The sequence below is a fragment of the Ruditapes philippinarum genome, unplaced genomic scaffold (genome assembly GCF_026571515.1).
Source record: "Ruditapes philippinarum isolate M1 unplaced genomic scaffold, ASM2657151v2 ctg179_1_1_1_1, whole genome shotgun sequence".
Taxonomy (NCBI): Eukaryota; Metazoa; Mollusca; class Bivalvia; order Venerida; family Veneridae; genus Ruditapes; species Ruditapes philippinarum.
In genome coordinates, this window is record NW_026851835.1 from 1 (window position 1) to 121021 (window position 121021).

General features: G+C 32.3%; 3 protein-coding genes, 1 long non-coding RNA gene and 8 other non-coding genes across 17 annotated transcripts; 3 read left to right on the plus strand and 9 right to left on the minus strand.

The window, feature by feature from the left end:
* Positions 1–2800: 2800 nt before the first annotated feature.
* On the minus strand, positions 2801–2873 carry Trnar-acg (transfer RNA arginine (anticodon ACG)). Its single transcript has one exon. It is a non-coding gene; the product is annotated as a tRNA-Arg (tRNA).
* A 772-nt stretch (positions 2874–3645) lies between these two features.
* On the minus strand, positions 3646–3718 carry Trnar-acg (transfer RNA arginine (anticodon ACG)). The gene has a single exon. It is a non-coding gene; the product is annotated as a tRNA-Arg (tRNA).
* A 329-nt stretch (positions 3719–4047) lies between these two features.
* On the minus strand, positions 4048–4119 carry Trnar-acg (transfer RNA arginine (anticodon ACG)). The gene has a single exon. It is a non-coding gene; the product is annotated as a tRNA-Arg (tRNA).
* A 1885-nt stretch (positions 4120–6004) lies between these two features.
* On the minus strand, positions 6005–6077 carry Trnar-acg (transfer RNA arginine (anticodon ACG)). The gene has a single exon. It is a non-coding gene; the product is annotated as a tRNA-Arg (tRNA).
* Positions 6078–7235: 1158 nt separating this feature from the next.
* Positions 7236–7308, minus strand: Trnar-acg (transfer RNA arginine (anticodon ACG)). The gene has a single exon. It is a non-coding gene; the product is annotated as a tRNA-Arg (tRNA).
* A 962-nt stretch (positions 7309–8270) lies between these two features.
* Positions 8271–8343, minus strand: Trnar-acg (transfer RNA arginine (anticodon ACG)). Its single transcript has one exon. It is a non-coding gene; the product is annotated as a tRNA-Arg (tRNA).
* Positions 8344–9224: 881 nt separating this feature from the next.
* Positions 9225–9297, minus strand: Trnah-aug (transfer RNA histidin (anticodon AUG)). The gene has a single exon. It is a non-coding gene; the product is annotated as a tRNA-His (tRNA).
* A 4134-nt stretch (positions 9298–13431) lies between these two features.
* On the minus strand, positions 13432–14858 carry LOC132740761 (uncharacterized). Its single transcript, XR_009627206.1, has 2 exons — positions 14514–14858; positions 13432–13655 (listed from the first exon to the last, which is right to left on the minus strand). It is a non-coding gene; the product is annotated as an uncharacterized LOC132740761 (long non-coding RNA).
* Positions 14859–15244: 386 nt separating this feature from the next.
* On the plus strand, positions 15245–15317 carry Trnar-acg (transfer RNA arginine (anticodon ACG)). The gene has a single exon. It is a non-coding gene; the product is annotated as a tRNA-Arg (tRNA).
* Positions 15318–20330: 5013 nt separating this feature from the next.
* Positions 20331–34704, plus strand: LOC132740794 (myosin heavy chain, striated muscle-like). The gene is made up of 29 exons (XM_060728787.1): positions 20331–20588; positions 20766–20909; positions 21221–21377; positions 22340–22367; positions 22653–22776; positions 22931–23023; positions 23434–23497; positions 23645–23743; positions 23959–24062; positions 24301–24439; positions 24697–24965; positions 25163–25333; positions 25710–25889; positions 26436–26556; positions 26803–26876; positions 27013–27218; positions 27476–27733; positions 27922–28597; positions 28782–28927; positions 29061–29208; positions 29441–29694; positions 29912–29990; positions 30223–30468; positions 30679–31225; positions 31502–31742; positions 31965–32658; positions 33045–33245; positions 33678–33894; positions 34172–34704. Exons 1-28 carry the CDS (start codon positions 20400–20402, stop codon positions 33870–33872), a joined length of 5847 nt encoding a protein of 1948 aa, XP_060584770.1. The 5' UTR covers positions 20331–20399; the 3' UTR covers positions 33873–33894; positions 34172–34704.
* A 12337-nt stretch (positions 34705–47041) lies between these two features.
* Positions 47042–91254, minus strand: LOC132740800 (myosin heavy chain, striated muscle-like). Of its 3 annotated transcripts, none has more exons than XM_060728809.1 (30): positions 91120–91254; positions 89528–89785; positions 89176–89319; positions 88718–88874; positions 87762–87789; positions 87429–87552; positions 87187–87279; positions 85876–85939; positions 85133–85231; positions 84646–84749; positions 57257–57395; positions 56742–57010; positions 56429–56599; positions 55761–55940; positions 55439–55559; positions 55151–55224; positions 54761–54966; positions 54302–54559; positions 53463–54138; positions 53160–53305; positions 52493–52640; positions 52068–52321; positions 51809–51887; positions 51081–51326; positions 50341–50887; positions 49710–49950; positions 48834–49527; positions 48475–48675; positions 48019–48235; positions 47042–47627 (listed from the first exon to the last, which is right to left on the minus strand). In XM_060728809.1, the coding sequence occupies exons 2-29, from the start codon at positions 89720–89722 to the stop codon at positions 48041–48043; spliced, it is 5853 nt and encodes a 1950-aa protein (XP_060584792.1). In that variant the 5' UTR covers positions 89723–89785; positions 91120–91254; the 3' UTR covers positions 47042–47627; positions 48019–48040. The 3 variants fall into 3 exon arrangements, with proteins under 3 accessions (XP_060584792.1, XP_060584784.1, XP_060584799.1); XM_060728801.1 differs by lacking the exons at positions 48475–48675; positions 48834–49527; positions 49710–49950; ... (13 more) ...; positions 56742–57010; positions 57257–57395 and adding exons at positions 76259–76459; positions 76703–77396; positions 77615–77855; ... (13 more) ...; positions 83753–84021; positions 84218–84356 and having other exon boundaries at positions 91120–91245; XM_060728816.1 differs by lacking the exons at positions 47042–47627; positions 48019–48235; positions 48475–48675; ... (15 more) ...; positions 56742–57010; positions 57257–57395 and adding exons at positions 74243–74831; positions 75087–75292; positions 76259–76459; ... (15 more) ...; positions 83753–84021; positions 84218–84356 and having other exon boundaries at positions 91120–91244.
* Positions 91255–103735: 12481 nt separating this feature from the next.
* Positions 103736–116687, plus strand: LOC132740820 (AP-3 complex subunit sigma-1-like). Of its 4 annotated transcripts, none has more exons than XM_060728853.1 (7): positions 103736–103921; positions 105033–105124; positions 105992–106103; positions 106751–106822; positions 107943–108050; positions 108695–108741; positions 116264–116687. In XM_060728853.1, the coding sequence occupies exons 1-7, from the start codon at positions 103853–103855 to the stop codon at positions 116271–116273; spliced, it is 510 nt and encodes a 169-aa protein (XP_060584836.1). In that variant the 5' UTR covers positions 103736–103852; the 3' UTR covers positions 116274–116687. The 4 variants fall into 4 exon arrangements, with proteins under 4 accessions (XP_060584836.1, XP_060584810.1, XP_060584828.1 ...); XM_060728827.1 differs by having other exon boundaries at positions 108712–108741; XM_060728845.1 differs by lacking the exon at positions 108695–108741 and adding an exon at positions 109959–110014 and having other exon boundaries at positions 116264–116403.
* Positions 116688–121021: the final 4334 nt, after the last annotated feature.

Sequence of the window (121021 nt, forward strand, 5' to 3'; positions counted from 1 at the left end):
CCGTGCATTTCATACTATGTTTTTCACGTATTTGCCGTTTCTGATAAAATAAGAAATTTTGCCTTCACGTTTGAAGTGAATATTTAATATGTAATTTGGGGGGAAAATATAAAAAGGGAGATAATTTAGCAAAAATACCTGTCAGGATCATCTGTCCTTTAGAAATGCATTAGTACTTTTATATGAAATAAGTATTTAAGTTTAACGTGAATATGTTTGAAATTAGCCGTAACCAAAAGGTTAATCAGAGCGAAAGCATCTAAGAGAAATAAGGGGAATAAATTTGCAAACTATATCTAGAATTATCTGCCCTTTGATATTGCATCATATGATCATAGTTAACAAATAAACCACATTTAAAGAAAATTCGGTAGTGTCTGAGAAAATAAATGAAATTACTTAAACCAAATTCTGAGAGCGACAATAACATAATACCTTTAATCTGTTGTCAATCAGGGTTACAAATGAAAATGGGAAACAAAAGAAAAATACTTATCTATTGAGAATTTAGTATCAATTATCCTTTCTATCCTAAAGAATACATTATATAGCTGTTCAAAACCTCGATATTTAGGTTCATAAAAGAAAACAAGTAAAACAAAGATGGTAATTACAATAAAATAACTATGAGAATGTTAAAAGGTAATATAATACTACTTTAAATGAATTTACATCTTGCGACATTTAACGGTAGTGTTGCGACATTTAACTGTAAGGGAAATTCGTGCGACATTTAACGTTAACATTGCGACATTTAACGGCAAATGATTTTGCGACATTTAGCGGCGGTTGCGACATTTAGCGGCAATGGTGCGACATTTAGCAGCAAGTGCGACATTTAGCGGCGTTGCGACATTTAACGGCGCCACATTTGTGACCGCTTAAATACACTGTGTAAGATACAATATTCTTAATGAGTATCACTGTTAGACGAAATGCGTTTTTTCTCGTTGTTGTTTTTTCTTTCTTTTTCTTTTTTTATGTGCATAGATATCACGAGTTTAGATGTATGAAAACAAAAAGGATACACATTGTTCCTCAGGAAAAACTCTCTTGAGGCGTTAAATCTTCACATAAAGAAGTATAATAAAACATTCTGAATATACAAGTACAATTTAACATTTATGAAAATGTTGTTATTGTTATTTACGTTAATTATCATCTAAATAGCTTGTAAAAAAATCGTATTCGGGGGACATAATGGGCCTTTAACTATTATCTTAACAGCTTGTTAATCAATTCATAGACAAATTATGAATGATTTATCAAACAAACTAATGTTATTTTTCTTATTTTCTCGGTATCTTTCTCAGAAATATCATTCCTATGGACCATTCATGTTCTGTGTATATTTTGATTCTATTGTTTATGTGAAAATAAGGACGTTTAATGAATTATTGTTTCCTAAATAAAGAAACATATTATATAACAATATATTTTAATATCTAAATAGTTGAAGATGATTGTTGTCAGAATATAAATGTCTTACAATTCTGAAATCGTTCGTCATGGTGAAAATGATATAAAACATTTACTGACAATAGTTTTGTTGATGATATGAGCTTATAACTGTTAACCACAGCTGTGTGTTACCGTTTATATGCACATTGTTACCATGACGTTGTAAAGAAAGTCTACAAAAACAACATTATTGTCGTGTCTTCCAATAAAAATAATATCTTATAATCGTAGAAAAATACTTGAATATCAATCAAAATATATTTTCATTAAAAAGTGATTGCATTATTTATCGACCGTGGCGGAAAAATATGTTAAATTTTTTTTTAAAGATATTACAGTTTATTACCGTCTCGGAGAATTCGAACCTGCAATATCCTGATCCGTAGTCGGGCGCCTTATCCATTGGGCCACGGGACCACTTTCATGCTATGTGTAGCAATACAATATTTATAATGTTAACCTTGTTCCAATTTGGTATGATATACCACGCACGTTTCCACTTAGCAAAGTTAAAGGATTTCATAAAGTGAGATAAGAGATAAGTTCAAAGCACAGAAAGGTGGTATAAAAAATCGTAGTAACACAGTCTACAAAAACACGTCATTTTCGTGTCTGTATATACAATCTCAACATATTTTACGTGAAAAAAATGAGTATTAAAATGTACGTTAATTATAACCTAAAATAGTTTAACAATAGCTCGTTCATTTGTAATTTATTAATAATTGTTTAGGAGACAAAATGAATAAACAAGTAAATATTCTTTTAGGGTTAAACGTGTTTGAATATTTTAAGGCCACTTGAATAGTCATAATTAATATATTTTCATAATCAGAGTTAACCGGAATATTAATAAATGCAAAATATTTGATCACAACACAGAACTCGAACAGGCAGTGTCCTGATCTCTGGTCAGACTCTTTATCCATTCAGCTGAAATTATCTGAAAAAATTCTGAAACAATTACTGACAATATCTGTATTGATAATAAGAGATGATAACAGATAAGCACAGCTGTGTATTGTTGTTTATTCACACATTGTTGCATAATGTGGTGTTGTAAGTCATGCTCCTTAAACAACATTATTGACGAGTCTTTCTATACAGATATATGCTTGAATAATTTAAGAATGTATTTACATATTTCCCTGATAAAATTCATAAATGCATTCTTCATCGTTCAAAGGGAAATTATCACTTATAATTAACAGGGATTAAGAAATTTCAAAACGTGTTGGTGAAATATCTATTAACAGAATAAACAGATAAAAGCAACCCGAATGAAATCAGATATATTTTCATTTAAATATATCCGCAAAGCAGTGAAGATAAAAATATTCGATCTCGGCAGGATTCGAACCTGCAATCTCCTGATCCGTAGTCAGGCGCCTTATCCATTGGGCCACGAGACCGCATAAAATGTTGAAAATACTAATATTAGACGAAATGCGTATTTTTGTACATAGATTGTATGAAAATATATAGGATATAACAGTGTTCTTCAAGAAAAACTTTCTAGAGGCGTTTAAACGGATTTTATTACTTCACATTGAGAGGTTGTAACACAGTCTTTTAAAACAGCTTCATTTTCTTGTCTGAATATACAAGTACAATATTCTAACATTTATGAAAATGTTCCGTATTGAAATTTACTTTTATTATAACCTAAAATAGCTTTAAAAATTTTTTCTTCATCATTAATTAGCAAATTATTAATGCTTGTTCCGAAACAAAATGAAGAATCAAGTTACTATTCTTTTATGGTTAAACGTTATTAGATATTTTAAGACCATCTGAATTTAAGATTATAATTGATATATTTTCATAATCTTAGATAACCGGATTTTTTTTAATGCAAAACATTCTATATCAATGCAGTCTCCTGATCGGTGGTTAGAACCTTTATTTATTGAGATAGACATTATCTGAAAATATTCTGAGACATTTACTGTTAACTGTAAAAACATTCATAGTCAAAATATTACTGATCGTATGAAAACAAGATAAACAAGAATCAAGAAACTTCTAAAGTTAACGTGTTAAGCTATAATTGTATAAACGCTATTTCAATGTCAATTCAGACACATAAAAAATTGTTTTAAGATATAAAAGTATAATCATAATTCGAAGGTAATTTCAGATAAACTTTCACTGAAACATATTCGCCGTAAATATAAAAATATTCGATCTCGGCAGGATTCGAACCTGCAATCTCCTGATCCGTAGTCAGGCGCCTTATCCATTGGGCCACGAGACCGCTTCGATACACAGTGTCAAATTATCTGAAATACATGTACAATGTTTGTATATATCTATTATTGTAAGACGAATACGTAGATATCACCAGTTTAGATATATGAAAACATATAGGATATAACAAATTGTTCTTGTCATTTAAAATATTGAGAAAAAAAACAGTTTCTTGATAACATTTATAAATGCATTCTTCATCGTTGTTAGCGAAGTTATCACTGACTGTATAAAACCAAGAGATATCAAGAAAATTCCAAAACGTGTCATTAAAATATAATACGCAATCTGAGTGAAATCAAACTATATCAGCAACGCAGTGTCGACAAAAATATTCGATCTCGGCAGGATTCGAACCTGCAATCTTCTGATCCGTAGTCAGGCGCCTTATCATTGGGCCACGAGACCGCCTTGATACACTGAGTTCGATACAATATTCTTAATGAGTATCACTGTTAGACGAAATGCGTTTTTTTTGTTGTTTTTTTTACTTTCTTTCTTTTTTTCTTATTTTTATGTGCATAGATATCACGAGGTTAGATGTATGAAAACATAAAGGATATAACAAATTGTTCTTTCTTGAGGCGTAACATCGGACTTTGTTACTTCACATGGAGAGGTGGTAAAAGAAGTGTAATAAAACAGCTTCATTTTCGTGTCTGAATATACAAGTACAATATAACATTGAGGAAAATGTTCCTTATTGAAATTTACGTTAATTATAAACTTAATAGCCCGTAATAAAATTTGTATTTTAGGGTATAATTGGCCTTTAACCATTACTTAAATAACTGGTTATAAAATTTGTTATTGTATTGTTCACCAGTTAATAGACAAATTGAATTATTGTATCAAACCAAATACATGTAATATTATTTTTCTTATTTTTCCGACATCATTCTCAGAAATATAATCCCTATGGACCATTCACCTTCTGGGTATATTGTGATTCCATTCTATATGTGAAAATAAGGTTAATTATCAATAAGCATTGTTGTTTCTTGACTAATAGAAACATATGACAAAATAATATATTTCAATATTTCAAAAGTTTAAGATTATTGTTGTCAGAATAAAAAATGTTTTATAATATCAAAATCTCCATAAAGGTCTGCAAATGATCTAAGAGATGAATATCATAATTATGAAACATTTACTGACAAATGTTTTGTTGGTGATTATGAATTATAACTGATAAGCACAGCTGCGTTTATATGCACATTGTTATGTAATATGAGGTGGTAAACAAATCCTATTAAGAAAGACTACATAAACAACACTAGAAGCATGTCTTTCTGTTCATCAAATAATATTTCATAACATAGATAATGCTCAAATAATTATATAATGCTTTTCCATTATAACTTAAGAGTTTTTATGTGAATGCATAAAATTGTTTTAAAGTCTTAATGTAAATTCAGATAAATTGTTACTTAAATACATTCGTACTGAATATTTAAAAAAAATCCGATCTGGGCAGGATTCGAACCTGCAATCTCCTGATCCGTAGTCAAGCGCCTTATATATTGGGCCACGAGACCGCTTCCATAAACTGTGGTAGGTACAATGTTATAAATGTTTATTAATGTTAGACAAAATTTGTTTTTTAAATTAAAACATACAGATTGTTTTTTAGGAAAAGCTGTCTCGGACTGTGCTAACAAACAAGTGTTCTTTTTCTTATTTTCTCGGTAGCTTTCTCAGATATATCATTTCAATGGACCATTAAAGTTCTGTGTATATTTTGATTCTATTTTGTATCTGAAAATTAGGACAACCATAAGCATTGTTGTTTCCTGACTTATAGAAACGTATGATATAACATATATTTCAAAATCTTAATAGTTTTAAGATGATTGTTCTATGAATATAAATGACTTAAATACTGAAATCGCTATAAATACTCTGAAAATGCCCGCCGAAGTGAATATAATTTGTAACATTTACTAACAATAGTTTTGCTGTTGATAAGGAATTATAACTGATAAGTACAGCTGTGTGTTGGCGTGTATGTGTACATTGTTATGTAATATGAGGTAGAAAAGAAATTATATTAAGAAAGGCTTCTAAAGCAACAGTATTGTCATGTCTTTCTATACAAATCGTAAAGATGCTTGAATAAGTTAAAAATGTAATTTCATTATTACTTAGGAATTTTCGTGAACAAAATTAATGTGAATGTATTCTTTAACGATCGCAGGGAGGGAAAGTATGCCAAAATTGTTTTAAAGATATAACTCGAATGTAAAATCATATATATTTCTACTGAAAAGTTGAAAAACATAAAAATATTCGATCTCGGCAGGATTCGAACCTGCAATCTCCTGATCCGTAGTCAGGCGCCTTATCCATTGGGCCACGAGACCGTTATGACACGTATAACCGCAACACTGTAAAAATGTTCTATGTCATTTTAAGCCTTACATTTCAACAAGGTGTGATACACCATTTTAGAATGTATCATACTTATATGTACATGCCAGATATAACCGATTACACAAAAACCGATAACAAACAGGAGAAAACTGATCATACTGAAATGATTTCAGTTAAATATAGCTTTAAACGGAAATTAGGTTGATTTTTTATTTTAGATGCAAAATTTCTATCAAAATAGGTTTCCAACTTTAAATTTTCCTTCTTAGAATAAAATAAAACCGATTCTTTATCTAAAAGTTGCACTGGAAAAAAATCCATATGCGACACCGTCACTTGTCGCTGCAACATGTTTGAAATGGTTATAATATATTGATATACATCACAATTAAATGGTTTAAAGGGGGCTGATAAATATAAAATTGGGAGTGTGAATTGAAGATAATACAGAGAAACAAAGAGCATTAAAAATGTTCATGATAATAAACAAAAAATAAAATAGGTCCAAGTACGACTCGAACCGAAACTAAGCGAAAAAAGGTATTGCCGCTTGGCTAAATTCGACAGAATATACACTTAGCAGCAAACATACAGTGTCGTTTGGCTACATTCGATACCCATAGAATACACATTTAACAGCACAAAAATGTCGCTTGGCTACAATTGATACAACCAACACAGATCTGGGGAATATACTGCTGCTTGGTTATATTCAACTTTCAAACCAGCTGAAAGAAATATTTATATACATTGAACACTTACAGCGCAAGGATATCACAGTCTTGAAAAATTACGTTCAATCACCGGAATGGACAGATTAATATTTGTGTTTATTTAACGGTTATGCATATCATTCTTTAAGTAAATTAAAATAATTTTATTTCTTCGATTCTTTATTATAAAGATATGTCCATTATTAAGCATACATATACGGGGAAAATCGATCTCGACAGGATTCGAACCTGTAACCTCCTGATCCTTAGAGATCAATATCACATGCAACATTTACTGACATGTTTATGTTGGTGATTAGGAATTATAACTGATAAGCACAGCTGTGTGTTGGCGTTTATATGCACATTGTTATGTACTATGAGGTACAGATAAATTTTCACTTAAACACATTCGCACTGAATATAAAAAACATTCGATCTCGGCAGGATTCGAACCTGCAATCTCCTGATCCGTAGTCAGGCGCCTTATCCATTGGGCCACGAGACCACTTACATGCTGAATACAATGTTGTAAATGTTTATATATGTTAGACGAAATTTGTTTTTATATGAAAACATACAGGATATAACAAATTGTTCTGTAGGAAAAGATGTCTTATGGCGTTTAATCGGACTGTGCTATTTCACATTGAGAGGTGGTAAAAATGCCAGTAATACATTCTATTAAAACAGCTACATTTTTGTGCTTAATATAAAGGTACATTATAACATTCATGAAAGTGCTCCCTATTGAAATTTATGTAAATTATTAATTAAAAAGCATGTAAATAAAATTTGAATTCCGGGTCATAATTGACCATTACCTCAATAGCTTGTGATAAAATTGCATTCTTATATATTATTTCTATGGACCATTCAAGTTCTGTGTATATTGTGATTCCATTCTAAATGTGAAAAAAATAGGACAATCATAAGCATTGTTGTTTCCTGACTTATAGAAACGTATGATATAACATATATTTCAAAATCTTAATTGTTTTAAGATGATTGTTCTAAGAATATAAATGACTTACATTACTGAAATCGCTATAAATACAAATGTACTCAGAAAATGCCCGCCGAAGTGAATATAATTTGTAGCATTAACTAAAAACAGTTTTGATGTAAGTTGATAAGGAATTATAACTGATAAGTACAGCTACGTGTTGGCGTGTATATGCACATTGTTTTGTAACATAAGATGATGAAGCAATCCTATTAAGAAAGACTTCTTAACCAATGTCTTCTGATACAAATGATATCTTATAATCGTAAAGATGCTTGGATTAGTTAAACATGTAATTTCATTATTACTTACCAATTTTCGTGAACTAACGTGAATGTATTCCTTAACGATCGCAGGGGGAAAGTATGCCAAAAAAAATTTAAATATGTAAAAGTATAAACGTGATTCGAATGTAAAATCAAATATTTTTTTACTGAAAAGTTGGAAAAAAACATAAAACTATTCGATCTCGGCAGGATTCGAACCTGCAATCTCCTGATCCGTAGTCAGGCGCCTTATCCATTGGGCCACGAGACCGTTACGGCATGTATGACCGCAACACTGTTAAATGTTCAATGTCATTTTGACCCTTACATTTCAACAAAGTGTGATACACCAATTTGAAATATATACATTGTATGTACTTGCCAGATATAACCGATTACACAAAACCGATAACAAACAGGAAAAAACTGATCATACTGAAATGATTTCAGTTTAATATAGCTTTAAACGGAAATTATGTTGATTTTTTATTGTAGATGCAAAATTTCTATCAAAATAGGTTTCCAACTTTAAATTTCCTTCATAAGAATGCTGATGTCAAATTAGAATAAAATAAAACTTATTCTTTATCTAAAAGTTGCACTGGAAAAATTCCATATACGACACCGTCACAGGTCGCTGCAACATGTTTGCAATGGTTATATATTGATATACATCACAATAAAATGGTTAAAAGGGGGCTGATAAATATAAAATTGGTAGTGTGAATTAAAAATAATACAGAGAAACAAAGAGCATTAAAAATGTTTATGATAATAAACAAAACAAATGAAATAGGTCCAAGAACGACTCGAACCGACATTAAGCGGCAAAAGTATTGTCGCTTGGCTAAATTCGACAGGATATACAATTAGCAGCAAACCGACACAGATCTGCTGCTTGGCTATATTCAACTTTCAAACCAGCTGAAAGAAATATTTATATACATTGTTCACTTACATGTATAGTCAAAATCGCAAGGATATCCCAGTCTTGAAAATTACGTTCAATCACCGGAATGGACAGATTAATATTTGTGTTTATTTAATGATTATGCATATCATTCTTTAAGTAAATTAAAATAATTTAATTTCTTCGATTCTTTATTTTAAAGAAATGTCCATTATTAAGCATAAATATACGGGGAAAAAAATCGATCTCGGCAGGATTCGAACCTGCAATCTCATGATCCATAGTCAGGCGCCTTATCCATTGGGACACGAGACCGCGTGTCTCCACTTATTTTGTATCAAGAAATTTTAATTTGTTTCTGTTCGAAATGGATGTTTATTTATTTAATCATATCCAAATTGATGAAAAATTGTCTAAATACATATGTATATCAGAGGGGTATGTTATCATCAAGATAAAAAATAAGTTTGAGCTTATATATAATTAAAGTATTCTTTATATGGAAATGTTGTAATAAATAATACATGTATTTTATTTTCATTTTATATCAAACGCGGTATTTAACAATAGCTATGCATGCCTCTTTTAATGTTAATGCGATAAATATACCAGTATTGAATAATTAATTGTATTTTTTTAAAAAGTGTGCTCTTGTATAAGGCTATTTTATAAATATATTTTTGTTATTTTATGTAACCTATGATTAGTCTTTTACATGTTTAAATCGTGTTTCTCTGTTTTTAATTTCTAAAATATATGTGTGCAACTGTGAAACAAAATTCTATCCGCTAATGCAAAAAATGATAGTTCAAAAATTTCTCTGCAGAATAATGCCATATGTTTAGCTTACTCGATTTTGAGTTATTTGCTCAACGACTTACTGTTTCAGAAATTTCAACACTTTTGATTTATTCCTGATGAAAAATGAAAATTTAATTATAAAGATATTTTAATACCAATATTCGATCTCGAACCTGCAATCTCCTGACCTTTAGTGAAGGGCCTTATCCATTGGGCCACCAGGCCTTAGTTCACCTAAAGTTAACCATATATCTTTTACTTTAAAGGGGCTACACTGAGGTCTGACGGGTAATTTGGTGTCCAAAAAAAATGTATACAAATTTCCCCACAAATCACAATATTATGACTAAAATAACAATAACTTACACTTTAACCAACCCTCTAACAACAATTATGCTAGAAAATGCATATTCACATTAGCTTTTGATGCAAAAATGAAAGTTGGTTTTCCCAGACATGTACAGAAGTTACCCACAATTCATCGGGTATAACTAAAATACGCAACGGACATTTTTGGAACAACAGAGTAAACGGGGGTAAAAAAGTCTATTGATTTTTTCTCAACTCTCTAACCTATCATGTTTATATAACTTGAGTATAACGAAGAAAAACTGTATAAAAGATAATCAAGGTAGCAATTTCGTAGTCTTGAAAAATCAAACGCCAGCGAAGCGGTCATTTTCTAGACAAAACGGAAAGATATTATATACATGTACAATTATTTTCATTGACATTTCAGTTTCAATTTCAATATTCTAAGGCAAACATAATGCATCGGTGATATTTATACTAAAACGAGCACAGTGTAATCACACTAATAAAAGTATTTAACGCTATCTATAACGTATTTAAATCAAATACAGTTAATGACATGTCTCATTTGATTTGATTGTTTGTATTTGGGATGGAGTGGGGGTTACGTCACACAAAACTGTGTAGGTCATTTTTGCGAATCTTCAGTTTTACTGGTGGAGAAAGAACTCAGGTGCCCCCTTTGCAAAATTGTTTCTGGCACAAACGGGCATCTGTGTATGTAATGAGTGACGTTTCGTAGGCTATCTTGATAGGATCGTACATACACGTTCCACACACAATTACATCATATTCATACCATAGGCAAAATTAAATGCACGTTTCCTATTGTAACAATATGAAACCCCAGAAAAAAACCTATGAACTAGCTTCTGAATGTGGCATTTCTATCGTTATTCCATAAAAGCACACCCCCCCCCCCCAAAAAAAAAAGAATGAATACATCAATGGGCATGCTCTGGAGTGTTGGTATTTATTACCTGCACTCCAGTTACGCACTGTGCATGTATATGAATTCGATTTAACTCTGACACGTTTTCACACAAAAAGTCTTCAAACTATGATACAATAAATGTTTATGATTCTATTAGAAACTTGTTTAGAATTTAATGATTTTTTGGTGAAAACGATATAGTTTACTTGTACTACAGATAAGATCAAAGTGCTGAAGGCACTGAAGAAAAAACGGATAAACTATCACATTTTCACTCCAGTTTCACAGGTAAATTAATTTTATATGTCGCGGTTTACATCTAAATATCAGCTAACCTTTGCTTTTTGAGACTTTTGTTTTTGAAAATAATCTAAACGAGTAAAATAAATCCTCTTTTATAGGCAAATAATTTAATAAGTAGCATCCCCGATTTCTCTTTCATAAATTGGCTTTAGCAAATTCTTTTCTATTCAAATATTAAGAACATTCTGTCAGTGACGTGTCCTCTACTTGAAATCTTCCTGGTGTGTTTTTTTCGGTAACAGGAAGAAAATGACAGTCTGTTCGTATCATTCGGTAACAGGAAGAAAATGACAGTCTGTTCATTTGATCTTGACTGTGAAAAATCATGTTTTGTGAACCAATTTATCCTGCCGATAAAGATTTTGCAAGCAATCTGGTGGTTTATGTTCTAGTGCTTACACTTAATTTTTAATTCCAAAGAACATTTCTTAGGAGACCTTTAACGTTTGATTACGGTATAATCACTATAATCGAAATACTTAGGAATTAATTTTAATTCCTGTTACTGTGAAATTTTTCGTTCACGTGTTTAAAATACTTAAGTAGCTCTAAAATTTTCAAAACGATATCCAGTATTTCCGAAACAATTTACAAAGGCTTTTAATACACAATCTTATGAATCTTAAAGTATTACGAGAACCACCCATTTAATCTCCAGAAATACATACGAAAAACAAGATAAATCAAAAGGCTGCAAGCTCTGTGGTATTTTCTGATCTTTGCAATATAAATCGCACTGTACAACTGTATTATTTTCCTGTATAAGTTTATTTTTATGTACTATAATTCTTCTTGCTTGGTACCAGAGTTTGAAACATTTTGCATGACTAGAGTTGCATCAAAAATCATTTATGTTCATTTTTATGACAGCCACACTTTATCCTTGCATATCGTGGCTATTTCCTTAACAAAGAAACTTTATAAAAATAATTGCCTTGAATTGGATTTGAACCCCAGACACACTAAACGAGCGCGTTACCCTTGCACCACGGAGAAGATATACGAACAATGCCTGAATAAAATCAAGTAATACTAAATTTAGATTTTTCACTGCATTTCGGGTTAATTTCGAGGTTTTTTGTTCAAGATAAACCTGTTCTTTAACATTGATGTAAATAATTTAACAAAAATATTCTCGCCAAAACAGTCCGACATGTATATATTCCACTACTCGACAGTCAGATTTATTTGTGAAATAAGCTCTCGACATCGCTTAAAATAGCATTTTCATTGATTAAAATGATATTCATCCGCGTAATTTGTGAATGAGCATTCATTGACAATTCTATAAGCCAAAGCTACTTTTTAACTTTGAATGCGTTGTAATTTGTTGGATACTTATAACAAAATGAAAATATTTCTTTCTTTTAAATCGGTAGTTTTCAGGTGTTTTAAGAACTGTTTGTTGTTAGATTTGTCGTGAAACCGCTGTGTCAGAGATTGAATGTTAGCTTTGTATTTCCTAATCTTCGATCAGAAATACAAAAAAGAATGGTAACATTCAATGAATACAACACCCACACGACCAAGCAAAACAGGACCACAGCTAAATTATCAATGAAAACATTAATTTCAGGCTTTCAAGTGGTAAATAAAAAGAATAAACAACAAAAATGAAAAACAGGAAGAAAGAAGCGACAAAAGTAGAGAAAAGTAAAGGTTTTCGTGCTATAAAGAAAGAAAAGCAGCGTTCTCTCCCTAACTTATTTATGCAATGAAATGCATCCGATCAATATTTAGCCATTGTAGTTTTTGAAACCAGTCACTCGTGTTTTCAAAATAGTCGGGAAATGAACCCGACTTTTTTTATCAAAACATTTACAAAACTATTAACAATGAGTATGCCATGATAAACAGGGCTATAAGGAGTAAAAACAATGGTTTATATATGCATTGCCCTTTACCGTCTAGGAGTTGGAAGTATTATAAAACATAGTTTAAGCAATGGTTGTTGATGAGGTGAGGTTAATAATATCTTACTGAATTCTTAAAGTTACTTTTACTTACCTGCCCTTCACATGTGTCTTGCTGTATCATGATTTTTTTTTGTTTCGTTTAATTTGAAAGAAAGTTAGGGTTTAAAAAACAACAACTATATAATCAGTTTTAAGTTTATTTCACTAGTCACGGCAATAACCCTGCTGTGGAAGCTTGACTATGTCGGGGGCTGCGTCATGTGAACGTTGCCGTCGCCTTGATTGTCTTTATTCCAGTTTTCCTTTTTTACTCTTATAACGCTCTCAATTTCTTTTCCACCGGGAAGCTTTCAATATATTGGTAACATTAAAGCACAGCTCAATTGACCCATCACTAGTACGGAGGCCTTCCAATAAGAAAAAATTTATCAGGATATCTGCTAAATCAATAATGATAATAATAATATTAATAGAGCCAGATTGTAACTCTTTTCCGACCTTCTTGATAATGTTTACCATGTGCATGAAACAGGTATCAATTACCTATAGTTTTGAATGTCTAGATCAAAACATAGTAATCTTTTCATCAACAAAGTTTACATCCAATGCGGATAAATATGCAAGTATGTATGTAAAATGATAAATATAAAATTTCAGATCTATCTAGCAAAGGAGATCGATTTTTTCTTAAAGAATTTTAATTATGTGCACTAGACATACATTAGAAATATTATCTAATAAAGTTGAAGCCTAAATGTCCTATAATGAGGCCGGATTCATTCTCTATTTAGCCAGTGCTTTCAGTGCTTTGATCAGAGTTAAAGAGAAAATTCTGGAATAACATTCTGTGTGTGCATGTGATTTTTTATGCTTACAATACTCAAATTCATGTTCGTTGTATAAAAGGTATTACGAAGTTTTTTTTCCTGAACGGGTGTCAGATAAACCAAAGTGACCTTTGAAATAGGACCCATTACACTGATTGACAAAGTAAATTTTCTTAGCCTAGATATCATGATATTTTAACCATTACAAAGTTAATACATAATATTTAATATTTACACGAAAGCTCTCAAATTAACATAGAATATTTGTAAAATTTGTGTATGTCAGTTTCGAACTCCGTACGTTTAGCTAAATTCATCATTGTAATGGAGAAAAAAACATGATTACAACAATGTAATGCTTTAAATATATTGAAATTGCTTTTGAAAGATTTTTCTCACAAGAACATATGTGAACAACAAGAAATTTAACAAACAAACCCATTATTTGCTTTTAAATTTATGGATTGTTGGTATATTCCGGTTTCGCACTTTCGTTGCTGCCGATACACAAAAAATTCTCCGTTTCGCTTTTTAGTCATCCCGAGAATCATCACGTGACCGTTGTTTTTATTCAGATTTGCAAACTGAAAGGTGTTTAAACGCTTTTCCCACAAAATTGGAGAAAATATGTATTTCAAACGACTTGCCAATCCAAAGAACACATATCAATGTATCACTGATTCTGTTTGAATGTCCCTAACTCGCAGGTAACAAAAAAATATCGGTTCGTGAAATTTTACTTTTTTTGTGACATTCGGCCGTACCTCAGTGGAGTACCTTTAAAAATTAATTGTGTAACATATCTTTAAATAGAAAATCATTTTGTTTGTAAGTTGACAAGTCCGTATGACTTTACATCATGAAAGTTGTAAGCAATCGAAAATCTAATAAATTATGATAATATTAACCGGCTTTTAGTTAAATACTTGTTTGATACTTGAATATTCAGGAGGAGAATGGAAAAGATAAATTTACTTCGTCTATTGTTATACTTAGGTTAATAACTAGATATATAATATTTTTACCTTTGTCTAAACTGCTGAAATGAACCAGAGATGTTGATGTGGGTTATGTCTCTGAATCTATATGCACAAACTACAGCTCCATCTAATTATTTTGAATCTAATACAAACGATATGAGTATATTATTTGACTAGGTGTAACGAATTGGTCTCGTGGCCCAATGGATAAGGCGCCTGACTACGGATCAGGAGATTGCAGGTTCGAGTCCTGCCGAGATCAAATATTTTATATTCTGACAGTTCGAATGGAAGTATCCTATTTATTTAATTTACCTGCTATATCAGTCATATCAATGTACTGTATATACTATTTGTATGCGAATTAAATATGAAAGTGGGTAGAGTGAAAAATCATAAATATATTTTGGGACTACATGTACTTTCTCTGATGTTTCCTTCAGCTAGTCATTTTATTATCAGAATTTATCTGGTTATATGTTATTGGTTTTTTTTTTGGTTGTTTTTTTTTAATTCTTAAATGTAATATTAAATAAAAATTTAAATTTATTTTTTCGTGGAATATGGAATGTACTTTCAGGAAACATGATACAATTTCGTATATTTTCACGGGTCGGACCGGCTCAAACGAAAAATGTCAACTTAAATTTTTTAGCATTTATTTTATTTGTGCAGTTTTGTTGCACATCAGGATCAAGTATATACGTAAGTATCTATATCCATTGCTAGCCATATACTAATTAGTAAATGTATATATACCTGTGCCTGTGCCAATAGATATAAACAAATGATTGATATTATTTTACATTTATATGATATCACTGAGCATCAGTACCAAGTTCTAGGATAATGAAATAATTAAACAAAACCCCATAAAATTCTTTTTCAGAGCAAAGCAGAAATCTTATTTTAAATTTATTCATTATAGATCGTCATGAAAATAATACACATAGCGTGTCGCATATGTTTGCACCTAACATGTGGCGGGTGGGATTATGTTTCGCAACATGGCTCCAATACACAGTGTCATTTAATAAGTGAAATTTTAACATATCGTGAAATATCTCCTGTAACAGACCGTGGAATGCCTTGCCTAGAACCTTGTGTATTTGACTCCTGTATTGATCTTGATATTTTCAGAAACAGACACTGATTTCTTTTTTATATGTACACATAATTATCCTGATGAAATACGTGAAACGGGAAACGGACAAAAGCCCTTCCGGACAAAAGCCCTCCCGTCCAAAAATGACAAGGCGGACAAAAGCCCTCCCGTGAAAATTACAAGGCGGACAAAAGCGCTCCCGTGAAATTGACAGGGCGGACAAAAGGCCTCCCGTGAAAATGAGAACAGAACAGAACATGTAAATCACAGTGAACACTCGTTCAACATTCCTTCAAAATCATTACCGTATAAAATAAAACTGTGATCATAGCGTCAGGGGAGGTAACTAAAGTCACATTTTGAGACTAAAACCGCTGGCTGTCATTTTTTTTACAATTTATTTACTTTAAATTTGTACATATAATGAAAAAAAAATGTAAGGACTTTGAAATTCATTATTGTATGTCACCGATTCGTTTTTAAACCGTTTTTCGTTGTGTTTATTACATTTTTTTTTCGTTTTTTTTAATGCTACATATACATACAGTTCTCCGCACATCTGTCTTTCACCACATTTGCCCCATCCCAAGAATCACAATCTGTTGATTAATTTGAATATACACGTTGACACCTACAATATGTTTATTTACACGTGTAAGTGACACGAGAGAATTAACGCCACATTGACCACAACACCACAGTAAACTATTTTTCACATCAGGACTCGTGTCTAATAATAATCACCACACATTAAATATATTCATTGGAAATATTCAATCACTGACTTTCAATTTTTTTTCAAATAATTCACGAATGTTTCAATTATTCATCACGGCTTTGTATTTAAAAAGTATTGAGGGTGTTTCCAGTAAACGACGGAAATGCTAAAAATAAATATGTACACAGCAGACTAATTTTCTATTATTAAAATGTCTAATCGTACTTAAAATAAGTGAATACTTCCGTATTTCACTAGGAAAAATAACTTGCAACATTATTTCATGAATGCTTTAGAATAGATCTTAATTTTATAATTTAGAATAAATCGAAATGTCTTTATTGTAGGCTGTAAAACATAACATCAACATCAGAACAAGCAAATATTTCTACACTATGATATGTGCAGTTATTTTTCATATTTAATTCATATGCCTGTCAACGGGATGGATGCCTGTATTCACTTTACGGAAGCAGCATTCCCTATTTACAGCTCAAGTTTATTTGATACATTTTCAAAAAGAAATTAGAAAAATGCCAGTTTTCTTTTAATGACACTATGTATTCAAATGGTTTTACCTTTTAACCGTAACATAGCTTCTCTCTGTGTATTCAAAAAAAAATGTTTATTTTACATTTAAAATGATGGTGTATAACAATTAGTTATACATTCATCGCGTCTTTACCCACATATGTGTATCCGAGTGCGCGTTGTTATATTTTTTTCTGTTATACAATATCATAGAAGAGTGGAATCATTTTTTCCTAGGAACAATGATAACTACGAATTACTCCAATCTATTACGAAATATAATACAAGCATTGACCAGGAAGGCACGTGCTGTTAATTGATGCATATTGGCCGCGCATTCTTACAACATACGAGATCAATTAAACACCCACGGAGATCTAATTGAATAACTTATGGTCCATTTGGTCGAAAAGTCAAGGAAGAAAGAATATATACATATATTATTATCTAACAAGAAACACTTTGTAGACATATACAATGTTTCAGAATTAATTTTTTATGCATTTCTTTTATCATTCAAAAGATTCATGGATTTTTTTTAATCACATTGTATTGTCTCCACAGATTTAGCGCAAAGTATGTTACAACAAAATGGTAACTTATAAACAACCTATGATGAACTTCAACTACATTTAAATCTGTGGCATGAGAACCATACTGTTCCTATTATAATGTTTGCAGACATAACATTCTCTACAAAGCACGCGCGGACGTTTCAAACGGATATTTGAAACAATTAACGACATAGAGAAAATCAGAAATACTACCATTTTATTTGTGACTCTAAGATAATTATGAATTTTATCAGAGACTGTATTTTAATGTCTCCGATTTTCTGAAGAATAAAAAGTATTCCATTAATAGTAACCAAATAGCAATACAATAGGGTGAAATATATAATTCAAAAACTTTTGTAGAATGTTTTTATTAAAGATAAAATGTAAATCGCCATTCTTAAACATAGCATGTTAAAGGGAACAAAATATTACAAAATTTTGACTGTATTCGATGAATCAATTAATTGACATTTGTAATCATGATATTTTGCGGGGAAAAAACAACTTAATCTTCTGATGAAAAATAAGTTCATCTGCATTTCTTAAAAACATCCAATAATAAATCCGAAGACTACCTTTTTTTCATCAACACTTCGGACAACTCAAACAGATGGACAAAAGAAATAATGCGATCTTACCACGATAAAATGTAAATTCAATTATCAGTCACACGATCTGTGATATAACATCTTTCCTACCAGACAATGCTGATAAGCCATCAGTCCTAAAGTGGAAATCCATAAAATCATCTAAGACATGTTCTGATTGGTCCTACAAATCCGATTGTCCAATCAAATAATGCGTAAGAAAATATCATTTGTCTGTAGCCAAGTGTTAGTACAAATAAAAAGGCACTGAAAACCTTGCAAGCATAGGAACTTGCTCTTTCAGAAGGTACGTACTTACTTCTTGGTTTAACCTATTTTTTCCTCATACTTATATCTTATGTATTTTGTATTTTAGCTGATGGTTACTCTTATATATATTAACTGTTAATATTAACTATGAACTCATTTTAAGTTTTTTTTACGTGACGTTCGCTAAGTGCTTTTATAGATAGATACTTAATTTTCCTACTATTTTATACTTCTTCATCGCTTTTAATGTTGGTACCCCTATCGATATATATGAAGAAAAACGTACATTGTTTTATATTTATACTAAGCAACAGGTTTATTTGTTTATATAATTTAACGAATTAATTTGAAGAAGTTAAGGTATATGTATACTTTAATTAATATTAAAGTAAATAAATGATTGTTTACCAAGAATAGTTCCAATTTCGTTAAAGGGTATATAGCTATATCTAACGATATATTTTTTATGTAATTTAAAAATAGTAATATTATGGTGTTTCCATAATCTAATGGTCGATTCTCGAAAGAGTCATGACTTAGAATGGTTCTGTTATTTAATACACATGAACACTCTAACGTAAACACAATAAATGTTCTGGAACAAAATCTTATGCTACTATTTTAGTAGCTTTTTAACATTTTATAGCAATGATTTTGTTATGCACCATTCGCTTATATGGAATTTTACCAACATATATTTTTCATACCGGCATTTATGGAATATATTCTTTTTAAAAATCCAAATAAAAATTATGTAAACTGGGGCAGCAGAAATGAAGCTTTATACAATTTAATCTATATGTAATTGTACACTGATGTAAGAGAAAAAATATATCCGTAAAGTTTTTATTATAATATTGTGAAAAGCACATAGGGAAATAAATTCATGCGCGCTACGTAAAATTTGTATTCGTTTTAACTTTTCTCATATTCTAATCTTCTTTTGTTATTATCGTAAGTGGTATTATCGTCAGTGATAACAAAAAAGTCAGTATTTTTAACTACACACCTGGTAAATGTTTCCTACAATGATATATACATGTACATAGTTTCCATTCATGACTTATATATTTATATTTAGTGTGTCAGATGAGAATCGCTCGTCATGCACATTCACTAAATACTGCAAGTGAATCTAGTCGTAGATTTTAACCTAAAGTAGTATTTCTATATTGAGAAATGAATGAGTGTGAATTCAAGCAAGATTTACAACATAAGCAAAACTATTATTTATCATTTTGTCAAAATGAACAAAAAAAACCATCGTGTATCACTAATTTCTGTTAAAGAATACCGGTACGAATTCTGAAAGAACTAACAAATAATTAGTCCTTTTTTTTAATCATGAAATTTACACATCATTATCTCATATCGTTTAGATAAATACAGTGTTAATAAGTAGATGAGTTTTATGTACCGAAAAGTTTAACAGAACAAATCATATACGTTTATTTAATGACTAGTAAGCAATTTTAAGAGAACAAAATATTATCTGTTTTCCTTTCAGTTGAGAAAAGAGCTTGAGTCTTGGCATTTTTCTTTCGTGTTACCGCTCTTTTTATAACAAGAAACCAGCATGGATTTCACTAAAGATGAGGACTTTAAGTACCTCGCTATTGATCGCAAGGCCCTGCTGAAAGAACAGCTCCCATATGATGGCAAGAAAGCTTGTTGGGTCCCTGACCAGAAGGAAGGCTTCGCCCGCGCAGAAATTGTTTCCTCTAAGGGTGACGAAATCACCGTCAAAGTCTTGAGCAACAATGAGGTATTTTCTTCTTTCTAGTTATCAATATTAATTGTCACTTTTGTCATAATTTTGAACTGTCTTACTGTATCTGTATTAGTGTTATCATGAATATTAAATGCGAGTTCAGCCATTTTCGTTAAATGACAAAATTCATTTAAATTCCTACTATAATGTATGATAAAACATGTTTTACAGACAAGGACCGTTAAGAAGGATGACCTCCAGCAGGTCAACCCACCTAAGTTCGAGTGTTGTGATGACATGGCCAACATGACCTACTTGAACGAAGCCTCTGTGTTGAACAACTTGAGACAGAGATATTTCCACGGATTTATCTATGTAAGTTTTTTGTTTATATGATTACAAAAGGAAACAGGGGCATTTATAACAAATCGTGATCGTGTTATCGTTATTTCATAGAGATGTAAGGTTTAACTATGTGCAAAATCCTGCCACGTGACTTCCAATTTAACATCATATTTTTTTTTCTTGTTTTTCATTTATTTTATGCGTATTTAATTGTGGTCGGGTTGGAATATTAGCCAAGCCTTAAATAAATTTTCCTCGTTGTTTTAGTTAATTCTTTTTTAAAATTCATTGTTTTATCTTTAACGTATGCTAGACAAAACTTTTATCTATTCCCTTTTCAGACTTACTCTGGTCTTTTCTGCGTCGCTGTGAATCCCTACCGCCGTCTGCCAATCTACCTGGACTCCATCATTGCCAAGTACCGTGGCAAGAGGAAGATGGAAATGCCACCCCACTTGTTTGCCGTCGCAGAATCTGCCTTCCAGAACATGTTGCAAGGTATGCATCAGAATAATGTAATTTTGATCAAATTCTGGATAAATCTTTCGTTGAAGAAATATATTGTCTAGTCTATAAGTCTATGTATTTGTGCAGAATAACAGACAGGAAACCTATCAAAGATAAACTGATCGTTACTTACCCGATTATGACCGCATTATTATACATGCGGCATCCATTAATCTGCTATAATAACTTCGTTTGCTCATTATTAATGTTACTGTTCACAGACAATACATGTAACATGCTTATGAGTAATAAATTATATGAACACCAAATTATTACTCTGGACATGTGCTATACATGTGCTACTAGTTATTTCTACTTGGCAAGGACAAATATAGCCGGGACGATCCTCTGTCTTTAATGGCCAATAATTACTTATTAATAATTGAAAGAAGAATGCCATGTGTTACATGGTTACACTCATGCTGTAAGGTCAACAGGAAAATTATCTACACACTTACTAGCTTCTGAACATAAATAAACGTATCAACTTATTACCATTTTTTCATGTCCATCTTTGACCGGTGTTCTTGAAGTAATACCATTCATGTAAATATGTTATATCCGCCACGGTAACTTGGCGATGAACATGTCTTTTTGTTGGCAAATAAAATACTTGACTTTGAAAAAAAATCTATTTCTCACAAAAAGAGATATTATAAACTTATACACGGAAAGATTCTGCTTGAATAATGATCTTATCAAATCGACTATGAAGCAAAACAAGAAGTTAGTCCCATTCATAAAAGTATTATTATTCTCCAAACATTTCAATATAATTATTATATATAAATAAATAAGTTTGTAGATAAAAACAACAATAACAACAAAAAAGGCAGTTAAATATTAGAATCCCGTTATTGTATCATAAATCATGGGTATTTAATTATTTAAAATTGATTAAGAATATTGTCTTTAATTGCCGACAATTCTAGTTTAATTCTTATTATTTTCAGATCGTGAAAACCAGTCCTGTTTGATTACGTAAGTATGGTTTTCTATATAATACATTCTGTTTGACTTAAAATTTGCTTAAGAAGCATTTATATGATGAGTTATAATATTTGTCCTAGAATGTTTGATTATCTGCTATAAAAACAAATGTATTCACTTTAAAAGGGAAATGCTATCTTAATTCTTTATAAATGTTTTTAAAAACAAGTCAACTATGAAACTGTTTTCCTACAAATAATGTCTGTATAACTTAAAATACTTCAAATTTTAATGTATACACATATTCTGAAATATTTTACAATATTATACACACAGTGGTGAGTCTGGTGCCGGTAAGACTGAGAACACAAAGAAAGTAATCATGTACTTCGCCAAGGTCGCCGCTCAACTCCAGAAACAGACAGAGGAAGAGAAGGCAGCCGCCGCGGCCTCCAAGAAGGTAACGTTTTCTAATAACTGATTTCTTGTATTTTGTATTGAATGTCTTGGTATTATAAAGAATAATTATGTTGAGATTGTGCTTTATAATACAACAATACCGCAAGATAATGACAAGTTTACTATATTATATAAACACAAAATATATATTACAGGGTACCCTTGAGGATCAGATTGTGCAGGCTAACCCTGTACTTGAGGCTTACGGTAACGCCAAGACAACCCGTAACAACAACTCCTCTAGATTCGTAAGTAATCTAAAGTAGCAATTTTGACTATCTTGCATTCAAATCTAAAACACATGTATAATAAGTAATAGTTTTACGGTTTGATCTTTTCCCAAATATTATAGATAATCATCACAGGTACATGTATTGAGAATAGGGTTGCATTGATTCTAAGTGAAATTATTATTTAATAATTATATTCAAGTTATTCAAGCATCACAATATAAGTGAATTTCAATTATCTCAGAAGATTTTATGCTTAATCTAAAAAAAATATCATGGTATATAGACAGATATCCATGTTTTTATTTTAACATACAAAAATATTCTAGTAACATATTAAAAACCAAAAATAAGATTTTGAATTTTCTTTTCATTTTTTTTTCATTCGCTTAAAGTAAATAATTAATGCATTAAAATTACATTTACAGGGTAAATTCATCCGTATCCACTTTGGACCTTCTGGAAAGATCGCCGGATGTGACATTGAAACCTGTAAGTATATTTGATCATCTAATATTATCTTCTTCATATGATGCGGATAAAATATTTTTCTGTATATCGACGACTACTTTGATTGTTTAAAAATCGCATAATTCTCTAAATTTCGTTTATCTCTATATGTTGTTTTTATTTCTACAGACCTGTTGGAGAAGTCTCGTGTAACATATCAGCAATCTGCTGAGAGAAACTACCACATCTTCTACCAGATGCTGACATCAGCTTACCCCAAGTATCACGGTATGCTATACATTAATGACCGCCATTAGACTTAAACTTAGTATCTAATCTTACACAAAAATAATGACTAAAAGAAAATGTATTAATTTTTATCTTTTATAAAATAATACTAGTCATAGTACATTGCTTTAATGATACGACGCACTTAATTGACAAAAAGCAAAAATAAAACGCTAAAAATCTCTTAACAATAATTCTTTCCTGTATTTCGATAGAAATGTGTCTGATGAGCCCAGATCCAGGACTTTATTCCTATATCAACCAGGGTGTGCTCACCGTAGATGGTATTGATGACGTCGAGGAAATGAAAGCTACTGATGTAAGTTTATACTTCAAATCTATTTTAAAACGAATTTATTGATTGAACAAAATGAGTTTCAATGAATTGTGGACTGTTTTAAACAAAACACGCTTATCAAAATCAATATATATGTATATAATCAATAGTAAGGCTAGCTAAATACCAAGATTTAATGTTTTAATGTTTTAAGTCAATATAGTGTTTAAGCATTGAAAATAAGGATTGTTATACTATAGTAATTTATTAATAATTACAGGATGCCTACGATGTGTTGGGCTTCACACCCGATGAGAAGAACAGCTTGTACAAGATCACTGCTGCCATTGTCCACTTTGGTGAGATGAAATTCAAGCAAGCTCCAAGAGAAGAGCAGGCCGAGTGTGATGGCACAGCTGGTAAACTATTATATACTTAATAGCAGACATAAATGTGTTATAACACTTTATTCTATTTTCCTACATAAGCGTTTGTTTTTCATATGTTACAATATATGAATGAGATGGTAACACATTATATCTCTTTATTTTTTTAATACAAATCACAAACATAGAAAATTAAATAAATGTTAAATGTGTTATGAATTCAAAATGTGTCTTCAATTGCAAAATAATATTTTTATATGAATTAAATGGTAACCTGATTTTTTTTATAGAGGCCGAAAAAGTTTCTATTCTAATGGGTATGAACTGCGGAGACTTTATCAAGGGTTTGTTGAAGCCAAAGATCAAGGTCGGTACCGAGTTCGTCACCCAGGGACGTAACAAGGAACAAGTCGTCAACTCAGTCGGTGCTATTGCTAAGTCCACCTACGCTCGTATGTTTGACTGGCTGGTCAAGAGAGTTAACCAAACTCTTGATACTAAACAAAAGAGAAATTACTACATTGGTGTATTGGACATTGCTGGTTTCGAAATTTTTGACGTAAGTTAACTTAAAGAGACTTAGATATACATTTTTTAAACGAAAAATATACTAACCTTAAATTTTTGGCGTATGTTAGCTAAGTAAGACTTAGATACAATATTCTGACGAGAAACATGGTCATAAATTGAACATTTTTTTATTTATTTATTTTATATTTTTTTAAAACTATTTTTAATTTACCCTTTTTATTACAGTTCAACAGCTTTGAGCAATTGTGCATCAACTACACCAATGAGAGACTCCAGCAGTTCTTCAACCATCACATGTTCGTACTGGAACAGGAAGAATACAAGAAAGAAGGAATCCAGTGGGAATTCATTGACTTTGGTATGGACTTGCAGGCCTGCATCGAACTGATTGAGAAGGTGAGTTGTCGTTTTCTATCCATAGCTTGTCTTGTTTATTTGCAATGTGCAAATATCCATCTTCTACCAAGTTACAGTTTACAAGTCGGTATTCAAGGAATAATAAATTTTAAGAAATTAGAATAACTGAATACTAAATATGAATTTTATCGTTAGTAAATACTTACTCAATATTTGCACTTTAACTGCTTTCTTCACTTGTATAATGCATCTAATTGATCATGTGTATGTTACGTTTAGACGTCGTCGTGTGACCCTGACATAATTTTCCTGTTTATTGCTTATTATTTAATTATGTAACTTAGTCATTCGTAAATAGTATTATTATTTCTTTCATTAATTACACTATTGATATACTCTTAATCATATTTTTCAGCCTATGGGTATCTTGTCCATTCTTGAAGAAGAATGCATGTTCCCCAAGGCCTCTGACAAGACCTTCGAGGACAAATTAATGACCAACCATCTTGGAAAGTCAAAGGCATTCGGTAAAGTCGTCAAGAGCAGAAAGGGAGGTGGCAATGCTCACTTTGAACTGCACCATTACGCAGGAGCTGTAAGTTATACACTAAGTTTAGATTTTAATACACATTATTTTGTGTTTTCTCATGATCAGCTTTGATAATAAATGTTTAATAGGTTTTTAAACGTGTTCAATCTATATATTTAATATATAGAGGATATTGAATGAGTGTAAGTTCCATACTGAATTTATTGCACGAGTTGAATAAAATTATATTATGCGAGCCTCTGGCGAGCATAATATTATTTTATTCAACGAGTGCGATAAATTCAGTATGGAACTTACATGAATTTAATATTCTATTTATCACATACCCAAAATAAAGACCGTTTAAAGTGAAATAAGAGTCATATTTCATTGACGCGCCTATAGTATAACGCTTACATCTAGCGCTCTTCACACTATGTTTGTATAACGCTAATGACGTCACGTCAAAATATATGCACGGCCATGCAATACCATATTTACGGAGTCGCAAAATCGGCACGGGTGTGTGATAAATACATATATGTACTGATATTTCAGTCAATAAATCATAATTAAAACACATTAATGAACACATAAATATTATCTTTCTAGGTACCTTACAACATTACATCTTGGTTAGACAAGAACAAGGATCCACTGAACGAAACTGTTGTTGGTATCCTCTCACAATCCAAGGAGCCACTTGTAGCTGAATTCTTCAAGCAGCCAGCAGGTAAGACTTTCGGTACTGTAAATATAACGGTTCTGAATATTAAAATGATATATGTATTTTTACTATTCATTTTATCTATACTCTTTATACTTGTATATAATAGACTGCACATCTATACTTTAAATGAGATAAAAAGAGAAATGAATGTATAAGGACAGCAACGGGATTAATGTCATAAATGTTGCGCTTTCTTTATGTACTTCATTAAAAATTTATCAAAATATCATTGCTTTACTGACTTTGCAGCTCCAGAAGGCGGCGGCGGTGGCAAGAAGAAGGGAAAATCATCTGCTTTCCAGACCATCTCTTCTGTGCACAGAGTAAGTATTTCTTTTATACAAAATATGAGAAAAAAATTATTTAGCTTGATTTATTTCGAAAAGTGCTCTTACTATTAAACTGTTACTGTATGTAACTACATGTGCTTTTTCTAATAAATGCGGTATTTACTCACAGGAATCTTTGAACAAGCTGATGAAGAACTTGTACACCACTCACCCTCACTTTGTACGTTGTATCATTCCCAACGAGTTGAAGACACCAGGCATGATTGATGCCGCTCTCGTACTTAACCAGCTTCAGTGTAACGGTGTACTTGAAGGTATCCGTATCTGTAGAAAGGGATTCCCCAGCAGGATTATCTACTCTGAATTCAAACAGAGGTAAAAGTCATAAATCAAATCTAAATATTATTATTATTATTATTATTATTATTATTATTATTATTATTATTATTATTATTAACAAATACTTTTCTAGGTCTCATATCGCAATAAGAATAAGTTATTTTTTAACCGGATTAGTTTGAAAAATAAAATTTCTGATATCAATTTTAGTATAATGTTAGACATATACTTTCAGTTAATGTTTTATTTGTTTACAATTCATACTAAAATAATTTTATTCCATATTTTGATAGATACTCTATCTTGGCTGCTGATGCCGTGCCAGCAGGATTCCACGATGGCAAAGAAGTAACAACCAAAATTCTGTCCGCTCTTCAGATGGATCCTAACGAGTACAAAATCGGAAGCACCAAAGTATTCTTCAAGGCCGGTGTATTGGGTAATCTTGAAGACATGCGCGATGAACGTCTTTCAAAGATTGTTGCCCTGTTCCAAGCACACATCAGAGGATACATCATGCGCAAACAATACAAGAAACTTCATGACCAGAGGTAACTTTACATGTTAAATAAAATTAAGAATTCGATAATTCTTGTACAAGACAATATTGTTTAAATACATTACACTTATAAATAGATAATTTGTTTCAATGCAATTCCATGAGTTATGTTAAACCTTTTTGCACTGTTATTTGTTTGATATTATACATGCATTGAATCTTTCCTAATTTGATTTGCAGAACTGGTTTGTCTGTCATCCAGAGAAACATCAGAAAATACATGATAGTGAAGAACTGGCAATGGTGGAAACTGTACACCAAGGTCAAGCCTCTGCTCAGCGCCGCTGCAGCTGAAGACGAGATCAACCAGATGAAAGAAGAATTTGCTAAGACAAAGGAAGACCTTGCGAAGGTTGAAAAGGTCAAGAAAGAGCTTGAAGAGAGATGTGTTATGCTCCAGAGAGAAAAGGATGATCTTAAATTGGAATGTTCTGCTGAACTCGACACTCTTGCTGACATGGAAGAAAAGGTTGAATGCCTTATTAAACAAAAGGCTGATTATGAAAGCCAAATCAAGGAGCTCGAAGAGAAATGCGCTGATGAGGAAGAAGCAGCAGCTTCTCTTGATGCAGCTAAGGCAGAATTAACAGCACAGGCAGCTAAACTCAGAGAAAACATTGAAGAGCTTGAAGGTTCCTTGAAAAAGGCTGAAACCGAGAGACAAACCAAGGACAACCAAATCAGAACTTTACAGGGTGAAATGTCTCAACAAGACGAACAGATTGGTAAACTTAATAAGGATAAGAAGGGACTTGAAGAAACTGTTAAGAAAACACAAGATGCTCTTGCCGCTGAGGAAGACAAAGTCAACCACCTCAATAAACTCAAGCAAAAGCTTGAATCCACTCTTGACGAAGTAAGACAATTATTCCATGTTATCTTATAAATGTATACACAATATGTTTCTGAAAGTATTTATTTACTAAAACTATCTGTTTGCTTTTATTATCTAATCTTGAAACATTTATGATTCTATAAGAGTTTTTTTTCAATCATTAATCTTATTAAAGTCTCATTAGTCAGTGATCTTAAAATTGTAGCTTGAAGACAATCTTGAGCGTGAAAAGAAGGTTCGCGGTGATGTAGAAAAAGTCAAGAGGAAGGTTGAACAAGATCTTAAGGCAACCCAGGAAATGGTTGAGGAACTTGAACGTGTAAAGGGAGAACTTGAAGGCAATATTAAGAAGTAAGTTTGTTGTATCTTTTTCTTTATTATAACCGTTTTTGCATTAAGATTTCCAATACACGTAAAATAATTTCAGATACACTTTAATATCTTATTTTGGAGCTGTGGAATTGATAATCTGATTTAATTACAGGAAGGAAAATGAAATCAAGAATCTTAACGCAAAACTTGAAGACGAACAAGGGGTAGTTGCTCAACTTCAGAGAAAGATCAAGGAGCTCATGCAGCGCATTGAAGAGCTCGAAGAGGAACTTGAAGCTGAAAGACAAAATAGAGCGAAGGTAATATTTGTAATCTCATATCCAAACACTATCAAGCAGTTTTGTATAACACTTTCGTTACATTCGTTTATGGTAGTTCGTGTGTTCAAACAAAATGCTTCTTATTTTACAATGGTCATGGCGAGTTGATCAGTAATGAATATATGAAACATTTACTTTACGCTTACATACTACATAATATACATTATTTAAGAGTTTATAGTATGAAAATTAGTATAACCAAATATTTTAGGTTGAGAAACAGCGTAATGAACTCAATCGTGAACTCGAAGAGCTTAGTGAACGCCTTGATGAAGCAGGTGGTGCTACTGCTGCTCAAATTGAAGTCAACAAGAAACGTGAGCAGGAACTTCTTAAACTTCGTCGGGAACTTGAAGACTCTGCTCTTGAACACGAATCCACAATGGCGTCACTTCGCAAGAAAGCTCAGGATAGCAGCAACGAAATGGCTGACCAGCTTGATCAACTAACTAAAGTCAAACAGAGGTTAATCATTTGAATCGATTTGTACATTAATTGAGATTATCCTTTAATTTTCATTTTCGATTATAATATTAAAAAGATTATGAATTAAAATCATCATAAATTGCTTTAGCTATCAGTAATTTTAAAAAATGAAAAGTATGTCCATTACCGGTTTTAGATAATGTGGTGTTTTATGTTTTATGCATTATGATACTTATTGAACGTTTTATATCTTAAGGATTGAAAAGGAGAAGTCACAGTTGAAGATCGAAATTGCAGACTTACAAGACCAACTTTCAAATGCCTCAAAGAAAGGAGTAAGTGTTTAAGTGTTTTTTTTCTTTTTTGTTTGTTAATCATAAACATGCTTTCTACGAAAATGACCAGAAAATGCATTAACATTGTCAATGTAACACTCTTAGATATATGAACTGTAACTGGGCTTCTATTTTCATAATTACTTTCGTTTGTAGTTGATCTTTTTTATTCCATTTAACTACCTTACAAGATCTTTGAAGGTTAAAGTAAGGCATATTATTTTCTTTATAGGGTATGTCTGAAAAGATGTCCAAGCAAGTTGAATCTCAGATCTCCGAACTTAACTCACGCCTTGATGAAAGTGCTCGCAGCATTCAAGATCTTCAATCAACTAGGACAAGACTCCAAACAGAAAGCTCAGAACTTAGCCGTCAACTCGAAGAATCCGAGAGCAAAGTCAACCACTTACAAAGAGAGCGCTCAAACCTTGTCACCCTTCTTGAAGATGCTAAGCGATCATTGGATGATGAAACCAGAGTGAGTCTGATAGCACTTGTTTCTAAATTTTCAATTTTATAAACTTTAATGTAAGAAAGGGTTGTTTCAAATGGATATTTATATTTTTAAATTATTTATATTGTTTTCTTCCAGTATACGAAGGTTTAAATAAAAAGATGGTTCTTTGCATAAAGATAGCTTTTGTAAATGAAAGTACAACAGTGGTAACATTTATGGTTTCCTTTACAGGCTAGACAAAAGTTGTCCGCTGATTTGCGCAACGCTCTTGCGGACATGGATGCTCTTCGTGAACAGCTTGAGGAGGAAAGTGAGGCTAAGGCCGACCTTCAGAGACAACTCTCAAGAGCAAACGCAGAAGCTCAACAATGGCGCGTCAAATACGAAACGGAAGGCATGTCACGTGCCGAGGAGCTCGAAGAGATAAGACGCAAACTTACCAGCAAACTCCAAGAAACAGAAGCTTCACTCGAGGCTGCAAGCACAAAAATTAGTGGTCTTGAAAAGGCAAAGTCTAGGCTACAACTTGAACTCGAAGATGCCGTAGTAAATTGTGATAGATCTTCATCTTTGGTTACACAGTTAGAAAAGAAAAATAGATCATTTGACAAGACCATTTCTGATTGGCAAATTAAGGTTCACAATCTTCAATCTGAACTTGAAAATGCCCAGAAAGAATCTAGAAGCTACTCTACTGAGCTTTATCGCACAAAGACACAATATGAAGAGATTGTTTCAACTGTAGATACATTGAGACGTGAAAACAACAACTTGACAGGTAAGATTTCCTTTCTGTATATTATTCATTAAATTTTTACTTCCGGTATTTATCAATACCTGTAATTGAGTCTTTTTGATTGAATATTGAATACTGCTTAAGCCGGCGGTAGGAGCGTGAGAGATATTTGACTTTCCATAATCGCTCATGAGCAATTTTTACGTTTTTTGTGTCCATTGCTCTTAAACGATATCCTTTGTTCCAGATTTAAATTCTACTATATAAATACTGAATAATATTATCATAATGACTAATAACCATATCTTTTTCTCACAGTTGAGATTCATGATATCACTGAACAACTTTCCGAGGGAGGCAGAAGTGTTCATGAGCAAGACAAAACCCGCCGCCGTCTTGAGTTGGAAAAACAAGAACTCCAGGCTGCTCTTGAGGAGGCTGAGGGTGCTCTTGAACAGGAAGAGGCAAAGGTCACACGTGCTCAACTCGAAATTGCAAGTATACGAACTGAGATTGACAGACGTATTGCCGAAAAGGAGGAAGAATTTGAAAATACCAGGTAATTCTGACTTAAGAATAACTTTGCATAATTTATATACATGTACAATAATGAATTTTTGAATAAGAAAATAATTCTACAAGAGAAAACACTAAAGTGTGAGCGAAAGTCTTGGTTTGCTTGAAATATTTAGTAAAGTTTTATATATATAGTCTAAAGAGCAATTGAAATTAGATAAATAATTTTAAACCTTTTTGAACATAATTATATATTTATATCTAGACGTAACCAAGTCCGAGCTGTTGAATCAATGCAAGCAACACTTGAAGCAGAAACAAGAAGCAAAAATGAAGCACTCCGTGTACGCAAGAAGCTTGAGAAGGACATCAATGAGCTTGAAGCTGCAGTTGACACTGCCAACCGAGTAAGGGCTGACATGGAAAAGAATGCCAAGAGATACCAAGAGCAATGCAGAGAATTCCAAGCTGCTCTTGAAGAAGAAAGACGTAAGACCACCGAAGCTATCGAATCAATATCTATTGTTGAGCGTCGTGTTACTTCCGTTCAGATGGAAGCTAATGAAATGCGTTCAGCTGTTGAAGTCGCTGAACGAGCTCGCAAGGCAGCTGAAAACGAACTTGTGGAAACATCTGACCGTGTAAACGAACTTTCCTCACAAGTACAAAGCTTATCAAGCCAGAAGAGAAAATTGGAATCCGATGTCAGTGCAATGAGTGCTGATCTTGAAGAAATGAACGGAGAAATCAGACGTGCTGATGACCAGGCCAAGAAGGCTATGATTGACATGACTCGCATGGCTGATGAACTACGTTCAGAAAAGGAACACTCATCAACTGTTGAGAAGATGCGCCGATCTCTGGAAGTACAGTTAAGAGAAATAACTGTACGTCTTGATGAAGCCGAGTCCAAGGCTCTCAAGGGAGGCAAGGGACATATTGCTAAGCTCGAAATGAGAGTAAGTCGTCCTTATAAATTTATTACACTTTCTTTAACAATATTTAACATTTAAATTATGATAACATATAATACCTGTATAAGAAACCCGAGAACATTAAATAGCCCACGTGCTACCTACACACTATCTAAGCACATTTGTTTAGTAAGCTTTTACCATAATGATTGATTCGAGTAGGCTTCCAGGAACAAGCCAGTACTGATGTCATATGAGGAAATAAATGTGTGACCCTATTAATGCTCGAACCTGCGAATACTGGGTTCAGAGGCAGACACTTAAACCACTTTACCTCTTAAAGCACTAATGAATTGATTTATTGTATTAAGGGAATTATGGTACACAGGTAGGGTCAAATTACGTAAATTATAATCCATTCTTTTATTAAGGTTGTTGAACTCGAATCAGAGCTTGATAATGAACAACGCCGCCATGCTGAAACACAAAAGAACATGCGCAAGGCTGATCGTCGTCTTAAGGAACTCGCCTTCCAGGTAGATGAGGACAGAAAGAACCAAGATCGTCTCCAAGATTTGATTGATAAGCTCCAGAATAAGATCAGAGTATACAAGAGACAGGCTGATGAAGCTGTAAGTATTCCAGTATCTTTATAGTTACAATTTCAATGTGTTGGTGAATTAAATGGTAGCCAGTGTTGTTTTTTGTTGTTTTTTGTTTTTTGTTGTTTTTTTAATTACCGTATTTCATCATTTTCTTCGAGAAACAACTGCATTATTAAATTAAGTCAAATATCAGGCTGATTATGCTATAAGTATTATTTTCTCCAATCTTTCGTACACCAAACAACCGTCAGCAGTAGTTTCTTTGAAATATACCTTAATTCAAATGAGATTCAGATTAACATTGCCAGTGTTTTAAAACTTAGATGCACAAGAAAAACATAAACAAACGCAATGTAGAGCTACGTTAACTATAATATATATGTTACTTGAAACAAATATTGTATAAAATTTGAAATAATTAATTGTGGTTTAATGGTTTACAATTTTGTTGCTTAACAGGAAGAGGTAGCTGCCATTAACTTGGCTAAGTACAGAAAGGTCACCGATGAGCTTGAGAGTGCCGAGGAACGTGCCGACTCTGCCGAGAACTCCCTCCAGAAGGTTCGACTCTCAAACCGCAGTCTCTCTGCTTCCCGAAGCAGCCAAAGCACCGTTGTGAAGAGAACAAAGATCATTACAAGCAACGAAGTTTAAACACATTGACAGATACATACAGGTATGTTTACACTTATCATTGAGGATATTAAAGTACAATTATAACATATATAAAGCAAAAGAAAATACGTTTTTATTTTGGTGCTGAACTTAATTTTATTAACGAATTAGTTTCATTAATGCACATTCATGAGGGTTTGCTTCATTGTCTTTTTCTTTGACTTAAAACCACAATATGTTACTGTCAACATTGTTTAGGATTTACGATCGATGATAGAAATAAACATCGAATGGATGTTCTCAATATTAATTACATGTATTTGTTTTCTTTTTTTCAGACGATTTGGAACGGACAATATGCCTTTTACCCTTAGATTAGAAAACTATCTTCAAAATCAGCGAGAGTGATAAGAAGTAACGTTGTGGAAGGATTCTTAAAGACATTTATAAATATACAGACTTTGTTTGTTCTGTGCGACTTATAATTCTCTTACCTTTAACTACACGAGACACTACATAAAATATAACCGAGTATACCAAGACTCATATTAAAAGAGGTAACGTGAATGCGAGACAATCGGTTCGATCAATTGCCTGTATATTATTAAATGGAAAGACATTACAAACATTTTATTAAACATTTCGATCATAAAACTCTTCCTTCCATGATAAGCTCACTGAAGTTGAGGTATTCAACAGTATGATCTCTCGCATCAACTAAAGTATTAATTAAATTATTGATAACTTATTTATTAACTTTGATAGACCGTATGGCTTTTGTTAATGTTTGTCGTGTGGCTATTGAGTATAAAATTTTGTTGTCTTATTTATTTTCACTTCCCTTGAAGAATAAAGAAAAAAGTAAACCCAAGTTTGTGTTTGTTTTTTAATAAGCTGCTAGGGTAAAGAGCGATTACTCGCAATATTATAATATACTGTACGATGCATTTACTTGAAACATGAAATGTGCTGATTTATTAATTTATTTACCTTTTTAATTTTTAATACATTATGTTATGCATATTTCTCAACATAACTACAGAAACGTTATAGGACCACCAATAAGTGAGATCGTGATGTGTAAGTCGAGTGATTTTAATTTGATTTAAAGGAACTCCACTGAGGTTTATAAGCCTAAAAACATAACATTTTAATTTTTCACATAAATGAACATGAGCACTTTAAACAGAAATACAAATTAAATACAACTAAGAAATATACAAGAAATACATTGAAAACCGTATGTTAATGCTATTCTCAGTCCAATTTGATTGAAAAGCGTTTAAATGCTTTTCAATTTTGGGTCATTTTTCACTATTATAATAATTATTCTGGAAAAACAGAGCAAGCTAATGATCTGAAATTTTGCACATAAGTTGTATGTAAAGATTTACATCAAATGGAGTAATAATCTTAAAAAAAATATTTCCAGTCCCGTCATATCAAAAAACCTCAGTGGAGTCCCTTTAATTAGACGTTTTAACACAAATCAATTTATTTTATTAACAAATATTATAAAAAAAAAAACATTTATTTGGCCGACCATTTTCTTGATTCGAAAAGGTATATTTTCGTCTATTGTAAAACATTTGTCTTTTTGACAGCAATTCGCATTGACAAAAAAAAACTGAAAAAAGCATTCTGCGAAAATGGACTTAGAATGACAAAAAAATGGTCTAGTCTTTGTGTATAAAATGTATTGATTTGTGTTAAAACATCTAATCAAACAGAACAAAAATCACTGGTCATACACCTCATGACGCACTAAACGTCTAACGTTCAACGTTTTCGTACATAACTGGCATTTTCGTCATGTGACAATTACAACTGGCTTCGAGAACCATCCGATTGTTCGGATGCAGTTAAACATGCTATGTACAGCAAAATGATAAGAATATCTTAATAATCATCATTATCATGTCATGTACTATGACGATGTCTATGACACTCGAGTTTTGAATATTATCGCAAGTCTACGTTCAACAAGTAACAGTCAATGTTCACTCTTATAGTCAACTTGTTATATCTGAGGACCTATACTACAAACAGCACTTCAGCCGCGTCACGACAAAAGCAACACAATGAGTTTGCGACCAGCATGGATCCAGACCAGCATGCGCATCCGCGCAGTCTGATCAGGATCCATGCTGTTCGCTTACCAACTCTATTGCAAGTAGGGAAATTGATAGCGAACAGCATGGATCCTGATCAGACTGCGCGGATACGCAGGCTGGTCTGGATCCATGCTGGTCGCAAACCCATTATGTTAGTTTTGTCGTGACGCGGCTCATTTACTGATGACCGGTACCTTAAGGTAAGATACCTGTAATGGGTATATTTAGGAACCTGATCAAGCTTAATATTTTATCAAAGTACTCTATTTAACTTATTCAATTGCAACTTTTCAAAGACATTTACCATCAAGTTTTCAAATTATAAGCATTTTTATGTGAATACCCCCTCCCACTAAATTGCCCCCAAAACAGTGGGGGTAGGGGTAAGGAATATATATGAAAAAAAATAATTGCAGCTTTTACCTACAATGTAAGTGTTTATTATGTTTCAAGACATATATTATGATAACAAAATAACAATAAACTGTTCACAAAATGTATTGATTTCAGCCAATTGACTAAAACCTCATCCAAGATTTCTGAAACTTAAAAAAAACACATAAAAATAGATATAAAATAAGAATTATTATTATTATTTTTTTTTAATATTTGGATTGGGGCAAGCAAATTACTTCATTACATTAATCAAATTTCAACGCTTACCCATGTCCCACGTCTCAAATCTTAAATTTAACATTCAAAATTGAATAGTCTGAGTACATAGACTGAGACAACACATCATATGTAATTGTGAGTTTATGCTCAATTTATCACTGTCAAACTGAAGTACATGTATAATAATGGCATATTTCAAAAGAATGACTATTTCAATGGCAATAATAATTACAAATGTTAAGCATTTAATTAAAAAAATGCCTAAATTTTAAAAGACTGGCCAGCTTTTATTTATAGAATGAACATTACCAATAATTTAATCTCCGAAAGACATTTAAAGATAATGATGTTGTAGGTTACGGGGGCTATTGATTGTCAGGTGAAGTTAGTTATGAAAACTAATATAACAAAAAGTTGTGTGGGTTTTTTTTTTATTCTACCGGAACACTGGATGGACATACTGTCGCTTCAATGTCAACTAAAATCTGAGTGCAATAAAATTAATCGACGCCAAAATTAAAAATTAATGCTGACATTGCTTTCCAATTTTGATAACGTAACATCAAAATGAATTCACAAGTTAAGTACACAATTTCTACGTGAACATCTCATCAACACTTCACTTTTGGTTGGATATAAGAAAAAAGTAAAACTATGCTTATGGATCACTAAACTTGTTTTCAATTCTTAAACGTTGACCTAAAGCATATAATTATGGTCATGATATAAAGAGCTGCACTTTTCATTATTATATCAGTACTTATTTTGAAACGAATGAAAGATTGACAGATTTTAGATTCTTAGCGTAGTAAGGGTTAAATTTTCACCATCAGTGGTTTATATTTCTATATGTTTCTATATTTTGGATATAGAATAATGCTAAACCCCTGTCAGAGCACGAGTAATGTTACACGTGTCAATAATGACTTTGTGAATTACGCAATGGAAGTTCATCTGTTTAGCATGATTTATGTAAAATACATTCAACTAAACGAGTATGGTGTTTCATTACTTAGATCCAGTTTGTTACTTTAGTAGCAGCTTTATAATGATTTACCACTTAAGTTGTGAGGTATTCCAGTATCACAATCAAACAGGGTTGTTTTGTTTGTTTGTTTGTTTGTTTGTTTGTTTGTTTTTATTGGAGGGATTATGTACAAAATCATTGAATTTGATTTAAGATATTTTAACGATTAAGATTCTATATTTGCAAATACCAACGAAAAACAGTCTTGTTAAAGGCACGTAATGCCTCTTTCTATTTTAATTCTTTAGAAAAATAATTAAAAAACATTTTAAAGTTGCACTTAACGTGCAGTAATGTGTTATGATGGTAGAAAAATGTAATCAATGTAGTATTTTGACTTCCATACAAAATGATAATGCAATATGATTATACCCTTTGCAAAAATTGAAATTTTGAGAAATAAAATTGATAGAATTTCTGAGGCATAATGGGCCTTTAAAAATGTCATTAGATGATTAAAAAAAGAAAACATAATTGTGTATTGCAAAAGTTTTCATTGGCAGAAAATATTGGATGCTATTTTCAAAATAAAGTTAACGCTATATTGAAATGTATTTTTTTCAGTTCTAAATGCCTGTTAGAAGCCTTTCACTACATTCTTTGGCTTCCTTTTTTGTCGTCCTGTCTTTCAGGTTTTCCAACATTATTTTGCTGTTTGGAAAACTATCTAATTCTCTTTAATTTTCTTCTCATACTTTTGATTTACCGAACATATATTTAAAATCGTTTTTATTTCTTTTACATTAAGATTTTTAATAATTAATTCTTTAACAAATTTTTTCCTCTTCGGTGAAACACACTCTTTTAAACGACATGGTTACACTTTGCAATATATATTGAGTGAAGTTATGCAATAAACCCGATTGGTCAACTTTTGAAGTCTCCCTCACGAGAGGTTAGGTTGAGTAAACGAAATGAATACCACTTTTCACATTGTGAGTTACTTACCGTAAGTCTACTCCAACGTTACTTGAGGCGACCTTTCGTGAGTTTGAGTCGAGATTGAGATTAAGTATCGTTTCTGAATACGGGCCATAGTTCTGTCAAAATCCGCATTAGAGTTATGAGCCTTGGATAGTGACCTAAACTATCATGCTCTCAAATAAGCGTGTGAATGTTCATACATATTATCTTCAGTAGTTTTGAAGATGCAAATATTTAACAAAAGAGTGACGCCAACACTGACGTCTGGTTGAGCAAAGAAGCTCACGCTATTCTTCAAATAGTCAAATTTAAAAAAGTATTTAGTCCATGTTGCATCTTAACAAGCGACATTTAACTGCTTCAACCAGAACACCATAGAAACGTACGGAAAGTTGTAGCGAACTTGATTGCGCCACTCGAGAGTAAATCCAGTTTATCGAAAAAAAATGAATCTAATATTTTGATCAAAGTCACTGTATGTCTACCAGACAAAGTAAACCATTAAAATGAGATTCACTGACACCCCGCCTCCGCACGCCCCAATCATTCAAACAACATACATTTAAAATAGAATACAAATGATTTGAGAGCTCGAGAAAAAGTTCTTCATCATCTAAATAAAAATTAATTTGATTCGTTGCGCATATGTTATTTTCAAACTGAAAGAAATGGTTTGAGGTATTCTAAATTGCTGGCAGGCAATCATACTGTTCTTATCCGTAGTTTTTACCTGTTAATCTGATATGGCCTTTTACATTACGTTTAGCATGCGAATAAGGAAACTTACCAAATTTAAGGTCCGAAACATTATCCGTAAAACATTCACGCAATACATGTCCAGAGTAATTTATTTATCTGTTCTTTGCACTAAATCGTCGTAACAGTCAGATACAATTACTCTTATTTTCTTCAAAAGTATCTTCTAACAGACTTGTAAAGACAGATTGCTGGGACAAACAACAATTTATCCTCTGCTTTGCCTCGGACAATTTGTTGTTTATCCTATTACACCTGAAAGAAGACATTTTTAAGAAAAACTCGAAATGTATCTATTACATACTGTTAGTTCTTCTGGCTCTTTGGAGATGTTGCGTTGATATCGAAGTGGCCAAAATTCAAAAGCGAACCTGGGACATCGGTTTTAAGGTCTATTAATATTGTTAGTTGTGGTGTGGGGTTAAACCTGGTAAATACCATTGATACTGCAGTTGATATATATGTTATATTTAAAGTTGTTGCTATATATGTTATATTTACAGTTGCCATATATATGTTATATTTACAGTTGCTATATATGTTATATTTACAGTTGCTATATATGTTATATTTACAGTTCCTACATATGTTATATTTACATTTGCTATATATGTTATATCTACTGTTGTTATATATTTGTTATATTTACAGTTGTTACATATATGTTATATTTACAGTTGCTATATATATGTTATATTTACAGTTCCTATATATATGTTATATTTACAGTTCCTACATATGTTATATTTACAGTTGCTATATATGTTATATTTACAGTTGCTATATATGTTATTTTTACAGTTGCTATTTATGTTATATCTTTAGTTGCTATATATGTTATATTTACAGTTGCTATATATATGTTATATTTACAGTTGCTATATATATGTTATATTTACAGTTCCTACATATGTTATATTTACAGTTGCTATATATGTTATATTTACAGTTGCTATATATGTTATATTTACAGTTGCTATATATGTTATATTTACAGTTGCTATATATGTTATTTTTACAGTTGCTATATATGTTATATCTTTAGTTGCTATATATGTTATATTTACAGTTGCTATATATGTTATATCTACAGTTGCTATATATCTGTTATATCTACATTTGCTACATAAGTTATATCTACTGTTGTTATATATATGTTATATTTACAGTTGCTATATATGTTATATTTACATTTGCTATATATGTTATATTTACAGTTGCTATATATGTTATATTTACATTTGCTATATATGTTATATTTACAGTTGCTATATATGTTATATTTACAGTTCCTTCATATGTTATATTTACAGTTGCTATATATGCTATTTTTACAGTTGCTATATATGTTATATGTACAGTTGCTATAAATGTTATATTTACAGTTGCTATATATGTTATATGTACAGTTGCTATATATGTTATATTTACAGTTGCTATATATGTTATATGTTATTTATGATTACGACAAAAACATATGAATAGCGGATAACGCAAATTGCACAACAACAAAAATCATGTCGATTTTCGGCTTAAAGTTCTTTTATTAAATAAATTACATTTAGTATTTTATTCATCATGGCGGCCATCTGTATCTTGACATGTGAATAGAATATGTCCTCTGAATATGGCACCTCCATCTCTCTATATTATGGAAGCTTGAATTGACCCCCTTCAAACACTGATAGTATAAGATATGCCGTCACACGGGTTATATAACGAACATGATATCTGTCGGGCGGTCAATTCAAGCTTCCGTACTATATTTTACATACAAATGAAAACAATAGCTCAATGCAATTTATAATTGGGAATCAAGAACTCTTTTACTTCAAGTCTTGTTTTAAATATATTTTGCATGTTAACAAAAATTGAATAGAAATATAAAATGTTGCAACTAATGCACATAAACTAAGTATACATATATTGTAATAATATTTCTTTGATCTAGAGTTTGCACCATTGTTTGAAAAGTCGAGTAGATGATGTCATTCATAGTTGAAGCGGGTAAAGATTTTTCCGGGGATTTAATTGAATTACAACATTGAAAAGTGTTACTCAAGAAATGTACGGATATTGTATATGTACACGTGACAGGCTTTTTAAAATGTTTAAAGTCGTCCAGTTTGCTCAAAAGGTAGAGCGTTGGACGTGAAATGTACGATCCGGTCGGACAGTGCATGTCACTTTCGTTGTCATTGATCATAAAATCCTTTTAATGGTCATTTGCACTGTACAGAAGTAATAAGTTCCTTGCTAACGTGAAGACAAATGGTACTGGTAAACTGATTGAAAGCCTGCCCTGGAACGATGTGGCGGCTGAACCGAGCTTTCGTGAATTCAATGATTTAATTACTGCAGTGATCCGGACTGAAAACTACCAACATTACCACCAAATTAAAATATTTCCCTGAATGTAATAGATTACATACAGCATACATGTTTCCTTTATTTAATATATATTTACTACTTGTAAGCTGCAAAACGTTTAGCAGAATATATTTTTAAAAGTACACATTTCTTTGACTCATTCAATACACATTTTTTATATATATTACATCAATCTATCGCTTACAGATATTTGGTTTTTTTAACATTCTTTTAATGGTTTACCAATTGTGAATAAGAAATCGTATATATATGTCGTTCCATTTTACATACTTCACTTCAGCGAGTGTTTGTACATACTAATGCACAAAAAAGCAGTGGTTCATCATATTTTATTGTTTATCTTTTCTGAAAAGATAAAAACATAAATGATTATGTCACGGTTCAGAACTGTTCACTATTTAGGGGAGATAATGTGTAAGCGGCCGGATAGCTCAGTCGGTAGAGCCGCGGTACGGTATTCCGAGGGTCCCGGGTTCGAGTCCCGGTCAGGCTGCACATTTTTCTCACCCTGTGACATTTGGCGCCCAACGTGGGGCCGTGACTGATATAGCTCAGAGTTTAATTTACATTGCTCTGTAACTCTGTGAAATTCGAGGACGAATTTCAATATAGCAGGGAGTATGTCACGGTTCAGAACTTTTCACTGTTTAGGGGACAAAATGTGTCGGATAGTTCAGTCTGTAGAGCCGCTGTACGGTAAATCAAGGGTCCACGGTCCGAGTCACGGTCAGGCTGCACATTTTTCTCACCCTGTGACATAGGCATGTACCCCACACTGGCCACCAATGTCGTATGGTCCTTTTTCAAGATGTATGAATAGTCTGTTTATGCCTGTAAGGACATAAACATACGCCTTGATAAATAAATAAATAAATAAATAAGATGACAATTTCTGGCGCAAACCAATAGAAATGTTTATATCAAAGTGCGCATGCGTGAGATGGATTTTCCGGGAAGTTTGTAAAAACTGAGGCCCGGCATGCAAATTATGTCAAATGAAATATGAGAGATTAGTTGTTATATTGAGATGATGAAATGGAATGATATGGGATAATGGATTGTATATCGAACTGTAAACAGACAAATACAAGAGATATATATACAACTTCAACTTCAACTTCAACGGGTTTTCTCGACAAAATCCACGAAGTAGACATCGACGTCGAGGAGGTGAAGACTGTACATCGGTGTAGAGTGGCGTGTTCCGACATAAATTTTTAAAACTATTTTACACAATTGTATCACAACTGTCCCATTGACAAACTGATGTTCCACACTACACCCTTAAAAAGTCATTTGACCAACATGTATTTACACTTTACAAGATGTTGACCATTTAAACATATGATGGTACGACTGGAACGAGCTGGATGGAAGATTTAAACGCCTCCAGGCTCTCAGAAGTAACACAAGAATCCGGTATAATATTCCAGGTATTAACAGTTCTTGGGAAAAATGAGTGTTGATAAACGTTGATTCTAGATTGGATTGGGATGAATTTCATACTATGACTTCTTCGGGTTGAACGAACTGTGGCAATAGTGGGGTGGTACGATACTGGTACAGCTATTTAGTAGTTAACTACTTTATACATGAGAGTCACATCTGCCCAAACTCTACGTTGTTGAAGACTGGGCCATTGTAATTTATTTATTAGTTCAGTTACACTAGAAGGATTGTGTGGGTTATACGGTCTATTCAATACCCATCTTGCTGCGTTTCTTTGTATCTGTTCTATCTGCTTAACTTGAGTCTTTTGTAAAGGATTCCATATTGGAGAAGCGTATTCCAGTTTAGGTCTGACCAAGCTAATGTAAGCCTTTTCTTTTTACTTTGGGAGGACAGTATCTTAAGTTCCTCTTTAGAAAACCAAGTGTACTTGCTGCCTTTTTTGTGATGTTGTTAATATGGTCGTTGAATTTCAAATTATCACTGAATTCAACCCCTAAATATGGATGCCGGTTGACTATTTCCAAGCTTTCGCCTTTCATTTTGTAGTCATATTTCTTTCTGTGTGGAGAAGATGAAAATTGCATAATGGCGCATTTTTTAACATTAAATTCCATTTGCCAAATGTCCGACCAATTTTCAAGTTTACTAAGGTCTTCCTGGAGAGCTAAGTTGTCACTTTGGTTACTTATCGGCCGATATAACACACAATCGTCAGCGAATAGACGTATACCTGATGTAATATTATCTGCGATGTCATTTATGTAGATTAAAAAGAGTGTTGGTCCGAGGACTGTTCCTTGCGGTACACCAGATGTTACTGAGGCTATATCAGATGATGCGTTGTCCACTACTACTTGTTGTGTTCTATTAGATAAAAAGGAATCAATCCAACGCCTAGTATTACCGGAAATACCGTAATACTCTAGTTTGTGTGATAAACATCTATGAGAAACTTTATCAAATGCTTTAGAAAAGTCTAAAATTGCCATGTCTACTTGTGTACCGGAATTATTTGATTTTGCAATGTCATCATTTGTCATTAATAGTTGAGATTCACAAGATCTTTTCGAGCGGAATCCGTGCTGATTTTCATGTAGAATACTTTGAGAATCAAGATGATTCATAATTTGTGACACAACTATATGTTCAAGAATTTTTGATACAACGACTGTCAAAGAGACTGGGCGGTAGTTTTCAGGTTTTGATCTATCACCTTTCTTGAAGATAGGAACTACATTTGCTTGTTTCCAGTCCAGAGGAATTTCACCAGTTAACAATGATTGCTGAAAAATACTAGTCATGATGGGCGCCAGTTCAGATGCTAATGTTTTTAACACTTTAATGGGAATTTTGTCCGGACCACTAGCTTTTTGCTCATTTAGCCGTTCAATACATTTCTTTACTCCATTTTCGCTGATGATAATATCATTCAAAGGTATGTATGGGGACTGTCCCTTATCTGGAATGTTTTTTAAGTTTTCATTTGTGAATACCGAACTAAATTGACTGTTTAAAAGGTTGGCTTTCGATTCTGCACTATCTGCTATAACACCCTGGGATTTCAATGTACCTATACTGACTGAATCTTGTTTCCGGGCTTTTATATATTTCCAAAATTTCTTTGATGTTGAATCTTGTTCCGGGTCTAATAGGTTGTTCAAATATTTATGATAGTCACTATGTAGTTTATTCCTTGCTTTCACTCGGAAAAGTTTGTACAAATACAAGGACAAAATGATACATAAAAACGATATTCAAAAACACGAATATCGACCACATGACATAGATCATAAATTATAATGATGATGGTGGTATAGGTGGTGGTGTTTGTATTGGTGTTGGTGGTTGTGGTGGTGCTGCTGCTGCTGCGGCTGCTGATGATTGAGGTGGTGGTGATTGTGGTTGTGCTGGTGGTGGTGATTGTTGTGGTACTGGTGGTGGTGATTGTGGTGTGATTCTAGTGATTGTGGTGGTGGTGGTGATTGTGGTGCTGCTGGTGTTTGTGGTTGTGCTAATTATTGTGGTGGTGATTGTGGTGGTGCTTGTGTTTGTGCTGGTGCTGGTGATTTTGCTGGTGGTAATTGTTGTGTGATTGTGGTGGTGCATGTGCTGCTGCTTATGCTGCTGCTGCAGCTGATGATGATGATGATTATGATGATGATGATGATGGTAATGCTGCTGCTGCTGATGATGATGATGATGATGATGATGACGATGATGATGATTAGAAATCATAGTAATAAAAATGATGATGATCATCATGATAATTTGATGGACAAACCATAGTTTATTTTATTTGTATTCCTAGAATTCTATAAATTTGAAACACATTTTTCACCGATGATAGTGTGTAAGTGATCTCTTCTGATTCTATATACAAACTGCGATTACTTCCCTTCCATTATAGTTAATAATTTTACACTTGCCAAACTATGAAAGGGAGATAACTTCTATGACATTGTACGAAGGACGATACTTCAACAATAAAAAATATTAGGAAAGTGATACTACGCATTATTGATCATTATGTGTGTGTTTTTTGTGTCTTTTTTTTTAAGAAATAAGATATGAATCTGGATGTAGATTTTACAGGTAAGGCAACACCTTGTTTATAATACTACATTCTAACCAAAACGAAAATAATACCATTTGAATGGTGTAATATATTTTCTATTCACATTCCATTTTCTATTTGGTTGTTGTTGTTTGTAATGTTGTTGTTGTTTTTCAAGTTTGTACATTGACTTATATAAAAAAAATCACTCACTTTTGATATGGACAAGGTGTTATTTAGTTGCATTGTATTTTACCAGATAGATATCACCATGTAGACACTTTGTTTAGAAAGTTAAACGTTAGCACCTCTCAATACTATTTTGCTATATTGTTATACAATATCTTATTGAAGATCATTGCGTACTAGGATGTAAAACGACTCAATAATTCAAAAATTAACACCTGGTGACTGATTTATGTTTTAAAAAAGATTACAAAATTTATTACAAAATTGACATTATCAGAATATGAAAAAGTTAATGCAACCATAAATTACTTGTTTACTGTTTATTATATTGAAGATCGAACACTACGATTATAACTTATAGTGATATTGTGTTCGTTTGTTTGTTGTCAAGTTATGCTAAATTGATGATATATTTCATAACATTGACGGTTATAATGGTGACTGACCAACAACTGATATTGGAAACTATTGAATATGAAAAAAAATCTGCCTAAAATATTAAAAAACTGGCCCACTCTTTTTTATGAATTGAAAGCTACACGAAAAGTCCGATGAATATTTACAGAAATTTCCTTAGACCACTTGACTTTTTATCGTTCATGCGAATAAATTATAAAATTGAAAGGAATTACGGCAAAATGTAATCTTATTTTGATTTCACCTGTTCATTCACTTTTGGATGAGAATAATGTCAATTCAAAGTGTATAAAGATATATCTTATGGAATATTTAAATGAAATTTTATTTACAGTAGACTTATATCGGCTCCATAATTTTATGGTTGATTCTCGGAGGAGTTGTAACATAGAATGTCTCTGTTATCGAACGTGCATAAATAGAATAAAATGTTCCGGGAAAATATTATTTTCATATTTTAGGGTGAAGCAAGTGCACAATTTACAACCATATTTATTTCATACAAGTAATTTGTAAAAATTCTCTTTTACAATTCAAACATTATTTTTGCAGCACACACATATATATATATATATATCATATTATAATTAACTAGTCCACAAAGATTTCAACCTCCAACATTTCGAGGGGTTAGACCCCTCTTTATCAAAGAGTTGAAAACTTTGTGTACCAGATAATTATACATTGTTTACAGAATGATTTTAGAAATAACATTGCATCACAGAGAAGGTACATTTGCCTTCGTACTAAAATAAAACAAAACAAATAATGGGTTTTATTGTTTTCTTTATTATTTAAGTTAAATGCATATAAAAAGACTTAAATAATCTGATATAGCAAAACGACTAACATTAAAGAAGCCGTATGCTTTACACAGATATATTAACAAGCCATAAAATAAATAAAATAAATAATTACCATACGAGAGATCATACTGTTGACATTAGAAACATAACTGATGTCAAAATGGAGAGTATACAAAGTCAACTTGGTTCTGCTAACAAAAGTTCATAGACTAAAACACACGATTATTTAGTGATTGTCTATTCTGATACACTATTTGGTGCAATTTCTTTTATAAATTAATGAGTCTTGGCATTTAAATTTTATGTAGTGTCTCGATTGATCAAAGATTATTGAACCATAAGGTACACTGAACAAACAACATCACTGTAAAACTGTGGTACAGTCTTTAGTTTTAAAAGGTGTTTCAATTATTGTACAATTGATGATAACAAAATCCTTTTTCCTCCATGTGTCCGATTTTATCACTCTCGATGGCAGGAAAGAAATCAAAGTAACATAGTTTCTTTAGGTTGGTATGTAGGAATGGTAAATGCGGAATTTCAAATCGTCTGAAAATAAAACAGATTACACATAACAATGAGGTTATATTAATGGAGAAATTTGTATCGTAAATAATATACATAACATTAACAATATAAATAAACAAATCTTTTAAATATGGAATGATTATTCATATATAGCATTCATATATAGCACTTAATACAACTATTTTATACCATCTTTGACATACAATAGAAAAACAAAGACGTGCTCACCATGCAGAAAAAATGACACATTTGGTACACATTAGATTCTATAAAAACCGATACATGTATTTATATATTTTACAAAACAATAAATTCATATAAAAGAAAGCTTTCTTAACATTTGATACATTGAAACTACTATGTATGTCGTTGTTTAAATATATGATTACTAAAGACGCTACATTAGATATACCTTTTCATTGAGCCATTTGTGTTTAGATTTCATTGCTTGTTATGATCTTTGTTCGCTTAACAACTGTGCTGTTAGTGCTACGTGAAGCAGAAAGACTGCGGTTTGTAAGACGAACTTTCTGGAGGGAGTTCTCGGCGGAGTCAGCACGTTCCTCGGCACTCTCAAGCTCATCTGTGACCTTTCTGTACTTAGCCAAGTTAATGGCAGCTACCTCTTCCTGTTAAAGATATAACATGACAATAATAGAAATGTCGGCAAATTTAAAATTTATATCTTGATTATTTTTTTAAAGTAAGATTTTGATAATCTGCATTTATATTTTACTTAATTTAAAAAAGGTAATGTTTCTCGGAGAAAACACCGGAACTCTAATGATGAAATATGTAATATACACTGGCTACCATTTAATTCAGCCGCAGATTAAAACAGTAACTATAAAGATACTGAAATACTTACAGCTTCATCAGCCTGTCTCTTGTATACTCTGATCTTATTCTGGAGCTTATCAATCAAATCTTGGAGACGATCTTGGTTCTTCCTGTCTTCATCTACCTGGAAGGCGAGTTCCTTAAGACGACGGTCAGCCTTGCGCATGTTCTTTTGTGTTTCAGCATGGCGGCGCTGTTCACTGTCAAGTTCTGTTTCGAGCTCAACGACCTAAATGAATAAGAAGCTACATTAGAATATTTGTATATTAAGTATTGTCGCTGTAAATTTGACAAAACTAGGCAAATGTATATTTATTTTTGGCTGCACTGCTAAATAGTACAATGCATGTAAATATCAAATTATAAATATGTATAACATGTACTTACTCTCATTTCGAGCTTGGCAATATGTCCCTTGCCTCCCTTGAGAGCCTTGGATTCAGATTCACTGAGACGAGTAGTTACTTCTCTAAATTGTACTTCAAGAGTCCTGCGCATCTTTTCAATCATTGAGCTGTGTTCTTTTTCTGAACGAAGTTCATCAGCCATGCGAGTCATGTCAATCATAGCCTTCTTGGCCTGTTCATCAGCACGTCTGATTTCTCCGCTCATTTCCTCAAGATCACTACTCATTGAACTGACATCGGTTTCCAATTTCCTCTTCTGGCTTGACAAGCTTTGAATTTGAGATGAGAGCTCGTTTACACGGTCAGATGTTTCAACAAGCTCATTTTCAGCTGCCTTGCGAGCTCGTTCAGCGACCTCAACAGCTGCACGCAATTCATTAGCTTCCATCTGAATGGAAGTAACACGACGCTCAACAATTGAAACAGACTCGATAGACTCACTTGTCTTGCGCCTCTCGTCATCAAGAGCAGACTGGAATTCTCTGCATTGTTCTTGGTACCTCTTTGCATTCTTTTCCATATCAGCTCTTACGCGATTAGCGGTATCAACTGCAGCCTCAAGCTCGTTGATGTCCTTCTCAAGCTTCTTGCGGGTGCGGAGAGCTTCGTTTTTGCTTCTTGTTTCAGCCTCAAGTGTTGCTTGCATTGATTCAAGAGCACGGACCTGGTTGCGTCTGAAAGTGAATCATAGTATATAAGACTAAGAAATATTCCTGATATGACACTTTATATAATATTTTAGTGTATTTAAATCAGATAGGAATCTTAAAATATAATCTTGCATTTACCAATGTTATGGATTAAATGTCACGAGAATGGGAAAATAACAATTATTTTTTCAGTAATGCAATTGTACCTAGTATTTTCGAATTCCTCTTCCTTTTCGGAAATTCGCCTGTCAATCTCTGACCTAATGCTTGCGATTTCAAGCTGAGCTCGTGTGACCTTAGCTTCTTCCTGTTCAAGAGAACCCTCAGCTTCCTCAAGAGCAGCCTGGAGTTCTTGTTTTTCCAACTCAAGACGACGGCGGATTTTGTCCTGTTCGTGAACGCTTCTACCTCCATCAGAAAGTTGGTCAGTGATGTCATGGATCTCAACTGAATAGAAAATCATAGTGTTTGTATTTTGTTTGTTTGTTTCTTTGTTTGTTTGTTTGTTTGCATTGTATTGTATTGTTGCACCACCTAGACCTAGCAATTACCAATTCAAGTGACCGACTACTAATTTTAAAATCAGCGATGAGAGACAAATTATATTACACTCTGTGCCCGAGATATGTTTCACCTTTAAATATTGTGTAAAGCATTGGTGGAATAACTTATTTGTGAATATTGCATATATACATTGGTCAAATACCAGCATAAGCAATACTATTACAAAATGTTATACCTTTTAAACAATAATCTATATTACATGTAGTTGCCTTATGAAATGTTTGTGATGACCTTTTTTTAAAAAAAATACTTTGATGTATGGGGTATACATACTTGTTAAGCTATTGTTTTCTCGTCTCAATGTTTCAACAGTTGAAACAATCTCTTCATATTGTGTCTTTGTACGATACAATTCTGTAGAATAGCTTCTGCTTTCCTTCTGAGCGTTTTCAAGTTCGGATTGGAGACTGCGAACCTTCATCTGCCAGTCGGCAACAACCTTGTCGAATGATCTATTCTTCTTTTCCAACTGGGTAACCAAAGACGATGCTCTATCGCTATTAACTACAGCATCCTCAAGCTCGAGTTGCAGTCTTGATTTTGCCTTTTCGAGTCCACTCATCCTTGAGTTAGCAGCCTCGAGTGAAGCTTCAGTTTCTTGGAGTTTGCTAGTAAGTTTTCGTCTGATTTCTTCCAGTTCTTCAGCACGTGCCATGCCCTCTGTTTCGTACTTGACGCGCCATTGTTGAGCTTCAGCGTTTGCTCTAGAAAGTTGTCTCTGGAGATCTGACTTTGCTTCACTTTCTTCTTCAAGTTGTTCACGGAGAGCATCCATATCAGCAAGGGCATTGCGCAATTCGGCTGAAAGTTTCTGGCGAGCCTGTAAATAGAAGGAAAATACTTTCCATATGCATTTAATTTAAAATAAATGATAAACACAATATCTTAAGAAAAATTATATGCAAATTAAGTAATTGTCCAAGTAGGAATACAATCAAAGATTTAAGTTCGGATTGCCTTTAATTTGAAACATGTGAGTTGAAATAAATAAAGATCAAATGATTCAAGCTCACCCTAGATTCATCTTCCAATGATCGTTTAGCATCATCAAGAAGGGCAACAAGGTTTGAGCGCTCTCGTTGCAAGTGGTTAACCTTGCTCTCAGATTCTTCCAGTTGACGGGTAATTTCTGAGCTTTCTGTTTGGAGTCTCGCTTTTGTAGATTGAAGATCCTGAATGCTGCGTGAACTTTCATCAAGACGTGAGTTAAGTTCGGAGATCTGAGATTCGACTTGCTTAGACATCTTTTCAGACATACCCTGTTAAATATATTCTTCATAAATAATCTTCATATATTAAGTCTAAATATATGTATCATTCAAATAGTCACTTGCAAAATGTTTTCATTGTGTCCATTTCTTCATATCAACAGTCTAAAACGGTATACAATACAAATATCAAAACTCCTACTTAAAGTTTTAGTTTTCCATATAAATGAACAAACTGTTTCATTCTTGCGAATTTCAATCTGATAAATACTTCATTAAAATCTTTGTTTGCATTTTTAGTCAGGTCGGCATCAGTTACTTGGACGTTTAAACGTCATTTGTTTAACCCGACCTTATGCCTTTATGAGAACGTTTTAAGATTTCAAATACTAAATACTGATATTTGTCTAGTTATTTATATTTTAATGCATGTCAACTGCACTCTGAAAACGGATATAATAACTCATTTGTTATCAAATTATCAATTGTATTTTTTCTTAAACATGATATTTTAACATGACTAAACAGCTTACTCCTTTCTTAGAAGAATTAGCAAGTTGATCCTGCAAGTCAGCGATTTCATTCTTCAACTGTGACTTCTCTTTCTCGACCCTGATATTTAAAAAAGTAAAATGTATGAAACAATACAAACTTTCTAAAAACTACTTAAACAAAGTACATTTGTGTAGATTTGTTTGTTAAAAAGTGATAAAAAGGAGTATTTAATACGGCATCATATGTAAAATAATATTATTTTCTGCCAAAATGAACCCAGGTCAATTATATACATACTTCTGTTTGACTTTTGTGAGTTGATCGATTTGATCAGCCATTTCATTGCTGCTATCCTGTGCCTTCTTTCGTAGGGAAGCCATTGTAGATTCGTGTTCAAGGGCGGAGTCCTCAAGATCACGGCGAAGCTTAAGAAGTTCCTGTTCACGTTTTTTGTTGACTTCAATTTGAGCAGCAGTTGCACCACCAGCCTCATCAAGACGCTCACTGAGCTCTTCAAGTTCACGATTGAGTTCATTTCGCTGTTTCTCGACCTTATAATGACATTAAACAAATGGTTCAAAATATATCATTGAAAAAATACATTACTTACATTGCACATAGATGTACAATATTTTTAAAGTCAAATTAACTAGCAAAACCTTAACACAATTTCAAGTATATTATCGTATAATAAATATGCATTGAAAATACAAAAATATTACCTTGGCTCTGTTTTGTCTCTCATTCTCGAGTTCCTCTTCGAGCTCTTCAATACGCTGCAAGAGTTCCTTGATTTTCCTCTGGAGTTGGGCAACAACACCTTGTTCGTCTTCAAGCTTAGAGTTAAGATTCTTAATTTCATTTTCTTTCCTAAAAAACAAACAAACTAGTTTATTATACTGTCTATGCATTGTATTTCCATCAAGAACATTTTCTTGTGTTGACCTGAACTGACATGTATCTACTACTAAAGATACCGGTATTTTAAGTTGTATGAAAGTTACATATATTTAAATTACTATGTGCATATGAATTTTAATTTAGAGACAAACAAAATGAGAAGACAACAAACTTAATTCCTGATTCTAAAACAGAGAAAAGCGGAATTTCTTAAAACAATGCCAGGAACGACTAAAAAGAACATGTTGCAGGCTCCGTTTAATTAAGCTTCTTCATGAACGATACTGTCAAGTGCAAGTTACCGTCCATGCCCCCTAGTACCAACTTACAAAAGTCATATTATCTTTTATGAGTTAGAAAAACGATTTGCAAAGTAAGAAAATTAACCGTGATACAGTATGATATAGAAAAAACATAAAGTTCATCTTTTCTTAACATATTTACATATTTGTTACTCTGAACAACTTTTAGAAAGACAAAATATCTTACTTCTTGATGTTTCCTTCAAGCTCTCCCTTAACACGTTCAAGTTCTTCTACCATTTCTTGTGTTGCTTTGAGGTCTTGCTCAACCTTCCTCTTGACCTTCTCAACATCACCACGGACTTTCTTTTCTCGTTCAAGATTATCTTCCAACTGAAATAGGAAAACAGTTAAGCCTTATTATGAAAACCTTTAACGAGAAGTCGTAAATATGGAAAAAGAATTTTGTAAACATTGGAAAAGATATTCTAAGCGTATTTATGATATTTACCTTTCCTTTTTTAGTATAATACAATTTAAATTATCATACCTCATCTAAAGTAGATTCCAATTTCTGCTTAAGCTTGTTCAAGTGATTGACTTTGTCTTCCTCAGCGGCAAGAGCATCTTGAGTCTTCTTCACAGTTTCTTCAAGGCCTTTCTTGTCTTTGTTTAATTTCCCTATTTGTTCGTCTTGTTGGGCCATCTCACCCTGTAATGTAGTGATCTGTTTATCTTTGGTTTGCTTCTCCGTTTCAGCCTTTTTCAAAGATCCCTCAAGCTCTTCAATGCTTTCCCTGAGTTTAGCTGCCTGTGCTGACAATTCAGCCTTAGCAGCCTCAAGAGTGGCAGCAGAGCTTTCTTCATCAGCACATTTCTCTTCGAGCTCCTTGATTTGACTTTCATAATCAGCCTTCTGTTTAATAAGGCATTCGACCTTTTCTTCCATGTCAGCAAGAGTGTCGAGTTCAGCAGAGCATTCCAACTTAAGATCATCCTTCTCTCTCTGGAGCATAACACATCTTTCTTCAAGCTCTTTCTTGACCTTCTCAACCTTCGCAAGCTCTTCCTTTGTCTTAGAAAACTCTTCCTTCATCTGGTTAATCTCATCTTCAGCTGCGGCTGCGCTAAGCAGAGGCTTGACCTTGGTGTACAGTTTCCACCATTGCCAGTTCTTCACAACCATGTATTTTCTGATATTCCTCTGGATGACAGATAAGCCAGTTCTGCAAAATGATAGCAAGTTGTACATACATGTGGGAGTTCTGCATATGCATATTTAGCATAAAAACAGCATATTTTCGTTATACATATATTTAAAACGATTATGATATAAATATAACGTATGTCAGAATATCACCTTTATGACATTTTTATGTGATTGTTTACCTCTGATCATGAAGTTTCTTGTACTGTTTGCGCATGATGTATCCTCTGATATGGGCCTGGAACAGGGCAACAATCTTTGAAAGACGTTCATCACGCATGTCTTCAAGATTACCCAATACACCGGCCTTGAAGAATACTTTGGTACTTCCGATTTTGTACTCATTAGGATCCATCTGAAGAGCGGACAGAATTTTGGTTGTTACTTCTTTGCCATCGTGGAATCCTGCTGGCACAGCATCAGCAGCCAAGATAGAGTATCTATCAAAATCGAAAGTCATGTATAGACAAAACCCGTTATCTGTAAACGTGTTGCTAATATTTTGTAAAGCAATATTCTACAGTAATAAATATGGTAACATATTAAAATTTAAAAGAACTTTATATGATATAAGAATACTAGTATGATTCGTTTTAAAACAATAATTTTAAAAGATAAAGACATCCTGTAATGATGTTTACCTTTGTTTGAATTCAGAGTAGATAATCCTGCTTGGGAATCCCTTTCTACAGATACGGATACCTTCAAGTACACCGTTACACTGAAGCTGGTTAAGTACGAGAGCGGCATCAATCATGCCTGGTGTCTTCAACTCGTTGGGAATGATACAACGTACAAAGTGAGGGTGAGTGGTATACAAGTTTTTCATCAGTTTGTTCAAAGATTCCTGTAAGCAAATACTTCATTTATAAGAAAAAGCACATGTAGTTATTAGTAGATATGGTAATAGAAGATTTTATAGTAAAGGAAGAGAGCATTTTTGAAAATAAGTATCAACCTTAATGGAATTTTTTATGTTGTTGTTGTTGTTGTTTTGCTTTTTTCGTATTTTGTATAAAAGAAATATTTACTCTGTGTACAGAAGAGATGGTCTGGAAAGCAGATGATTTTCCCTTCTTCTTGCCACCGCCGCCGCCTTCTGGAGCTGCAAAGTAAGTAAAACAATAATTATTTGCTAACTGTTTGTTGAAGTACATAAAGAAAGCGCACCATTTATGACATTTATCCCGTTGCTGTCCTTATATTTTCGTTTCTCTTTTCATCACTTTGAAAGTACAGCTCTGTAATCTATTATAAATATAAAACGTATTCTAATTTGGCATTCAGAAACATTATATTTGCCATGCCGACAGTCTTACCTGCTGGCTGCTTGAAGAATTCAGCTACAAGTGGTTCCTTGGATTGTGAGAGGATACCAACGACAGTTTCGTTCAGTGGATCCTTGTTCTTGTCTAACCAAGATGTAATGTTGTAAGGTACCTAGAATGATAATATTTATGTGTTCATTTATGTGTTTTAATTAAGATTTATTGACTGAAATATCAGTATATATTAAATATATATAATGAACACGTTTAAAAACCTATCAAACATCATTATCAAAGCTGATCATACGAAAACAAAAAATTCGTTGTTCCTGTGATTTATATTAAAATTAAAAAAACTTAATGCATTACTTACAGCTCCTGCGTAATGGTGCAGTTCAAAGTGAGCATTGCCACCTCCCTTTCTACTCTTTACGACTTTACCGAAGGCCTTTGACTTTCCGAGATGGTTGGTCATTAATTTGTCCTCGAAGGTCTTGTCAGAGGCCTTGGGGAACATGCATTCTTCTTCAAGAATGGACAAGATACCCATAGGCTGAAAATATGATTGAGAGTGTATCAATATTGTAATCATTGGAAGAAATAAAAATGCTATATACAGCGACTTAATAGTAAAAAAAAAGTGGTTAACTGCAAATTCTTCAAATTTTAAAATTTCCTTCAATATACTAACGTTTTGACTAAAAAAGCAGTTTTCTTCAGGTTACATAAATAAATAATAAGCAATAAACAGGAAAATTATGACAGCGTCACATGGCGTCATTTGCCACAACGTCTACACGTAACAAAGATTTTTGCGTAATAATCTTGGACAGGATCAATATGAAGCACTATACTAGTGAAGAAATCAGTTAAAGTGTAAATATTAAGTTTTTATTAAGGGGAAAATTTCTATTCAGAAACATTTCTATAAAAAAATATTACTCCTTGATAACCGACTTGTAAACTGTAACTTGATTGAAGGTTGATATTAGTACATTTCAAATAAACTAGACAAGAAATGGATAGAAAACAACAGCTTACCTTCTCAATCAATTCAATACAGGCTTGTAAGTCCATACCAAAGTCAATGAACTCCCACTGGATACCTTCTTTCTTGTATTCTTCTTGTTCAAGTACGAACATGTGATGGTTGAAAAATTGCTGGAGTCTTTCATTGGTATAGTTAATGCACAATTGCTCAAAGCTGTTGAACTGTAATAAAAAGGGTAAATATAAACAATCTTTATAAAAATATTATGTGATAAAAATATTACTACTGATAAAATCAAATTTACACGTTAGTATATATGTATGTTTATTTAAAGTGTATCTAAGTCTCTTTAAGTTAACTTACGTCAAAAATTTCGAAACCAGCAATGTCCAATACACCAATATAGTAGTTTCTCTTTTGTTTAGTATCAAGAGTTTGGTTAACTCTCTTGACCAGCCAGTCAAACATACGAGCGTAGGTGGACTTAGCAATAGCACCGACTGAGTTGACGACTTGTTCCTTGTTACGTCCCTGGGTGACAAACTCGGTACCGACCTTGATCTTTGGCTTCAACAAACCCTTGATAAAGTCTCCGCAGTTCATACCCATAAGAATAGAAACTTTCTCGGCCTCTATAAAAAAATCAGGTTACCATTTAATTCATATAAAAATCTTATCTCGCAATTGAGAACAAATTTTGAATTCATAACACATATAACATTTTATTCAATTTTCTATGTTTGTGATTGTATTTAAAAAAATAAAGAGATATAATGTGTTACCATCTCATTCATAATTATTGTAAGATATGAAAAACGGAAAATAGAATAAAGTATTATTACACATTCATGTCTGCTATTAAGTATATAATATTTTACCAGCTGTGCCATCACACTCGGCCTGCTCTTCTCTTGGAGCTTGCTTGAATTTCATCTCACCAAAGTGGACAATGGCAGCAGTGATCTTGTACAAGCTGTTCTTCTCATCGGGTGTGAAGCCCAACACATCGTAGGCATCCTGTAATTATCAATATGGTGTTTTGTATTACATCAGCATTTTTCTCTCATATTTCGGAAACCGTTTATAAGTTTATTACCGTTTTTTTTTCAGTATAAGAACTTAGGTAAACGATATCAAGATGAAAACACATGCATTATGGTGGATCATTATGTTTTATTTTTAAATCATATTTCAAGTATGAGATTCCAGTACATCATTTGAGGTATACACTTACATCAGTAGCTTTCATTTCCTCGACGTCATCAATACCATCTACGGTGAGCACACCCTGGTTGATGTAAGAATAGAGTCCTGGATCGGCGCTCATCAGACACATTTCTATAGAAATACAGGTACAGAATATAGCAGATATTTTAACTCTTATTTAAGACTTTTGTCACGGAGCATTAAAACAATTAAAGCTTATCATTGGCCAGTACGGATCATATCAATATGTATATCCGTTACTATTCATCGCAAGAACTATAGCTATTTTCTTCTGAATCAAATGTCCGGAAGTATTAAGGCAACATAATATATTCATGTAAGAAGTATATAGCTTTGGTAATGATGGAGCTTAGGATCTCATTAAACTATTACTAATAACTTATCACCTTCTGATTTTCTTTAATAAGTATGTCCATCTTTTATATTTTTGGGAAATTTTGGGCAGCCAAAAATCTTTAAAAGTTTTGAACAACTTGCAAGACTTTAGGGGAGCCAACCCTTTTACTGGCGCAAAGAAAAAAACCTTTACAGCAAGGTAAAGGGGCACTTCAAATTATTTAGAATTTTAATAAAATCTTTCAAAATTTTTTAAAAAAATTTAACCCCTACCGTGATACTTTGGAAAGCTGGTTTTCCCGCATCTGGTAGAAGATGTGGTAATTTTTTCTCAGCCCCATGCTGGTAAAGTTACCGGATTTTCCAAAAAGGTCTGAAAAAAATGGGGTTTTAAATTTTTTAAATAACCAATAAACCCTTTATCTAAAAAATAAGTTTTTAAATTGAATTATTTTTTTCAAATATAAAAAAAACTGTTTTTTTTTTAATTAAAATTAATTTTTTACAATTTTCTTAACAAATTTTTTAAAAAATTTTGAAAAAAAGTTAAAAATTTTAAAAATAAACTTTAAAATTTTAAAAATTTCCCCCGGGGATCTTTCCAGAAAGGGCCGAAATGGATACGGATGAATTACCCTGTTGGGGGTATAAGCTATGTTAAAAAATTTTGGGTGTATAAAAGGAACTCCTGAAGTACAAAACCAAGATTTTAAAATTTTTTGTAAATTTTTTCATAAATTTTTTTGAAGGATAATTATGCAAAAGTAAATTAAAAAAAATTTAAGTTGGAAAAAACGATTTTTTTGTATTTTTAAACCCGATTTCAAATAAAAGCGTTCCCAAATTTTTTTTTTAAAAAATTTTCACAATTAAAAAAATTATTCTGGAAAAAAAAAAAAGAGAAAACAAATTGGGTCTGAAATTTTTAACAGAAATTTGGTCTAACCTGGGAAAATCAAATTGGGAACAAAATTTTTTTTTGAAAAAAATTAATCCCCTCAGTCAAAAAAGCTTTTAGGGATTTCCTTTTATTTTTCCCGTAAAAAGGCCCAGTTATACAAACTTTCCCAAAAAATTAATATACGTTTTTTAAATAAATATCAAAAAATTGGGTTTAAAAAACATTTGTCAAAAGTGTTTTTTTTGTTAACTCTAGATAAAGATGATTTTTTTACATTTTACATGTATTTTTTTTACCTCCATAAATGATCATTTAAATGGGGGCATTGAATTTTTAAAAGTTTTAAAGCCACCCCGCCCATTTTTTTACTTTTATTTGTACAAAATATGAAAAGAACGTAAGTTTACCCAAACAGACCTGGTAACTCAATGTCATGTTATTTTTTAAAGAATTGGGGGCTTTAGGAATCAAAATTCCGGGGTATTGTATTTATGAAAGAAAAATTAATGTAAATAAAACATGAATAATGCATTTTAAATTTGGAAAATGATATAAAATTTAAAACTTGAAAAAAACTTTAACTAAAAAGATAAAAAGTAAATAGGGCCCATTCATAAAAAACCCAAATGCTTTTTGGACCACATGGATCCAGATACCCTCCCTCAGCCAATCTGTTTCAGGATATTTTGGGTTGCTATCAGTTTCTCTTTGTAATAGAGTTGGAAAGGAACGATGGTTTGTCAGATCGCGGAAATGCGCAGGCTGATCGGGGTCCAGCTAGTCGAAAACCTTTATTTTGGTTTTGTCATGCGGGCCATATAAATAAAATGTAAACTACGCTTTATTGATTTTAAAAAATACATGTGAAACGTGACGGACAATATGGTATCCCCTTTTTGTTCTAAAAAACTTCAAGCCGTCAAACAAAAGGCAAAAATAATAGTCGTATGTTGGATAATGAAATTTTTTCGTGTTAGAAAAACAAATTTGTATTTTAAATGGATTTCATGCGTTATTAGTTTGTTCGGAAGGATGTCAATAAATAAAACATTCACGGTTCATAGACTTAAGCTCATAATATTTTCCAGCTTTAAAAAAAAAATACAGCGCTATAAGGAAGTTTTTTAGTTATAGGGGAAAAGTTTCATGCTTTCATAAGCCGTCCCTTTCAAGTTTTTTTTTTTGATATAAGGAATAAAGGAATAAATTTTTTTTTGAAAAAAGTTTTTTTCTTAAAAAAATAATTAATTGGATAAAAATGGGTTAAGGAAAATTATGGAAATTTTGGGGTTTAAAGGGGTGAAAATCCCCATATAATTGAAAGAGGGTAGTGAATTGGTTCTTACTTTGGGGAAAGGGCGAAAAAATTATTTAAAAAATTTAGCATACAGTTTTTTCCCCTAATTTTTGGGGGTTTTTTGGGAAGGAAATTAAAAAATTGAATTTCGAATCTAGAGGAGTTTTGTTTCGGGGTTTTTTGGCTTTTCGTAAACCTCAAATACAGGGGTTTGCCGAATCTGATCCCCAAAGGGTACCTTTTATTTTTGTGTTTATTTAAAAAAAAGTAATTTTATTATTTGCGGTTTGTTGTATTTTAAGACAATTTAAAAAAATTATTCTTTTAAAACCAAAACTTCAATAAAAAAAGGTGTTATTGAAACGTTTCCCTTTTTGGTGTGTGCGGTGCCTTTTTCCCCTTGTCTTTTGGGTTGAGCGGGGATTGGCGAAGTAATGATTACTTTTTTGTGTTTCGTTTCCGGGACCGACTCACCCTGTTTCAACAAGAAAATTTATGCCCTTTAAAAAAACGTTAAATCTGAAAATCCTGAGAGCAAAACCCTCTTTACGCAACATAAACAAACCCTCCCAAATTATACTAGTTAAAAATTAATTTCAATAAAAACCAAGTTTTTCTCCAAAGTGGTTTTATCTGAGGGATTAATATATTAAACATTTTTTACTTTTTATTTTTATAAAATTTATTTAAAAAAATCCTTTCGGGAAGGCCCTAATTTTTTTGTTATTCCTTCGGAACATTGAAGGGCTGAGGGCCCCGTGATGCTAAAGTCATTGTCTTATACATTTTTTCTCGCTTGGGGGCCCATCCGCCCGGGGACGTTTTTTCATGTAGTAATTATCTAGCTAATTTTGCGAATTTCATAAAGGGACAGTAGTGCCTTAAAAAGACCGGGGGGGCACCTGAGAATTCCCACCTCAGTCCGTTTTAAGAGTCGCCGTTTAACGATTACAATGTCAGTGCGACTTAAAATTCAACAAAAGACAAATAAACAAACAAAAGACAGAATCATAAAGAACAAGCAATATTTCATATGCATAAAAGCTGACCGTTATGAGAAAGAAGAATATACATTTATAATTGAAAGAAAAGAAAGATAATATACTTACGTAATCAAACAGGACTGGTTTTCGCGGTCTGAAATATTAAAATCAGACGATTACTAATGTAAATTAAGTTAAATGATACTAGAATGTTGACTTAATGTAATGATGTAGTAATTTATCCTAAAAGGTAAAAGATAAAAGACGCATACAAGGTGTAGACTATTAAAATGAAATTGGTAGACAGAATAAAACTTTCCAGAATGATGTACAATAGTTTGTAGCGGGTTATTATTATCATTTTATTATTATTTTTTTTATATACGAAGTATTAATTTAAATGATTTTTTTTGTACTCGGTATCATAAATATTTCTATTTTCTGTACTATATAAAGTGGCTATATAAAGAAATAACTTTCATATACATGTATGTTTAAAATTAAGTGATTGAGTTTAAGTTGTTGATGACGGCGAAGTCGTTGATGTTGTTGTTTTTGTTGTCGATGTTGAATAAATCCAAAACTAATTTGCCTGTATATCTACTTCCAGTGCGTTCAATGCACGAGGGAACGAGATGATTAGATTTAATAATTATGCTTTTTGGTATGCACATGTGACTTATCTACCTCATGTGAATGACAAACTAAGAAACAGTTACCGAAAGCCTTCTAGTGATTTAATTGACAATTAACGATTGATATATGCTGCCATTGTTACAGTTGCCCACGTGTTAATTGATAGATAATTCCATTACTTCAGCACGATTCGTAAAGATAATAGCCGTAACCGGCCAAAAATTACTGATAAGCATACGGAGTGCGTCTTTAATTATCTATCGGTAATTATTGATAATCAAGATTTTTGGCAATGGTGATATAAGTGTAAGCATATGTTCTGTTTGGTACTGGTGGCCATTAATATTAATTGCTAGAGTAGAACTACATACATTATTACATAAAAATGCTACCAAAGCAAAAGTCTGCTATAAACTTATATACAATGTATGTGGGAGAAATCACAAACACATGTATGTATGACTTATTCGCACCAATAGTTAGCCGAAATTATCGACTTGAAATCTTCTTCTTACTCGAGTGCGATAAGAACAGATCCTATTTTTTTTAATAATTTGGTTTCTTATAGAAAATATAATCTACACTAGCTCTGGAGAAAACTTTTAGATCATGTATGCGAAAATTATTATAATTTGTTATTTTATAAATCATCTTTGAAAAAAATAAATTGCCCGCTGCATTATTTTCTAGAGAAAAATAAATTACAGCGACGAAGCTAATTTTGTACACTAGAAGTCGTGTGAACGCAAATACTAAATTAACCATTGTTATTTTATTCTATTATGAATATTCATGTTTACCATTGCTTTTTCCATTTTTGAAGGGGTATAAAATTAAATAATATTTAAAGTACGCAATCAAATGCCAAGTTAAAGTTTGAGTGTAAGGCAAGACAAAGCTTTATTTTATTTGGTTGAAATTAGCAAAAATGTTTTTATAACCGTTTAGTAAAGACAAATAGAAGGCGTTGTTATTTATTTATTACCTTGCAACATGTTCTGGAAGGCAGATTCTGCGACGGCAAACAAGTGGGGTGGCATTTCCATCTTCCTCTTGCCGCGGTACTTGGCAATGATGGAGTCCAGGTAGATTGGCAGACGACGGTAGGGGTTCACAGCGACGCAGAAAAGACCAGAGTAGGTCTGAAAAGGGAAATAATTAAAAGTATTTTCTAGCATACGTTAAAGGTATAACAATGAGTTTTAACCAGGAATTTACTATAACAACGAGAGAACTTTATTCATGGCATTAATTTCCTTTTGACCGACCGCTATTATATATATATTAAAAATGAAAAAACAACATGTATGTGTGTAAAATTGGAAGCTATTTTTTAAACATGCCAGGATTTTGCAGATACAGTTAAACTTAACATCTCTATGAAATAACGATAGCTCGATCTCAATTTGTTAAAAATGACCCTGCTTCCTTTATTTATACATGTAAACAAAGAACTTACATAGATAAATCCGTGGAAGTATCTCTGCCTCAAGTTGTTCAACACAGAGGCTTCGTTCAAGTAGGTCATGTTGGCCATGTCATCACAACACTCGAACTTAGGTGGGTTGACCTGCTGGAGGTCATCCTTCTTCACTGTTCTATTCTGTTAATCAAATAAATTGTTAGTTTCAAATATTATTTACTGATGTTAATTTTAAGTCAAATATGTGCCTGCGAAATTCGTGCTATTTCGGTTGCCTCACATGTTTATGTATTACTCATCTTTAGCCCACTAGCGACAACTGAACGTAAAATACAAATTTGACCGGTGCAGTCCAAGGCCATCGGGCACGTGCATGCAGTCTGATCATGTTCTGTACTGCCCTTTACTCATTCAGTCTATAAATTATTATAATGTTGTCCTTAAAATAATGGATGATTGTGACGAGTTATTAAGATGACGAGATTTTAAGATCCATTTAAGATAATTATCTTGGTAACGGTTAATGCAGAAGACAGCTCATAGATTCTTTATTCTTTAAGCAGTGTTTGTTTATACCTTAAAGTATTTACCGTTATAAAGTGATAATTTTACGGAATAATTATTTTGCATGACAATTGACAGAACAAAGAAGAGCTTTATACCATGGAGTTAAATATAAGATATTGTTTATATATCTGTGTTTATACAGAGTTGACAACATAAAACAACTCACTTCTGATGATTTATGCTCTCCATTATGATTTCATTTAAAAGTCTAATTCATGATAGACTTTAAAAATAAAATTGTCATAAAAAAGCATTACATGAATTGCTCTGTTCATTTTCTCCACCTTACTTAAAACGATATCGTTACCATGACTATCATTATAAATGTAATAAATACCTCATTGTTGCTCAAGATTTTGACGGTGATTTCGTCACCCTTAGAGGAAACAATTTCTGCGCGGGCGAAGCCTTCCTTCTCGTCAGGGACCCAACAAGCTTTCTTGCCATCATATGGGAGCTGCTCTTTCAGCAGTGCCTTGCGATCAATAGCGAGGTACTTAAAGTCCGCATCCTTTGTGAAATCCATGATTGTTTTTTGTTACAAAAAGGACGATTTGACGAAAAAGAAAGAAGAAAAACAACCAAGACCCAAGCTCTTTCAACTGAAATAAGAAAATAAAACTAATCTGAATGTTATTCGTTATATGATTATGATAACCTCATGCGGAATTACTTTTGATGACCGTAACTTATATAACTATCTGACTTTTTTGTTAATCCGTGATATGCACATCCTCAATTTACAACATAATCAATTATTCACTTTGACATTTTGATATCAAATTTAAAGAAAAAACACGAATCGTGAATATTCATCAATATACACATGTAATAAATTGAGAACCGGTGTTAATAGAACAAAATAAATAAAGTATTGCATTCATACATTTGACTAAATTAAATTACAATTTTCGATACAAGGTTAGTACTGTGTATGTGGAAATCATTTTAAATAATATGAATGTTATAATGTCAATTATATCTCAAATAATTATATCAGAGTACGAAAAAATTCCAATATATCAGTGAAATATAGATAGGAATGGGTTAAACCAATAAGTTTGTACATACCTTCTGAAAGAGTTAGTTCCTGTGTTAGCCCGGGCGCAACGTGCCTTTTATTTATACAGCGCCAACGCTAAACCCGAGCGTTATTTCCTAAACCTATTTTGATTGGATAAGAGGAACGCTTTGACCAATGGATACATGTGTTATATAAATCAAATGATATGCCACAAAAGGATAAGGGTTTATCAGTAATCTTTGCCAGGAGTATACTGCTCACATTTAGATACGTGTTACGCCTTTCATTAATTGCTTCTTTTTTTCTTTTCTTTGTCTCCTTTTTTTTGAACACTGACTACTTCCAATCAACCGCCATGGTAGGCAAACCACGTGATATTGTATGCAGGGCATTTTTTTTTTCAAAAATGCATAATCAATAAGATTTTAGTTATACAAGTATATTTTTTTACTATAAGCATATTTGCGTTTTTTATTGTAACCAGTATAGATATATCACAGATTGTCCGACCATACTGTTGTTCTATCATTAGCCAGTTATGTCATTAGCCACATGCTGAAAATCTGTTTGCTATGCAAAAAGTAAATCTGATGTTCAGCAAATATTGATAGGCGGAGAATATTGTTTAGAGACAAAAATGTAGGCAACATTTGCCTTTCATAGATGACATTAATTGTTCTTCAATGACTATTTTCAATACCATGAATACTCCTGAAATGACTTTTTTGGGGTATATCATTTGAACTGTTTTTCAAAGTGCCAGATTAATCAGAAACCGCGTCGACACACCTCTGCATGTGTTAACTTTCTGATTCTTTCCTAAAACTTTCTGACTGAATTACCTTAACATTTTACAACAATTATCTTTTTAAAACTATTCTATTGAACAACACATGCAAATGTACATAATGAAATAGTGATAAGATAATGCAGGAAGTCGGTAACTTCTTAAATCTCTCGCCTGTAACAGCAATTTATTTGCACGTTTCTCTAGTATTATATTGAAAATAAACTTATTTCACTGTGATATTATAAAAAGTGATATTACTTTTTTAATAGTAACATGGTGATGATAATCATTCACCTTATCTACTTCATTAACAGTGGTCATGCGATAATCATTCTGATTTTCGAGATAACCAGATTGATTGTTCTGCATAGATTAATTAACCAACCAGTGTTAAATCATAACCAGACGTTATATACAATTGTATAATTGCAAAAAAAATTACCTAAACTGTCTGACTGCAACACTCAATTTAACCCTTACCATATTTAATAATATTATGTTAAATGGACTCGTCTATCTTTCAACGTGACAAAAAAACTTAGAGAAAATTTCAATATAATTGCTGACTGAAAAGCGAGCAAAAGGATTTTAAATTTTGTATAAATCAACAAGTATTGGGTTTTTTTTTCTTTTTTTGTTGTTGTTGTTGTTGTTTTCCTTTGTTGTTGTTGTTGTTGTTGTTGTTGTTAAATCAGAAGGCCGTACTGAAAATAAGTATACATATTTTCTTATTATGTAAACTTTGTATGTTATCTTCTCAAAATAAATATTTTAACATTCATCATCATCATCATCATCATCATCATCACCATCATCATCATTATTATTATTATTATTATTATTATTATTATTATTATTACTATTATTATTATTATTATTATTATTATTATTATTATCATCATTATTATTATTATAACAGAGCGGACCATGATTACATGGCACGGCACAAATGTGTCGGCTGATCTTGGTCTGCACAGCTAGTATTGGTAGATACTGATCCTACCAGCAGGCTTAGTGTTGAAACACAATACTTTTATCAAACACTCTGATGTGTTGTTTCATATATAACTCATATCTTATCAATTACATGAACCATGTTATCTTTTATCTACGACATAATTATACAGAATTTAAACACAGAATAACTGCAATTTGTATTTATAAATTATAACATATCATTAAGTATTTATTTTGTCGGACTTGATTCATATTTTATAATTTGAAACATTTATGTCATTCAATGCGCAGATAAGATGAACTGCCAAACTAATGTAAGATTTCTCTAACTCCTCAGATTAAATCTCATAAAATCTCTTCCCTGTAAGTGGTATAGGTTATACAACATATTGTTTGAACATGTAAATATAATATGACCAAAATGAACCGCTATATTAAATATTTAAACCAGTCTAACAGTATCCACTAATAAGACCAATCCGCAATTACTAAGACCCGTGGATAGTGAAAGTGTTTTTCATGCATATGTACATTCAATATCAATATTTCTATCGACATACACTATGATCGACTGTTAAAAATAAATCTAACGCTCCTGTATAGTTGACAAGTCAATAAAATTTCCTCATTTTTGTGAATTTCCGTATTTCTATATAGCTTACGTGTAAATCATATCATAGATTTTTAAAGTGGATAGTTCTAGACTGGGCACATTTTCATTAGCATTTCAATATTGATAAAAAACTATAGAAATCCATCATTTGTATTTTCTGATACAATGCTTCTTAAAAAACAACGTTAATAAAGTTTTAAGTGATTCATAATGGCCATTTATCTGATGAAAAATAATATTTTGTTCTAAATCACTTTAGTATCTGTTCTATAAATATATGCTGTATCGATCACACTTGCAAACAACTTCCATGTATAATTGTTTCGTGGTCTGATACTAAATACTATCAACATGACCATTTATTGTATTAGAGTCCTTCGATTATAGACCAATTCTTATTAAATATGATTCGATAATTGACCGACAGGAATGTATCAATAATATGTTGATCAATGTAGTTTCTATCGATGATAATTCTATTCTGGAGTACCCTCCCTTAGCAGCTTAGAGAACAAGTTTGCTTCTTTCAAAAGAAGCATGCGAGAGGTCTTTTTGCAGCTGTGAAAGATTTGTTTCATTCGAAAACATTTGGAGATATTTTTGCATAAAAGGCACAATGAATTTATAAATTACAATTATTTAACAAATTAGAATTCATTATAGATATATTGAATATAGTATCATAATGAAAGTTTGTTTTACACTTCATTTTTTAATGTTTTGAAAGATTATATGCCGGAGAAATGGACATTTTCTTGGCGCATCAGGGATATTTTTTCTACAAAGGGAACAATTTATGTTATGTTATCAAACTAAATTCAAAATAAATGATAGATATTAAAAGTAGTATCAAAATAAAAGTTTCTTGTTAAATTTAATAATCAAATTTTTGGGTCAATGTTTTGGTAAGTACAGTTAAAACTCTGAAAACCGGACCCTGTCCGGACTTGACGAAAAGTCCGGTTTTCAGAGGATTCCGGTTTTAAAAGGTTTTATACATTTATTGATAATTCTGATGTGTTTGAACAATGACTTTGTTCAATCATTTTGTATTTACTTTTCAACCCTTTTGTCTAAGTCATATTTTAATTTCTTTTTGCAATAAATGTCCTAAGTAATTTTATTATGCAAATCCATTAATATAATTCAGAAAATCTGAAATTAAAACACCACATTGTTTTAAATATATCATAATATTTTTTTCATTAATTTTGAAATATGTAATTAATGGAATTTAGTATTACTATTTTTGCAAAACAAAGATAACTTCAAGATCAACATTTAAAGCAAAACTGGAATCAACCCAACTCTTCTAGAAATTTTATATTAAAAAAAACATTACACATTAAAAACATTTTTGAAAAATCATATATATACATGTACGAGGAGAATGTAGGACAAAACCCCACCAGTTAAAACCCCACCACTCAAAATTTTATAGAGTGGACAAAACCCCACCACTAAATCTTACAGAGTGGACAAAACCCCATCACTTCAGTTTTATAGAGTGGACAAAACTTTCTTGTAAACATGTTAAAAAACAAACAATTGTGCATCAGCAGAAACTCAGAATAACGTGTGAACAACTCATCAATAAGGAGTTACAGTTTGTAACACATTTTTTGCAATCAAAACATCAATAAATAATCTGTTTTGTTCTTCACGGATTTGGATTAGGTTTTTTGTGTACAGTTTGTAACACCTTTTTTGCATATTGCACATGCAAGATGTACATGCATTGTTAATAAAATTGTTCATTCTTATATTACACAAATGTTATATTGAAATTAAAAAATAAAATGTGAAAAAAATGTGTATATTACATGTATATATATTATAATTCATCAAATCTTGCCCAATAAGTGGTGGGGTTTTGTCCACTCTGTGAAATTTAGTGGTGGGGTTTTGTCCACTCTATGAAATGTAGTGGTGGGGTTTTGTCCACTCCATAAAATTTTGAGTGGTGGGGTTTTAACTGGTGGGGTTTTGTCCGTCTTCCGTACGAGGAAAGACACAAATATGATGAAAGAGCTATAATTTAATTGACAATAAGAAATTAACATACACTGACAAGTGTTTTCACACCTGCATAGATAAATGGAGATGTGACCATTACCTGGTATTTGAACATGTCAACTGTTATCTACATTAAAGTACACAGAAAGTTGACACTTTAAATTGCTGTCCAGTTTTCAGAGGATATTTTATGCATGTTTATTGTTTGGTTTTATTAACCTGTCAATTACATACTGATTACACGGTCGATGCACACAGTATATTAATCTTCGGTAGATTTTCGGTAAGTTCCGTGAGATGTACGCTGTACGATGGAATTTAATTTAATTTGTATCTATAAACCAAGTGCACTCAGCGGTATAGCGCAATAGGGTAAGGCACGAGTTTATAATCTAACTGCCATACGTGTTTTTAAGTTCGAGACCGCGTTGGTCCAGATTTTTTTTTCTTATTAATACTTTCAACATTATTGAAGCTATATATGATTATTTTATATTGTTTGTTTTGTTTTATTATGTTTTACTTAATTTTGTTATGTCTATACTCATTTAAATAACATGTTTAAGAATTCATGTTAAAAAATTAAAACGGTTTAAAATCAATAAATGTATTTTCAATGCCGTAAAACACACTACAAATAAAATTATGTTTCTTTAAAATATACTGCAAAAATAAAGAAAGAGTATTAGTGGCAACACTAAGGATCGAACCACAGACCTCTCAATTATCAGGTATTCTATTTACCGTCTGTGCTATCGTGAATTAACGAAAACCTTCACATTAAACTGGTGTGACTTTCAATCCATGACTTATATACTCCACATTAATTCTCGTAAACTACACGGACCAAACCGAAGTGGTATCGAATATTTAAATGAGTCCTGTAATGTATTCATAATTGACAGGTCAATAAAATCAGAGTATACCATTAGAAATCATAGAAAATCGTCCGGTTTTCGGAATTCAGAGGTTCCGGTATTCAGAGGAATTTTTGCATTGAACATATAAAGGGAGAAAATACGGGACTTTTAAAATGGTCCGGTTTTCAGAGGATTCCGGTTTTCAGAGGGTCCGGTTTTCAGAGTTTTTACTGTATATGGAAACATTTCCTCTGAAACAGAGATTTTCCAAAAAAGGCATAAAGTATGTTAATCAAACAATTTTAAGTCCCGGATTTACATAAAAATGTTTATATCATTTGATTGGAATAAACAGTATATAAAGCTACATGCCTCCAACTACAATATTTGAAAAAAAATCAAACTTGAGAACAATTTGTGCGATTTGCGCCAAAATATCTCTATTGCGTAATTTAGTCATACTGGTTCATAAGTTTAAGGAGCAGCAAAATTTCGATACACGGTTCACTCGGTCATATAATAGAGCACGCTGATATTGTAGCTATAATGTTCATTGTTACTATTTTTCGGAACATCATATAGTAAAACGCTATTCAGAAAACAATAATCGATATATACGGTTTTAAACGGAATGAACCATTCACGTAGTGCAAAGTTACGTAAATCATATTTGTACCGATTTGTTCTTTGTACCGATTAAGTTCACTTCGCTTAAGTTGAAGCGGAGCATGCGCATAACAAGTTTTGTAGACTGCTCCTAGTGGTTTTAGCTTTACACTACAATCAGATACGCAAAAAATGGATGCAGCCAGCAATCAGTCTGAACACTGATGAGAGACCTCTCCAATAAGTGCACGGTCGTGAATTAATCGGCGTAGGAGAGTTTAAAAAACAACAGAAAACAAGTTAATTGTTGATGATGCACACCAAAGACCCCGCCAAATGATGTGAACAGTCAATCAGCATGGAATGTCGTTCTCTATTACAGTTGAATATCTGAAGCACAAATCAATTTTTTCTCCATGTTCTTGGTATGTGCTCGTTGTTTAATAATTAAGTTGCAAATTTTTGTGTAAAAGTAGAACCTAATGCATAAATTCACAAAGTAATGCCATGCCTAAAATTCATAATTTCTTGTCTGTTGCGACAAAGATTGAAACGTATGGTCGAAGCAAAATAAATTGGATAACAAGTAAAATTGAAATGATTGGTATACTTCAAATAAATTCAAGAAATATATGCCGAGAATATGTCCATTTAAATTATTTGTACGAATTGTATAATGTTCAAATGATTTTTAGGACGATCTGTTCTTCAGTGATCCCCCGTTACTTGCCGTAGCGTACCCAGTGCGCAGAATTTGGCGTACTTTCTTAACGGTTGAGTAAGAACCGCCACTCTGATAGTGGGCGTGGTTTAGACTTTGTAACTTGAGACAATTGATATTGATCAAAGTTGTTCTGGTTCCCTTCCGCCCCGTCAACGAAGACTAAATGGTAGCATACTGAGCATCATATTAAATTTGGCGACAATTTAAGGCGGAGCCAACTTCAACAGAGGCAGAGCAAATGAAGTAAGTGACACTGCCTCAGTCGTTACCTCTCTCAACGGTTAAGTTTTAGAACGATCGACTTTAGACTGGCTCATTGGCACGTTATTTATTATGAAGATAAAATTAGATAATGATAAAAAGAATAAGATATTCAAACATGGCAGTATCACTTCAGTTAAACGTTTATTCATATCCCTTAAAGCTCTGTGACACGTTGTACATCAGAAAAGCTATTTTTATTAGAAAATTTGAAAACAGTGTGATTTTGTTAAAACAAAAAAAAAACACAAAATCAAGTCTAAAAGTTTCCCCATTGCTGTATGGACAAATGCATATCTACTAGACGCCGCTTTAGCTAGCAATGAATTCAAAAACATTTTCAACACTTTAATAGTATTTTCTACACTTCCACCGTATTGTAGTAACAGAAAACCCCGTGATGAGTAATGATTTGTTTTTTATTTAAATAAAATAGCCTAAGTATGAAACAAAAATGGCTGTTAATTAGTAATTTTCTTGAATTATCCAATGATATCATCGTTGTTGTTGCTACTGGAGGTGGGGAAGGTGGTGTGAGAATTATGACCAGGCGAAAGACCGCCTGGTATTCTTCATGATTGGCGATAGACCTAATGATTATAAGTACACATTATTTTACATGATTTGCGATAGATCTACTGCGTATACATAAACAATATTCTATACACTAATGGCAATACACGTATAATCATTTATTTTTCAATTTACACATTAACCAAATATTGCTTTGCCTTCTTAATCTACGTAATAAACTTTGAAAGCTAGCATAATAGTCTGGTCATATTTTGTAACAAATATGTGTTTGTTGAACAATTACTATTTAAATGACCATTCTAGGGAATGTCAGATACAGTACGGGGTCCCGTTAGTGCCATCGCGACACACATATAACTCGAAACAACAAAAATGCGATGATGAAAGGTCGAAGTTACTAAACCACGATGGTGAAAACTCGAAATAATTACGTGTTTTCACCATCGTACTTTCCATCTTTCACCAACGTTGTTTCGTTATTTCGAAGGTCAAAGATACCAGGATTCAGTGGGCGGGGGTTGGGGAGCCTGTTTATTGTTTTGAATTTTGAGTTTGATTTAATCGAGTTATTGTTTCGTTTTTCATATTACCTTTATCCTTTTGTCATCATTTAGAGTATACTTCAAGCTTGATTTTAAAGTATGCCGGTAAAAGGATAAAGATATTTGTAGAAGGAAATTGTCATCACTGATAATTAATCACTATGATAACATTTTCTGACGCAACACGATTTCCTAAAAAAAAAGCAATATGTTAATTAAATGATTGCCAGGAAATATATTCCATTAAATGTGAGCCGCGTCACGACAAAACCAACATAATGGGTTTGCGACCAGCATGGATCCAGACCAGCCTGCACATCCGCGCAGTCTGATCAGGATCCATGCTGTTCGCTATCAGTTTCTCTACTTGTAATAGAGTTGGGTTGGTAAGCGAACAGCATGGATCCTGATCAGACTGCGCGGATGCGCAGGCTGGTCTGGATTCATCCTGGTCGCAAACCCATTATGTTGGTTTTGTCGTGACGCGGCTCATATGTATTTATTCAAAGGCTCACTTCAGTGTTGTATTATTTTTCTGGTCCTTGGATATCATTGATTCCAGCACTTTAAGTGTTAAAGATTGGGTACCGCTTAAGTTTGACCTAGGGGCGTGAGGGACGTTGCTCTTTTTTATTATCCCTCATGTACAGACTTTGTCAAACCGAGTCTGCAATTTTCATGTAATTCTGTTGATTTCAATGCCTCCGTCGGATCACTTTTTTCAGATATTTAAATGTACTGTAGTTTATGCTTTGAAATAAGGTTCTGTGAATATGGTATAGATTTTATGAATTCAATCTGATCCACTAATCTTATTCATGCTTTTTATTAAACATTTTTAACAAGGAGGCCACTTTTGACTTCTTGTAACTTCTTATTTGGATTGAACACTTATAAATGCTTTCTCTACGCATTTCATCCTGAAAACCGCTTCTAGCGTGACACATATAAGCAGCCAAGGCAGTCAAAAACTGTTCAAAAGAATTAAAATTTTCCATTAATTATATCAATGTAATATACACTTCAGTTAAGAAAATATATATTAATCAAAAGAAAATGTGAGAATATGACCTTGGTTTCCAACACTTTGAAATGTAGCTAGTTATGTTTGTAGTCATCGTGTCTTCATAATGTTCACTAATGTAATACCGCAAAGTCGACAAGGCCCATCAGAATATACGTGACACTATATTTTTATTTTTCGTATGTTACTCTTTTTGGATTTAAATGATTAAATAATACACTCTGAAGCGATACCTTATCGGTATTTGTTTTGATCCTTCTTGTAGTTTTATCTCATTTTTTTGTAAGTTTGACATGTTGTATACAGCATACTTCAGTTATAAAGTGGTGTCGTTATTGATGTATGGAGGTAAGGAGAAATCGTTTTACAGTACATATATCTTAAAATATCGCATGTTCATGGTGAACCACTCCAAATCATAGCTAGACTTGTAAGGACATCCGACTTTAGTCGATACATGGTTATAATTTAAAAAAGATGTTGATACCCATCCAAACATTTTGGTATGAGTGCACATACAATAAAAACACACGAAAACTGAACTGGTGTTTTCTATTCTTTATTATACGAGGATAAATATGATAACATTGTAATTTTGTATATAACAATAACGACAATCTTATACTTTTATAAATAAAGAGCCATTTTGACTATACAGTAATTTTTACAAGTTATCAAAAACACCCAAAGAGAGATCATACTGCCGACCCCAGAAATATTCCGGGTAAAATAGTTTACTGAGGTCTATGTAGAGCGAGTTGCTTTTTCTTTCTAAATCGTCTTCACTTCTCCAGATACTGTGTTACTTCATTTTAGTCCGTTCACATAGTCTCATGTTTACGATTTCTTTTTTATAATTATGAGTCTTGGCATAAATTTTATGTAGTGTCTCGCGTAAATCAAAGTCATTGTAATCATGAGGCGTAGTGAACGAATTCGCAGTACACTATCTATTCACATTAACTTTTTTTTCAGGTACTCATATTGTTTATCTGTAATGTCTGAATAAACAAAGTCATATAATCTCCACATCGCCGATGACATCACTCTCGATGGACGGAAAGACATTGGTATGGTGTTAAGGTATACGGTAGATTAGGACTGTTGTAAAGGATTCAGACATCTAAATCGCCTGAAACATAAAACACATATGAATAAACTGTTTGCATATAAATATCTAAATAAACCGTGTATAAACTTTTACCAACCATCATTACTTAAGGCATTGTGACAATTTGTTTCTTTTACTATTTTGTCTTACTAATTAAATGGATTTCTTTACATTTGTCATTGAAGTATTTGATATACATGTATACGTAAAGACATATAGCGAGACAAATGAAATGTTATTTAGTATGTTTATATCGTCATAATGAACTATATTTACCTTTACGTGTAGATTTACATCTCCTGTACGACATTTGTCCTCCTAACGACTGTGCTAGAGGAGCTGGTACGTGAAGCAGACATGCTGCGGTTTGAAATGCGAGCCTTCTGGAGGGAGTTCTCGGCAGAGTCAGCACGTTCCTCGGCACTCTCAAGCTCATCTGTGACCTTCCTGTACTTAGCCAAGTTAATGGCAGCTACCTCTTCCTGACAAGGTAAAGTTTGAGCATGTTAAATAATGTACAGTATAAGCAGTTTCTTATTAATTAAATATATAATGAACTGTCATTCTTTATATATCTAATTAAAATTATATTGAGCTTTTGATTGCACAATACTAAATGATTAGTTCACCCTCTTTTGTCATCCTATATAAATAAAAAAAGAAGAAAATTACATTGGCTGGGAATACTGCAATTCTTAAGAGAATACATGGATTTTAAATAATAAACAATTATATAAAAAGGCGTATATATATAAATGGAGGCCATCAGTTTTTTTTTCTGGAGGTAAAGAAATGCTACAAACAGACGGACATGCAAAAATATATATTTGAAATCAATTTATTATAAATCAGGTTATATTTTCAGTTGATCATATACTTACACCCTTTTGGTATTGACTGTATGGAAAGAAATATGCTGATTGTATTATGAAATATAAAGGCTACGTCAGTTAAAAAAAATCAAATATAATATGTTAATATGTTAATTATATGCTAGACATAAGATTTCAATACGTTTGTCAAATATTCATTATATGACGTTAAAGCAGCGCGCCTCCAGATTCATGTTAATTTTCATAAACAAAATTGGAAATGTATTTAAAAGTAAAATAATGGGATGTGAACAAATAAATTATTTTAGATATTGCAATCGGCACTTACAAATCCACGAAAATTACCAAAAAAGGGTCAACATATGCAAAAACAGCCCTTACTGCGTTAGTAACGCAGTAGAAATATAGTGATAAATTACTGCAAAATCAGTCTTAAACCACACATAATCTGTTAAATATAACTTTGATCTTGAATGTTTTACATTTCTTAAAAGTTTAATTCATTTTTCTCAATATTAATTTTCTTGAAATATTTTGGCTCATCTGGAGGCGTGCAGTTTAAAAAATATGTTGACAAAATAAGGTTCATTATATGCTGTGTGTATATATACTAACAGCTTCCTCAGCCTGCCGCTTGTAAACTTTGATCTTGTTTTGAAGTTTGTCAATCAAATCTTGGAGACGTTCTTGGTTCTTCCTATCTTCATCTACTTGGAAGGCGAGTTCTTTCAGACGACGATCAGCCTTGCGTGTATTCTTCTGTGTTTCAGCATGACGACGTTGTTCACTGTCAAGTTCGTTCTCAAGCTCAAGAACCTGTGTGGATTATTAATGAGTAGCAATTAAGTATAATTGTAAATTTATTTCTAAAAGCTTTATTTATTGTTACATGCAAAAGTTTATACAACAATTATAGCTTTTATGAATGTATGGTACACATGTATTACAAAATGCATAAAATTAATTATCAGCAAATGTTAAAATAAAGATTGTATAGTTAATACTTAGTATCTTAATCAACAGAAATAGTGCTGAACTGAAAGTTTAAAAAGCACGTACTCTAGATTCAAGCTTAGCAATAGCGCCCTTTCCTCCCTTAAGAGCCTTTGATTCAGCTTCATCAAGACGTAATGTCATTTCTTTGAATTGAACTTCAAGTGACCTGCGAATCTTCTCAACTGATGAAGAATGTTCTTTTTCTGAACGGAGTTCTTCAGCCAAACGAGCACTTTCGAGCATAGCTTTCTTGGCCTGTTCATCAGCCCGTCTGATTTCTCCACTCATTTCCTCAAGATCCGAATTCATAGCACTGACATCAGCTTCCAGTTTCCTCTTCTGACTAGAAACGCTTTGTAATTGAGAGGAAAGCTCATTAACACGGTCAGATGTTTCAACAAGTTCATTTTCAGCTGCCTTACGAGCTCGTTCAGCTGCTTCAACTGCAGAGCGCATTTCGTTTGCTTCCATTTGGACTGCTGTGACACGGCGTTCAACAATAGAAATTGCCTCAACAGCTTCACTAGTCTTGCGCCTTTCTTCCTCGAGTGCAGCCTGAAATTCTCTGCATTGCTCTTGGTATCTCTTAGCATTCTTTTCCATGTCTGCTCTTACACGATTTGCAGTGTCCACGGCTGATTCAAGTTCGTTAATGTCCTTCTCAAGCTTCTTGCGAACACGAAGGGCTTCGGTTTTGGTTCTTGTCTCAGCTTCAAGAGTTGCTTGCATAGATTCAATAGCACGAGCCTGGTTGCGTCTGAAATTAAACCGTTTTTCATTTTATAAACGAATAAAATCATGTTCTGATACTTACATCTTTCAAATAACCTTATTTTCTATTGAACTTTTAGAGCAGTGGTATAAAGATATTGAATTAATACATTTTTACAGTTAATTTATTGTTTTGTTGCACTGATAAGAAGCAATAGCATTTGATTCATAAATGAATTTTATTTTTCATTGATTTATAATTACCTAGTATTCTCGAACTCTTCCTCCTTCTCGGCAATGCGTCTATCAATTTCAGATCGGATATTTGCCATTTCGAGCTGAGCACGTGTGACCTTAGCCTCTTCTTGTTCAAGAGCACCCTCAGCTTCTTCGAGAGCAGCCTGAAGTTCTTGTTTTTCCAGCTCAAGACGACGGCGGATTTTGTCAACTTCATGAACGTTTCTGCCTCCCTCAGATACTTGGTCACTTAAGTCATGAATTTCAGCTGAAAAGGAGACTTGAATATAAAAATAATGTTCTATTTTTTCTGTAGTTCATGTATTTTAAAAATTAATATTATTTATGAAAATGTGCAACATAAATAACACCTCCGTGTAGTTTTATGCTTATTTGTTTTGATGATATACGAGTAAATTTACACTATAAAATATCATACATGTACAGATGTGTATTTTGAGTGCATGTATACACTTTTACCGACAGGTGGAGGGTCGTGACATTACCTGACAAGTTGCTGTTTTCTCTTCTCAAAGTCTCTACAGTTGAAACTATCTCTTCATATTGTGTCTTTGATCGGTAAAGTTCAGTAGAATAGCTTCTAGATTCCTTCTGTGTGTTCTCAAGTTCGGATTGAAGTGAACGCATCTTTGATTGCCAGTCAGCGACAACCTTATCAAATGATCTATTTTTCTTTTCAAGCTGTGTAACCATTGCTGAAGCTCTGTCACTGTTAACAACGGCATCTTCAAGCTCAAGCTGAAGTCTTGATTTAGTCTTTTCAAGACCACTGATTTTAGAACTGGCAGCTTCAAGAGAGGCTTCAGTTTCTTGAAGTTTAGTTGTGAGTTTACGTCTGATTTCTTCCAACTCATCAGCACGTGCCATGCCTTCTGTTTCATATTTGACACGCCATTGTTGAGCTTCAGCGTTTGCTCTTGAGAGTTGTCTCTGGAGATCAGCCTTTGCTTCGCTTTCTTCTTCAAGTTGTTCACGGAGAGCATCCAAATCAGCCATCAGGTTACGCAATTCGGCTGAAAGTTTCTGACGAGCCTTTAAATGAGTTTGAAGAGAAAATTATTTCACTTTAATCCGAGAAGAACTAAAGAAAAACCTTAAACTATCTTAAGATATGCCATTTAAAAAACAACATTATTTCAATTCGAATATGTGCTTTATATTTATTTTTATAAATATTTTGATTATCATTTTTACATAAATGGTATTTGACAATAATGCTGTTGTATGAAATGTAAACTTATAATGAAATACTCACCCTGGATTCATCATCCAAGCTACGTTTGGCTTCGTCGAGGAGAGTGGTAAGATTAGATCTGTCACGTGTGAGCTGGTTGACTTTGCTCTCGGCCTCTTCAAGCTGGCGAGAAAGTTCAGAATTTTCACTTTGCATCCTGGACTTAGATGATTGAAGTTCCTGAATGTTCCTTGAGCTCTCGTCAAGACGAAGGTTAAGGTCAGAGATCTGGGCCTCAACCTGCTTGGACATCTTTTCGGACATTCCCTGTTTGTCAAAATGTAATAAATCCCATTAACTTGATTAAACACTGTTTGTGGTATAGTTACACATATTCGTTAATTGCTTAATTATACTCGACATGAAGGGATTTTTCGTAACTACTTAAATTAATTTGACTAGAAGTAATATGGGAAGGCCGACTGGGAAAATAAAGAGTATTTTCATTTTATGAATAAGTAATTTATAAAGATATTAATATTTCATGAAAACATTCTTATTAAAAACTGAGTTAAGACAATCAGAAAGCTATATTAATTCTTATAGCGATACTTACTCCTTTCTTGGAAGCATTTGCGAGTTGGTCTTGCAAGTCGGCGACTTCGTTTTTCAATTGTTGTTTCTCTTTTTCAATCCTGTAAAATTATTTTTAAATGAAATTTCGCACTTTATGAACCATGAGAATAGTTTGCATACACTTTTTAAAAACACTGACATTAACAGCCACACTTTTAAATAAGTAATTTTGTAAAAACTAAACTACATTTCCTTAAAATATATTTGATTCCATTCTTTCGTTCATTCTTTCTTGTATGTTAAATGAAAAAAAACTTATCTCATCATAATTATATCGTATTTCGTCAATTATTGTAAATAATAACCTCTGCTTGACTTTTGTGAGCTGGTCGACTTGGTCAGCCATTTCATTGCTTGTATCTTGCGCCTTCTTGCGAAGTGCAGAAATGGTAGATTCGTGTTCAAGAGCTGAGTCTTCAAGTTCACGACGGAGTTTAAGCAGTTCCTGTTCACGCTTCTTGTTCAAATCAATTTGAGCAGCAGTAGCACCACCGGCTTCGTCAAGACGCTCACCGAGTTCTTCGAGTTCACGATTGAGCTCGTTCCTTTGTTTTTCAACCTAAAAGGAATACAAATCAAAACGGATTTTAATTGTTTTATTTCATAATCATACACTATTTCTTACAAACTATATCCAATGTTTTAAAACTTAGCAAATTTTGTTGCATCACAATAATAAACTAATAACTTCCCGTTTAACCCAAGCAAGTAAAACCTTGTTTTCAAAGATAAGCGTCTTGGATATTCGCTTTTAAATTCTGAGACATGCAACTTTTGCATGTAGGTCTCATATTTAAAGCCATTAGCCATTTATACTATTTTACCTTGGTCCTGTTTTGTCTCTCAGTCTCAAGTTCTTCTTCGAGTTCCTCAATGCGTGCCATGAGTTCTTTGATTTTTCTCTGGAGCTGAGCGACAAGACCTTGCTCATCCTCAAGCTTGGAGTTGAGAGTCTTGATTTCGGCTTCCTTCCTATGTAGAATTAATAATTAGTGAATACTTTACAATATGACTCGTAATTAAAGAAAATACATCAATTTAGGAAGAAAGTATCCCAACAAAAAACGTCTTAGAAGCAAACTTACTTTTTAAGGTTGCCGTCAAGATCAGCCTTGACACGTTCTAACTCGTCTACAACTTCTTGAGTGGCCTTAAGGTCTTGCTCAACCTTCCTCTTAACTTTTTCTACATCACCACGCACCTTCTTTTCTCTTTCAAGGTTATCTTCAAGCTGTTTAAAGTAAAATTTTAACACAACACTTAATATTTCCTCCTCAACACATTTGTAAATGTGATCTTAAAAACACTAATGTATATACAATATGTATGTAACTTATTTGGAAGTGTTTAAATAATCTGATCAGAAAATTGTCTTACTTACCTCATCGAGAGTGGATTCCAGCTTTTGTTTGAGTTTGCTCAAGTGATTGACTTTGTCTTCTTCGGCAGCAAGAGCATCCTGTGTTTTCTTGACGGTATCTTCCAAATTCTTTTTGTCCTTGTTAAGTTTTCCGATTTGTTCATCTTGTTTGGTCATTTCATCCTGAAGTGTTCTTATTTGGTTGTCCTTGGTTTGTTTTTCCTGTTCAGCTTTCTTTAGAGATCCTTCAAGCTCTTCAATATTTCCTCTGAGTTTTTCAGTTTCCTCTTTCAGTGCAGCCTTGGCAGATTCAAGGGCTGCTGCAGCTTCTTCGTCATCTTGGCATCTGTCTTCTAGTTCCTTAATCTGGGTTTGGAAGTCAGCTTTCTGTTTGATAAGATTCTCGATAGTTTCTTCTAAATCAGCAACGGTATCTAATTCAGTTGAACATTCTAATTTCAGATCATCCTTTTCTCTCTGAAGCATAACACACCTTTCTTCCAGCTCTTTCTTTATCTTTTCAATCTTTGCAAGCTCTTCCTTTGTTTTAGCAAACTCTTCCTTCATCTGGTTCATCTCGTCTTCAGCTGCAGCGGCGCTGAGCAGAGGCTTGACCTTTGTGTACAATTTCCACCACTGCCAATTTTTTAATACCATATACTTCCTGATGTTCCTCTGAATTACTGACAAGCCAGTTCTTAAAACAAAGATATGCTAATGTTTTAGAAATGATTTTTACACACAAAACTGCAAATAAAACATCTTTACAAAATTATAAACTGGTTATCTATGTTAATCTTTGATTTCATGTAAAGTGATCATGCCCTGTATCGAAATTTTGATAAGCATTATTTTTTCACACGAAACTTACCTCTGATCTTGAAGTTTCTTGTACTGTTTGCGCATTGAATAACCTCTGATCCAGGCCTGGAAAAGAGATACAATCTTGGAGAGGCGTTCGTCACGCATATCTTCAAGATTACCCAAAACACCAGCCTTGAAGAATACCTTTGTGTTACCGATTTTGTATTCATTTGGGTCCATCTGAAGAGCAGCAAGAATTTTGGATGTAACTTCTTTGCCTTCATGAAATCCTGCTGGAACGGCATCGGCAGCAAGAATAGAGTATCTTAAAATGAAAAATAATGATCGATAAATTCATTCATAGTCATAAACATGGTTTGTTCAGCAAAAACGTAAATGCATTTTAATACAAAATATGAATCATAATTAGTATATCACCTACCTCTGTTTGAATTCAGAGTAGATAATCCTGCTTGGAAATCCCTTTCTACAGATACGGATACCTTCAAGTACACCGTTACACTGAAGCTGGTTAAGTACAAGGGCAGCATCAATCAAGCCTGGTGTCTTCAACTCGTTGGGAATGATACATCGTACGAAGTGAGGGTGAGTGGTATACAAGTTCTTCATCAGTTTGTTCAAAGATTCCTGTAGATAAAAGTAGAATCAAATTCAAATAAGAAAAGGCAACATACAAGCATCGCTTAGAATTTACAGTATGAATATATAATAAAAATGCATTTTCAATTATAATTAAACCTACATTTTGTATGTTTTATATATGAACGTTTATTTTTTTAAACTATCCTTTTATAAAATACACAAGAAACACTTACTCTGTGGACAGAGGAGATGGTCTGGAAAGCAGAAGATTTTCCCTTCTTCTTACCGCCACCACCGCCTTCTGGGGCTATAGTAGATAAGAAATAAAAGAAATTGTTATTATTTGAATGTATTGTATGACTTAACAAATTATCATTAACGTATAGTGATGATATTGTGTTGCCTATGTTGTTTTATTTACTAATGTAATAAAAAGAAAATATGAATAAATTACTATGTAATTATACAAATAATCATACTCATGCAAACGCTTTTTTACCTGGTGGAAGTTTGAAGAATTCAGCTACAAGAGGCTCCTTTGACTGCGAAAGAGTGCCAACCACGGTTTCGTTCAATGGATCCTTATTTTTGTCCAACCAAGATGAAATGTTGTATGGTACCTATAATTGAAAGCTAGCATTTCAAACATCTTCTCACTGAAGGACGTGAATTGAAGTTAATCATTGACAATTAATCACATGGATATTTTCACCTAAATCTGAAATATTTCAGAATGAGAATATAAAGTAAATACTTGTAATCTAAGGTTCAACAAGTTAAGACAATGACAACGTAATTATTTTACATTAAGTATTAGCAAAATCATTTTGAAGATTCAAAAATTAATTCAACTTACAGCTCCTGCGTAATGGTGCAATTCAAAGTGAGCATTGCCACCTCCCTTTCTACTCTTGACGGGTTTGCCAAAGGCCTTTGATTTTCCAAGATGGTTCGTCATTAATTTGTCCTCAAATGTTTTATCTGAAGCTTTAGGGAACATGCATTCTTCTTCAAGAATGGACAAGATACCCATGGGCTGAAAAAAATATATTTTATCACCTTATCATTTTTTTGGTTTCTTTGTATTTTGTATTGTGAAGGAGTGACAATTGTTCATAATGATTAATTCGCAGCATCTATAACACTTCTTAAAATAATTTTGTAATTTATAAGCCAAGGAAGTATTTTGAGACGGTGTTTATGAAAAGCTTTTCTTACGTGTTACCTTTTCAATCAGTTCAATACAGGCTTGCAAGTCCATACCAAAGTCAATGAATTCCCACTGGATACCTTCTTTCTTGTATTCTTCCTGTTCCAGTACGAACATGTGATGGTTGAAGAACTGCTGGAGTCTCTCATTGGTGTAGTTGATGCACAATTGCTCAAAGCTGTTGAACTAAAATTTATCAAATCAACTCCGTAAATAATAAGCAATAAATTATCAATTTTGTATCATTAAACATTTTGGAATGAACTTAATTATGTCGGTATTTTACAAAACAAATGAATAAATCAACTAAAACTTTTAAAATTTTACTCGTTGATTGAATAATATGATGTAACTTACGTCAAAAATTTCGAAACCAGCAATGTCCAATACACCAATGTAGTAATTTCTCTTTTGTTTAGTATCAAGAGTTTGGTTAACTCTCTTGACCAGCCAGTCAAACATACGAGCGTAGGTGGACTTAGCAATAGCACCGACTGAGTTGACGACTTGTTCCTTGTTACGTCCCTGGGTGACGAACTCGGTACCGACCTTGATCTTTGGTTTCAACAAACCCTTTATCAAATCACCACAGTTAATACCCATGAGCAATGCCACCTTTTCGGCCTCTGCAAAACAATTACATTTAGTGTATTAGATTAAATGACATTCGCTAACATGTGAATAAATAAGAAATATTTTTAAATATATAGAACGGTATATTTTAGAAAGAAAATGGACTTCTGGAAAATATTAGTTGGACAAGTAACACGTTATAAATATGAATGTCGTTATGTAAATAATTTACATATTGAAATATTTTACCTGCAGTTCCGTCACATTCAGCCTGTTCTTCTCTTGGAGCCTGTTTGAATTTCATTTCACCAAAGTGGACAATGGCTGCAGTAATCTTGTACAAGCTGTTCTTTTCATCCTGACTGAAGCCTAACACATCGTAGGCATCCTGTAATAACAAGTTATATGATGCTTGTGTCGTTGCAGATAGGCATATTAATAAGTAGATAAATAGATTAAATGATTTAGCCGATATGAGGTAATAAATGTTAAATACGGAAGAAATATTTGTTCAACGCAAATTAGATATCAAATCTGATATAGAAGTTTTGAGTATGTGATTAAAAAGTAATCAGTCAGTCATCAAAATGTAAAAAAAGTAAATCTTAAAATTCTTTTTCAATAATCTGTTTATATTTGGCTTGGCTTTCTTTGTGTTAAACTTTGCATAAACCTACATCAGTGGCTTTCATTTCCTCTACGTCATCGATTCCATCGACAGTGAGCACACCTTGGTTGACGAACGAGTAAAGTCCTGGGTCAGCACTCAGCAGACAAATTTCTAAAAGTAAAATAGACACATTGATGTAAAATGATAGTGTGATGTACAAAAGTGCATTATATACAAATACAAATACATATTTCAACATGTTATTATGTAAGGGTTTAATTTTGTGTCACTCTTATTTCAAGATCTTTCTCCAAGAACTTCACGAACATTCCAGTATCTCTATCGCAATACAGCATTTTTCTTACTCGTATTTTCATACTAGATACTGTATCGTTATCGCAGAATATTAATATATAATTCAACAGTCCCATATGACCTATGATTAGTCAATTTTTTACAGATAATTTATTCGAAAACTGGGAGTGGAGAAAAAAAAAATTTTTGTAAAGTATTATTTTCATTTTCGTTCATTCTTATTACACTTTATAACATACCGTGATATTTAGGGAAAGCTGGTGTCATTATCTGGTAGAAGATGTGGTAATTTCTCTCAGCCGATTGCTGGTATGTTACACGAGACTTCTCCAACAGGTCTGGAAAAATACAAAACTATTAAACGACTATCGATTGATATAACGCAACACATTTGAAAGTTCAACTTGACACGAAAATGGTTCATGAACAAAAGTATATGAAACAAATTAGAGTTGCAATAAAACATCAATATCTTATTGTATAATAAAATTGATGAATCTTATTGTATAATGAAAATGTTCAATTTTTTTGTCTCTTATTGTATACTAAAATTGAGGACTATAATGAAATTGATGAATCTTAGTATGTTATTGTATAATGAAAGTGTTGAATCTGTATTTGTACTGTATATTAATCGTAACTAGGCTGTAAAGCAGTTGATACTAGATCATAAATTCTGACTTTAAATATGGATTACCAATGGGAATAAGGATATTAAACCTTTACCTGCTGAAAGAAGTGAATTGGCAATATTTGAATTTGGAATAAGCAATGTGTAAGCAATTGAAATACAAAAAAAACTGCAAATGATTGAAAGCCTCGTCATATTGCATGGATATGCAGAATGACCCGGCTCTATGATGGTGACAAATGTTTACCACTTTCGTACCAGCAGGTTAACGGATGTAAGTCAGTGGGTTTGAATAAGTTTTTTTACAAATATTAAAGAATTAGGTAATTGGATTTATTAAGTAATACTTACAAGTTTCAATGTCACATCCAGCGATTTTTCCAGTAGGACCAAAGTGGATACGGATGAACTTACCCTATAAAACATATATATATGTTACTTAACTGTAAATTTTGCAACAATAATCAAAGACAGATATAGATTGATGAAGATATATATGTGTTAGTTACATGTATTCTTTTTTTTCTCTCTAAAAATGTCGCTTTATGACTTTTGATTGTCCGATATTGCCACATAATTATGATCATTAATAAGAAAAGAAATAAATACAAAAATGTAACTGAAGCAAATGTCCCCTTTGTGTATAATAATAAAAGAAAAAAACCTGATGTAATGCAACCTTATTTAACAATAAAAATAATATGTAAGCTTTTATTTCTCAAACTGCGCAACCTGCCTTTTAAACAACACATCTTAACATGATAACAGTATTACGTGCAGAATAATTTGAGTATCAGAGAATGTTGCATGTACAAAAAAAATGTGTTTAATTCATTCCGTAAATATAGAAATCAGCATATTATGTATGATTCATATAAAACATGTAAATGTTGCTAAAAAGTTAACAAGGAGTAATTGTAATTAACGTTACCTTGTGACTTCTGGTTATACATATTTAAGGAATATCTGTAAAGCTAAGATTTATAAGCCGCTAATCTAGCACAGTGAGCATGCAGTCCACTATGTTCTTTCTTACCTGTGGAGGAATCAGTCCTCTCCACATCGCTTGAATGTCAAGCTCAAGAATTTGAGCTCATCCCAAACGATTGAGCTAAAATAAGGAGGGTTATTAAACAGTAAGGTTTATGAAATAATACATGCGTTTAACGTTGAAATAGTAGCCATGTTGATATGTTTCAATCGAATCGAAGGCACCATCAGTTTCCCACAAACTGCCTGCCTTAATTATTATAACGCTAAACGAAGACGAGGCTAGTTACAAAAAGGATAGCAGTTTGATTGGAGAAGGAAAAATCAAAGTATTGAGAACAAAAGATAAGTTCATTATCTGAGCAAGATGTTAATAAAATACATATCAAGTTGTAGATAAAGGTTTGATACATAAATGGAAAACTGTGTATGCAGGCAGGAAAATACACAAAGTTATAAAACGAAATTTAATGGATAAATCAAAACAAGTCTCATAAGGAATGTAAAGATATAAGGTACCGGTAGGAAATTCAGATTATTATTGCAATGCCTTAACATAAAGTTTCGTGGCAAGTTGAGATCATGTTGTTAAACAAAATCGAGATATTACAAGAGTATTGAGTAAAATAATAAGGTTTAAACACGGATTCACACATGATATTAAATACTCACGAATCTAGAGGAGTTGTTGTTACGGGTTGTCTTGGCGTTACCGTAAGCCTCAAGTACAGGGTTAGCCTGCACAATCTGATCCTCAAGGGTACCCTGTAAAGTAAATAATAGTTTCCGTTTGACAAAGTATGAAATCACATCATATGATACCTGTCATTCATTTCTATAGAACTCTATAGACAAAATCTATATCAATTTTAAATATGAACTTAAGTATTGTCTATTAGGAAATGTGACATTACCTTCTTGGAGGCTGCGGCGGCTGCCTTCTCTTCCTCTGTCTGTTTCGAGAGTTGAGCGGCGACCTTGGCGAAGTACATGATTACTTTCTTTGTGTTCTCAGTCTTACCGGCACCAGACTCACCACTGTTTGTATAAACATTATTTTCATGTTTCGATAAAAAAATCCCTGTCATTAATATCATAAAAAAACAAGAAAAGCTATAAGAAATTACACGTAGTTCGACCTTTGGTCTCTTTTAACAATTATATTTGTATATAAATCGTTAGCTTTATTTTTAAGCAAACGCCAAAAATATGATATTTAGTTTAAATATAAAACAATAAAAACTTACGTAATTAAACAGGACTGGTTCTCGCGATCTGAAATGATACAAAATTATCATTATCATTTTACATGATTTTACAGTGAATAAGATGCCACTTTTTTTTTATCTGATCTGGTAATGATATCAATAATAAATATTCATTCTATTTATTTATAATAGCTACAGCAAGATTCTCTGTTTTTACGTGTATACTAGTAAATGCATGTATCATTTTCCTCACTTCAATTCAATTTCCTCTTTATTTCAACCAATGCAAAGTTATGTGAAATTATATTACACGTCTTGAAATAACACTCTCTCAGGTGAGTAAGCTTAGACCGAGAAAATGGTCTTTTTTTTCTTCTCGTTGTAATAACATGCCTCAGCAAAACATTGAAACGCGAAATATTGACTTAATTATAGAGCATGTGTAACCAATTAAAAAACTCTAAAAACCTAACATTAAAAGAACGCTGAGTTATCTCTTGACAGCATTACAGGTATGGTAAGTAATTTTCTGTTTCATTATTGTAAAGCTATGTTTGTTTCTAATATTAATATGTCTCAAATAATTAGAGCCTGACAGCTACTTCAGTTACGTACTTGATTCCTAATTGCTTGTAATGTCAGAAAAAAAGACGCGAACATACTGAAAACATATGTAGATGATGCTCAAAAATGTGATATTTATGATAAAAAAGTTTTTTCGGCTTTGTATGAGAGCATTAGTTGCATTGTGTAAGCGACCCATTACTAATGTTGTATTTAGAAGCCACGTTTTCAAATAAAGCTATCACTCTGAAACTATTGTCACTTTATTTCTTAAGTCTTTTAGCAAAATTCCTGAATAATGACTTACTTACGCGTTATTTTAGTGGCACTTTTCTTTCTTTTCTTTACTTTTTATTCATTAACTGTTGCATGAATTTAACTCTGATAATGATGACTCTATAGTATAATCATGACAATTATTATAGGAGTACCTTGCAACATGTTCTGGAAGGCAGATTCTGCGACGGCGAACAAGTGGGGTGGCATTTCCATCTTCCTCTTGCCACGGTACTTGCTAATGATGGAGTCCAGGTAGATTGGCAGACGACGGTAGGGATTCACAGCGACGCAGAAAAGACCAGAGTAGGTCTGAAATGATGAAATAAACATAGATTTGGACACTGAGAGATTTTTTCCTAAAGATTTAATCTAGCTTTATTTATGGATCGCACGTGAAACTAGTATCCTTGCAGTGATATTGTCATTGGTCCGTCAATATCAGCAATAAGAATTATATTTAAAGTATGTAAATAATAAAGCGGTTAATAACTAATAAGCGGTTCTGTTTTCGGTTTTCTATGAAAGTGAAGAAATTAAAATCATAAAAAAATTAGTTAAACACTTTTATTTTTAATAAAGATTTTAGAAATATTGAAATGGAGAAACTTACGTAGATGAAGCCGTGGAAGTATCTCTGTCTCAAGTTGTTCAACACAGAGGCTTCGTTCAAGTAGGTCATGTTGGCCATGTCATCACAGCACTCGAACTTAGGTGGGTTGACCTGCTGAAGGTCGTCCTTCTTAACGGTTCTATTCTGTAAATCGAATTTACATTATTATGTAGCTTTAACAAATGTTAGCACACGAAAAAATGATTTGGAACATTATTTCTATAAACGTTTTAAAATCTTTGTCAATGTTGTCTACTTTACATATTGTTTCAAATATGCAATTTTTAACTGTTACGTTTGTCGTGTTAAGTTCATTAAAATGAAACAATTAAATTTACAAAAAGACAAATACCTCATTGCTGCTCACGACTTTGACGGTGATTTCGTCACCCTTAGAGGAAACAATTTCTGCGCGGGCGAACCCTTCCTTCTCGTCAGGGACCCAGCAAGCTTTCTTGCCATCATATGGGAGTTGTTCTTTCAGCAGGGCCTTGCGATCAATAGCGAGGTACTTAAAGTCCTCATCTTTAGAGAAATCGGTTGACATGGTGATCCGCTGCTAGTAAAGACGATTTGACGAAAGAAAATGCCAAGACTCAAACTCTTTCTACTGCAATGATAAAAATATATGTGTAAAATATCCAGTTACATGTATTATTAAGTATTTCGTCGTAGCATTTTTCTGACCTCTGCACCAATAAAAAAATATGGATTGCAAATTTAAACGGCAGATAACAAAATTTAAAAATATCGATAGGTAATTTCGAAATATAAATTATAAAAGCAACGATAAGTTACAGTTTTACCAAACAGTTTAAACACCAAGAAAGCATTTACTGTCGGTATTCCGTTTACTTTTATAACATTTTATGAAACATTACATTTCGCATTTTTTTAAGTATGTAACTATCAATATAACATTATATATCATCTACCAATTTATAAATTCGTATGATTTTTAATAGAAAATGAAAGAAAAAAAACATCTTGACAATTACTAGTTGTGAGCATTTTACACCTTACGCATAATAATAGCGCATATTAAGCTCTCTTAAAAAACCTTAAGCGGATGCGTCCATCTTTGTATTTGAAACAGTCAATTCAAAGTTTAAGGAAATTTAATATCTAAATACAGTTTTGAGTCTGGACAGACTGCACGGTTTGTAGACCGGCCTGGTTCAATATTAGTGACAAACGTTAATAAACACTTTAGGTCCATGCAGGTTAGGAGTTAAATAGTAGTTTTTTTTTTCAAATTTCCTCATTTGTAATACTAGTAATATTATCATCCGCTATCTGATTTACAACTGGGTTACTTAAATAGCTCAGTCTTTGATACTTTTTACCTTGTATAAATAAAAGGAGGGAGTGGAGAAAAATCTGCTAAAAGTTTACCATATATACGCCGTAATACTAATATTCATATGTTAACCTAAAATATACCTAGAGAAAAAAGTTAAACCTCAGGAGGTTTTAGTGAATGCATTATATAAGTAGAATCTTATGCAAAATCTATACTAAACACATGTTTTCAAAATAAAAAATAAAGTGAAGTGTGGCGCCAATAGAATAAAGTCCAACCTTGTCCGAGATAGATTAAATGCGCGACTTCTAAAATAATCATTATCTATTGCAAGATATGAAATTACAAAATGTGCAAAGCTCTTCTCTTTGTTAATATACCGAGACATATAAATTAATTCACAACTTTTTCACGTATAAACTTTATCGTTTGTTTTAACAAGTAATGTAAAATCTAATCATTCCAAATAATTATATCACTATCAATAATCCGAGACTGCTTTAATTCCATCACCTATACATTAAAACTTTGTTATTTATCGTAATATTTCATCGTCAATGTTTGCTTATTTACTAAGTATAAGATAAAATTATAAAAAGAAAGGATTGGGAATAGGGGAATAAGAATAATCATGTGCTTACCTACTGAAAGGAAAGAGCCCGTTCTTGTGTCCGCAGATCGTCGCGTGCCTTATATTTGCGCGAATTATTAGCTTTTTCGAACAGGTGCATTGTAACGCGGCTTCTGATTGGTTTGGCGATATTTACAAAACTAATAGGAAAATGTCTTACATTGAAATGCAGGATTTCTTCTTTAGGCGCTGGAAATTTGTATGAGCTGAGGTAGCATAAAAAGTGTTGGTATCTTGCCATCAGATCAATACGAATATTCTTTATCATCCCGGTATTGATAAACTGCAAGTCGTCGTAATAGAAGGAGACATTTTATTCAATTATTATTTCATTAGTGACAAAACCACGCGCTTACAAATAGTCCTATATTTTGTATGCATAATTTGCAGAATAACAATATGCCTCGGATTGTATGTTGACGGATTTACAGTATTTTGAATATTCTATTCATTTTTAACATGTGATAAAAAGAACAATATTTTAAAAATGTTGCATGACAATGTTGATTTGTCATTTTATTAAATATTTCAGTTAAAAAGTATGTCTTTTTTATCTTTAATCAAGATAGTTTATGGTTTAATTCGGTAAAGTTTTTGGAGGTATAATCAAACAGTAAATAATTATAATCATGTCTTATATTTTTGTCATACTCGATAAATACAATTGTATTAAAGCTTTTTGTGTATGCAACTGCTGTTATTAAATTTCAAGACCGATTCCTGGAATAAACTAATCCTGTTGCCAAATAAGGAAATATGGTTGCGACAAGAGTTGGACTCCAATCAACAATCTTTTTTTTTTTAATTATCACGGCAAATTTCTCAAATTTAGCTGTTGAGAAATAGAAATGGATAAAGAAACATATTTTAAATAATGTTCCATGACAATGATGATTTGTCAATTTTATTAAATATTTCAGTTAAAAAGTATGTCTTTTTATCTAATCACGATGCGATTTATGCGTTAATTCCGTAAATTTTTTGAGGATAACAAACAGTAAATAATTATAATTATGTCTTAATTTTGTCATACACTTTAAAACAATTAAAGCTTTTGTGTATGCAACTGCTGTTATTAAATTTCAAGACCGATTCACTGAATAAACACTTCTGTTGCCATGTAGGAATTAGGTCACAAGAGTTATTGGTATAATCTTTTGGGGTAAATAGATTACTTAAACTTCAACATAACTTTGTTTTTTTAATTAAAACGGCAAATATTGTCAAACTTAGCTTTTGAGAAATAGAAGTGGAATAATAGCATTCCTAGAGCATAATTTTCAATCAACTAGACTCAATAAATAAAGTATTCTTACCTCAAATTTTTTCTAATAATGATATCCATCATTTGAAGACATATCGTCCATCTCTTTGTAACCATATTTTTTATTGTTATACCATGATAATTGTAGGTTTGACATTTGTTTTATCAAATTTATTTTAAGAAGAAAAAATACTACAGTATTTTTGTTAATTTGCTATTCGTTTATTTCATGGACTATTTTACAGACTGATAATGCTAGCAGTAAAATAGTACAATAAATAGTTAATATAACATATCAGATGCGATGACTCTTCGTGGAGCACATAGTAGTAAAAAGTAATACTTAGAGTACTTGAGATGGGCGCCATTTTTCTTCTTTTTTCTGTCCTCCTTTTTTGTGTGATAAAAACAAAGAGCACTTACCAAACATCTCTATTGAATGGTTGCTTTTTTTCTTTCATTTTTTTCTTTCATTTTTCTTTTTTTCCATACAAATTACCTGAATCAAAGGCGAGAGACATGTCAGTCATACGTCTTCGAAATAAATTCGTCACCGTAAAAGTTTTGAGCTCAAGCATCCTGGGTGTGAAAATGTATCCTTTTGTCGTCGTAAACTCTGTATATAAAAGTTATGGAGAATTACAAATTTTAGTTTTATCTGCAAATAATAATAATAATTGCATCACCATTATCATCACCTTCATCATCATTATCATCATCATCATCATCATCAGTATTATTATTATTATTATTATAAATACATGTGTTTTTAATTCAAATAGTAGATCTCACATAGTCGGTATAATTTCAATAGAATTTATCGTCATATTTTCTCTAAAAACTAAATAAATAAAGTACAAGTGATATTGGCAGACAAAATGGACAGACGGGAATGATTATTTTTTGTAAAATGTGAGCATTCTCTCAAAGTATTAGACGTGAGTCCCGGATTATGTTCCGTTGTTCCGTACAAACATGACACGTGTATCGGTAAGTGCACGTTTCATTGCTGGCACTTTCTAGTCATAAATTAGCGTCTTCACAAGACTCTTCAGTGTACAATTTGTGCTATACAAATCTAACAATATAAAAAGATCTATTGATTAGGCTCAACAGACGATTTATTTATTGCAATTCTTTATATTTGATGTATTTTTGCATGAAGTGCAAAAATATAACATGATAAGTTTGATCACTTTATGCTAGGACATACTAGTATAAAATGTTGAAGGCCACTTGTTTTTGATGTTCTTCTTTTTCTTCTTCTTTTTCTTCTTTTTTTTCTTCTTCTTCTTATCATCATCATCGTCATCATCATCACTATCATCATCATCATCATCATTATTATTATTAGTAGTAGTAGTAGTATTTATTATTATTATTATTATTATTATTATTATTAATTATTATTATTATTATTATTATTATTATTATTATTATTATTATTATTATTATTATTATTATTATTATTATTATTATGTGTAAATGTATAGAATGTATAGACCTTAAATTAGTCTCGAAATTGGCATCATCATCATATTTTTTTTTAATCGTGATTATCGAGTCGGCTCACCGGAAAAACTTGTACCTGCAACATGACCGTAGCTACACCCAACGATCATACCCTAAACAGTACACCATAACGCCTGTTGACCAAAAACAGCTAAAACAACAAGTCTTCAATATTTGAAATTTAAAAACTGTAATCAACTTTCTAAAATGCTTTTTAACAAAATATGCTGTTAAGTACATTGTAACAGATCTATATTCTAATTTCCACGATATGAAATTTGAAAATTGTAAATGCTTTTTTAACAAAATATGCTGCTAAGTACATTGTAACAGATCTATATTCTAATTTCCACGATATGAAATTGTAATCAACTTTCTAAAATGCTTTTTAACAAAATATGCTGTTAAGTACATTGTAACATATCTATATCTGAATATCAACGATAACATTTTAATTATATTAGAAGTTATATAGTGATAGCGAATATTCAATATTTAATAAAAATGATAATGAAAACCTATGCACAAAAAAGTAAAATCTTTTCGAAAAATTTCTTGGAGACGCATGTTTGCTTTTATTTTGAAGTAAAATCGTCAATTTCATTGTTGTCGGAAGACCTCATACTAGTACATGTATATAAGTTTATAATTACATGTATCAGTTTTCTGAATATTCTATGTATTATTAACTGAATATTGATGATAGCATACTTAAACATGCATTAGTTCAGTAACAAAGCCAGTTTTTCCCATTTTGTATCATTCGGCTTCAAGTAGTTGTAGTTTTCACTCCGGATCACGACAGTAAGAGACATTTAATTTACCAGAGCACAGTTTAACCACCACTGGGCAGCCTGTTAAGCCTTCACTTTCGCTTTTGTACATGCCAGAGCAGAGGTACAGTGCGAATAACCAAAGAAAGGATTTTATGATCAATCACAACGAAAGTGGCATGCAATATTGGGAATCCAACCCGTGTCGTCAAACGATGTACCTATTGTGCTAACTGGACAGCACTGCTATCAATGCAGTGACTTGGTCATGGTTAAAGTAGGGCACTAGAGCACGATCCCTGAATTGACACGGACAGACACCATAGTCCCCATCTCTTAAATTATAAAGAATCCTCCGTATTGGCTGGGTTTGTTAATTTCTTAAGTTAAAAAAGTAAAATGAGTAGGTCTGTTACAATTTAGCAAGAATAATGGCTCTCCGATGTTCATAAATCTTTACACCTTTAAAGAATCAAGTTATATCAAAGGTATGGCACTCTAAAACGTGAAAGTAATCTGCTCAAAATGTACGGTAACATACTAATCTCGACATAGACTTTTGCATATTGTGCCGTAATTCTTTTCATGATATAACGAGTGGGTGATATAATTCGATTCATTATGTACAGTCTTAGCTAATATAAAATCAAATATATGACGTAGAAATACATCAGTTACTAAAATTCGCGCATGCTAGCAAAATCTCCATGCAACGTACACCTCCTATATTTTATATTTTCGTGGATTAACTATAAAAAGAAGTCGACATACCTACAACATATGTTTCTCGTACATCTATATTATATTAATTAAACACAAGTCTTACTTTACATTCTGAATGGCCCATTAAACCAAGCAGACATTTTTGCTCAATGTGATTGGACGTTTGTGAAAAAAGAGGGAAAATGTACCATAAATTTAGTTTGTTTTTTTCATACCTAAGTTTCATTTTGAAGTCAAAGAAGAAAAAACATTAAAGACAATCATTTAACTCTATATCCGAATGGAAGTTTGTATACGAAATGTGAGTATAAAATGACGTCAAAACTGAGGAAAGAAGTTCAACCGAGTTCTTTTATATTCTGTTTCCCTTGTTTTATTATCATTGTCTGTGTCTAATTAAGCCCACACCAAAGTAGAAAACAAATAGTGTTTGTTTGATCTCGTATGAGTATGCAGGAAAGCATCACGGTTCCTGCAAATAAATCAGAAATAAAATTAGACAGACAACAATGCATTCTAATAAAGTTGTTTATATTCATTTATACTTTAACTTTATGGAATTAAAATCTAACATTTAGCTAGGTCAATCTACATTAAAACCTGTATACAATGTGTTTAAGCTTCCCAAATATTTTATCAAAATGTGAGTACACTTTAAAAGAACCAAAAGAAATGTGAAGAAATGCGCATAAATGTACATAAAAAGTTTGATACGTAAATATTTCAATCTCTTGTCGTCGTTTTTCCTCAGTGTTTATCTTAAAATGAAATCCTAACGTGCAGTTCGTACCCAACTCATTGTTAACTAAAACTTTTACCTCAACTTTGAGCAAATATTAATTTTGGCCCCACTCCCAACCACACCCCGCACAAAAGATCTACAAAAACTGTATAGTTGAAGTTTCATTGACGTCTTTTGAACGTTTATATATTTCTGAAATACTTTGAGTCATGAAATTTGTAAAAGTTGAAAAATGCATTGAAGATACAGCGGAACCCGTCTGTAATCTGTACCCCTCTAAACCGGACAAATTGTCTTCTGTATAGATTATTTATAAACATTCTTTTTCGGATACCTGACGCCTTTGTCAACCAAAATGCACCAATATCTTGAAACTTTGGTTCATGAGTAAGTACTATACAGTAAACCCTGTCTGTGCATACATGTCTTGGGATTTGTTGACAAACGTTTCTACGAAAGACCACTGTTTCAATTAACCTAATCATTGTCATTTGAAATAATATCATTTATAACAAGTATCTTTATGTAATCCTTGCATACCGATAATACAGTTCTTGCTTTAGTGTATATAAGTTCTAATAAACTCAGCTGCATTAAAGTTAAATGACCCTTGTCTCATTTTATTGTTTGGGTCGTCAGACCAAACAAATAATGGTAGCGAAATTTCAGACTTGCAAATGCCGAAAGTAGTCCGCTTTTTTGAAGCGGTTACTTCCCTTTATATGTACACTAACATCGAAAAATTCAGGGGAGATCACTGCGTAAAGATGGTCAAATGACAGGCGCATTAAATTTCAAGCAAAATAGTTCCCGAATGGCCGAAGATTTCTAATATTGTTTTATTCTCTATAGATATACATGCTTATAGTAAGCTCCATGATTATTTACATCTGTGTTAAACAACAGCTAGCGTCGAAATAATAAGGGTTACAAACCCTATTTTAGAATAATATGGTTTTCTTCAGGTTGTTAACTTGTTGTAACTTCCCCGCGGCCGAGGGGTTTGCACGCTCGCTTAGGTAGCGAGAGGTCTCGAGGTCGAATCCCATTTAAGGCAATCATTTTTTTTTTCAAATTGTTTAAGTCAAATAAACATTGAATTGAATATCAGTGTTGCAATTAGTCTTATAGTCAATTTACTACAATTAAAACACTGGAAAGCATTGGTGGCACTATACAAAAATTGGTTTATAATCTCACAACCTTCACCTTTCTGACATTCTAAGACCCAAACAAATTCAGCACCTTCTGTGCTTTGATTGTCATGTTAAGAGATTTGCGATAAAAAGATGGCCATACAGTATTGTTTTTGTTTTTTCATTCGGCGATGCGCACTCTGGGGAAAAAAATGGAAACAAAGTCTGGCTGGATAATGAGCAACTCTAAAGTAAATTCCAGAGCAACAAACAGAAATTCTATCGAAAGTCCAGCGGAGTAGTTAGTAGCTGGTTTCTGACATTCGAGTCAAAACCTACATATGATTTATTATAACAATCCAAAGAAAAGAATTCCCTTAGTGTGAAAATAATGCCAATGTCATCAATCACTGACAAGATGGTTAAGAAAAACACTCAAAATATTAACATCTCTCGTAAGTACGTTACTATTAATGAAGAAAAATTATGAAGGTGTATTAGTTTCCGTGGTACTATAAACATGTATATGCAAACAAAATGTAAGCTGTTTTAGTGCATTTAAGCCATCTTCAACGATTATGAATGTTTCGCCAGCTACAGATGCAAGAACCTATCACCGTGCAGTGAAAATCAAGTTTATTCGCATCCATTATAATTATGCAATAATAAATTACGTAAATTATTCGAACATGACATGATTCGGAAGCTCCAGAGATATAGACTACAGAAATGTAGATTTTTATGTCTCTGGAAGTTGATTTGCTTTTTGTATTAAAAAAAACGTAAACGTAATTGTTATAAAATATTGATGTAATATAAAAAAGATCTCATAAGAAATATAAATATACTTATTCTGGGGAATAAAACATTATTTTTTTCTGCTTTTATTTGAAAAGAAAATATTAAGATGTTACTCTCGTAATAAAAGCAATACGTCATCGCTTAACCGCAAATGGTACAGTAGTGACGTAAGTATTAAATTGACTGGTACTTGGTTGGTGGGCCACACTATGTGATAAAATTACTTCAGTTAATATTCTTCTCTTACGAATATCAGAATGGCTTAAAGTACTTTGCCCTAGTAACGAAATTGGTCCGTTATTTCACTTACACTAAGTGTCATTTTCTATTACTTGTCATACAGGTTATAGTCAGTAGTATGAGATTCTCTATATTTTTGCAGCAGACGATAACTAACATATGGAATCAATATCTGACGATAAAACGAAACCAGCACGACGTCTATACCTTTTTCTGTCTACTAGCTGTCACGAATAAACCTTCTTCTTAAGAATCAGCCCAATCTATAAAATATCTTTCCTCCAGTTTTTGACAGAACAGAAATACAATTAATGATAGAAGTTTAGCCCACTTTATTAACTTTAAGAACTAACATTAATTGTGTTTTTTTTTTGTGTTTTTTTGGTGTGGTGTAATAATATGTAAAAAGGGGAGATTTATCGTTTGCTAAAAGAGATCAGTAACATAAACTTCTATCTCATTTCGATGATGTTCTCAGGCTATATATGATCGACTTATTCGAACTGCTTTCCAGATTTCGAGTGTTTCTCTTACAAAACTTAACAAAATTAGCACAAATCTTATGCATTCTGTAAAAAAGGCTTTCTTTTCTGCCAACATCGCAAATCACAGAAATAATTGTTATCGACATAAAACATAGATGAGTTCGTGGAAAAAATGCTCAATTTGAGGTAAAGTGTCATTTAAGCATGCCATTACTAATAGCAGATAATCAGTAGCACCAGACGATTCAAAACTAATTAAGAAACGCTGGTAAACATTTTTTCGCGTTATAGAACGTATCAAATGATTGGCACAATAATCGTCTGCGAAAGTGTAGCAGACGAAAAATAAACAGATGTGACAAATGATATTTGCTAAAATGTTCGGACAGACCGGTCATTTGTTATAAACAGCGACAGTTACATTTACCTTATAGTACTAATTTCATCTAATGAGAAAATGCTTAGCTGAGAAGTGCATGCGATTCACATTATTGTCTACTGTTTTCCTTTACTAAAGTACAAATTGAAAAAAAACAAGCACTATAAGGATCGTGCTTCATTTACAGATATCAGTGCGACTGATTCAGTTGATTTTACAGTTTTGGTTTATACAGAATTTATTTTAGTTCGATTGTGTAAGGAAGCTATAAGCTTACAGAGACACACTTTGGAATCCGTTCCCGGAACCAACCAGTACCAAACAATGAGTGTAAAGTTTCTTGCTCATAGAAACAACGGCTTGCCCCTGACTGAGTTTTGAACCCGCACGGCTTGCGATCCAAAGATTTCTAGTCCGACGCGTTAACCATGTTAGGAATAATAATTACACAAAGAGACTTACAGATTCAGGGGAGATAATGTTTACAACCCATTTAAAAAATGTTTTAATGAATGTCTTGCCATATGGTTCCGGGCAGATACAGGATGTCCGTAAAACTATAATCATAATATATCCCAGATCAATAAAGCATGTGTTTATTATTATAAGGGTTACTTCAGATACTACATTTCTTTTCATCTGTACAGGTAATGTTTTCTCAGGTTTGTTCGGGGGAGAGGGTAGGGCACAAAATGTATGATAATAAATGACTGATGTACATGTTACTTTTTCAGTATTGTTTTATTTTCATTTTTTAAATCAATTAATGCATTGCACAATGAATTATCCATCGCGCATAGAAATACAGAATCGAAAAAAAATACTGACATAAGTAAATTACAGTCGGTTAACAAACAATTAAACAGGCGTGCATGACTATTTGACTGTGCATAGCATAACAATGGTGCACTCTCCTGCAAAGATGTAAATTTTCCAAGCTTACAGTATGCTTAAAGGCCCATCAGTCTCAGAAATGTTATCATTTTTATTTCTGAAAAACTGATTCTTTTTGTTTCCAAAAAATACTCATTTGCTATATACATTAACTATCTTTGTTCCTTAAGGGTCTTTGTTTGTTTGTTTGGCAATTGGTGTAATTATTGTGAATTAGTATTTTGTATGGAAGTCAAAATACTACTCTTGAAGATTTAAGAAAATAAGACTTTCAGAGGCATATTTTGCCTTTTAGTTGGTGCTGATGAGACAGGTGTCGTAGTGGTAATTGAAATGGTTTCGATTACTAAATGCGTACACTGATTCTTATTTATTTATTTATTTACTTATTTTATTTATTAATTAATTAATTAATTAATTTATTTATTTATTAATTTATTTATTTTTGAATTGCTGCCTATGTTTTTGTTGTCCCAACAAATCAAACCGCACGCACTGAAATTTTTCAGGTGACTGCTTCCTGGGTGCTGTCGAACAAGTGTGGATTTTATAAATCGAAAGAGAATCTCAACAATGGTGGTTGACCATTTAAACACGCGACAGGAGTGCTAACACTCTATAATAATAATAAACTCTTTATTTAACGAAGGTAACTTATTAAGACAATACATCAAAGCATTAGATACAACATATATAATGCAAAATCTTATTTTCAACAAGGCCTTCAATAAAACATAAACATAACAACGGACATATTAAAGCAATTGTAAAGATTACAACATTCAGTAAATCTTAATCAACAAAGAAGACAGACATAATATTATATTATAGTATAGGTAAATTTTCTATAATTCATCTCTAGATAATAATAAATGTTTGAAATGTGATTTAAATAATTTAAGACTTGAAAGATTTCTTATTTTTAAAGGAATAGTGTTCCATAACTCCATACTAGAATAATAAAAAGTACGTTTCAAATAATTTGTTTTAGGTCGTTTATGCATAATATCTTTTTTATGTGTTGATCTTAGTAAGTAAGTTTTATTTTGCGATAACGGAATTAGATTAGAAATATATGCTGGCGTTAATTCATTCATCGCTTTATATACCATAATTCCAGAAAAGTATTTACATCTAGATGGAAAAGATAACCATTTCATATTTTGAAACATATCAAGAGAATTTGTTTTTACGGGTTTATTTAAAATAATTCTAGCGGTTCTTTTTTGTAATTTTGTTATTCTATTTAGATCTGATTTGTTACATTGGGACCAAATAATACATCCATAATCATAAGTAGGGGCAATGTTAGCGTTATAAAATAATTGTTTCATTTCAGGTGTAAGAAATATTTGAATTCTTTTCAGCAGAGATATTTTAGAAGCAAGCTTAGAACACGTTTTGTCAATATGTGTTTTCCAAGATAGACAGTTATCAATATGCAATCCAATTAGCTTTTGACAATGAACATTATTTATACATTTGTACTCGAATTCTCAATATGCAGAGAAAGATTGCCTATGTTATTTATTTTAAATTTTGATCCAATTATCATGCATGTTGTCTTGTCTGGATTGATGGCCATATTTTTGAGAGTGCACCATTTTAATACGTCTAGCTGCAACTCAGACTGTATATTACTCAAACTTTGGTCAGCTTTGTGTAGCGTTGAATCGCCTGATATATCATTTACATATAAAAGAAACAGTAGAGGATTGTGGTGCACCTGATATGACCGCCAAGCTTTCAGATTTATTTTTGTTGACTTTTACAATTTGCTCTCTGTTAGAGAGATATGACTGGAAAAAATGTTTTAATGAGTTTTAAGAAAAACTATAAAGTTTTAATTTATGCATCAGTATTTTATGGTCAACTAAATCAAAGGCTTTTTAAAAATCTTAAAATACAGCACCTATTATATTTCCATCATCAATATTCGTAAGCCAAACATCTATAAGGCGGATCAAAGCCGTTTGGCAAGAATGATGTCTCCGGAAACCTGACTGGTGTTCATTAATGATATTGGTATAATGAAGATAATTATTTAGCTGATTTGCAACATGCCTTTCAAGTATTTTTGAAATGGTTGGGAGAATAGATATTGGCCTATAATTATTGGGGTTTGACTTATCTCACCCTTTGTGTAAAGGTATAACACGTGCTAGTTTCAGTTTATCTGGGAATATACCTAGTGAAATACTCTTATTAATAATTGAAGTTATTGCTCTCGTTATAGAGTCTTTACATAGTTTTAACATATTAGGACCAATTCCATCAATGCCAGAAGATTTATTTTTATCAAGGTTGTCAATATATTTGCTTACTTCAAATGTGGTTATGAAATCAATGTCAAATTGCTTATGTCTAAGTTTATGATCTAGAAAATCTTTTAAATACGAAAAATTGTTAACATTAAAATAAGATTTCTTAATTAGATTTGAAATTTCTGTAAAATGTTTATTTAAGGCATTTGCAACATTCACATTTCCTTCAAAAAGAACATCATTAATGTTTAATGTGATTGGTAAAGACGGTTGCTGCTTATTCTCATTTGATATGTCTTTTAAATTTTGCCGTAAATATTTACAATCTCTCGAATCTTCAACTGCCTTGTTATAGAACATCTTCTTACTCTTTTTAATAATAGCCTGGCATTTATTTCTCCATAACTTATAATTAATCCAGTCTTTACAACCTTTATAGTGATCTCTTTTATTGCGGGCCTCTTTAATTTCGTCAGAGTACCAATCTGGTTGTTTAGTCCTTTTAATACGCTTTACTTTTACAGGCGCATGTTTGTTAAATAATGTTTCAATCATATTGTATAGAACATCAAGTGAGTTATTTGGCTCTGCAATAGTTTCAATCATATCAAAATTATTAGCATTCAAATCATCTTTAAATACTTGTTCATTAAAATTCTTGAAAGAACGATAATTTATCGTTTTATGCGAGAAAGCATTTGCCTCCCTTCTTGTAACACAATTTATTGTAAACGACAATGGATAGTGATCGCTTAAGCTTAAATTAGAGACACTCACATCATGAATATGGTTAAGGGAAGATACGTACAAATGGTCAATTATAGTAGATGTATCTTTAGTTACTCTAGTAGGAGATTGGATTAATTGCTCGAGGCCAAAATCTTGAACAATATGCGCCCATTTGCTATTATTAAAATTGTTAGGGTATGAATAGTTAATGTTCATATCTCCAATTACATACAAATCTAGATTATTTAATTCTGCAGTAATTAATTGCTGCTCATAGAAATCAATCCAAGACTGGTTACTCTACCCAATATAATATTAAATTAATTAATTATAATATTAAAGACGTTGAAATGTGTTTCGATTCCCAAACCCTTTTTTGAAAACAGCATTTACTAGATTTTATTTATATGTTTATATGCTGGGATTTGAAATATTACAATTCATTTGGTTTGTAAGGTTTTTGGAGCTCCATACAACAAGTGCTAGTGTTTAATTTCTGACTCCTTGATTTCACACATAATTTTCAAACAAATATATTAACTTTTTATTGTAATTCGAATGTAACTATTTTGTTCAGCCGATTGAGATCACATTAACCTTGCAAGCTGGTTTATATCCGGAAACTTGTATGTTAACTACACTCCTCGCTAACTTTTAGTCCAGTCTGGCCGTACTTCAATTCTGACAGAAAAGTAAAATTTACGCAGAGCCGGAAATTCGTGGAGGAGGAACAAATTTTGTTTATAAAATGTTTCTCTCTTGATTAACTTCAAATTATCCGTAGGAACATATTGATTCATCATGATAAAAGCTATTCTCGTTTTCAACAATCATGGAAAGCCACGACTTTCCAGATTTTACCAGTATTACGTATGTACAAGCTAATCAATCAACTAGATCATATTTCGGATATATTTTTTTTTTATCAAAAATACATAGATCTAATACTATGATTTTAGCTTTAATTTTGCCATTCTATCATTTTCAAGACCCTAAATGACGGTTTAGAGTCTTTGGTACCTCCTTAGCAGTCCTTGGTGCCTCCTTTGCTGCCCTTGCCATTTTCGTTGGACCCATAAAGTTAGGGTCCTGGGCATTACAGCCAATAGTTGGACCTGAAAATCACGACTTTAAATTAAATATGTGTGAAAATAAAACATGTTTTTTCTTATTGTTGAAAGTCTTTAAAAGTTTGCATACATGGATACAGCTAAATGATTTCTTGTTCATTGAATTCAGCCCACCTGTTTTCTTTATATTTTGGGGTCTATTTTTGTGTTATCTGAAAGGAAGTGGCTAGCCGTACGGGCCCGTAGGACATGCTTGTGCTGTTATTTCACATTCTGAGCTGATATGCACGCTGTATTACAATAAAAATTAAAAGCACAATAGACAATAATCTTATTTTATTTATTTATTAAATGACTTAAACAGACTTAAAATTTTCCAACTTGAAAACAGGACTCAAAAAGATGCATGGAAGCATATCATTAAATCATACTACAACATGATGATTTTACTAATTGAGGTGGCTGATTTTATGAACTAGCTTATAAGTATTTGATGGATTTTTCAGCTAAAATAGTTACACCAATCACATGGACATTACTGTTAACATAAATAGACAGGACCGTCTGTGAGTGTGACTAAGACTGTCTAATTAACAATTTTATATAGTGGTATGTTTTTTGAACCCTGGTATCATACTATAAATATGGAATGATCTGTCCTATACTATGATACATGTGGATTAGAACTTTGGACCTTTTACAGGATATTATTAGTACTTGTATATTGCTAAAATGGAAATCAATTTGTGTGATTTTGTCAGAGCCAATGGGTAGACCAGTAAACACATTCAGTTTTTAAAATTATGTTCCTTTTTTTTTAAGTTGTTAAATGTTGGTAAAGTTAATCTGATAAATATAATTATGTAAGAAATATTCCATTATTAAAGTTTACATTTTGATTTTAATTATAGCCAGAAGATATGCAGCAACAGATTGTTAGGGAGACATTTCATCTGGTGTCTAAGAGAGATGATAATGTTTGCAACTTTCTTGAGGGTGGAACGTAAGTATTTCTTTTTTACACAAAATCATCTCTGGGTGCAAATTTTCTCTATCATTTCATTTCAACAATGTAAATGCATATTACATGTAACAGTTAGCAGTTAGTATGTCTCCGGGTCCCCATTTGGAGGGTCATTCCTAATATATAATGTGCCTTAGATAAGATATAATGTTCCTTCAATAATTGAATATTTTGTCAATTACACATGTATCTTCTCTCTTTTGCTTGGTATATTCATGTCATAGAAAAGGCCGAGGGCATTGGCAGAAGATTTGAAGAACTTGGGATGCCAAAAATGAATAAAAATCGAAATAAAGTCTTGTACTTGCAGACCAGCTGCCAATGTCCTGACTAAAGCTAAGTGACTGGCCCTACAAAGTAGCCAGGGATGTTGAAGAAAGTGTGCTAGTGTGCGAGGGCCACTACCACAGAAAGTGACAGCTTGTAAGACAGGCATTTGCTGTCATAATAGCCCTTTTCAGGGCTACCTCCTTTTTATATTGTCTTGGGTTACTATACATTGAGACATTTAGGTTTTTCATTGGCTGCTGTACATCAACATACTTTTGGCCCAAAATATATATCTTTGGCTAATACTCCGTGGAAATTGCATGAAGGTAAATTATCATCACAAAATTAACACTGTAACTGTAAAGGGCATGACTGGTAACATTACTCAAAAGCAAAAGCTTAGATGGCACACATTTAACAAAGAAAACATCTATACATTGGTCAATTATATAGACCCCCTAAAAAGGCAGCCACTTTTTGCAAAGGGAGGTAAATACTGATAGAAACTATATGTTACTTTTATTTCAGGGGATTAATTTATTTGTAGATTCACATTTTAGCTCTATATAATTTCAGGCTGATTGGAGGTTCTGACTTTAAGATTATATATCGTCACTATGCCACCTTGTATTTTGTATTCTGTGTTGACTCCTCAGAGAGTGAGCTAGGTATACTGGATCTTATTCAGGTAAGGAGATATTGTTTCAACATTTATATACATATATTATTGGATAATTTTTTGTAATCTTATCCATTATTAGATAAGTAAGGGAATCCAACAACTTCAATATTGGTAAATTTCTATGAGTATCTGTTGTCAGTATGGAATATTTGAACTCAATAAAAAAAATCTCTACCACATGAATTCTATTATACAGTTTTTATTCTGCCTAAATATTTTTATGTGTCTGTAGCATACATCATCTTTACAATGTAAACTACATATTTTATTACTATTTTACTTTTATCTTTTGTGTTATTATGAAATGTTAAAAAAAAAATATGACTCGTGAGGTTTACAATTATTTATAAGACTGAAACAGTTATTCTTAAACACATTGCAATTCAGACAAATATATTGAATTTTAGATCAAGTTTAGTGAATTGTTACTAAAACAAAGTACATACACATCTTTTAATATCATGAAAGAAAATAATCTGGATCTGTCACTAATTGTTGCATGCTTTTGTACATTTAAGTTGTTTTTAATACTTGAAACATGATGTTATATACATACATGTCGCTCGTATTGTATCAAGAAGAAGTTATCGTGTTGAGTTGAAGATTTGATATAATGTTAATATATTCATCATATATTCATCTTTGTTTTGCAGGTGTTTGTAGAAACCCTCGACAAATGTTTTGAGAATGTGTGTGAACTAGATCTCATCTTCCATGTTGACAAGGTATCATAATCCATTTCATTTAGTCAATTTTAAAACTTTGTTTTTATAATAAATATGTTAAAATCTTCTAAGTTATTCATCTAAGTTATAAATCTGATGGGTTTTTTTGTCTCCCCATAAGAATGGGGAAACAAATTTTAGGGAAAAAAGGAGAAAAATAATATAAAATATTTTGATAAGAATGGTGATTTTTGTATTGATGCTTTTCCCTCAAACCTTGCATTTGATAGTGCAGATACTGAGCACCTAGGTAACCCATTGACCTGCTACAAAGAAGCATTTCACACATGAAAGAATAAGTTCTTTTGAGGGTATAGAAACCACAATTTAGAAGATGTCTACAGCTGCAAGCAAATTAATTTATTCTGAATACTCGAAAATCAGAGAAATGTTTGTAGAGTTACTGCAGCGCATGTACACTGTTTTGGGTACATCCTTTAGTAGCAATGGTTGTAGTGTTACTGGGTGTGTACACTATTTCAGGTACATCATCTTCAAACAACAGTTGTAGAGTTATTGCCTGTGTACACTATTTCATGTTCATCATGATTATACTAGGAATGGTTGTAAAGTAACTGCCCCTGTACACTATTTCAGGTACATAACAATCTAGCAACAGTTGTAGAGTTACTGAGCATGTACATTATTTCAGGTACATCATATACTAGCAAAGATCATGCACACTATTGCAGGTAAATCATATACTAGCAAAGATCATGTACATTATTTCAGGTACATCATATTCTAGCAAAGATCATGTACATTATTTCAGGTACATCATTTTCTAGCAAATCATGTACACTATTTCAGGTACATCATATTCTAGCAAAGATCATGTACATTATTTCAGGTACATCATTTTCTAGCAAATCATGTACACTATTTCAGGTACATCATTTTCTAGCAAATCATGTACATTATTTCAGGTACATCATTTTCTAGCAAATCATGTACACTATTTCAGGTACATCATTTTCTAGCAAAAGTCATGTACATTATTTCAGGTACATCATTTTCTAGCAAATCATGTACACTATTTCAGGTACATCATATTTTAGCAAAGATCATGTACATTATTTCAGGTACATCATTTTCTAGCAAATCATGTACACTATTTCAGGTACATCATATTCTAGCAGAACTTGTGATGGGAGGAATGGTGCTGGAGACCAATATGACCGAAATTATAACTCGTATTGAAGAACAAAATAAACTTGAGAAATCCGAGGTAATTTTATATACAAACTTTGGCAATATTGTTTATGTTGTTAAAAACTATACATGTATTTCAGTTTTGTAATAGTACCCACTCAACACATTTGTTGTCGTTTTTTTATAAAACATAACTTTGCTGAGTTCCTCTTATTTTGTCGACAGTGACCTCCCACTGATCAGCCTATTGGCATACATTACAGTTATTCTAAAAGTAGATATGAACAAGACTGGTTTAGTTTAATCCATAAAGAAAAAGGACAAAGCAGTGAAAATGATTCCAAAGTTTACAGTCTGAAAAGAGAATAATCAGCCACTTTCTTTACATTGATATATTCATGCAAATGACTGTGACATATTTTTAGCCGAAAGTATTATAACTAAAGTACATATCAAATGGTTAATTAAACTGACTTATCAAAATTGTATGAAAATAATTTACATTAAAGCAATTTATACATATTGTCCTTCAATGTTTATTATACCAGCTATACATATAGTGATTCCATTTAAAAAAAAATCAAAAGTTATATTTGAGAAAATTATACTGTATAGTAAAATGTATTCAAGGTATTAAGTGACTTGGGAATAATTTGTACATTAACAAAAGTAGGACTTTTTGGTTGAAAATGATTCTGATAATTGCAAAAACATATTTAGGTGTTTTTATTTACAAGAAAAGGGAAGACTTTCTTCTCAAACAAACAGTAAGTGAAATTCTGAAGTAACATGTTAGCTGAATGAAATTCTTACGCTTTTTTGATTCTCATGTTTCTCAACAAATTAAATAGCATGGATATATACAAGTGTTCTTTCTCATATGAATTTTTATTTCAATTTTCATATGCCTGCTACAATTTGCTTACCTCATTGAACAAAAGCAAGTCTTTATACTTTTAAAAATATGATGAGGGATTGTTTTCTGTTTTATATTAAGTTATCATTACAAAGCTGTATCAGAAACTCCTATATTTACTGTAAATTACAACTTTATATATTTTATGAACAGTTGCCATCCATCTTGTAATTGCAAATTATCATTGCCATGTTCTTTGCTTCTATATAGTATGCAACTTTGAACTGATAACTTCTTGATTTCTACTCATATTTCAAATGTAATAAGACCATCAGACCATTTCCATTAAGAATTCAAGTTTTTGCATCTCCATCAAAGTTATTGTCATAAAAGCAACATAATCATCCCAGAGCTAAAACTGTAACAAAATCTAAACAAAATCTGAAAAAAAATAACTAATAATTTTTTCCATGATTCACCGTGTTAAATATTGTTGTCAATTATTGGTTCAAATAATAGATAATCTTCTAAAAATTACTTAAGTCTCAGTCTGGACTATTTCACATTAGATGATTAAAGTCTGAACTATTTCTCCTCAATTGACTAAGTCAGGACTATTTCTCCTCAATTGACTAAGTCAGGACTATTTCTCCTCAATTGACTAAGTCAGGATTATTTCTCCACAGTAAAATTGACTTTTGCCTTTATTCTGATGCAGTAAATCAACAAAGTATGCCAATTATGTCATGATGCCCTTTGGAATTATTTGATAAAGTATATGTATATATTTGTTGGTTTGTCATTTCATACTCCATCTATCAGTCGTTATGTTACTCTCATGACGTCTTCATCAATGCACATTTATTTTAGATATTTTGTGTGTTATTACCTTGTATGAACCTTTGCTATTAGAAAGGGTTTCAGGGTAATTGGGTCATGGTAACTAAAGTTATAAATAGATTTTTCTATTTCTTCCTGTTAAGGCCCTGTTTTTATCTTGTCAAATTGACATCAGGGAGCTTTGGAGTTTCATCTGTGTTATCAATATATTCTATCAAAAATATTTCTTTTGACTCTGATCATACTTTTGGTTTTAAGTTATTATTATGTTTGGTTGACAATTTTCAGCAATCTATTGACACGGCTTTATTGCGTACTTTGAGTGAAAAAATTGCCAACATTTAGTAAGTAAATGTTAAGAGGTCGAGGGTCAATGGTGTTTTCAACAACTCTCTTTACTTCTCTCTTTAAATGCACTTATTTTAGCTTCTGATTTATAAATACAGTGTGTATATAAACTATATATTATTAATTAGACAAAAAAATCACCATAGTAACAATATTAATATGGGCAGAAATATGGGGAAATCTATTCTCCACACTGCATGTTTCTAAATATAAGCTATTTATCTACCCTATTACATTAATGAACAACTATAGCTTGAAAGTAATGAATTTTATCAGGACATGCTAATATGCCTGCTTGTAAATAAGCCAAAAGAATCTCATTGTTTCTTTTTAAGGTCAAGGTCATTATTGTGAAGATTAATCTTAACAGGCTGTTCAACATTGTTATTCACCTGCATCTTTCAGTAGATTAGGTGTCATATTCTTCTTGTCTTGTCTTTTTATCTGTCTGCAAACATCTTTAACTTTGCCATAACTGGCAAATCATTTTCATGGTGGTAGTGTTTGTAGTTTACACTTCTGGTCATGGCAGGCAGTGAGCTACTTAAAATTCATCAGAGCACAGTTCACCCACGGCATCATTTCTGTGAAGGCTGTCAAGCAATTACTAGTACTAGTGCTTTGACTTTTCTGCAAAAAAAACTGATAACTTCTGTACATGATATGCAGTGCGATATGACTGTAGAAAGGATTTATGATCAATCACAACAAAAGTGACCTGTACCATCCAGGAAAAGAACCTGGGTTATCCAATTCACTGTCAAACATTATATCTATTGAGCTTACCGGCTGGTTATATCATCTTCATTCTTTATGCTAGAACATCTATACTTATAACACAGAGTTCTTCTTGACAAGCTACTGTATAAGGTTTTGTCAACATACAATAAATTCATTCTACATTTATTCTGTATTCTGTTGAGAAAAAAAAAGAAAATAAAAAAGGGCCCAAATTCTTTGATAGTTCAATATTCAAAAGCTTGATTTCAGTAAATCTGAATATGACCTTGACACCTAAAGGTCATCAGCGTCATGGTCAGATTTTCAAAATTCAAGAAATTTTGTTTTTGTGAACAGATTCTAAACTATGACATTTACAAATTAATTGAGACATATGTTTGTTTAATGCAATGCATTAAGTTAGATAAAGTGTTTTGAAGTAGTAATGATTCTTGGACATTAATTTAAGTCACATGTGTGTAAGTTGTTGAAATACTATGTAAACCCTTGACTTTTTAACTATTATGTTTGCAGTTACCTCTGTTCTACCTTTCCTTTCTGTTTTGTTGATTTTGTTATTTGCTGAGATGATAGTATATCTGAAATGGCTACATGTATGTATATTTTTACCTGAAAGAAAAATAACAATAGTAATAATACTGTATAATGCTTGGAACATATCTATAAGATATAACATAGTAGGTTTGTGAAATATATGTAGAAGATAAATTGTACTGTTTATATACCGAACAATTTGAGCACACATGTTTGAAGTTTGATGTCAGGTGGGATTTAATTTTCACATTGATCTAGTAGGCAAGCACAACAACTCTCTGCTTTGTGACATATTCACATGGAAGTTGATGTTGACAAGGACAATGAATTTCCCCATGTGAGGAAGCTATCTAGCTAACCTTAGCAAAGATTTGTGCTTATACTTAGGTGCCAGCTTACAGCTGAAATAATGCAAAAAGTCAAGCTGATAACAGTGATAAGTTGCTATATGACCTTAACAGTATTAGTGTGACAATAAATCTCCTCACCTTGATGTACACTATCAATCTAAATTGTTGCCAAGTTAAATTTGAAAGAACTGCTATTAGATGAAGATTTGTGGAAATTAGTTTCTTGTGAGTTATGTCCCTTTTACATGTATATTAATTTAATCTTGACTTTGAGCATCATGTCATATCCTCTTGGTATCAACATATACTAGAGTACAGGTTGTAATGGATTTCATAGTTTATGAATATCTTACAAAGGAGAAATTTTTGATGCCAGTTATTCCTGTATCAGTACATATTGTTTTATACAAATAGTACACAATCCCCACAAGTATCTTGTTGACTTTTGTAAATAATTGGGTATTTCTCTTGTGTTTCATAGCTGAGAGTAGTTAGAGAATAAGAGATTTTTGTATTAGAAATGTGTTTACCCAATACAGGACAGGGTGTTATATACCTGCTCTGTAGGTACTACACACTGAGTCAGATGCACAGAGTAAAAAGAGAAGCAAAAATTTGTGATGAATTTTATTCTGAATTTACAAATAAATTTCATTTTGTAAATAATCAGAGGAATTTGGGATTTCAATGCAAATTTCCAACAATCCATTTGTTTATTACATTGTGCATTTATTGTCTCCCTGACTACACTGACTCTGTGACCTGAAGAAAATGAAAATAGCAATGTCTTATTTACATGTTTGCAGATTGGTTACATTTTTCTGGGGTTTACATATTTCGATTATAAGGAAATATACTATACTTTTGGCTATGATACAAAAGAGAAAGAACTCTAAAGCACTTAGCTATCTGATCTCCATGTGCTTTTATTGCTTTTTCTTTGACTTGCAAGGATTTTTATTGGATTCAGAAGGTTCTGTGGCACAGAAAACAATTTTCTGGTGTTTTTAATACAGGGAGTCTTTTTTTAAGCACATAAATCTCATTCTTTTATTAGCACATTGTTAAAAAATACCATTTGGATATGAATCCAAGTAAAAGAATGCTCATTCTGTCACATATTCTTTTCTTATTGACATCAAAGAATTTAAAAGGATTTTGCTTATTTAAATTAAAGATTTTCATTGCTATGAAATACACGGTGCATATCCATATCGGTACCCTCTTTGCGAAATCTGCTGAAACGGTACCCTCTTTGCACATGCACAGGCCACTCTGCTAAAAACAAACCAGCGATGGATAACAATACAGTAAAATTTCAATATAATAAGGAAAGAAGGTATGACACGTAGGAAAGATGTATACCACGGAACACTAGAATGTTTTATCTATGTGCTGATTTGTCATGTTCCCGTTTTTCATGTACTACAAATTCACAATAAGCTACAAAAAATCGACATCTCTTGCTTCGCCCATCACCTCGACTTATTTTTTAGGCTAAAATGATCCTGTGGCTTGATTATATATGCATCATACATATTTAGTATGTTCATTTACATATCATCTTCGGTAAAATGGCAGTACATTGTCAAAAATAATGGTAAAATTCATAAAAACACCCTACTTTCAGTTTTGCAGCGGCACGGGCTACCTCTCTTCATTTGAAGTTTTATATCACAGGTACCCTCTCATTTTTTAACACATACAAGTAGGTATACTCAATGCACGACTTATGCTTTTATTATGCTCCCCGAAAAATTTCGGGGGAGCATATAGTCGGCGCCTTGTCCGTCTGTCCGTCCGTCCGTCTGTCCGTCCGTCCGTCTGTCCGTCTGTCCGTCCGTTGTCTTGTCCGGAGCATAACTTGAAAACCCTTGGAGATAATTTGTTGAAACTTCATACAGTGGTAGAGGGCATCGAGAGGAAGTGCAGTGTCAAAGAACCATAACTCTATTTTGCCCGGTTTTTGAATTATCTCCCCTTATAGAAAAATCTTGTCCGGGGCATAACTCTAAAACTATAAGAGATTTCAACATGAAACTTTGTAGGTGAATAGATCTCAATGGGTAGATGTGCAGTGCATAAGAACAATAACTCTTTTTGTCCTAATTTTGGAGTTATTGCCCTTTGTTAATTTTAATACTTTGAACTTTGTCCGGAACATAACTTGAAAACCCTTGGAGATAATTTGTTGAAACTTCATACAGTGGTAGAGGGCATCGAGGGGGAGTGCAGTGTCAAAGAACCATAACTCTATTTTGCCCGGTTTTTGAATTATCTCCCCTTATAGAAAAATCTTGTCCGGGGCATAACTTTAAAACTATAAGAGATATAAACATGAAACTTTGTAGGTGAATAGATCTCAATGGGTAGAGGTGCAGTACAAAAGAACCATAACTCTTTTTGTCCTAATTTTGGAGTTATTGCCCTTTGTTTATTTTAATACTTTGAACTTTGTCCGGAACATAACTTGAAAACCCTTGGAGATAATTTGTTGAAACTTCATACAGTGGTAGAGGGCATCGAGGGGGAGTGCAGTGTCAAAGAACCATAACTCTATTTTGCCCGGTTTTTGAATTATCTCCCCTTATAGAAAAATCTTGTCTGGGGCATAACTCTAAAACTATAAGAGATATCAACATGAAACATTGTAGGTAGATAGATCTCATTGAGTAGAGGTGCAGTGCAAAAGAACCATAACTCTGTTAAGCCTCATTTTTGAATAATCTCCCCTTTTAGAAATATCTTGTCCAGGACATAGCTGTAAAACTATAAGAGATATCAACATGAAACTTTGTATGTAGATATATCTCAATGGGTAGATGTGCAGTGCACAAGAATCATAACTCTACCTTGCCTAATTCTGGAGTTATTGCCCTTTGTTTATTTTACTTTTTGAATTGTCCAGGACATAACTCGGAAATCATAAGAGATATCATCAGGAAACTTTGTAGGTTGATAGATTACATTGATTAGAAGTGCAGTGCAAAGAACTGTAACTCTGCCTTGCCTAATTTTGGAATTATTGCAATTTGAACTTTCTCCAGGGACATAACTCTGAAACTACAAGAGGTGTACTTTCCTGTGTCCAAAACCTATTCGGGGAGCATCACCCGGCTCAAACCGGGCTCTTGTTTGCGTTAATCGTTAAGTATGTAATATTTACATAAATAAAGAAATATTACATACCTAACGATTAACGCAAATAAAAGCATATGTCGTGCCTTGAGGGTACCTATGTGTCAAAAAAATGAGAGGGTACCTGTGATATAAAAATTCAAATGAAGATGATATGTAAATGAACATATTAGATATGTATGATGCATATATAATCAAGCCACAGGCTCATTTTAGCCCGAAAAGTATGTAGAGGTGATGGGCGAGGTAAGACATGTTGATTTTTGTAGCTTATTGTGAAGTTGCAATACATGAAAAACGGGCACATGACAAATCAGCACATAGATAAAACATTCTAGTGTTCCGTGGTATACATCTTTTCCACGTGTCATACTTCCTTTCCTTATTACAGTGAATTTTTACTGGCTTGTTATCCATCGCTGGTTTGTTTTGAGCAGAGAGTGGCCTGTGCATGTACAAAGAGGGTACCGTTTCAGCAGATTTCGCAAAGAGGGTACCGATATGGATATGCACCATGAAATAGGTATTTAAAAAGGTTTTACAGGAAAGTCTTTAGCATTGGCTTGCACTTCAAATTATACCTTTAGTTTAACAGTGTTTAAATTGTACTTACAAAATGTATATGTGTGTCAAATTGATACCTAGTTAGCATAAACTAAAGATTTGTGATTAACATAACATGTATAATGAACATGTAATAATATACCTCTACTAATGATCAAATAAGGCAATTGTTAAAATGAATGAAGTTGCAATTTATTCACTAACCTGTTTTATAACTAGTGAGATCATTTAAAAAAAAATCTATCATTTAGCAAACATATTAATTGAGATCATAGGTATATCAAGTGTGTATGTAAAACATAGTATAGACAGTTTGTTTTATTATTTTCTATTTTCAAGATATAAAGAAACATAATGATGGGATCATAGGAAATACCATCTTGGAAGTTATGCTCTGATATCTATATAATGGACCAGTTTGCTATCAATAAAGAACTGTCTATTGAACATACCTATACTACATCATCTAAACTAGCATCATATAAGGCCACGTTGAACTATTCTATTACTTCTATAAGATAATCTAATGAGGCAGCCAATATTAACACTTACATACCTGGAACTGAAACTGGAACTGAAAGTGATTGGTCTTTTACCACTTGTATACAGCTAGGGTAGTCTGCTAATCTGTGCAGTCTGACCAGGCTCTATTGGCTGACCATCTTTACGTTTTAATCTTGATATCCCCAAAGAAATAATAGACAGTTCTCAAAATGGAAGCTGTCAAAGGTATCTAGTGTGATAACGGTTTAAGAGTCTCATCCGACTTATGTGAAGGTTGGTCTGGCTTTAAACACATACTTGTGGCATAGTCACATATTATCAATAATATTTATCATGATTATTTTTACCAGCATATCAAAGAGTTACCTAGACATATTACCTGGTATATTATGATAATTATGTTATATTTTTCAGGCTGGAATAACCGCGGCACCTGCTAGAGCTGTATCAGCTGTCAAGGATATGAACATTCCACAGAAAATAAAGGACATGAAACTTCCCGACCTACCTTCAATAGGAAACCTCAAATTCTAGTCAATACCAACATCTACATAAATTAAATAAAACTACCATCATATTGTTGTGTGCATACAAATACCTTTGTACTCATTTCTTAGTTATGTTAATTCAAATTGTAAACAAATACAGGTTGATAAGTCTAGATTTTATGACACATTTGTTTCAGATATATACATGTAGTTGTCAGTCCTGTTCAAAATTGGATGATTAATTAAACAAATAAAATATCTATTCCTTTCCATATAAGGATAAATAGTAAAAAATAAGTAGTCAACTGAAAATTCTTAAAATTCCCTTTAATATACCAACATTTCCATATAAAACATTAATATACCAACATTTCCATATAAAACAAAAGTAAATGAATGCAATAAAGTGGAACTATCAATAATGCAAGTTATATGTTATACATGTAGGTTGTATAGAAATAAATGTCTTTTTGTTGAATGTTTTGTTAAGATGTCTATTATTTTAGTAACTGGTAAACAGACTGAATTACTAATGTTATTTGAACTTGTGGTCCAACCCTTTTTCTTTCAAAATGTATTTTTATACTTTTTTCTATATATCTGCTTTGTACATCTTGTTGAAATTGAAAGGAATAAAATATGTTTAAACTAAAGACTAAATGCAGATTCAAACTGTGAAACAACTTTTATGTTTTCATGTAAATATAAAGTATAATGAAACATGGTATGTGTACAAAGTATTTTTTGAATGGCTGTTAAAACTATGATAGTGGAAAAATTACTGTTTTAAGACCACATATAATATATAAAGTTCAATGATAAGTTTTTCTAATTAGTTCATGGTCGCATAATGTACATTCATTCTCTTCTCTCATACTAAAGTACATAATTTTTATGTAAAAATGCTTGATTATTAATTCATGCTTATAAAAAAATTAATTTCAAGACTTTTTCAGATGTTTGTTTACATGTATATACAACAAAGGTCAAGAGGTTGTTCTTAAGAAATTCTGTAAAATATTCATTGAATTCATTGCAAACTAGTAAACTGAGGTTTTGCCATTTAGTATAATTTAACATGATGATACAAATCAGGATGAGATATTTACATATTACAGTACATTGTATTTAGTTAGTTAGATATACTAAATTGGTAGCGTTGCTATTGGTTATTATCATCTTTAACTGTACTTTTCCATCCTACAATGTTACGTATATAAAATTTTGTATGATTCTTTTTAAAAACTTTTGCCATTTTTTGTGGACAACTGATATGTCATGATTTATCATTCCATACCAAATAGACAGCAATTAAAACAGTCATATTATTCCAGATTTCTTGTGAATTTGTCAATTAATTCTGGCAGTTATGTTAAGACTTTTGTTTGTCATGCTTTTATAAAATCTTTGAATGTTATGTTTATGACACCAGCATCTGGTAAGGCTCGCCTAAATTTCTGTGCAGTCTGGCCAGACTATACTGTTGGTAGCTTATTTTTAGCATTTTAACATAGTTACCTGATAAACTGCTTAAATCAGTAGTGGAAAAGCCTCATTTTTAACCCTAAGCCTGTATGGGGCAACTGATTCTACCAAAACAACCATTGCAGATCAAGATCAGTTGTAACACCAGTGTTGTCTGATCCATCCTCTGTTACACAGGTGTACTAGTTACATATACACTTCATGACTGGATGATTTGTTTAATCATGGTCTCCACTGTTTGCTATTTGGTTAGTAAAGTTCTTACTAAATTTTTCCAAAGGTGATAGTTTTGTCCAGAATGAGGTACACACAATTCTATTTAAAATACATTGTATTAAGCAGGTAAAGAGTTAAAGAAGGACAAGACAAGAGTGTACAACTTAAGCTATGTGACTGTTAATGTATAAATGAGATGAGGACTTGATGTATATTGTGCTGTAAGATACTCCTCAGGTCACCATGGAATTAGTCTGTATTATGTTGAGGGGTGTTACCATATCCATAGATTTTATGAAATAGTTTAAGAGTTTTAGAATTTTAATTATGCTGCTTCTGTTTAAGGTTAAGGCTTATAGAATCACTTAATTTGACCGATTTGTTGTATTATAAATATATCCTGTATTATGTTTGTGCGAAAGTTGATGAGTGAGTCAATTTTCATTGTTGAGAAATTAACATGAATATTCAGTGTAAAAATGTTTATACATATTTTATGAATTTTAGTCGGATAATTATGTGTGCAATACTGTTTAACATTTTGAAAATTATTCTCTATTCATATCAACACAGCTTGGTAAGTTAAATGTGCAAGTCTGCCTACTTACAGTACCAATGAACAACTTACACACTGCTGGATATGTAAGGGGCACAACTCTGCATACCATGCAAATATTTATAAAGGGAGATGATTTACGTAAAGCCTGTGTAGCTTTGTAAAGAGGTACCAAATGAATGTTATTTACGCTTTATTAAAATGTATTTAAAGAGAAATAAATGGTTTAAAATGTGGAAGATTTTGTTTATTTTAATGTTGTTGTTTTTACTATCTAATGATACATGTAGTTCTGTTTCTTGTTTGTGCTTTTAGACATGACTTCAATCCATAGCCACGCAGCAAAGTTACCTTTTTCCATCAAAACTGGATAATCTCTATTTCAATGCTTTAAAGCAATATGCTGTCAAAAATATGTCAATTTTTATGAAAATTTACTCTAAGAAATTGAATTTAATGTTTAGGATGCAAAATTTATTATTAAGTATTTGATACAGGCTAGCAAGACTGTTACTGTCCACAGAACAGAAATTACCGTACCTATAACATGCCAACATATTCAGAAATAGCCTGTAGTCTGTAATAAAACTGAAACATGATGATTTAAATAGTAAATTATACCATTAACTGTTAACCAGCTATCGGCAATTTGTTCTATGCCATTTAAATGCAGTTGAAGATCAGGTGGTATCTATATATCTGTGCTGTCTTGTAATGGACTGCACTTTTTGCTTTTCTTACCATGGACTGCACTATTCACTTGTCATCATTACTTATTTTGTTAAAGCTAATAAATTAAGCATTTGATGTTTTGTCTTCTTCAGAAAAAATTGATGTTTATAAAATAACAAATGACGCAGCGTCCGTTTAACTATACGCCAAATAGAACATGACTTTAATGCAGAAATAAAAACCTTGTCAAATAAAAACACCAATTTTAAATTTTAGAATAATTCGCTAAAATATTTTTTTTAATGCATTGTATTAAATTTCGAAAAATTTTGTTTACTCACATAGAAACATAGGGTTTTATTATCGTCATTATGACACAAAATAAAACATGAAAAATACGATAAAATAATTTCAGTAATAAACAGGAAGTTCAGCTCAGCTAGGTAGGATACAAGGAAATAATTTCTGTTCTGCTTATGTAACACTTCCTAGAAATGGCTATTTTTGTAACAGAAAACATTACCTTAATTGAGCATAACTAGTGGATGCATGATAAAATTATCAGGAAAATATGATACAAGTACTTTGTTTATTAAGTAAAAAAAAAATTGATATGCTGTGGTCACAATATTTCATCCGTATTTAAACATGAAATAAATTTAGTAACACCATGACTATGCATTAGAATACATATCTTATTCATGTTTTAAACCAACAATGATCAATTTCAGTCTGTTAACTCCATAGTTTACATGAAAATTGATTTAAAAAGACAAAAAAAAAGAAAAGACAAAAAAAAACTTACCGGTAACACAGATTTATATTACAAAAATCTGTGCCGGTAAGAGCCATCAAATTGGCCTTTAAAGTTAAAATGGTGTACATACAAAAAATGTAGAAACTCTAAAATGTGTCCAACAAAACAAAGGTAGTGTCAGATATTATATGTAGATATTTAGTGTTGACTACTGGTCAACTGCCTTGAAATGGAGTTTGGCATCATTTGAGTTTTTCAGCCCTGACCCACAATGGTGATCAGTCACAGTGTGTTTGTGCCATATTCTGCCAGCTCAGCAAAAACCAGCTAAAATACATGTACTGCAGCTTGATCCAGTCTCTTGATAACATTTCTTCTCTAACTACCATCAGAAAGCAGTAGATAAAAGCCTCTTACATCTTTTTCTACGAAGAACAGCCAAATATGCAAAGCTTGCTCAGTAATATTGTATACCTTGCCTTCTTCCACTCATAGGCCTCCATCCTTCCTCTCATAGGTCTCCATATAAAAAAGTGTTTTGGTTGTGTTTTATGTTGTTGGTTTATATGACTATGATAAGATTCAATGTATTCTATGTTCACTTTAACCCATTACTTCATGAGCATTTTGTGAAAAATGGCTGTTTTCATTGAAAAGTCTCCCGTTACAAGTTCAAATTGCTATAATACTATAAAAACTGCTTCAACACTAATCAAACTTGGCACAAATGTTGACTGGTCCATTGCCCTTGCAACAACATGCTCAGGCTTAAATTTTCTGTTACCATGGCAACGAGGGGACATCTCAAAATTGCCAAAAATCACTATTTTGCGTTGATTTTTTCCATCAAAATTGATTTCAAAGTGCTGCAACTTCTCAATGGATTGAGATAAAGTCAAATGCTTTTCAGCGTTGGTTACACGTTACCTTATGATCAATCTGGGGTCATTTATAGCCTCTCACAAGTCCAAAATTTTCTTGGCGATGAGGGGGACTCC

Bases quoted from the DNA above. Each gene is read 5' to 3' on its own strand.
- LOC132740794 (XM_060728787.1), top strand. From the start codon at position 20,400: ATGGATTTCACTAAAGATGAGGACTTTAAGTACCTCGCTATTGATCGC. The intron at 22,368-22,652 runs GTAAGTATGGTT...TTATACACACAG, and splicing joins AACCAGTCCTGTTTGATTAC to TGGTGAGTCTGGTGCCGGTA. The intron at 26,877-27,012 runs GTAAGTATTTCT...ATTTACTCACAG, and splicing joins CCATCTCTTCTGTGCACAGA to GAATCTTTGAACAAGCTGAT.
- LOC132740800 (XM_060728809.1), bottom strand. From the start codon at position 89,722: ATGTCAACCGATTTCTCTAAAGATGAGGACTTTAAGTACCTCGCTATT. The intron at 87,553-87,761 runs GTAAGTTTTTAT...TTATACAAACAG, and splicing joins AACCAGTCCTGTTTAATTAC to TGGTGAGTCTGGTGCCGGTA. The intron at 87,280-87,428 runs GTAATGTCACAT...TTTACTTTACAG, and splicing joins CCGCCGCAGCCTCCAAGAAG to GGTACCCTTGAGGATCAGAT.
- LOC132740820 (XM_060728827.1), top strand. From the start codon at position 103,853: ATGATAAAAGCTATTCTCGTTTTCAACAATCATGGAAAGCCACGACTT. The intron at 105,125-105,991 runs GTAAGTATTTCT...ATATAATTTCAG, and splicing joins AACTTTCTTGAGGGTGGAAC to GCTGATTGGAGGTTCTGACT. The intron at 108,742-116,263 runs GTAAGTGAAATT...TATATTTTTCAG, and splicing joins ACTTTCTTCTCAAACAAACA to GCTGGAATAACCGCGGCACC.